This window comes from Diadema antillarum, unplaced genomic scaffold (assembly GCF_040938485.1).
Source record: "Diadema antillarum isolate AM-2024a unplaced genomic scaffold, OU_Dant_1.0 seq00001921_RagTag, whole genome shotgun sequence".
Classification (NCBI taxonomy): Eukaryota; Metazoa; Echinodermata; class Echinoidea; order Diadematoida; family Diadematidae; genus Diadema; species Diadema antillarum.
Genome location: NW_027272584.1, coordinates 526,849 through 671,027, shown reverse-complemented (window position 1 = coordinate 671,027; position 144,179 = coordinate 526,849). Strand labels below are relative to the sequence as shown.

Here is a 144,179-nt window from a genome sequence, read left to right as displayed (position 1 = left end):
TAAAGATTAACTCTTAATGTGCTAGGCCCAAAACCCCTAACGTGCCAGAGGTTTTTACTTAACGCCAGAATGTTTCGAAACAGGACTGACAATGTAATTTAAAACTGTCATATCTTTGAAACTATCGACTGTTTTGAATTAAGTTCTACACAACAATTGTCAAGAAATGATTGTTCTTTCGTGCCCTGTAGTCAGTTTGCGGTAATATCTATCTGAACTTGAAATATTGCAGAAATTATTAATATCATCAAAAAATTAATAGAATTTTTTGTGTAGTATGAAAAGAAAGAGTCAGTCGTGGTTTTTCTTCAATAGAACGCTCCCTTGACTCTGTGTGAAAGTTTTAGAGCTACATCTCCCCTTTCAAATGATAGCAACGTTGTCTTCTAGAATTGTATGATTCCAAAGATACAAGCAGTTTATTTTGTCTTAGCAATTTCTCTTTCTGCCTCAGTAATTCATTCCCAAATCTGAGTCCTTTAGTCCCAGATCCTGTATTTGAAACTAAAGTAATTGTCCCGGGGCCTGGAAAGTGTCTTTTGTCCACTTGAGAAGGAAGCACCTACTAATCCTTCTTTTGTCTATGCGAACTGCGGGCGGACGTACTCTATTGAAATCGGCAGGCCTTTGTCAGCGAAGGATTTGTGCGCGCGCAATTCCTTGGTAACGGCGGAGATAATCCGAGTACTGATTGAGTACAATACATACTAGCGGTTGCTAGGGGCAGCTTGGAGGATGAACATAACTCCTGATTGAAAGCGAAGATGCTGCCGTGATCTGACTGATAAAAGTGTACACGCCTTCCGGATTTTATTGTTCTAACGCCGTACCCAATCAAGAATGTTGATCCGATCAACCTATCGCCAGCCACTGTCCTTCCGATCACAACATTACTAAAATATTATAACAAAGTTAATTCACGATAGTATACCACTTACGTGTTTATTATATTGCCAATACAGGGAAATCAAACTGAAGTGGGTTTTGCTAGATCTGACCTGTTCAATCTCAGCACCACGAGGTCAGTCGCTCGGAGTAGCACACCACGTGCTTGCAAGCCCAGCGCTGGTGTTTGAAGCCACGTGCGTGCAACTGGAAAAGCTCACCATTCATTTCATGTTTCGGTAAAATAGCGCTACGTTGGGCGGAGCCCTCTCATTCTCGAAACGATCATCCCACGTTAAAATAGTGAAGTTCAATAGCGCTGTAGGCCTACTTGTGAACTATACAGCCAGAGTTGTGAAGTAATTGCATCTTGCAAATGAATAAATTCAGTCAGATTCGAAATTTTCAAAAGCCAGATCAGAACAGCGAAAATAACAAATTGTGACAAGACACTGAAACATGACACAGATAAACAGTGAAAAGAGAAGCAGCTTGCACATATCATGATGAAGGGGCAAACAATGCAATTACAATTAACAAAATGATTACGGTAAAGAATAACACTTTGAAAGAATCAAAAGCCCCCTGACAGTAGGCCTGATCTGCATAGCAAAATTGGTGACAAGAAGACAAAACTGTACGTGGTGATATATTGAGCCTACACGTGCGTAAACGACAAACATGAAATCAAGTTTTACATTACTGGTATGCTTTTTCAATATTTGCTGTCTTTGATTGTCTTTAGTCTCATTCGCTAATCACATTTGATTATCTGAATATGAAATTATTCAGCGGCACATTCCGTACTTTCACATGGCGTCGGAAATCTCTAGCTCCTGCCAATATAGGTTTCATACCGAGCGATTTGTTACCATCAGAATCATTTTGATTGTTCATGGAAATTATAACATCACTCTACTACTGAAGTTCCTTCATCCGTTTATAATAGCCGATGGATGTTAGTTCCGTAATTGAATTCAAACCTATCATTTACCTTCATTGCGCTGTGACACAGTTGTCATGAAGCAGCATCATCCGACATTTCTTTCTTTTCTTTTCTTTTTTTTTGTGTGATCTCCAACACTGATTTGCTCCAAGGACTGAACAGCGGGATCTGAGTTTGAAGTTTTCAAGATCTGCATGCTAACAAATAGTTTGACGTTATTTTGCGTTGGTCATGCTCTCTCTATCTCTCTCTCATCTAAAGTTCTACGTAATAATAATTTTGAACGATTTGCTTGAGTTTGAACATTTTCCTCTTCACCTGCGACTCGGGGAAAATAATATGTCTCTATGATAAATGGTATGAATAAAACGATAAGCAAAGCTCAACAAATAATATAAATACGTAAATATACTTTAATTCGGTGTCTCACTGAGCGATGAATGTTTGGAAACCTATCAAATTTTAGGTTTCGAGCTTTCTAAACAGTTGAAATCAAAATCAAACAAGAAAACCCGTTTGCGAATTTGATATAGGCTGTCTACGAATTACTGATCGAATTATGTTCTACTTTATCGAGCCTGTGCTGTAGGGATTGTGTCTGCATCATCGCTTGGCGATAAACGATAAACAATACTGCTTCGATTTTTTCATCATGAAATGATAAATAATTATTGATCCTTTTGCGTGGTTGAGTAAGCAATTTCTATGATACACCAATCCACTGTCGATGGTACTTTTTTGCTTGTTTTGTTTTTGTTTTGTTTTTTGGCCAAATGAAATAAAATATATATTCTTGACGTTCGCAACGATTGTGGTCGCTAATTCGAGAGTACGTAGTTAGAGACATTTGCTGTTCCCATAGCCAAGGTTATTTACACGCTATTTATAGCCGGAAAGCTACAAGAACCAAAACATCCTCCAAAATACGGCAGCACAATGACAAATGTGACCGGCGACAACGGTTTCAGGCAAAAGTCGGGAATTTTGAAAATTGATTTTTTCACTGAATCACATTGCCTATTTCCTAAGCTTTGCATTGATATAAAACACTTGTATTCTTCGGCACCATAAGTGGGCATAGAAAGAGAAATAAAATGCACTTTTTAAGTTGTTAGCCTGACAAAATTGCGAGAAAACAGGCTTTGAAGATTCACCTCTTTCTCAAAGACAATGTCCGAGCGGCGATGCGAGGGGAGAATCACCCATCCGTACGATGGTGCCAATCGATGTTAAGCCCCGCCTCTAGCAACCACATCGCCTTCTGATTGGCTCACTGAGAGAGTCAAATTTCCCGGGCACCTTCCTTGGAGGTTAGCGTATGGAGCCGAAAAACAATGCGTTTCGCTCGGGTTTGTTTACCAGTATGTCTTTCAAGATGGCGAATACGATAATTGCACTTATGGTGTACATGTACATGTGTATGGTGCACGTATTACGCAATGGCATCTACACGCCATGATTGTGTGCATATGTAACAGGAGCGGTGGCGAATCCACACATACTTACAAATCGCGTTTTCATAGTGGTTGATTAGTCTTTATCATTGGCGACCCCTTTGAAAGCAGAATTGCTAGTGCTGGCAAGGGTCATGCTTAAATAAAAAAAATAAAAAAAAACACGACTCGTTAGTTTGGTGCGATTTTGACGTGTAGTATTTGAATATAACTGGTCACATGTGACTGCTCCTTTCCTCTTATCTGCCTTCCATTGAGTCAGTCTGCTGTCATAATCTTTACTACATGTACAAGTAGACACATTTGAGAATATTTAGTTTTCTTTTCACACGATTATGTCATGCTACACGGTTTTTGTTTCACTTCCATTGTCGAACATTGCGGTAGAATAGTTTGGACAGAAAGCCACACGAAGAGCACGCACTACAGAGCGAGCGTGCAAGAACAACGGAGCATGTAATCGTGCACGCGTGGACAAAGCATTCCCCACACGCTGCAACTGGTGTCTCCGAAAGCCGAATTATGTAAATGTATGCGACGCACCAGCCAATCGCATGCGAGACCGTGCGCCGTAGCAACACTGGGGATATTGGCGCGGCGTTCGAAAGAAGCTCGAAACTGACGAGTGCGATCCAACATAGGGTGCTTAAAATTCCATTTTTGATAGGAAAAACTTAGTCTTATGCTATGAAATTTAGTGTAGATGTAGAAAACATATCAAAGATTCGATTTCTGCAAAAAACCTAAATCGACAAAAATAATGGTCAAAGTCTTTGTACCCCGCCTAGGAGGGAATTTGCTCTTGCGACTTTTGCCTGAAACCGTTGTCGCGGGTCACAAATTATACGGATACGGAGACATGCACAATGAGTGAAAAATGGTTTTCTTCAAAATGTATAGGGAATGAAAGAAGCAACATAATAAGAGAGAAGGCACGCCGAAAAACGTACAGTATGAAGACCAATTGAAAAAAAAATGCAACGGTGGACACAAGCACAAACACAAATACTAGTACATAAAAACAACATAGTTTGACTGCTTTTCACGTGCACAACGTCACATACAGAGAATCAGGCGCTATAATGTACTATCATATCCGTGGAATAAAACCAATACAGTCAGTTGGCGCCACAATCACAGAGAATACCAGGTAGGTTTATTTCCAGTCACTTTCGTAAGTTTGAGAAGAAAAAAAAATCGGTTTTGGGTCAAAAGCAGTGTTGATTTGTATTTGTACTATTTGCATTTAGTCGCTCAAAACAACAGCTCTCTTCGCGATTTGCGAACGCTGCCTACAATTTTGAAACTGAACTAAGTAAAATAATGTTCATCTTTTACGCTCTATATTTTGTACTTTGAATTTCAATTCGCTTCGAACTAGGAGAAGATGATCACGCCAAAAACAAACTAGGAACTACGTGTGGTACCAAGCGGCATAGTTTACAGGTCTACTTTCCGTTCATTCCACACGTGCATAGACAAGAACAAAAGCGTTTTCTTCTTTTGTACGCTAGCGTGGGGCGATTAGTGAAGTTCACCAAAACAAAAGGATGAAAGACTTGACCGACGAACGAAAGCTGACCCTCTTTGAGGGACAAAATCAAAGCAGCTTCCCACCGGACAGCATCCAAGCGGAACAATACAAGTGGAACCGCATAGACAATACACGCAGATTCAATAGCATACACACGCGTGGTTTACCAATGAGACTTTTCATCTATACACATCTCGCAGAGGGTGCGCTCGCTGCGGATTTTCCCGACGCGAAAAAAATACATCTAGCCGAAAAATCACATATTTACTCAAAATTTTCTAATGTAAGCATTCTCATATTTTTAGTGGAAACGATGGCTATACTAGTCAGCTACCAGTACATATCATTGTCAGTTTCTTGGTGTAACAAATAATGGTACCACAAGAACTTAAATGATCAATGTTTTTCGCGCTCTTCTTTGTCGCCGATCGGCGACCATGGCACGTCAGGACTAAGGTCGCCGTTCGGCGACCATGGCACGTTAAGAGTTAAGCGCCTGAATAGACACCGTACTTTAGAGCCTCTTTTCTCAGTTCCCACTTTTCCTGAGTTTATGCTTTCTTTCCAATATTAAGATAGGTTAGGAGAGTCCATTTGATTTGGGTTATACATCATTTTAAAGCTTAAAGTCTGCTCTATCAGAATATGGTCTTAACTAAAAATTCATGTCTGGCGACTTTTTGTTTGTTTTGAGGTGCAGGGTCACATTTGTAAGTTGTCAACAATTCTCTCTGAAAGAAAAATCAGGTATGAAATGAAAGAAGTTTTGGATTCCAAGCAAAGAAAGTTTGATACTTTGCTGACGGTTCTGCAGTAATCTAAGGTAGGGTGCAGGATTGAGACTAGAGCAAAGAAAGGGTGAGAGAGAGAGAAAGGGGGGGGGGGAGAGCTTAATATTCCACGTGCATTCATGGCATACGTGCCAAAAAGATCGCATCATCACGGTCGGATGTTAGTGACTATCCCTCGAAGGGTAGTTGGGTTAGAAACTCGAGACCCGGTCATATTATGGGGAAAAACAGGGACGCTCTGAGCCTCTCTGGGCGGGCGGACCCGTTCGTCTCTGTTGCCTTTTTCTGGAAACATGAACAATTGGCCAAGTGGGACGATTTACTGAATTATTGCCTAATGGTTGAAGTGGCGCTAGCCCGCCATTGATAGTAGGGCCTGTCACGTTTTCCCACGTAATTCTTCTTTCATGACTCTCCTTCATAGAAGTTTATTAAAGTTGGTCCTGACCAAAGTACCTGATGAGCCCTCTGTATTTTCTTAAGTTAGGCCCCTCGATGAAAACCCAGATTCTCGATTTGTACCTTTACGCGAGAAATTTATGGCAGTCGCTGCTTCTTCGGCTTGGGATTTATTAGCGAGAGTTTCTGATTCCAACAGATGGTTGATTGTTGTGTTAAGGGAGGATATTACCCAGTCGCATTTAAGACTGAGTTTTTGTGGTGTCATCACAGTTGTTGAAAACATGTCTGGATATCGTCCCATTCTGAGAAACAGAAATATTTTTTTCTTCTTCTTCTTCTTTTCTTTCTTTACTTCTGCAGATGTCATACTCAATACTCTGCATTTTTCCATATATACACAATCAAACATAGTGTAGATAGTTTCATACGCACAGATACATACACCTACATGTTGTACACATACATACACTTAATACATTACACATTTGTATATCTGGTTACAGTGACATACAATCATAAGCCCAGCACATAACATTTCTGTGAAAGTGAACTGAATCCTCTTGGGATCTTAAAAATTATAATCTACCACTGAAATAGAAGCATCATATGGGAGTGAAAATCTTGGCAGAGATTTGACAGACCTGCAGAATTGTGGTGGAAATCTCCATGGCAACAAATTGTTGCTTATGCCATATGGTATCACACAACCACCCCAACATGGTAGTCTTTTAGCCAGATGTTTTTACTGTAATACATAATATGCATCATTTTGCAGCATATGTCACACTTTATTTTTGAGCCTATATTTCCCCATCCTGGAAGTGTCGAAAGTAATTAAAAAAATGTAAATTAAAGACCATATGACAGAGTTAAAGACACTTAAACAAATATATCAACTGATGATTAATTGCTTTTTAAAAGGAATCAATAAAAGTGATCTAATAAACAGAGAAATAAAGGAAGTAATCTATGTATTGATAGGGGGATTGATGAAGGCCTATATCTTACTTAGAGGAATTGTACACCTAAGTGAATGGAATTTTTTTATCTTGATTTGGATGAAAAACATGTACAAGGAGGGTCTCAGACAACTGCATCTTTTTTCTTGTCCTCATGATTTGTGTTGTTGTTGTTGTTGATAATATTCAAACTTTAATCATGCCGTCCTTTGGAGAACAACAAGTAATGTCCGTGATGTGCAATAATCTCCTCCCATTTCCCCCCTCTGCATCATCGTCACAGCAACGGTAGGGTTCTGCACCTCATCAGCCGGTGGGTTTTTAGAGGTGGCGGTTGCCATGACGTTTATGGGATACCCAGGGATGGACAGGGGTGTGCATACACCACCTCATATTATCCTCTCCCAGCGCGCATCATTGCAACGAAAAATCTCAGGGAATGATTTATGGAGCAGGGTCTAATAAAGATCACTTGCGCTGGTAGACGAAAATATTTGGGGGTGGGATGAGAGGTATAGAGGAAAGAAGAGGAAGAGGGGTGTTGGATATGTTTTGGAGGTATAGCTGTCATCCGAGGAGCAAAGATTTGATGGGGATGGGGAGGATTAGAGGAGGAGGAGGAGGAAGAATGGGAAGAGAAAGAGGAGGAGGAAAAATATAGTTACATATAAATGAGGAGGTGAAACTGTCTTCTGAGGAATAAATGATATGACTGGGGTTGGGAGGACTGGGAGAAGGAGGGAGATGATGAGGCAGAAGAGATGGAGGAGGAGGAGGAGGAAGATGGGAAGGGATATGTTAGGAAGATGATGTACTCATCTGAGGAGTAAATGATTTTATTCATGAGATGCAAAACTCTGGCACATTCAGCTAGCCATCTGTGGACTTGCATACTCATGCTTTTTCTCTGCTGGTCTGTCATTTGTCTGTTTGGTTTCATTTTCCTAGTGTTTCATCCAATATGTTTTATGCTTGCTTGAAAGCAGAGCATCTTCTCAAATTCATTAGAGTTTCATCAAGTCAGTAGATATGTCTGTCACATGATAAAGTATCAGCATGGATGAATATTTTTTCTTCCAGCTTTTAGTGCCTTCACTTTTTATTTCTCTTTTTATCTTCACTTCTACAGAGAGCCAAAACTGTTCGATTAAAGTATCATGAAGATGTGGTATTAATCATGAAATCATTTGATTTTACCCTGAATGAGATGATTCCTGAACCCGTTGAGGACAAACTGATTTTGCTGCAACATGCATTTCCCATTAACACCTGGGCGAGTATGCTGGGAGATGAGTCCTCAACAGGTTAATGGGGGGGGGGGGGGGGGCGAGAAGGGTGGTAAAGAGGTGGGGTCCAGGGGATGAAGAGGGGATCAATTCCACCAGGATGGGAGTCAAGCTGGGGGGTTAGGGTGGGGTGAGAGGCAATTATATTTCCCCACAGACCCATCAATGTCAGTGATAGGACTCAATGATTGATGGGGATTGATCTCGGTTAAAGGGAGGGGGATGGGTATGTATGTATGCATGCAGAAGAAACTTTGAAGTGTTACCTTGAAATGAAATGAAATGAAATGAAATGAAATGAAATGAAATGAAATGAAATGAAATGAAATGAAATGAAATGAAATGAAATGAAATGAAATGAAATGAAATGAAATGAAATGAAATGAAATGAAATGAAATGAAATGAAATGAAATGAAATGAAATGAAATGAAATGAAATGAAATGAAATGAAATGAAATGAAATATTCCACATAGTTGACATTATATCCCATATAGGCCTATACAGAGTACAAAATTAATAAAATGTCATGATATTTTTTATATAATCACAAATGTGGAGGGGACTACTATGAAGCACTGCTTGTAAAATGTAGTCCCCTACGGAATACAGACAAATATAACATCAAAGCTGTTAAGTATTGTGGAACATGGAATCAAAATATTCATTGTATTTTTTGGAGGATTATAATATTATAATATGTTGATGGTAATAATAATGATAATTATCACATATTTTTAAGAAGAATAACAAGAGAAAAATGAGGAGGATTACAAGAAGAAGGCGACAAATTACCTAAGTCATCCCCACCCCCCCCCCCATCACCCCACATCAACATAGCCACACCCCTACACATATCAACCTTACCCCAACAATCTCCCCCCCCCCCACCCCACCCCTAATTTGTCCTCCATAATGGCATAGAGATGCCAATACAATAGTTTTGCCCCGACTGAAGTACTGATCAGTGCAATCGGGAATCCAGTCGGGGGCGCTTTGTAATGTATAAAGTATGAATGTGGGAACCCGCGAATCTGACCCAAATAAATATTTCATTGGTCGGCATCCAGTCATGACGGCCGACTCCCGTTTTTAATCGGCCGCTGCGTGCCATTAGTTTCATTCGGCCTCTGGGAAGCATCCCGATGGAGCGATAGACCTGGTGCTCCTGGATGCTGCAGTACCATCTCTTCCCTTCCTCCCCCTCTCTACCCCCTCCCCCTCCCTCCCTTCCTCTGCAGTTTTGGGAATGCCATCCCCCTTACTAATTCATGCGTGTGCGAGCCTAGACAAGCCCCCACTTGCTGCGCACTGTAGGTGACTGACTGCTTGTGATGTTAATTAGCTTGATGCGAAGCGTGAATCATTCATCTGTAGTGGTTTGTGATCACATTGATGTAATGTGCATGCTGTAAGTAATGACAGTGATTGCGCAGATGAGATTGAATGACGTACATGCAAATACTGATTGATTTGTGGACAAGGAAATACTCTCAGAGGTTCAAATATATCTTATAATGTACTTACCATGGCATAGAATTGATTAGCAAACAGATTATGAATCTTTCCTGATTTTTGCATTGCTAATAATCTAGGATATGGCTGGAAAAGAGAAAAGCTTGCAGATGGAGAATAGCATTTGCATAGAAACATGATGAAGCTTCCACATTGATGAGGACTACTTGTATAGGTGTTTGAAGGAAGAGGATATTTTCTTGTCAGCCACCCACACATTTATGAATATATGGGACACTGTCCTGTGAATGTTGTAATGTGAAATTTCTGTTCTGTCATTTAATTGATCATATTTAGGACACAAAACAATTTTTGTTGAAAGTATCACTTCATACACAGGTTTCTTTCACCTTCTTTTCTTTGTAAAGATCATAGTAAGATACAAACACAAATCCACCCCCCAACTCTTGATTATGCTCTCAAATTTGAAAAGTAAGTCACACATTCTGATAAATGACAAAGAAAATTACCTGAAATGGGCTCAAGGAGCAGTGAGCATATATCAGAGTGATCTCTGTGGAAAGTTCAATTTACTGCAATGCAAAGAAAAAGGTGACCCTACATCCACTTAATTGCTTGTAATCTCTTGATTTCATTTGTAACATGAGGTCAGAAAAATAAGTTTGCCCTAAAGAGAAAGAGAGAATTGGGATCAAGGGAAAGAGCTAGGGGTCTCAACCCACTTGGCTATTTGAGGTTCAGGAATATAACTCTAAAAGGGAGGGAATGACAGAGAGAGAGATGAGACGGAAAAGAATAAGGGTCTGCGCCTACCTGTGCACTAGACTAATCTTGTGTATATGGGACAGGGCACTCTACAGGTGTTAACATTAATATCGATTCTCTGTGAGTCGTTGATCTTTTTCCAGCCCGCGAAAACGTAACCCGATCGACCATTCCATTTCCACTCATGCAATTCAAGGTACCTGGATGACCCTCCCTATATCTTTTTCTTCTTCCTTTCATTCTTTCAAGCTTTTTTTCCCCTTTCTTTTGCCTCTTTCTTCACAAAAATTAGCCTCCTTTTATTCTCTGCCCGTTGAAAATGAAGATGCAGGGGCATTAAATTTTCATGACTGCAGAACTCTTCAGATACCGTCCCCTCCCCTCCTCAAGTTTGAATGAATAACCGGTATGTCACCTAGTCTCCGCTACCAGACCCCTGTATGCAAGACGTGCCATCCAGCAGGTATTACAGCGTCTAGCCACATCATCAAAGACTACATCTATATGCAGGTTCTATGTGAAGGAATAACTCAAATGCAATGCTTGTGTTTCTGTTACACTACCTTTTGGGTTGACTTCCACCAAGTGTAGATAATCATCACTGTACTGTTCCATAGAATGAATCAAACATGAACAATCAAGTTTTCTGAACTGTGATCTAATGCAGATGGGAACCTGTTACACTAGATCATTGGCATTTTTGTTAGTCTCCCCAGCAGGAGTTTAAAGGTTTGTTAGGAAGAGAAGAATAGCCACTGTAGATTAACCCTCACAGGGCCGTGACTTTTGACTGCTACTGAAATCCTGTCCATTGAGGCTACTGATGGGAATATCAGAGCTTGTGTTTCAATCTGGTTGCTAACATTGATATGGAAATATTAGACTACGGTGCCCAGGATTTTCTTTCTTTTTTTGCATAAGCTGGATAAGATCTGCTGTGGTGTGTGTCATTGATCCCTGTGAAAATCAGGCATTTTGATGACAAGATTTTTTTTTTCCCTTTCTCGTCGCTGACAAGGGTCGGCACTGGCGCGATTATGCGCAGTATGAGTCACGGTGGGATAGATAAGACTAAGATATCCCTTGAGTGCGAGAATGGCGATCCGTCGAGCTAGAGAAATTTTGCCCACCGGGCGTATTTTCTGCTTCAGAAGTTACTTTTTCTTCTTCTTCTTTTTTGACTGACTTCACATAGTGACCAAATTGGTGTCTCTGCCTTGTGCACCATTGCTGAATCAGCCATGGCTTTAGACTATTGATTGCTTGAAATTGATACATAAATTTGCATTAATTTGCATACAAATAGTGTCTCCTCTTTTCACTGCATCTCTCGGAATGGTCCTCATTTGCAATCAGATAGACTTATTAGGAACGCTGCGTTGCACAGGGGTGAACATAAATGTTAGGGTTATTTGAGTTGTTTCTCTCCCCTCCCCCCCCCCCTTTATTGCTGAATATTTGGATACCTTATCTATGCTTGAATGAGATATGTGGTTTTCCTGCTGTTATGGTTAGCATGATATAGGTGCATTGTGTGTTTGTGTGTATATATGTTGGGTCAGAATATTATGAAGAGACTGCTTATCTATCGCTGATTTTATAGCAGAGCCGATGTTAATCTCACATTCAAGTTTTTAAACAAATACTTTGTAAGCGTATGTGTTAGGAATTCCTAGGTACTTCTTGTGCATGGAAGGTTCTTTGAAATTTCCCCTTGCAGTGCTATAAGGATAAAATAATAAACAAAAGACAATAATCAGAAGGTCCACAAGATATACAGAAACAATACACTGCTCGGAAGAGTTTATTTGGAAAAACCGATAAGTCCATATTTGTCAAATGGAGATATTTGCGATTAAAGGTCAAGAAAAATAAAGAGAATGATAAGAAAATTTTTGCTTCATTTGACCATAACTTCAAAAATATACCTTTATATGTAGTGACCAATATATCATTTAAAAGGTATTATTTTGTACTTTATGACAGAGACCGTACTTCAAAATCTTCAAAAATGGACTTATTGGTTTTTGCAAACAAACACTTCATGTATAGAACATTTGAGACAGATACTAATTTCTTACCAAAACTAAACTATACCTTGAATAGAACTTGCATTATTATTCTTGAAACTTCCTCTCTAACGTAACAAGTAAGCACATCTTCATCAATTCAATGGCAGGAGTAGTTTTAAAAAAAAAGGAAGAAGAAATATTGAAGAGAAAAGTAAGTCACCTAATTTGTATCTGTGAGCACTTCTTGTCCCAAGTGGCCTTGAGTACTTTGGGGGAAGTTTCTCTCATCGCGCGCTTTCAATTTTTTCGTTTGGCATTTCGATCGTGCAAAAAGTGATCCACTTTGCGGGCGGACTGAGAGCTTCCATTCCCCCCTACACCACTCCACACCAATGCCCCCCTCCTCGCCTCCTCCCCCCCCCCCCCCCCCCCCCCCCCTCCAAAAGATGAGAGAAGAGAGATTGAGAGACAAGAGAGAGATGATTTTAACATGGATCCCTCCAGGTATACATGAATGTCACGGTTGTGGGTTGATGCTCCGAGATGCTCTCTGTCTTTTAATGAGTCACTTGACCTCATCCAATGAATCACTCAACCACATCCCCAGGAAACTTTTTGCCAAGAGGTTTGGAATCTTCCTCTCTTATGTATGAAGATGTTAAGTGAGACACAAGTGAAAGAGATAGATAGAGAGAGAGGGAGAGAGAGAGAGGTATACATGTGTAAAGGAATAATGAGGAATACATGGAGAGAGCCTATAGAGTATAACTCAAGGAAACAAAAACAAAAAGCATGCTCTGTAGCATGTCTTGTAGTATTTTTTTCTGTCCAATCTGGGAGTGATGTCTATGACTTAGTGCTTAATGACTTAAGATCCATCCCCCCCCCCCCCCACAAAAAAAAAAAAAATATATATATATATATTTCTGTCTGACTGCATGCTATGTGTGATGAAGGGATGCTTTAGGATATATTCTATATATTTCACCTTTGTAAAGTTTTTGTGCATCTCCCACAGGGGTACTTGAGATTCTATCTACCAAAGGAGTTATCATCTACTACTACCTGTCATTGCTTTATTCGCTCCTTCTCTCTCCCTCTATCTATCTGTTTCCTTTCCTCATGTGCTCTAAGTACTCCAGATTTTGTGCCCCAGGCTCAAATCAATTAGCCCAGGTGAGCATGTAGCTCATGCATATTCATGAGTGACTCAGCCCTCCTCTCTCATGAATTAATCATGAGCCCACCTTTCTTCAGTCAGAACAAGAGTTCATATACTTCACTATATACCTCCACTCTCTATATACCTCTCTCTCCTTATCTCTCTCTCTCCATTCACACAGACTCTATATGACTGGAAAAAAGAGAGATCATATAGAGAAAGAGAGATACAAGATAGTTTAAGTGTGAGATAGGTGTGGCTTTAGCATAGAATTTAGAATCACTCTTCTGTTCTTCCTGTTGAAAATGATCAGAAAAGTGCCTTGTGCTCTCCTGTGAGATCAGGAAACACATGAAATAGAGTTAGGGAGGTGTTGAAAAGCACTTCACTGCAGGGTAGGGATTTTAAAGGGAAATTCATGCTTTCGTAAAGGCTTTTCTTGATTTATGTCTGTCTCGTCAGTGTTATACATGGGGGTGAGAAAGGTGCTTGAAGTGAAAGAAAGTGAACAGAACATATAATTCATCCATCTATTATTTCTCTATTGTCTGTTGATCTTTGCAATTTGTATGTTTGTTTAACAACTTGTCTTCAGTGATTATCACATACCCAAATCAGAAACAGAAGTTCTCAGCATTTTTTAAAATGAAAAATCCATTTCTATTCTGATATGTCTGATACAGAGTATCTGTATACGTAAAGATTTGTCATGAAATATTTGTATTATTCACATGATCATAATTATGTTTGTAATGAGAACTCTTGTTTATACTTTCATGACCTTTGAATATGTTTGATATTGTCATACTTATTTTTCTCTTATACGAGTGGAGAAATAAAACTTGCTGAAACTTAAACTGAAATGCCCGAATCCCATGCTCAAGATCAAAGCTATCGCAGGATTTCATAATAGATTGATCTAATCTTGAAATTGCAAAAGATATATTTGACTTATATACACATATGTTTGATAGTTGTAGGCATGTTGGTAGGATTAAAAGATTGTGGTCAGGGATGAATTTGAAAACTACCAAAGTAAATTTTGTGTAGCTTTGTTCCAGGTAGTTTGTAATTTTCCTCATTGTTTCTTGTTTCTTGTTTCTCCATTTTCTTCATCTTATTGTTGTAATTGGATGAAAATGACATTGCAGCATGTCAGCCCATTTTTAAGAGATTAGACCTCAATGGAATGTCATATTTTGCAAATATCTTCGATATGAATATCTCCACAGGCAATTTTCACAACAAATGTGGACTTGAACCTCATAGTCTCATGAACTTTGCCAGTACTTGCGCCAGGCTTTTTCAATTTCTGGGCAGTGTGCAGGTTTTGATCGGAGAGGGACAATTAAAGCGGCGCTTGCGCAAGAACGTGATTGGAAAGTGCACGTGGCCCTCCCCGGAATTGTGCAAATTCAAATTCATCAAATTGTTTTTTTATTGCCTTCAAAATTGAAAATTGTACAGTAGCTAGTAGGCAGCAAATTACAATTGCTCATTCTTTTTTTTCCTTTTCTTTTTTGCCAAATTGATTTCCAAGGGCTATTTAAGTGCTAAGAAAGCATATGATCCAATTTTTGTGTGAACGACGAGAACTTTGATGTGGACCAAGTAAATTGGTCAAAGGTTTGCCAACGAGCTGTTTTATTTTTTATAGCATAACGTCTGAATTACATGATGCAGCTTTTTTGGTTCATAACTGATCACAAGAACTTGTTCATATCATCATGTGGAGGAATAGCAGCAGTGCCAGAAATGAAAGAAAGATGCCCGACAGTTAAATTGGTTTGTTAAATCGATGTCCTTGATGTTTGCTATCAAAATCTGCAATTATGCTGGAAATTTTCCATTTAATGAATAGAATTTAATATGTACTGAAATGAAGTTCAAAAGGGGGTTTTGCAACTGCAACTAAGTGTAAGCCATGATGTCAGATGGTGGGACTTGAACCGTTAACCTTACATTTTGTGCTCCAGCTAAAGCCTCTTACATCTAGTCATGCTCAACACTGATGTCAGAATAATTATGAACATTTGCCTGAACAGTCTTAAGTTTTATGTGTTCTTTTTGACTCCCAGGCACTCTTTAACCCATTGAGGATGAGTCTCGAGTATACTCAGGCAAGTGCCTATGGGAAATGCATGTTGTAGCGAAATCAAACCATCCTCAACGGGTTCAGAGAAAAAGGCATCCTTTAGGGGGAAAAAAGGCATGCTTTTATGTCTGAAGGCAGTGTTTGTGCACATTTACTCATAGTTTTCATCATGCTGGTTTACATATGATACAAAATACACAACCAGCTGAATCAAGACCATGACATTCATATGTTTACAAAATTGCTAGGTTTATATGAAACTTTGAATATGCCCATTGTAAGTGACTTCCAGAAATTTTTAAATTCAAAAACGTCTTTTTCTAAATTTTTACCATGCAGACAGAATCATGGTTTAAGCTTTACTCTGTTTTTTTTTAACGTCAAAATCTTCTTTCAGAGTGTAACAAATGACATAAATTGTTAAAGATTTCTTTCCGTTAACTTACTGTGCAGCTTTCATAACCATGTCTAAAATGAGAGTCAAGGGCAAATGTCGTGTCATCTTGTGTACATCTTTCTGTCCTAGAGTACTGTCTTTTGTTCTTTTCACCCTTGTTTTGAGGTTTTCTCCTTTTTTTGTGGGGGAAGGATTCTTTACCCTTCTGAATGGAGAAAAGAAATCTGGATCAAGTGCCCAGAGTCCCTTCATGAATTGATGAAGATCTTTATCGATATTTGAAATGTCACATTTCGAGCTCCGGGGGAGAGAGAAAACTTCTAAAAACATGAGGGTCCATTGTTCATATCTATCTTCAGTCAGGAAGTATGCCTGTACAGTCCACTTTTGGAAGTTTTGTCACATTTGACCTTCCCTCTCAATCTATCTCTTTCTCTTTCTCTATGTCTCTTCTATTTTTTTTTTTCTCTCTATCTATATATATATCTCATGTATATGCACAGTATGTCTCACTATCTCTCTCCCTCTCTCCCCCTTTCTCTCTGTTCTAGTAGCATTTCACATGAGTCTTGCTTTTGTTTGCTCTTTGTCTCATATTTTCCCCTCCTCCTTTTCTTTCTCCTATTGAATGAAAAGCTTGTGAAGTCAATCAATACAATACTGTCATAGATCACGGCCCCCAAATGACTTAACATGTATGCATTATATCACTCAGTGTGATCATCTCCTACAATTTGTTGTTGTTGTTGTGGTGGTGGTAGTTGTTGTTGTTGTTGTTGTTGTTGTTGTTGTTGTTGTTGTTGTGGCATAAAGTTGAACAGCTATTGGATAGAGTTGGGGAATGTCACCTCTGTTTGACTCTTAATTTCTGCTGGAATATTGTGTACTTCAACCATGTGTAAGTACGTCGTGATGCTTGTGTAAACCATTACAGAAAGTCCACAGGGCTAGGAGAACTTTCTTTCACAGCACTCTCTCGTGTGTGTGTCTTCCAAAGGGGGCTGTGTGTACAATTTGTATGTGTGTATGTGTGTTTATGTAGGCGGGGACTGGATGGTAGCATGTGATATTCATTATGGATATTTGATCTAGGTTAATGCCATTCACCTGTTAGAGCCCCTTTGCTGGGGTAGGAGGGTGGGGTTTACATCCCCCCCCCCCCCCCATTCTTCATTCCTCTCCTGGCCTCTTCTACAATTCTTCAAGAAGTTCATTGTACTAGTAGGTGTAGAAACCATCTCACTGGTAGCAGTTTAGATAGTGCTGAATCTGTTTAAAGGCTTTTCCCATAATTCTTTTAAGAATAATAGTTATTTTGTGTCAAAAGCTTTCCACTCCACATTTGCAGTTAAGGAATGTTCAGCGCAGTTAGAAGAACTTGTCTCTAAAGATGGAATCTTGGTTAAACAGTCATAGGTTTAGAGTACAAAGCAAACTGCTTAAAATGTGCAAAGAATGCACTGTTTTGATGGTATTTTTTCTCTTTCAACCTAAAAAAAAAATACAATTGATTTGATCTATAGATATCTTGACATTAGGCTTGCTTTCTCCTAACTTTTCTTTGCGCATAAAAATGTTTGCAAAATATTGATGCAATTTTTGTTACATGACCCTATTTAAAGGGGAAGGCTAGTAACTGATCAGTGGGAATTAGTGGAAATGCTGGGAGATGATTGTTCCAATCCTTATGGGATTCATTCAAGAGTTCATTGTATATCTATTGTTGTGTGAAAATGATTTGCTTCAGAACGGTCTCATATTCAAGTAATGTGCAGATTAATGCTTAGTCACTGACCAGGGACGCTAACCTGGAAGCATTAAACTGCACATTACTTGAATATGAGACCATTCTGAAGCAAATCATTTTCACACAACAATAGATATACAATGAACTCTTGAATGAATCCCATAAGGATTGGAACAATCATCTCCCAGCATTTCCACTGATCAGTTACTAGCCTTCCCCTTTAAAGTGAGAGTTTTTTTTTTTTTTCCTCCAATTTTTCTGTGGTATTAGGAACTTGCACAAGTGATGCAATTGCTTCAAATGCCACCTAATTTCATTTGCCTGTGTGTATCAAATAATTTGTCCCCATCCTTCATTTCTCACCCCTTCCACAACCAATATCCCCACTACTTACTGAGAAGATATATAGGCATGCAGTCCACCCCCATCCCCCTCCCCCACCTTAAAAGTTCTGGTGACACCCTTCATCTTGTTACTAGACCATGGCCATGAAGGTAAAGAAATACACCAAGGTTCTAGCTGATGACATATCCACCTACATCTGTAGGGATGTAGTCTACCTTCAAGGCTTTTTTAAATAAACTCTCTATGTAAACCCTCTGTACCAAAATGCATATTGATCAATGGTAAACCATGGCACAATATTGAATACCAGCATAGAGATTTCATATCAAGTTGACAATGAGAGATTTTATCACATTGATTATAAGATGATTCTGAATTTCTGGTATAAAGAATGAAGCATTAGAGCCTTTATGTGTGATGTACATGTATATGTGACAGTGCACCTCAAAACAAACAAAAAGTCGCCAGACATGAATTTTTAGTTAAGTCCATATTCTGAAAGAGCAGACTTTAAGCTTTAAAATGATGTATAACTCAAATCAAATGGACTCTCCTAACCTATCTAAATATTGGAAAGAAAGCACGAACTCAGGAAATGTGTGAACTGAGAAAAGAGGCTCTGAAGTACAGTGTCTATTCAAGCGCTTAATCTTTACTAAACCGTGCTGGCTGTGCGATGAATGGGACAAAAAACAGGAAGTAAACCACCAGAGTAACAACAATGAAGGGATTATCAGATTGAACTGAAATTGAGCACGCCTCATTAACACATTCTGTCCATAATCAATGCCAACTTTCAAAGCAGTAGCACTATCCTTTCAAAAGTTACTAGAGTTGAAAGTGAAGAGTGTGGACAAGGTTTTTCAGAAATGAAAAAGGGATTCTTAAGACACACATAACCACACTATTCTTCCAAAAATGTTCGAGATAAACTGCTAAAAAAACACACTTTCCTGCTCGTTTTATGATACCAAATTTTAGCACAATGTAAAAGAAGACCCGCTCTTTCAGAAAATATGAAAAAGTCAAGTTCGGCTAGGTTGACCCATTTCACTTATTTTCAGTCCTCACGCAAAATCAGTGTGTGCGACTTTATGTTCGTTTTGAGGTGCACGGTCACATATGTCCCAGCAACTTGATTCTTGTTAGAGACTGGAGTGAAGACTACCTACAGAAGGCTTTCTTTGTACACTCCTGTGTAGTTTTTCAAGCCAAGTCTTGTTCTGGTTGTGTCGCTGGCAATTTGAAAACTGTGTATTTCACCCTCACTGAACAGCCTTAGTGGTTTACTGACCTTTAACTCGATTAGATTCATTGCTCCATCCAATTTTCTCTCTCATTTGTCATAATTTCTTCTTTTTCTTTCATTCTACTCCATTTTTTCCTCTCTTCTGTTTTTTACTGCAAGTTTTACTTTAATCCCTTTTCTCATCTTGCAACATGTATTCATTCATATATGGGGGGAGGGGGAGAGGGACAGATGCATTAATTTTTCTGCCTGGATGAAACATTTTCCTCCATCCAGAAAATTCTCGTGCAAGGGCAAGCCATTTTCAAAAGACCCCCCCCCCCCCCTTCTTCTCCCTTCCATTACAAATATGATGTGATGGAATCTGTGCTAGATTGTGAATATGCTATTATCGTAACAGGACTATATTTTAGTAATATATGAATGTATCATAACAAATATTATTTTCTTTTATTGCTGTGTGGAGATGTGACAATGAAGATGTTCAGTCAAAGACAATCTTGCACCGATGTGTTTCACAGCTTATAGGACAATATGTTTTCATGACTCGGTGCATGCTGTTGGTTGGAATGACTAACTCTTTTTGTGAAGTTTTCTATAATGCAAAGAAAACCTTTCAGCAAGGGTAACAGGGATAGAGTGTGAGGAGGTAGTATGAAGCAAATTTTTGGCCTCGTGCACACATTCACTTTTGACAGTCACAGCCGAGTTGCGTCAGTTTTTTGAAATTCCCCCAACCATGTGGGTTTCTTGAGGTCATGGCAAGAAGGGGGCGTTCACACTTGTACTTACCCCTTTCTGTGCCAGGGACTCTGGTCAATGTGTACAACAACCCTATGTATTTCTTTGCCATCCAGCACTCAAAAGCACACAATGTGGGCAGAAATTGAGATGCTTGTCTGTGTGTAAACAAGTCAGCATTTCAAAACTTACCTAGAATTGCACATGACTTTGGAACAAGTGTGAAAGCTCCCACGGGTTTGCCGCCGCCATATCATTTCATTTGAGACATACCTGAGACCGGCAGAGGCACATTAGCAAAGATAATGAGCATAACTGCCTGAGTCATCGGAATATTTTTGAAAAGCCCCCCCCCCCCCCCCCCCCCTTGACTATAGTAAGGAGGTGTGAGTGAAGGCAATTTGGGGCAAGGTGTAGCGACTGCAGTGGAGATGTGCATTTGGCTTTTGAAGAGAAAATGTGTCGCCACTGTGCTAAAACTCTCGCTTTGGTAAAATCTGCTCTTCACAATTTGTTCTCAGCTCTTTCTCTAGGGAGAGATATCGGTTTCTTTCTCTCTCCCCTACTCTCTTACCTCCCTCTCTCTCTCTCTCTCTCTTTTCATTTGATGCTAATTCTCTTCTACTACCTCATTCATGAGATAAACTTTTGGCTAATTTTGCAGTGGGCTGCTCCCCGACACGGCTGGTGCCTATGTGTATTGTTTGTTGGGGAAGTGGAAGGGGATTGGGTGTGAAAGAAAGCTGAATGTAGCTGAATTGGGAGCTATGGTGGTGGTAATGGGCAAACAATAGCTCATTGGTCCCTCCTTTTGATATGAAAGGGTGCTCTTGTTCTTGCAAAGGGGTTTACCCCAAGTGTCAGACTAAAGTGAGTCCCAAGCGATGTCGAGTTTTGGCCAAATTGTGTCTTAAAAGGAAGAGGAAATATTCCCAACAAATTTTTGCTGATCATGTTACAAATAAAAAAAGCAAAAGCTTGAAGAGAAAACAAAAATGATAATACACAAAGATAAAAAATGTAACTGACATGAGGAAGAAGAAAGGGTCAAAAGTTAGAGGAAGCTTATAGCAGGACAAAGAGTAAATATAGACAAGAATGCAGCTAGGAGGGGGAGGGGGGCAAACAGTGGACAAATCTGTTACAGAACTAACTGCCTTCCTTTGTTAAAGTGTCAACACACTCTTTCTTGAATAAACAAACATTCCAGCCTACTCATAGTGCAGCCACTATAAAGCCTGTGGTGTCCTGCCTGCTAGCAAACAAATCCTGTATTTTGTTTGATCATTTTGTGGAGGGTGATTAGCTGTGCATTACAAAGTGTGCAGCTAATTAGTCATCCCAGTACCGCTCTCAGTGCCTGCTCCCATGGAGTAATAGAGGTTAACGGTTATATTGAGTTACTTTGGGTGAATCATGCAATTTTGACATCATTTGCATATTGCTTTGGAGCAGATGGAGGGGGAGGGGGGAAGGGTGTTGAAGAATGTAGAATTTGCATTTTTGTGTGACACCCTGCTCTTCTTTGATTAAGCCAGTGTTTTGGGTGTTTGTTTGTTTGTTTGTTTGATTGGTAGGTGGTTTTTTTTTGGGGGGGGGGGTTGTTGGTGCTGAACCTTCTAAACTGGTATGCTGAACAATGGTGTAGAAAGATCACATTCTTTCTTCTGCAAGCAATTGGACCTACTCATCTTTTGTTTTTCTTCTTCTTCTTCATGTGGAGAAATGCCTCTTTGAATTGATGCCATTTCTTTTCACCAGTGTCCACTGTTTGTTTCCAGGACTGATCTGTCATCGGAGTGCCCGACTAACACCACTAAAGATGACTTGAGGGACTTTAAGACCGTCATAACTTTTGCCGTATTTGTCTGGTTTTCCGAACAATCTTTGCCACATCTTTCATCAAATTCAGCGAGTTTTTGTCTTTCTAGTTTTCTTCTCTTGGGGCATTGGTGCAAGATGAATGCCTCCTTTGGGTACAATGCTTACTTTAAACACTAGTCTCCATGATTAAAGACCACTCAGTTATGGCTAGGGGGAGCATCATAGCCCAGAAAGCTACGTTTCCGACCGTAGGGAAATCATTTAGTAATCTGTCCATATGATGATCCTGGGATGATAATGGATGTTAATCCTTTGACTACCATTAACTCGATGCCCCTGCTGTCAATTACAAGGCACTTACAGCCCTTCATACATAGTTGAGGGGTTAATGTTATAGTTATTATTTCAACAACAAGACTTCTCATCTATTACAGCTAGCCACACACGTGATGAGACTTGTTTGGCATGTTGCACATGTCCCCTTTGCCCACCAGTGTGACTGTATACGTTCTGACACTAGGTGGCAGCATACAACCATAGATTTAGCACGGACTTTGATGAAGCAGAGACACAATGCTTGTCCCTCTTTACTGGGGCGAAACAAACTCCAGTCCAAGAACCCCAAACTTTCCAAATAGGAGCAAATTCAGGCCACATGAAGAAATATTGGAGGCATTAAATGTCTTTCTCATTGTTCTAGTTTCATCATCCATCCTGTTTCTTACATGAGATCGTGGAATCACAAATTGCCATCTACAAAATGGCAGACGTAGAATGCGACACATTTCTTCTGTTCATTGAAATTCCCCAGCAACAGTGAGTTGACTCACGTTGCTCTCCCCTCCCCACCCCCAGCCTGTTGCTTGCCCCTCCCCCTCCCCAATCCCCCTCCTTGAATGTTTACATTAGAGGTTTACCCTTTCACATCTTCTGTCATTGATACAAGCTAGTTGGGGAAGAAGTATTGTTCAATTTTGTTCTACAACCTTGGAGCAAATTTCTGCCTTTTTTTTCTTCTTCTTTTGGCCAGTACTTTTCTTCGCACCGAGAATAGAACACACAGTAACCTTAGAAAATAAAGAAAAAAAGAATAGGGGAGAAGAAAGGCTCTAATCTGTCGATGCTCAATAAAAGACAAATTATATTACCACCAATATCCCTCTAGCTAGTCTATTTTCTCTCTCTTTTCTATTTTTTTCCCCTCCTCATCAGGCTGAAAAGTAGAATGGAAAGGAAGAGAAAGGGGCCAAAATTTTCTCTCAGCTGGGTCGGGGTAAGGGATATTTTCTTTTAATCACGTCCCGATCGGCGCGTGAATGCTAATGAATATAATTTGGGGCTTTTTTTGTGGCCGCCCCCTTCCCCCTATTGTTACAGGGATTTGTATGTGTGTGTGTGTGTGTGTGAGTGTGAATGTGTGCAAACTGCCTTCGCTTATGACTCCTAGACCGCCTTAACCATTCACGTTGTATGTTGTGTTCCTATTCTTTATTTTGTCATGCTGTTAGGTAGGGTGGTGGGGGGTGGGGAGTGGCATAGGGCTAAGGTCACCTGTTTGCCTTGTACTCTTCCCTGTTGAAAACCAGAAGGGAGTTTTTATTTTCAATTCGCGAAGTGAAGGCTTTACACTCTGAAGACTTTTATCTTTGAAATACCATTATCAGTTTATATGGACATGTTATTATACTGTCTTTTGAACAGATCTTTTCTCTTTTATCCTTATCATCAAAATACTTGGATAGCAGAATAAAAAAGGAAGCTTATTCTTTAAGTGGTTGACCTGCCTTTGAGAAAATGACGGAAGAACAATATTCAAAGTTGGCATGTCAACAGCATTCATAATTTCTTTCATTTTCCTCTTCTACCTTTAAACAAAAAGAAAAAAGTTACTGTGTCCGGATGTGGAATTATTAGTAATCAAGTTCAGGCTGTTTAACCTGTTTCTTGGTCTTTAAGTCTTTTGACAGAGCTGGTTTTTAAAACAGTGGAGGCCTTTATGCTTCGGTAATATCATGCACTTGTTACTTTTCATTTTTGTGTGCCAGGCACAGTGTTGTTTCTCAAACTCGTACAAGGTTCGGATTATTTTGCCTGTTTTATCATCCATAATCACATTCTATACTGCACACAGCAGTTCTCTTTTTCCCTGCTTTCTTACTTTGCCTTCACAAAAGAAAGGAGAAATTGAGGGGAAAAAAGAAAAAAAAACATATTTTATAAAGGTCAAGGAGTGTGGAAGTGAGTTTTCTGGCCTCCGGCTTGGTAGCCGGTCGTGTCCCAAGCCCCTATCCCACGTCTTACTCCAAGGCTTGGGATAATTTTGCGTTTTAAGCGCTCGCTCTTGTTTGCTCATAGGTGCCAAATGAATTTAAAGTCTTTTCGAAAATAGCCCTCATAACTGTGAGGGTTTAATATTCCCCTTCCACTCCTTTTCCTTTCCATTCTCCTGCCCGTTTCGTAAATTGGATGTCGCATTTTCTGACATGTTTTGATACACATTTCGACAGCTGTATGCGACAATATTTGCCGACGTGTCATGAAGTACCAAGTGGATTATGCGTCTTGGATTGTAGTATAAGAATCGTTAGATATTACAACTGGTGGCAGACTCTGAATGCTTGATATTTTCCACCATAGTTGCAGAACTCGAGGACTATTAACAGAAAATAAACCTGAAATGCATAGTATAGACTTCATGTTTGTTGGAAAAGTGAAGATATGTTCATGTGTGTGTGTGTGTGTGCGGGGGGGGGGGGGGGGGGACTAGAAGACCTAATACTGTTGTCGCATTATCTATTAACCCGTATACTCGGGCTAGTGTCTATGGGAAATGTGTGTTGTAGCAAAATCAGCCCATCTTTAATGGGTTAAAACATTTTTGAAGGATTTAATTTCACAAGTCAATTTCTGCATAATTATTTGATTCCTCCATTGCTATTCGAGGATGCACTTGAAATTTTGTAATATGAAAGAAACCAAGTTTTTTTCTATTTGAGTGATAGCTATGTCCAACTATTCTATCTTCTTCTCTCTTTCTGTGCAGTTTCACAGCCAATGGGCTCAACATCACCGTAGAAATCAACGACCTCATCGACATCGAGTGCCCGAAAACGGAAAATACGACGGCAGGGCGGTTAAAAGCTCAGTACCACAAGTTCACCCAGGTCTCCAGCCAGGGCTACCGGCAGTGCTCGCTGGACGCCGGCCGCCAGCGGCACCTCCTGTCCTGCAATCGCCCCTACGTGGAGAACAAACTCACGCTGCTGTTCCAGGAGCACACGCCGTATCCGGGCGGGGCCACTTTCTCCCACGGCGAGAACTACTACTTCATCAGTGAGTGTTATTTTGTGCTCCCATCTTCATCACCTCCTGGCATCCCTAACTTTCCTCTTGTTACAAGTTAATAGTGATAGTGCTCCATGATTAGTTTGCTTGAAGGTGAAACAGCTGTACAATGGATCATAGTTGTGCAGAATCAAATTACTTGATTCACAGTGATCTTACTTTTGTTTTCTTTCATATATCCATGCTCTTCATATTCATTATCATTATTACAAATATTATTCTTAGGACTATTATTATCATCATGTCATTATAACTGTTATTGTCATCATTTTAGGCTGTTATTGCCGTTTATTTTTTTTCCTTTACTTTTTTGTTTTCTTTTTTAGTCTTTGCATCCAGTTCTACAAAGCATGACAGAAGATCAGTTATTTCATTTATCAATCATTCTTGTAACTGTCACATTTTTTCTCTCAGCTGTCTTTGACTCTGACCCCTCTACTACTTCACATTGGTTCTATTCCATTTTCAGTTTCTCTTCTGTTCTTTTTCCTATTCCAAATGACACCTTCTCCCCTACTTGCTCTTAGTAGAAGAAATGAATCTGATTATGCCATTTGTTGGTGCTATAAAATGTTCTCCATAGATATGTTTAAAATCTATTTGTTTTGTATGTGATACCGAACCCATTAATAACAATTTTCCTTCTCTTTTTCTCCTCAACCTCCCCCCCCCCCCCCCCCCGAATCTCTTCTATACTTTTTGTCCAATATCACAGCAACATCAAATGGTTCAGCAAACGGAATCGACAACAGGTCAGGAGGTTTATGTCGATCGAATAACATGAGGCTGCGGGTATACGTCAAACCCAAACCCACAGGTGAGAGATCTACACCACGTCCAAGTAATGTTTTTTTTTTCCAGGAATAGGTTTCTTGAATTAAAGACACTTTGATTGATCCACTATGAATATAGGGACAGAAGACCTCAGTCATGTTAACAGCCAGAAATGTGCTTTGCAGCTGATACTTGAAAAAGTGGCAGTTACTGAGAACATAATTAGTAGTTTGGTTTGTTTTTTTCAAAAGTAGATAATCATAAAGGTTTTGACTAGACACTGTTTTCAGGAAGGTTTACAACAATGTAAGCTGCTCTACGTCACCCACAAAAAGGAGAAACAGGTTTTTCGTGGCTCGAACATAGTGGAAGTTTGTTAGTGTTGTTACAATTGTTTTCACACATATCATCACATCCTTAGAACGTTGTTCCCATCTCGAGGAATCAAAACATTTCAGTAGTGACAACTGCCACTGTTGCTTGCAACTATTACTTCAAAGGGTTGCTTGACTTACGCTAAATGTTTATTGCTGTTGTTTTTGCCACATTACTTTTCAACATTTTGTACCCCATGTCCTGCCCAAACAGTTGCACCCACCACGAGGAATCCGAACATGTCGACGACGACAACACCGCCTACGACGGTGCCGACGAGTCAGTCCACGACGCCGCGGGCTACGACGAGGAGAAGGCAGACGACGATCAGTACGACGACGCAGCTGCCATCGACAGCAAAGAAAACCACAAGAAAACAGACGGGTAATTTTTGCCATTTTGCATTAAACTTTTTCGAATTTTGCGAGGAGCTATGATTCACAAAAGTGAAATGCATGCGAAAGTTTTGGCCCACACAATCCTGTACTTCATTATAGTATACTCATATAACTTTTTTCATGATCGGCAATTCTTGAAAGTTTCATGCCGCAAATATTTCACCATAATATGTCACCATGGCAGACGAGTTGATTTCTGGTTTGTCTGAAAAATGGTATAATCATACCCTTTGGTCAAGAAGTTAGCAGCTGTTAAACTCCATCTCTCATAGTACTTGAAAGATTTTCTGTACGGGGGTTTATAGGCGAGAGGATATCGCCAGAAATTGTGTGTTTTTTTTTTTTGGGGGGGGGGGGAATTTTGCAAACACATACCCCTTTTTTACCCTTGAGAGTCCTCTTATTGTTATAGCTCGTAACATGACTGAAATGATTTGTTTTGAAAGAAAGAACTGGCATGACTTTTGATTTTGTGTCCATGTGGGGGGTATAAGAAACATCTTACCGCGAAATTGTACTTTTTGCCGTACTTGCAACTTTTTACATCTTTACCATAATCTTGACAATAAAACTCTTTCCATATATCATGATCAAATTATGTAGAATGATATGTTAGAAATTCGTGTAAATGGTATACTGTTCTTTGAGCTGAGAGATTTTTTTTTATCACACCTCCATATTTGGTCTTCTGCCATTCCTTGCAGAGAAACCGTCGACGTCAACAGAAGACAACAAAATTGCAAATCCTCAAGGCACGAACCACGCGAGAAGACACCATGCATCTGTAACACTGCTGCTCGTCGCATGGGTTGCGGCTGTTGTCCGATGGATGTCACCGTGACCTTTGACCTGCACCAGACGTTGTGGATTTTGACTGTTGTTTTTGTCTCCACCCCTTTTCTATAAAGCAAAAACAAAAAATGAAACTTTTAAGATCTTCTGAACAATGTAGTTTGTAATTTGTGCCTGTAGAAAATTTTTCTAAGAAGAGAGTTGTGAAAGAGATAACATTTCTATCTAAGCAAACTGCATTATGATGAATCATGCAAACATCACAATTTGCAATGTGTGGGACTATCAGCCGTGACCACCAGTGAGCAAAGTTGCCAGCCGATGTGGAAAAAAAAAAGAGGAAATGATGTGAGTCAATATTTGAAAGTTGCTCATCGTACTTTCTGAAGTTCACATTTTATACATTTCTCCCTACAGTTAGTTCTGCATGGCAGTGTTAACAGGAAAACGAGAGAATTTAATTTGGGAGAAAAAATGATGGCAAACTTTGCTTTGGTAGAACCATTGAGTGGTCAAAGCATCCACCTGGATTTAAATTTCTCAAGGTTATGTAGAAGTCCTGTCTCATATGTTACAGAGAATGCTAGCTTTCTGTGTCCATTTCACTACCAATGTATATTACACATGGTTGAAATTGCCAGGGACACAAGCAAATACACCTCACACCACTCTTGGAACCAAGTAAGATGAATCGATGTTTGTATTCTTAAAGTACGCAGATTAATGGAATATATATCCATCTCATATACGAGAATTAAATGGTACTACTAACAACATGTAGCTTTGTTTGGCAAGGTGATATGATGTAGAGGATATTGAAATGTTAACACATAAATGCCTTTCTTTAGAAGGAGAAGTTAACCTCAAAACAGCACACGTTTCTCCATCCATGAAACTACAATGTATATGTAGCCGTGTAACCGAACGCATTAATGTGAGGGGGAAAGGTATGTATGTTTTTATTCTACAGGAGAAATGTAGTCCGTAAGATATATTTTGGGTGTAGTCACATAATTATGACTAAAACAAATAGCCATGTAGTTCCAGTGTACTGGGCCGATATGAACAGACTACATAAGCTCATAGTGCATCGTGATTAATGCTCACTATTAAAACATCTGTAAAACAAAATCACTTCACCTTTTGAAATTCAAGCGTGTCTAGTCTTGAAAAAGCTGCCACAAATTCTGCTTCCATCGCCAGAAACATTTCCTCCCTCCCCCCCCCCCCCCTTCTCAGCAGAACACTTGTAATTTTACTTTTCCACACCACAGCCAGTCAAAACTTGGGTATGGAATGAAGTATAGTTAATCTTGCCTTTAAACAAACAAAGGGGGCGAGTCCTACATACCAGCCGAATGTACAAGACAAGATAGAAGAAACACCTTTTTGCCAGAAAAAAATCCCAAAATGGCCATGTAGAGAAAAAAAATAACAACCAGAGAAGGGCTAATGGAAGGGTTTCAGTTTTTATACCAGTCTTGCGTTACTATTCTATCTATAATAAGAACATAATAACCGTATAGGAAAACTGCGCATTTCGGCCCCCATTAGCTGCACAGGTCAATGACCTTATCAGGACCGCAGCATTAATGTCATCAACTTGATAACATTTGTATTCTACCGAGAACATATTTTGAATGACTATTTGTACATTTTTGTACATAAGAATATATTATTGCACTTTTGTTATGTACAAACTTAATATAAAAGTATGATTTTTTTTTTCATATCACCTATCAACATACATCTCTTGAAATTAAACTTTTTTTGTGTGTTTTCGCTGTAATTGCTTTGTTGTCATTGTTTTTTTTTCTATCTTTCTCACGTCTGAATGCCAAAACTCTGTTTATGTGAGAAGAATTTTCTGTCAATTTTCATCTCGTTTTATTATTCTTTATCTGTTCATGAGATATGTAGGTTTCTAGCCATTTAAGAAGGGATAGATGTACACTAACCTGCTGTAAAGGAAATCTTACAAGCCTATTGTAAGAGAGAGAATATGTTGTGATAAAAGTGCTTCCAGCTTGTACTTACCTATTTTGTGGAATGGTCCAGTCCACATGTGCACTGTTTGTATTGGACGAGTTGGAAGGGTCCAAGAGGTAGAAGGGGTGAGGACCTAGCGAGTTGCCTCCATGCAGACAAATATGTCTTGCCAATAATCCTAGTGTATTTTAAGTTTGAAAGAATTACACTTTTCTCTGCTAAATGTGTTTGTGACTGTGGATAGATTTAAGTTTTCATTGTACAAGAAAAGAGCTGACAACCCCACAGAAGTGTGTTTCTACTGTAGCTTTCAGATCGTAACATAATCATGTATTCATTACATCGTTTGTAATATTCACCTATTTGGGGTCATCTGGTAGCAAAAAATATCACCTTTGGCATTCATTTCGACACAAATCACGTATGATATGTTGCAATTTGTTTGATTTGATTTTTTTTTTAATTTGGTGAAGGGAAATATGAAATGTATACTGTAAGTCTGTCTTTTTTTGTTGTTTCTAAAAAAATGATCATGCGACATACAAGTTGCAATATTCAGAACACAATAGATAAAACAAGATATGACACCTTGCAAATGTGTAATGGAAAAATGATGATTTTGTGGTTTTACTGGTACTTTTGACACACAACAAGAGGAAAGCACCAACCCATCAGGCACGGCAGAAATATGGGGATAAATTGAGGACACATAAACTATATGAAGACTTTGATTACAAAATTGGTTGAATGTCTTTTGGTTATTGGGTTTTGTTTTTGTTTTGTTTTTAAAGGAAGTCCATCATCAGATAGAGTAAAATAGAACCTTTCGTGTGATACCTCACTTGTTTCATAACAAGGACTTTTCCCGAAGTTATGATTAACCGTATCACATACTTTCTTAATATTTTCTTATCTTTTTAGCAGCTTCAATCACAAATAATCTCAAATTAGCGAGAATGGAGTTACCTCCTTTTGCGATCAAACTCTTCTTATAATTAGCATCAACAGCATGTAGATGGTGAGTCAGGGGCAACATTCTGATTGGCCACGCCCATTAGCAGGTGGTATCCTGCAAAGACCAATTGCCAACAGTTTACTTATCTCTGTTAAAGAAACCCCTTGCATCAGTTATTGAGTGGGTTAATGTTCTGTGAATGTCTCCGACGACAAATGATACGTGGGTGCCAATTCTATCGTAGTCCCTGAACATTACACCCAACTTTTCAAAGAATTTCATATTTACATCGACAAAAGACTGTCATACAAGGGCTACACTTTGTGTTTTTTTCGTACAGGATTTTTTTTTTCATTTTATTTTTGTGTCTTTTTTTTTGTTTCCATTAGCGATGTACGAGACACATGTGAAAATGGAAGCCCAATCAATTCTTCCAAGACACTCCAATATGGAGGGACTAGAAAAACTAGAGCCTATGCTTGTTGTCTGTAGATATGGACAGAAAAAATCAAGCAATTATAGGCAAAAGGAATTATATCATATCACCAAGGATGATTCTGTGTTCTTCCCCAATGCTGAGAAATGTTGTTTTTTCCTATTTAAAAGACGATTGTGAGGAAGTAGGAAAGAAAATATGTTCGTCTGATGTGATGTTAAACTAAAGAATGATCTGTACATAATAGATTCAGTACTATGCACTGTGTGGGTGAAATGATAAAACAAGAGAAGAATTATGATGAGCTCATAATCATTCAAATATCATATTTTTCTATGTAAGCTTTCTTTCTTTCTGTCTATTCCTCTGTCTATATTGTGAAACAATATACTGCACTGTACTGTATATTTATTGTGTAAAGTTTAACCATGGCTCCTACAGGGGCATATGATTGTCATGAAGCTGTAAAGGCTTATTGCTGTACAAAGAAAAAACACACAAACACACACATACTATGATAATATTTTCATTTTATACCACTTGGAATTGAGATATGGGTTTTAAATGAGCTGTAAAAAGACGAAAAAAAAAAGGCAAGCACGTTTTTCATGAATATTTTGCAATGCAGTTATGAAAATTGTTTGTATGTTTGTTTGTTTTTTAAATATTCCCGTCATATTTTAAATATTTTCCTTTTTACCTTTTTTGATGTTTGGTTGCAAAGAATATGGCCAACCTCTGTTTTTCATATTGTGAATGAAATACCTTAAACACATCTCAGATATTCCCTGTTGGGTGATTGTTGGTTTTTTTTTTCTTTTGTCAAACTTGGTTTGTTGACTTTGTATCTCGTAGGACTTTCTTTCTCAACAGCAGTTCTGTTTCATTTTATTCTCTCTTTTTTTTGTATGTTTATTATTTTTTGTGAAAATCTTACATCTTGATGAGCTGATACTTGCATATTAGTGTAAGAATGGAAGGGGTGAAAATCCACTAATCTCTGTTGCAAGGGCAATTTTTGAAGAACACTAATCGTGCTCATTACCAATCTGTGTGCAGATCAAAGGGATGGCACTGTTCTTAGTTTTAGTTTGGTCACATTGGTTATCAGGTAGTCACATATAATTTGTGTTCATACTGTCTTTTTATGGATATGTTTTTTTCAGATGTCACAATTTTACAGTGAATGTAAAATTTGCTGAATGTTTACTTCCATTTTGAATTTACATTATTTTCAATGTATTCAGAGAGTGTTTGCGCAATCCATCTTGTCTCCTCATATTTTTTTTTTTGTGGACATTTAGTAATATTTGAGACCTATTTCTATTCACAAATTACAATGCACAATTTTATGTAGCACTGCATTGTGATGGAGTATGGAGCAATGTTTACCAGCATTGTTTTGCAAAAATTTATCTATATAATATGATTGGTGAATGACGTAGATATTCAAATATATTTTGAACTCTGACCAAAAGAACTTCCAGGAGAATTTTGCTATTACATATTTCATTTTTTTTTCTCTCTCTCTCTGTCCTGAATGACTTGCGTATTTACTGCAAATTGCAATGTATCATTAAGAAAAAGTAGCTATTCTCCATTGTTGTGATTATGGACAAGCAAAAAATGACATACTTCCACTTGTTCATTTGTTCCATCAAAAGGGATTGCTCAAGAAACCATTATGTAGCCCCGACAGCTTGGATGTGTGTGGCCTTTGGCAGCATTTTTCGAGTGGGAACCCCCCTGGAGCAATTATTCATAGATGTTGATGTATTTTGTATGAGATGAAATTCCGTTACATTGTGATACAAATTTATGATCCTTATATTCTGATGCTTTGGGAACATTAAATCAATTTGTATGCTTCGTGATTTGGTAGAGTATAAATCCCTGAAAAAGGAACCAAGCGATAATTTTGGGAAGTTGTAAGAGTAAGAGCAATTCACCAACCTTTTTCTTGTCCCACTGTTTTGAAGCAGATAAAATTATTTTGTGAGCCAATGAACATTAAGGCTATCACTTTAAAAAAAATAAAAGAAAAACGTCAAAAAAATTCCAATGAATGTACCTTAATGAAGAAGGGATTGCCATTGATATGAGGAGTGTTGGGTAAGAAAGATTTCAATTCAAATCACCACCAACAAAGCCTTTAAAGTTCACCTTTTTTGTGGGGGGGGGGGGGGGGAATGGCCCCAGCTTTGCAATTTATGTGTCGACGTCCATGTGTCCGCCTTTGTTTGATATGATTTGTACATGACGCATTTTATTCCCAGTTTAACCTGAAAGAGTTGTACCAGCTGTCCCTGTTGTTGTTGTTGTTTTTTTTTCTTTCATTCTTTCTTTTCCTTCAGAAAGGAAATCGAAGATCTGTTTCCTGGGTTGTTGTTGTTTTTTTTTCTTTGAACTCGATGAAAGAATTTAGAGCTTGCTATATCACATGTTTTCCACAGCGTTGAGTACGTGAGAGATAAGTAGTGAAATAATGGAGGAGTTATAGAATTGGGGTGTATATCGGAGTTTCAATTTGATATCATGGTTACTGTGAACGTCTTGACTTGATTTATTGCATTATTTTATTATATTTTTTAAATTCCAGAATGGTTGTATCTTTCTGATTATTTTTTTTCCTTTTCTCTGAATAAAAAAAGAGAGAAATCTTTCTGTCTAATTGAAAAAAAAAGATATGTCACTCATTCTGTTTTGTTTTGACTTCATCCTATGATTTTTGTGTTTAAGATGTGTGTTTGTATAGATATGATGATATACATATGAATAGTTTGTTCGCAAAAACCGATAGTCCATTTTTGAAGATTTTGAATTACGGTCTGTGTCATATAGTACAAAATAACACCTTTTAAATGATATATTGGTCACTACATATAAAGGTACATTTTTGAAGTTATGGTCATAAGAAGCCAAAATTTCCACTTCTTATTATTCTCTGTATTTTTCTGGACCTTTAATCGCAAATTTCTCCATTTGGCAAATATGGACTTATCGGTTTTTGCGAACAAAACTCTTCATATATATAATTTTATACATACATGTAACTGTGTTTATGTATATTTATTATACAACGTATATACAGATAGTTAAAGATATAATGCATACATACATAGTCATGTATATAATATGCATTAAATCTTTAGTGGCCCAAGAAAGATATGTAGTAACCTGGAATAAAAGCAAAAATAACAATTCATTCGGAATCTTCCCCAAGTTACGCAGTAAGGTGACCAATAAATTTGTTTCCTACATATTATATTGATTATATATTATAGAGATAGATATGGTAGATGTAAGCATAATCCAAAAGAAGCATATAAACAAGGATATCTGCAATATTAGAGTATGTTGAGATACAAGGCTACAGGTCATGTACAAAAAAAAATAAGAATGATATGAAATTTTATAAAATAAGTGTTCTAGAAATTTTCATAAAACTTTAATGTTGTAACAATCACATAATCAAAAGTAAGACAAAGCATTTGCACTAACACTTCAAAAACTCCCTGCTCTAGCTTGCAAGCAAACCACTCATTGCGTTTCTTAATGTCAATTTGAAGAAGAAAAAGTCATATTTTTGATTGAGGTGTTCATAAAAACTTGGATCTGCCTATAGATAACTGGAAGGTTCAATGATTTTTAAAAATAACATGTTCAATCATAAACCCACAAAAAAAATGTAGACAGCTATAGAAGAATCACACACACACACACATTACATATAAATAAATAAATAAATATATACATATATATATATATAATATGCTAGTATATATATGTTGATATATATATATATATATATATATATATATATATATATATATATATATATATATATATATATATATATATATATATAATTGCTTAGCACTTTCATCCCTGACGAAGGGGGAAACCCCCGAAAATTCGGATTTTGAATTAAAATCAAGGCAATTGGCATTTGATGCATTCCTCTATTGTGACATTATTGTTGATATACATATATATATATATATATATGCAAACCAGTGAGAAAAGTGCAGGTTGTGAGTGTATTTTATCATCATTATTCATTAAGAGTTTAAATGCAATGACAGACAGACAAATACAATTTTCAATTTCTTGAAGTAAGGTCATCACATAGAAAAAACAAAACCTTTTCAGTGATACTGGACCCATTACATAACGAGACACCCTCTTGAAGATATCAGAATTATCACATATATTATTTTCAATAATATCATCTTTTTTTCTGCATTTCATCAGCTATGATCTCAAAAATTGACATATCTGTTTTTGCATTCAAATTCTTTAATTATATGATTTTGTTTGTAGGGAAAACTTGAGTGTATGTTTACAGGCCTTTCCATTTTTTATCTTCTCTGTACCCTGTTTAACTCATTAATATTCAGGAAGCAACTTTGTTAGACCTCTTTAACATCTTTCAGTTTCATTAAGTTTTATTTCCCCACTTGCATTAAAAGAAAATCATTATGACAAAATCAAAAATATTCACAAGTCATGAAAATACAAACAGTATACAGTATGTAGTTATGTGAATAATGTGTACATAATATATTTCAAAGCATAATTGTGATTATCTTCTAGTGTACAGGTGGAGGAGACTGTTGTCTATAAGCAAATTGCTTGACTTGCGCAAGTCCCCAACTCTAGAAATTATGGCTTGTCAGAATTTGGTCCCTTTTTATTAACTGAAGGAACAGAATACAATAATATACATAAAATAAATAACGTAAATCTTTCAAGTATTTTCATTGTCATTTGACCAAAGAAGACAACACAATGTGGAAGTAACAGGAGAGAAACGAGAATAAGGGACAAGAATAAGGGGGTGGGGCGGGGTACCTGAATAGGAAAAGTAAATAGAAGAGAAAAGAAAAGAAGGATTGGGAGCTTTATACAGGAAAACAAAACCAACTAAATTATCTAAAAATTCATATTTTAAATGTTGACAACAGGTAATCACAAAATCAAAAGCTTGTGTGATGCAGTTACTCCCACAGATGTTATTGGACAAGGGCGAATTTTCCTCAAACATGAATATGGATTTAACGAATGACTGCAGAGTGAAACACTATGTAGGTGAAAAGGGGGGAAGAAAATTGATTATCTTCTAAATATGGGTCAGTTCTGTCTGCCGCCCTCTCCAGACGGGAATTGTGCTATTTACAATCCATGATTGTGAAGTCAGAACAATCGTCATGACGATAGGACTTTCACAGAAAATCATTTTATAGGACACTGGAAGAACGTGTGGCAGAGTTCCTTTGGACAGCATGGGGTAGTATTTGACTTAAAAGATAATCTCAGGGACAGGTTTAGGGAATGTATACTTTATACATTGATCAAAAGACTACGATACGTGAATTTTCTGTCATGGTTTTAATCATCCTGAACTCAGTTCTATTATTGTAACATACAGTGTTTCCATCTCGCAAGGTCATCACATTGACCACAGTCTTTAAAAGTCATAACTCTTGAACAGATCGCCTGCCTTTCCTGAATTTCATTAACTGCTTTGATAGTCTCTCTGCATTCGACATGATATTACAACTTTTAATTTATCTTCTCAGACTGGAAGATTTCCGATATTGTGTACCTATGATCTTTTTGGTTGGAAAAAATAAAACACGACTCAGAATAGATAATTATGTGTAACAACAGATACATTCATGATCGATTTCGTATCCTCTCTATGCTCTGTCCTTCTTCTTCTTCTTCTTCTTCTTCCTCTTTTCTTCTCCTTCTCCTTCCTTCCTTCTTCTTCTTCTTCCTCTTTCACAGAAAAAAAAATCCCGTCTCGTTGTAAAGGTGCCTACACACTGTCGAAAAGTCCTTAAAATTCTTATGTTGCCCATAGAGAGCGAAAGAGGGCGCTATGCAAATCAGAGTGCGGGGATTTGAACAGAAATCAAATTACAATTGTATTATCATTTTAGGGTCAAATACCTCAAGCGCCGAAGGAAGCTTTTTATGTCAGTTTATCTTATCTTCTACTTTTTGGCGTATTGTGCTTGTTTTTTTTTTATGCTCTTCTCTTTCAAGGAGTAGGACTAGGATCCGTAAAATGTAGGCCTACTTGTCACCACAAGTTGACTCATGTCAACCAGATCGGGGACATTTGCTCCTGCGACAATTGATCCCATGAAATATCTGCACGCTAAGACCTAATACAATTTATAAAACATAATTATATCCACAAACATAACCCTATTAACACCATAAAGTACCCTAGTCCTAATTCTCACAACGTAAACCCTAAAACCCTATCATAACCCTAACACGAACCCTAACCCCAAGTCATTGGACAAAATAAGACGGGAGCAATAATGTCGCAGGAGAAAATGTGTCACCCGTTAAAACAATGTACACATTATCTCGCCCTAAACGTCAAGGTTTCTTGGTATTTTGTTGTTTTCGGAACCTAATATAATGACATTGAAAAGCAAACTTATTTCACAGGTTCAAAGAACTCTGTTTGTTATGACGAGAGTTCTTGACAGTAAACTATCCGACATTTACCAGTGAAATACGACATGGAGAATACGCATCACTCGTAACGATGAAAATACTATGAAACGATTACATCAATGACAAAGACTTTATCATACAATATGACAATGAATAACATACTGTGATTGTGCATTATTCCGTCTGCTAACGCCTTTGAACACGGAAATAACATTCATATGTATAATCAATCCATCTTACACGTGTTTGTGTGTGTATGTATGTATGTTTGTGCTTTCTTTTGTTTATGACGGACAGTGTTGTCGTCGTTAGGCTGTTAATATAATGCAGATTTCACTCCATTTCCAACTGAAGGTTAGCTGCGCTGCAAAAACATCGGTGTTAGATTCAACACCATGGGTGTTAAATCTAACACCGATCAAGTGTCAATAGAGGACCACACCCACAGGTGTAGAAAGTATGTTGTGATGGTGTTGAAAAGTGTTCATCTGGCACTTCCCGTGGTGTTAGCTTAACACTGTAACTGGTGATATTTTTGACACTGCGCGGGTGTTAGTTCAACAATGACACCGCATGGTGTTGATTTGATATTGCTGGTGTTAATGTTAATGTAACACCCGCCCAGCTTCAATACGAGACCACACCAACTGGTGTTACTGTGGTGTAAATGTTTTTAAACATTTTTTTTTCTCTCAAAAATCAAGTAGGCCTTCTTTATCGGAAAATTCTTGATCGTCTTGTTGAAGTTCAAAATCAACAAGAAGAACAGTACCGGTAACTAAGAAACTATTCAAAAAACAATCATATATTTTGAAGTGACATCCGGAGGTGTTAATCTAACACCACAAATGAGCACAGGAAATTTAACACCGGCTCGGTGTTTCATACACCGGATTTTTTGCAGTTTGTAGAGAGCGAAATCAGTTTAACAAAACAAAAACGTTTCATGAAACAGGCCCGATGAAATCCGGAACTGGCACGAGAAAAGAAAAGAAAAAATTGCACGGGGGAGCCCTCTTTTTTTTTTCTTCTTCCGAAAGTGGTCCATTATTTAAAATTCTATACCCTCTCATAAAAAACCTAGTTACAGGCCTGTGAAAATCGGAGCAAAGATGAGAGCCTTTCTATTACTAAAACTTTTTTCAAGTTTTCCTCAAAATTCAAGATCTTGAAGACAATCATGATATCTTTTTTTTTTTTTTTTTTTTTAGTGACGGCAAAATGAAGAAAATGATTACATCTTACTGTTGGATCCTCACGAATTGTATAGTGATTGGAAATTGGAGTTTTAATAGTGTATATTATAGTGGAAGGCACCGTCCCGATAACCCAATATTAATTTTACTATGAAAACAGATAAGAAATTTACGGAGAGATGTCATTGTCGCAGGTCTAATTTCATGAGGTCATTTGGGTACAAACATGAGAAACTTTAAATCTAATGACTTCAATATTTTCTGTCCTGATTCTGTTCTGATTTCTGACATCTCATTATGATAAAACTTTTAATTTCCCACTCATTTGATTTCTCTCCCTCAGTCTATCAAAATCAATTAGCGTGAGCAGGAACTGGAGGTCTCCCGTGCATAAGTTCGTTTATCTAAATTGACAACAACAACATCAAGGAAGTAGGCCTATTCGGTTTTAGCATCCAATGAAAGTGGGACTTGGTGTATTCTTTAATATGCACCCCCAGTCTTGGTGAGAGAAAACTATCTATGGAAAAAAAAGATGATCTGACATTCAAATGGCTATAAATAATCAACATTGTTTTTATTGTTTCCCCAAAATATATCATTCGCATGACCAACAGTCACATAGGCTTCAGTAGCACTTTGTTTGAACAGTCAATACCATCATGAGAGCATTATGATATATGGACCGACAATTCTCGTTCCGTTTGTCTATAGAGGAGGTAATTGGTTCAATTTATTCTTCTAAACTGAAAATGATAGATTTGGAAAGGAATCGGAAGAGGCGGAGAAAGATCAGGAGGAGGGGGGAAAAGATGATGAAAGAAGAAGAAGAAGAAGAAGAAGAAGAAGAAGAAAAAGAAAAAGAAGAGGAAGAAGAAGAAGAAGGAGGAGAATAAGAAGAAGAAAAAATAAGTCGTCACATGCCGTTTTCCGTTCAAAAGTACACGACAAAAACTTCGAAGTATTTTGATACTGTTTATGAAAGCCTTAATTTATTGAATGAAGACTACTGTTTCACCTGTCATAATACCAAATAAAGAATGGATAGATATCATTGTCTATCTACATACTGTAGGTCTATTGGATAACCTAATGATTAAAGAGACAAACTGATTTGCAAAAATTGTTTCTGGTGGATCTGGTGAGATACTGCACAAACTCCACATCAGGGATATAAACGTGCAGGCGTGGTCGAGTGAGCGGAGTGTTTATATTTTGTAATGTGCTTTTTGGATAATTTTCCCCAAGTCAAATGAATGTAACTTCCGTTTGAATGAGTTTAGACTGGGTGCTTCTCTGATATCCGGTGGAAGGAGATTCCATTCAGCACAGGTTCTTGGAAATAAAGAATACTTATGACAATCTTTTGATGTTTTTAACTTTCTGAAGAAAATAGACTGTTGTTGCCTTGTCGTCCTGCTGTTTTCCAGTGGACTTGATTGCAGATGAGACGTATCCAGAGCATTAAGATTGTAGACCGATTTATAGAGTAATGTCAGTCTAAGGGCAGCCCTACGATGTTCAAGTGGTTTCCACTCAAGGCGTTCAAGCATGTCAGTGACACTGGAGGTTCTTTGGTGGATATTGAGGACAAATCTGGCAGATCGTCGTTGAATGGCTTCCAGTTGAGTTATACATTCTTTCTGGTATGGGTCCCAAACTGATGCGCAGTACTCTAGTCTGGGTCGTACGAGGGTTTTGTAGGCGATGGATTTGACTTTTGACGAGCAACTGAAGAGATTTCTTCGCAGGAGGCCAAGGATTTGGTTTCCTTTTGAAGATACACCTCGAATGTGATTTGCCCAGTTCAATTTATTATTTACTTGGATCCCTAAGTAAGTGTGATCTGTAACAGCCTCCAAGATGGTTTCTCCAATATGATAAGTTGCCTTAATTAGGTTCTTTTTATGTGAAATGTGCATAACGAAGCATTTTGTTTTGTTGAATCTCATCTGCCATTGTTGTTCCCACGTTCTCAGACGATCAAGATCTGTTTGAAGGGCCTGACTATCTTGTGTAGTGTGGATCTCCTTGTACATAATACAGTCGTCTGCTAATAAACGAATTGTTGAAGAAGAGTCATTAGAGATGTCATTTATATAGAGAAGAAAAAAGAGCGGTCCGAGAACAGTACCCTGTGAAACTCCGGACAAAACTGGTACTGACGTAGATGCGACACCTTCGATTATTACTTGTTGGGTTCGTTTTGTGAGGAAATTTCTGATCCATGTCAAGAGGGCACCCCGAATTCCAGTGTTGTGGAGCTTATAGAGGAGTCGTTCATGGGGAACTAAGTCAAATGCTTTGCTGAAATCCATAATTATTAAGTCGACTTGCCCTTTGTTGTCTAAAATTTTGGTGAGGTCATCAATAAGAAGAGCCAACTGTGTCTCGCAGGAATGCTTCTTCCGAAAACCGTGTTGGTTTTCGTTCAAGATGCCATGGTATTCGATGAAGAACATAATGTTCGTGTGTATAATGTGTTCAAGAACCTTGCACGTTATTGAGGTTAACGAAATGGGACGATAATTACTGACGTCTGAACGATTTCCCTTTTTATACAAGGGCGTAATGTTGGCTTGGTGCCAGTCTTCTGGGACATTTCCGGTAGAAAGGGATTTCTGGAAAATTGTTGTTAGGACAGGTGCTACACTGGATGCACATTCTTTCAAAACCCTAGCTGAGATTCCGTCTGGGCCTGGAGATTTCTGGGGGTCCAAGTTTTTCAAGAGCTTTTCAACTCCTTCTACAGTGACTGTGATAGGTGCCATAGCTGGAGAGTCTCCACTATTTGTGGATATTGGAGGAGCATTCATGGTGTCTTCCTTTGTGAAGATAGACTGGAAGTGCTTGTTGAGTAACGAAGCTTTCTCTAAGGCTGTTGTTGCAAATCCATTTACCGTTTTTAAAGGGACAGTACAGTATTGGTGGAGATGAAAATTGGGCTTTTTACTTTTTGCGAGATACCAAGAAAACACTTATGATAAAGTAGGCCTACAGAGCATACCATTTCAAAAGGAATTCAAAGTTTATTTGATGAAAATCGGGTTTGGAATGACTGAAACATCCAAAAACAAAGTAAAACAAAGCGATCGTAATAAAGTGTGGGTCCCACACTTTATAAGAATCACTCTTTTTTTTGGATATCTCAGCCATTTTAAAACCAATTTTTATCAAATAAACGTTGAATTCCTCGTAGAATTACATGCTCTTTCATATTTCATAAGAGGTTTCTCATTATCTCACCAAAAAGTTAGAAACTTGAAATTAGGTCTCAACCAAAACTGTACGATCCCTTTAAGGGTGCGATGCCTGAAAAGTTTTGTCGAGAGTTCTTGATGTAACGCCAGAAAGGTTTTACATTTCCAAGTTCTAAACTATGCCCGATGTCTGACAGAAACTGAGACCTGGATTTGCGAATACTCCTATCTAGTTCACGGCGATATTTCCTAAATTCTGTGTTAGTAACAGTAGTCTGGAACTTTTTAGCTTTGTTGTACAAACGTTGTTTGCGTCTAATCCCTCTGATGTGGGAACGATGAATCCATGGTGCCTGAGAGCATTTCCTAGATAGACCAGTGGGTATATGTTTCTCTATTGAAGAAGAAATTGTGTCTTTGAAACAACACCATAATTCATTCACACTGGATTGTTTGATGACATCTTCTGTGAGAGATTCACCAAATAACCTAATATCTTCGTTAATTTCATCAAAGTTACCCTTTTTGTACAGGTATACCTTTCGACGTGGGCATTTCACTTTTTGTCTAGACAGTTTCTTTGTCACGGTGGTTACCGGTGGTACCGCACGATAGGGAATAATGAATTAGCAAAACATTTCAGTTGTTGTTTACTGTGAGAGACAGTGATAATAACAATATTGTTAGTTTGTGGGAAGGCAGGTTACGGTATTTACAACATACAGCTGACGGTATTTACAACATATGGCGAAATTTCGACTTTGGTGATTTCGACCATGCGATGCCACAACATTACTCAACCCTGTCCATGACTCACCAGGAAGCTCGAGGTGGACTCACTGATCACATACAGTACGTGTGTTCCGTGTATTGTGGATTGCTCCCCCATTGCACCCCCTTCAGAGTGATCGAACACGCGAAAATTGACCTGTGGGACTGACTGAGACGGTAAGGACGTAGAAATCTCGTCTTTTTATGTCAAATTTAGTTGTAAGGACGATAATTCGTTCTATGACATAAGCTACGACAGGCACATGTCATTACCATACTCAGTAAAGGCACTGTTTGTAATGTAGACCTATTCTAGAGGCAGCTCTGAAGCTTCTTCATGCCTCGATAGTAATATGTAGTCCCATATGTTACAAATGGTGTAGTTGGTGACATCCTCCAACACTAAACTATGCGTAGGTCCCATGCGGTACGGTATGATCTAGAAATTTACACAGGGCAGCCCTGTCGCTGTACAGCACAGGTGCTACAGAGAAAACTAGACGCGCACGGCGTCTGGTCGGGCTACCAACACTACAGACCATAGACTAGTTCTAGTTGGCAAAAATTTGTGCTGTCATTTTGATTCTGTTGTCAGAAGTGAATTTACCACAAAACTGTTCTCGTCATCAGTTGTAGTTTCAAGCGTGTTTAATTCCACTTTTTACTCATTTGTGTTAGTCTGAAAGAGCAGGGTCCAGGAGTTGTAGTACGTTGAAGTGAAATTGAACTTTTAGTCTGAATTGTCAATTTCTTCATATGTTAAGATGTGTAAATTTTACACACAAGTCTTTGAGATCAAGTATTTTGGCAATAGACACTCACTGGTCAAGGTCTCACTTATTGATTAGTAAAGAATAATTAAGACTCGGTTTCAACGAGTTCACGGTAAACATCATGATTAAAAACAGCTCTGCGATGTGTAGCTATGCAGTATGCAGATCATATGCAGAGTAGTGTGATTAGTTGATAAATGACTATATCACAAATCAATCGCAATTTAAGATAAATAAGTTCACCATACAAGTGTGCACAGATTTTCAAATTGTTCATTTGTAAGCAAGTGTCAAATTTGTAAATTATTTGCCAAATTTTCTACAGTATGTATTGTCAGCTTAAATATCTGTGACTTGTAAGAATAATGTGGTGACTGGTCGTAATAATGTACCTACATGTATGTGAAATAACTACCTTATACCATGGTAAATATTATCTGTTCTTGTCCAAAAGGAACCAGTACAGTTACATCAGCAGGCAATTGCGAGTAGCGGTAAGATGGTGTGACTCCAGGGATCTTTTGCCGTCAAAAATATTTTTCTTGAGTCAAGTATGGCTGTGAGAGAGTTTGTCGCAAAGCACCTCGAACTTCTGAATTTGGAGCGTCAGGCAGAAGTGGAGCAGACAAGGTGAGAAGTTCTTATCTGACTTCATATTAAAGGCATAATTTTACCATTTGCTGATGAAACAGAAACTTAGCAGTAGTGCTTTAAAATAGTTCTAGAATGTGAGTTAGGGATAGAAACAACCAATGTAAATATTTTGATCAGTATAGTCGATGTTAAGTATTGTTGAATACATGTATATATACAAAATGTCAACAATAGTTGTAATTAAAATGTTTCCAGACTAAACAGTCTGCAGTTATGGTTTAATGAGAAAACTCCTTCTATTTTAGGCTTTATTGCAAAAAAAATTTATATGGTAGGATGTTTTGTGATACAACTGACCTACACATATGCATCAAAAGTGATATCTTGAACATTTTTTAAATCACTGCTCCCAAAGTTAAACAGGACCTTTAATATGTGGTGCATATAGTTTTAGCTGAGAATGGGGATTCAGATTGTAACTTTTTGTGAGATATTTAGAAACCACTTACGAAATATGAAACAGCATGAGATTCTAAGAGTAATAAAAGCTTGTTTGATGAAAGTAGGTTTTGAAATGGCTGAGATACCTGGTACTCAAAAAAAAAAAAAGAAAGAGTAAAATGAAGTGGTCATAATAAAAGATTGGTCCCACCTTTTGTATATTTTCACTTTTCTCACATAATAAAAGAACTGTTATTAACTTCCTTCTTTCAGAAGGCAAGGGGGAATAATACTACCCCAACATACATCAGTGACAAGTCAAGGAAATGTGTTTTTTTTTTCCTCCAAAAGTGAATTTTGTAAAATTCTCTGTATATTTTCCTTATATTGTCCTATGCATTACTCACGTGACATTATACACTGTAGTAGTCTTCTTATCCAGCAGTGACTGAGCAGAAACTTCAAAAATTCATATCTTTTGAACAGACTGTCTGATTTTCATCAAACTCTCACTGATGTGTTCTACTAATATTGCTGCATTCACTCAATCCACAAGTCTATGAAGGTATAAACTTGTCATTTAACTATTACCTTTTTATTGCTTGTATACCATTTCCTGCCAGCTGATTGTCCTAATTCAATTGGTATTTTCTCATTGGTTTAGAATGCAATTCAAAATGATTTTATTTTTGTGTGTGTGTGTCTGTGTATTTCTAGTGAACTTCTTGGAAAACTCTCCACTCGTGAACTCGAGCGTCGGGGGATATGTCTCCTGAAACTCCACGTGGCCAGCCAGGCGACAGGCCTGTACGGGAGAGCCGTTCTGACCTTTGAACCTTTGAGGGTGCAAGGTCAAGAGGGCAAATTGCCGGCGCACAACTTTGGATCAGGTATCGGTGAACAGTAAAGCAAAAAAAGGAGATTATACCACATTTTATGATATTAAAGATGTATGCAGGGTTAAAGGAGTTTGATTTGCAAACTACCCAAAGAGGCACTGCGCTCAGAGTTGCCATGTCTTCCTGATTATGCAGTAGGCTTCCTGAACACTTCCCTACCTCTCCATGTCTAGATAAGAGAATATAGAAATCTGGGATTCTTTGCTGGAAGTGTGTTTTGCCCATTGAATTCTCAGTATCGCCAGTGCGAGGATAATTTCTGCGCACGCTGAAGAGCTCTGTCACAGATGCACTGTGGGATTTCTCGGTGCCTTTGTTTGCTTCCAGTTGTCTCACACGAGTCGCAGTTCCCATACGATTCAGTGGAGTTATTTATCTGCTTTTCCGTTGTTACCCCCTTTTTCTTGGCTATACAAAATTTGTAATTCAGCTTACAAGAGTTGAAAGTTTCTAAGTTTTACTGATTTGCTGTCACTAGAGTCCTGGTTCACTACTGCAAGGCTTCAATGGAAAGCAAAGAAATCTTCAACAAAGTACACCTCTGGATAAAGACAGAGCGTGATCTGAGTGCATATGCAGCCAAAACCGGGGCAAGTTTGTCCTGTGAGCTATCCCATAATGCATCTAAAACGCTGCTCTGAGCACGGCACCTAGGTATTGGCGTTACCAAGAATTGTGTGATATATTTAGCGAGTATCTCCCAGATTGCTCTATGTGGTCTTCCAGACTTCAATACATGAATGTTTGTTGAGCCCTGTGTACATGTCATGTCATGCTAAACCAATACTACATGATGATATTAAATGACTTTGATCCTATCAGTTACAGACATTCTAAAGAAGAGAGAAGGTTTGTTTTGTAGCATGTAGGAGAGGAGAAAATGTCAATCAAAATTTGGTCATCCTTCCCTGTTATTACGTCAATCATTTGCTGCAATTTCCCTCGTGGCGTTTGATGTTGTTTTCGCCTTAAAGGTGATATTGCGGGCGTGAGCGTCTCAAACAGTGACACGACGTCGTCCTCCCTGCTGGCATCCGGCATCGTGTCAAAGGTCACCGCCACCAGCATCGCGGTTGCATTCGAGGAGAACGTGGAGGGGCTGTCCAGGGGTCACGACGTCACTTACAAACTGACCAAATTGGCCAATGATGTCACATACAGAAGACTCAAAAGGTGAGTAGAATCTGCCTTTAATATAATTTCGTAGTCATTCTTAGTTTTGTTTCAGAGTGATTTTCCCTTTAATTGGTTGATTTCTGTTGTTGCAATTTATTTCTCAGCTAGGAGAAATGCTCTACTTATCACAGAGTGTCATTTAAAAGCAAATTTTCATAGTTCACCACAATCAAAGTTTGATTTTACCTTCATGAGCTTTTGCCTCCTGTTTGCTGCAGGCCTTGTCTGACTAATGTTGAGCTGCTTTAACCCGTTGAGGACTGGCTGATTCTGCTATAACACGCATTTTCCATAGACACCTGCCCGAGTATACTGGGGACTCGTCCTCAACGTGTTACTGTATACGCCATATATTTCGCGAGTCTAAATTTTCGCGAATCGGGACTTCCCGACAATTTCGCGAGTGGTTAAATTCGCGATCGTGGAGTCACATACTGAATGGGGAAATGTATACGCGTACGTCACATTCATATCGGTATTAGAGTCAATATTTTTGCGTGTTTTTGATTTCGCGAATAGCAGCTGACTGGCGAAATTCGCGAAAATAAAAACCTCACAAAATATTCAGCGTATACAGTAGATAAGGCATTAGCAGTTTTACTGTCCAGGGGAATGGATATTGCCCCAGGTTGTGATTCATTGTGTTCACACTCCGGCTGGATGCTAATAGCCTCCCTCATCCATCCTATTAAATTTTGCTGTTTCTTAATCAAAAAGCCAGAATGTCAACTTTCTACTCATAATATAAGATTTCATTATATGGCCATAAATTAACTTTATACATGACAGACTTTTGTATCTTTTAATTGTGGTGGTGATTTCCCTGGTGTATGACAGAGCTCTCCATGAACTGGATGAATACAGGGCGGGCCCTGCAGTACGGCTCATAGAGGTTCTGTATGGAGAAGGGGAGATTGGGTCTCCCATGCGCCTCCCAGCTCCTGATGGAAACTCTGTGGGTGAGTTCAAAGGTCACTTGATGGGGGGGGGGGGGGGGGGGGGGGGGAGCACTCGCTTTATATCCGGTTTGTTTCACTTGAAGAAAGGAACTAGCCACTTGGTATGTGAAAAACAAGCCATTGAAAGTCAGGTTGTTGCTTCAGCCATCATAGGCAAAGCATTGCTTGATAGTAGCATTGCATAATGGGAGCATGTGTAGTGGGAATGGTTGATAGTGTTTCAACCAGTAAAGCATTCGTGTATAGTACTACCTCTGCTGTACAATTGAATCTTCCATAGGTACACAGTTAATTTCTTTGCATCATTGTATACTGGTAATTGCACTGAATTTACTGCTGCCTCTTGTAGGAAGTCGTAGGGGTTGACGTGGCAAGAAACCTTTAGATGCAGTAGGGTTAATGACAGTATCACATGCCAAGGTGCAGCATATGTACTTGCCTGATTGCCCTGGGCAAATGACCGTCAAAGTGAGCCACGTGTTTTAGAACAGTTAGAAAAAATACTTGCCTGAATTTGGCAAGCAAAAGGTTTTGAAGCCACCTTTTTTCACTCCCCCCCCCCCCTTCAAACTCATGAAGTCAACCTTACAAAAGCCAAAGATAATGACTGCGTAGTGATGCAATAATGCAACACCAATGCTCGATGAAACCAAGTTTGTTACTACAATGTGTTTTTAATTGTGTGAATCAATGTGTGCTGTTTATTCAAATGATTGTGTTTTATCAAGCCCTTGACTTACAAGTGATTTTTGAAAATCATTTTCTAATATTTTTGGATTCTCTTTTCAGGCAAATAAAACTAATGTATGTTCGGGTAAGTGTTCTGCAACACTGCTTGCCCGACCAGGCAAGTGTTAAAGAAATATTATGTAGCACCCTGCATGATACTACACTGCACTGCAGAATTTCTAACTGTCCTTTACTTCTTAAAATGTTTACCCCTGCCCCCAGAGTCTGAAGGACTGAAGTATTTCAATCAGAAGCTTAACGAGAGTCAGAGAGAGGCCGTGACCTTTGCCCTGGGTCAGCGAGAGGTCGCCGTTATCCACGGCCCACCGGGTACAGGCAAGACGACGACCGTGGTTGAAGTCATTCTGCAGGCTGTCCAACAGGGCATGAAGGTAGTGATGTTGTTAGAGAAACTTGGCTTAGAAAGCCTGGACATCATACAGATGCTTGGCATCTATGGCAGATAACAGGTTGGCCAAGTTTCCAAAGGCTCAGATTGTTTGGTAGAAAGCAGGTTTTCACAACTGAAATAAACTCAAACCCTCTGCCCCCACCACCAGCATCCCCCCCCCCCCCCCCCCCCCCGATTTGTTTAGATCCCATTTAATAGAATGTTCTTATTGTGCGTCCACACTTGGGAAAGGTTCTAATTCCGCAATGCTGCATGTATTTCTGAGACTATAGATACATGTCTGTTGTTGACTCCAGCAAAACTCTACCAACAGGCAAACAACTAATGCTCTGTACTCTGGGAGATGACTGTAAAAGTGGAGATTTTGGGTGTGTGGAAATGTTTGCACATTTTTTGCATCATGAGACTAGCTCAAAAATATGAATGCGGGAGTAGTCTGCCTGTTACTTGCTGTTCTTATATGTTTTGATTCAGGAGAGTCAAAAACATGAAATTCAACATACCTGGCCGAACACAAAAAATTTCTTGCGCATAATTTGCTACCTTTACAGTACCCAAACAATGTTATCAGTCATGTGTACCATACAATCCACTGTGACATATATTATAGGCACAGAGTAAGTGTATTCCAATCATGTTTTTGACTCTACTAAATCAAAATGTAATATAGAACAGCAAGTAACAGGCAGACTACTCCTGCATTCATATTCTCATGTGTAAATGTTACCCGGGTATATTTTTCTTGTGCTTAGAATGTTGCTTAAAGGGGATGGCTAGTAACCGATCAGTGGGAATCCTTGGGAATGCTGAGGGATGATTGTTCCAATCCTTGTGGGATTCATTTAAGAGTACATTATATATCTACTGTTGTGTGAAAATTATTTGCTTCAGAACGGTCTCATATTCAAGTAATGTGCAGATTAATGCCCCGTCACTGACCAGACACGATAACCTGGAAACATTAAACTGCACATTACTTGAACATGAGACCATTCTGAAGCAAATAATTTTCACACAACAATAGATATATAATGTACTCTTAAATGAATCCCACAAGGATTGGAACAATCATCCTCCAGCATTCCTACTGATTCCCACTGATCAGTTACTAGCCATCCCCTTTAAATCCTTTCAAAATAATGGTCTATGCTGTTAAATCCTTTGTTCTTTGCATTTTTTCGTGCATTGTTTTGGCTAAATCTTGACACTAGGTTTTAGCCTGCGCACCGTCCAACGTCGCCGTTGACAACCTAGTGGAGAGACTGGCTGCTGTGCCGTCCTGTCGGCCGGTCCGGCTTGGTCATCCGGCCCGCCTGCTGCCCACCATCCAACGGTTCGCACTTGACGCTGTCCTGGCCACCAGCGACGGAGCGGCCATCGTCAGGGACATCCGACGGGACATTGATGGCGCATTGGTGGGCTTGGAATATTTTAAGGAGATCTTCTACCTTCTTTCTCTTTCCTCTCACACTTTCTCTCTCATTCTCTGTCTCTTCTTTTCTCGCTCTTGAGAGACTTACCTCGAGATGCACGCACACAGATGCACAGCATCAAAGACTGCCATAGGTTCTATTGATTTAAGAGTAGTGTTCATGTGCTTGCCAAAATTAGTTCCTGTTTGTCTGCAACAATTAATATACAGTTGATGCACAGGTGAGCTAAAGGGCATTAGTGGAGATGCAGCCCACTCAAGGGTATTTCCAATGGTGTAACATGCACAGGGTGCAGCTGAGTACATTTTCCATGACATTGTGACTAGTGGAGAGTGCACTGCATCTTCACCAATGTCACAAACTTACAACCTGTGCATTATTTGGTTTATAAAATGGTTCTATGAATGATTTCTCATTCACTGTTATTGGTAAATACCAGTCAGCTGCATGGAAAACTTGCTCAAAAGCCAAAATGTCTGAAGAAATGTTGCCTAACAAACACTGAACATGAACTTAGAAATTGCTAACAGTAAACTTTTGGTATGAGCATCACTTTTTCTCTCCTTGTTTAAAAATTCTTCCCCAGAGCCAGATGCGCAAGACAAAGGACAAGGATGAGAGGTATCGTCTCCGTGACGACGTGAGGTTCCTCCGGAAGGACCTCAAGTCGCGGGAGCAGCGCGCGATCCGCGACATCCTCACCGCGGCCGACGTCGTGCTGGCGACGAACACGAGTGCCTCAGCCTCCGGTCCCCTTGGTGTTCTGGACCAAGGCCACTTTGATCTGGTGGTCATCGATGAATGCGCACAGGTACCTGCTGTATACAATCACAAAGAAAATCCCCTCCTCCCCCTCCCTCCTCCCCAAGAGAGAGAGAAAGAAAAAAAAGACATGTTAGAGACCCTGTGTATGATGCCCATCATTTTCGTTCCCCTTCAGTGGCTGCTAGAAACAGGTTTGACCACATCTGCCATGTTTTTTTTCTTTCTTCTTCCTGTTCAGTGCAGTCCGCCTCTGGTGTGTTGTCATACTTTTTGCAGGCATGGTGTGGACATGCTTATGTACACAGTGCAGGTTAAAGGAATTGTATAGTATTGGTAGAGATGAGAATTGTATGGGCTTTTCACTTTTTATGAGATACCAAGAAACCACTTATGAAATAGTACAGAGCATACCATTTTAAGAGGAATTCAAAGTTTGTAAGATGAAAATCGGTTTTAGAATTGCTGAGACATCCTAAAACAAAGTAAAACAAAGCAATCAAATTGCCAAGTTGCCAATTTGAGAGTGAAACGGGAACTCTTTGTCTTCTAGAATGTGTTGCCAATTTGAGATTCAGTCATAAATTTAGCACTTAAGATGTCATTAGAAATTCTGCAACTGAAACAAACAGCAAATGGCTCGAATAAGAATGTTTTTATCTTTTCTTTTTTTGTTGTTTTACTACTCATTAAGAAGTACAGTGTACTAACAACATTTAGCACCAAACCGCAAAATGTGGTTTGCTGGGGCTTCACAGGTTAAAAGGTTATCTTCTAAAAATTCAGAACCAAAAATCACAAGATATGATGGATCTTGTCCTGATCTCAATAGGAAGTATCTGGATATCACATTGACCCATTCACGCTGTACAAACAAGTGGAGCCGCTGCGCCGCCATCTTACCAAGCACACTCTATGGGGACTTGCACACATTTCCTACAGGAGACTGTCACCAAGATCATGCAATGTCTTGAGCTACGTACACAAATGTATAGGCCATGTGCATGGTAAGATGGCGATGCGATGGCTTCAAAACAATTTGGCAAATGAGATATCCAGATACTTCCTGTAGAGATCAGTGGGATTTAATCTCTGTCGTCACTATGTCCTGTTGCAGTCGTTGGAGGCAGCCTGTTGGATTCCTCTCCTCAGCGCTCCCAGGTGTCTACTGGCCGGGGACCACCGCCAGCTCCCAGCCACCATCATGTCGCAGAAGTTAGTATTGGATGCGATTAACCACGCCCCTTTCATACTCGATTTTTCAAGGTCCTGTTTACCATTGGGAGCAGTGATTTAAAAAAAAATGTTCAAGATATCACTTTTGATGCAATGTGTAGGTCAGTTGTATCACAAACATCTTACTATATAAAAATTTTGCAATAAAGCCTAAAATATAAGGAGATATCACTATTTTTCTCAATAAATCATAACTGTAGACAGTTAAGTCTGGAAACATGTTTATTGTAACTATTGATCACATTTTGTATATTTAACAATACTTAACATCGATTATACTGGTTTAAGTTTTTGCATTGGTTGTTTCTATCCCTAACTCACATTTTAGAAGTATTTTGAAAGCACTAAAAAGCTGGGTTTTTGTTTCATCTGCAAAATGGTAAATAATGCCTTTAACTTCTTTTAAACTCATTCAAAGTATATATAAGCAGATGGTGCTTTAGAGAAAATCAAAATTCATATCATAGTATATTTTTCCATGTGGGAATGTCAGGAATATAGTGAACACACAATAATTGCCTATTAAAGGACAAGTTCACCTTCATAAACATAAGGATTGAGAGAATGTAGCAATATTAGTAGAACACATCATTGAAAGTTTGAAGAAAATCAGACAATGCGTTCAAAAGTTATGAATTTTTGAAGTTTTTGTGCAGTACTCGCTGGATGAGAAGACTACTGCAGTGTATGAATAACTTTGATGTCACATGCGTACAACAATATATGGAAAATATAAAGAGAATTTCACAAAATTCCATCTTTTGAAAAAAGTACACATTCCTCTGACTCGTTACCGACAAATGTTATGGGTAATATTATTCCCCCTGCCTTTAGAAAGAGGCAAGTCAAGTGCTCTTTTATTATGTGAAAAAAGTGAAAATATGTTGAATTTTCTTTTACATTTTCTTTATACTGTTGTACGCATATGACTCACAAGCTGTAGTAGTCTCCTCATCCAGCGATTCCAACACAAAAAATTAAAAAAATCATAACTTTTGCATCGATTGTCCAATTTTCCTCAAACTTTCACTGATGTGTTCTACTAATATTGTTGCATTTTCTCAATCCTTATGTTTATGAAGGTGAACTTGTCCTTTAACAATTTTGATGTGTTTTCAGTGTATAAGATTTGGGAGTAAAAAATCTCCATGTGTTTTGTATACATTTAATAAGCGGCACCTATTTTGGTTTAATCATTTCACAGAAGATTTTTTACATTTTTAAAGTGTGTGATTGCTTTAAATTTGCAAGGCTGTCATTGAAAAGTTCTAAGACAAACATAGTTCTAATATCAGGTAGATGTGAGTGAAGTTCATACACTGGAAAAATGGATACTGTTGTGTGAATACTGCAGTGTGTGAAATGTAGATATTAAATTTAGAATTATTGGAAAAGCTGAAGTTTTAGGTGTATTGTGCTGTGTCTCTGTGATTATTGTTTGAATTCAATAATCATTCTCCTCTCACAAGGGCGGCTGAGGAGGGCTTGGCAACATCACTAATGGAGCGCATCATTGATCTCCATGGTAACCGTGTGGTGCGGATGCTGACCATGCAGTACCGGATGAACGACAGCATCATGCAGTGGTCATCTGACCAGCTCTATGACGGGAAGCTAGAATCACATGAGACTGTGGCTGGCCACCTTTTGAAGTACGATGCTAGGTTCTGGGATCATTTTTGGGGATGATGGTGGGGCTTGTATTAGTTTTCTTGCCAGACATAACATATTAAAACTTGCAGTCCACTAGCATTTACCATTACTTTAATTACTGAGGGATGTAAAGATGCTGCAACTAAACAAAACTTGAGGCTGTGCTGAGTGACCATAAAGTAAGCTAAAGATTTAGAGTTGTTGTTGCTATTTGTTTATATGGCTCTGAAATTTAAATAATGAAGGAAATGTTGTGTAAAATCAACTGGCATGCTTTGAAAATATAATTTTCTTGTGTGTGTGTGTGTGTGTGTGTGTGTGTGTGTGTGTGTGTGTGTGTGTGTGTGTTTGTCTACATTACACAAATTATCATGCTTATTTGTTTTTGAACATCTTCCATGAAATGTTTCATCTAGAATTCATTCGAGGATGCAAATATTTTTCACAGTATCACATAGAATTTATGAAAACTTGAAATTTGGGAAAACAGAACCGGTATCAAAATTGTCAATTCTTAGCACTCAGATGCCCAGAAGATCCATTGTAATCTGGTACTGATTCATGTTGATGGGTGTGGCTTCTCCTCTTCCTGTCTTATCATCTTTGCCCCCGTCTCTCTCTCTCTCTTTCTTTCCAGAGATCTTCCCGGTGTGGAGGAGAACGAGAACACCAACCTGGCGCTTCTCCTCATCGACACGGCGGGATGTGACATCACGGAGCTTGAGCTGGAGGAGGAGGTTTCCAAGGGCAACGAAGGTGAGAGCCAGTGGTGTGGTGATGATGCCTTCATGGGGTTTTAATAGTTGGTGGTGGTGATGATGATGATAATTATATTGATGATGGTTGTGGTGGTAGTGGTGTTGGTAATAGTGATGATGATGATGATGATGATGATGGTGGTGGTGATGGTGACGGTGATGGTGACGGTGATGGTGATGATGGCAATGATGGTGATGATGGTGATAATGGTGGTGGTGATGATGGTGATGATGGTGATGATGGTGATGATGGTGATGATGGTGATGATGATGATGATGATGAATATGCTGATGCTGATGTTGCTGAAAAAAGTGATGTTACTGATGATAGAATGACTCCAACGAGTATTCGTAGCAACGACGATGGTGATGGCGTTGATGCTGATGATGCCGATGAAAAGAAAATATGGCATTACTGATGACGATTACAATGACTCCACTTACTACTCGTAATAATGATGGTGGTTGTGAGGATGAGGGTGGTGATGGAGGAAATGATGGTGGTGACAGTGTTATTGATGATTGTCAAGGTGGTAGTAGCGGCTAGAGTGATGGTGATGATGATGATGATGCTGATGATGATGATGATGGTGATGGTGATGCTGATGATGATGGTGATGATGATGATGATGATGATGGTGATGGTGGTGATGATGATGATGATGGTGATGGTGGTGGTGATGATGATGGTGATGATGGTAATGATGATGATGATGGTGATGATGATGATGCTGATGATGGTGATGGTGGTGATGATGATGATGGTGATGATGATGGTGATGATGATGATGATGATGATGATGATGGTAATGATGATGGTGATGGTGATGATGGTGATGATGATGATGATGATGATGGTAATGATGATGATGATGATGATGGTGATGATGATGGTGATGATGATGATGATGATGGTAATGATGATGATGATGATGATGGTAATGATGATGATGATGATGATGGTGATGATGATGGTGATGATGATGATGATGATGATGATGATGATGGTGATGATAGTGCTGGTGAAAAAAAAGTGACTTCACTGATGATGTTCAGAATGACTCCAATTACTGTTAGTATTTATGATGATAAAAAAGGGACAATACAAATAATGTTTAGAATGACTCTGGTGATCACTCGTAGTGACAATGACGGGGTCTTGAGGAGGATGGCATTGATAGGATAAGATAGTGATGATGGTGGTGATGGTAATAATATATGTGCTTGTGGGAAATGAAAATGACAATGAGGTAAGATGAACATGATGCCTATGATGATGATTCCAGCAGATTATTAGGAATGTGATTATGGTAAAACATAATATTTTCGCGACATGAAATTTTCGTGAATTGGAGCAGATGGCCTTTTTCGTGACTTGAAATTTTAGTGAGTTGCTTCTAACATTCATAACATTCAGTGCCTATAGTGTTGACAGGAACTTTCACATGCATTTTATTTTAGCAAATCTTGGTTCCTGTAAAAATTTGCTAAATTAAAATGCACATAAACATTTCTTTTTTATGGTAGATATGCATATCTCCCTTCTTTGTTTATTCCCTTAGAATAAGGTCCCTCCTCTTCTGAAATCATCACCAACGCTTGATCATTTCAAACAAAACTTGAAGGCTTACTTATTTTGATGTCCCTATATGTGCACTGGACTTGTACTGTCGCTGCCTGGTATTTTGTATATATTTCATCTCCTATGGTGACCAGGGATGACATCTCATAGTGCTTTGTATCCAGTGGAAAAGGCGCTCTATAAATGTCTATTATTATTATTGAATATTTTTTGTTTCAGGTGAAGCTGATCTGGTGGCTCACCACGTCGACAACCTCATCACCAGTGGACTCACGCCTGCACAGGTCTGCGTCATCGCACCTTACAACCTGCAGGTGGACCTCCTGCGGCTGAGGTTGTCGGGCAAGTACCCCGGCCTGGAGATCAAGTCTGTGGATGGCTTCCAGGGCCGGGAGAAGGAGGCCGTCGTCATCTCACTGGTCCGCTCCAACGACAGAGGTGAGTGGGGTATACTGTATACGCCATATATTTAGCGAGCTAAATTTTCACAAATCAGAACTTCCTGACGATTCTGCGAATGGTTAAATTCGTGATTGTGGAGTCCTGTCCCAAATGGAGAAATGTATACAAGTACGTCACATTCATAGCGTGATCAGAGTCAATTTCGCTTGTCTTTAATTTCGCCAATAGCACGTGACTCGCGAAGTTCGCGAAGATAAAAACCTTGTGAAATATTTGGCGTATACAGTATCTCTCCAGCAAAACACCCCTGGCCCTGTTGCTTAAAAAAGATGCAATCAAAATTAAGTCAGGATCTCACACATAACTCTGGTATCAGCCAATTAGTTTTGAGTATTCAGAGACTTACGTTTGATTTTCTGACTTATGTTTGATATTTTGACTTATGATTGATTTTCCCATGTTTGATCTCAACTTTTATGCAACAGGGCCTAGGATGAAGTTGAGAAGGGGGCAAACAGCGACAGAAATGAATCTAGATATTTCACAAGCACGGAACAAGTGCTGGTATCAAAAGTCTTTTTGTTTCTTGTGAAGGTGCGCTGTTGATGTGATGTTTATTTTGCTTTCAGAAGAAACAGAATGTGCTGTTGTTGTTGTTGTTTTTTTCCAAAAGATGTATGGATGGATGAAGGGATAGATAGATAGTTGACTTAAACAAGAGTTGGCTAGACAGGGTTATTTTATTACAAAAGCCAGAGGTAAAGATGGTTGCATGTTGAGTGATGACTGAGAAGCTACTTTTAATGCATGGGATAGGTGAATAGATTGTCAATAGATAGATTGATAGATTCACAGAAAGCTGGATTGATTGATAGATGGGTGAATGGGTAGAGGGATGGATGAATAGGTAAGTAGATTGATAGATAGATAGGAAAAAAAAGATAGAAAGAGAGATAGGAAGACAGAGAGATAGAGGAAGAGATAGTTAGAGAGATAGAGAGATAGGAATAGAGAGAGGTAGAGAGGGAGATAGTAAGAGAGAGATGGAGATAGTGAGGAATATAGTAAGAGAGATAAGAAGGGAGAGATAGAGGGATGTAGGTGAGATACAGTGGACTCCCTTTGTAATGAAGTCCTCAGGACTGGTAGTTTTCTTTCGTTATATCGAAATTTTGTTATAACTTCAAACTAAACAATAAAAAACATAAAATGGATAATGTTGCAGCCTAGATTCTTACTTCGTTGTAACCGGAATTTCATTACTACTGTATTCATTATAACCGGAGTGCACTGTAAATGCAGAAATAGGAAGGGAGAGAGATATAGGGAGAGATGAGCATTTAAAGATGTGCAAAGAGAGAGAAGACAAAATATGACAAAAATATATTTTTGATGCAAGGTGAGAAGAAAGGAAGAGTAGCTCTTAATCTTTCTTCCCTTTCCAGGCGAGGTGGGCTTCCTGACCGAAGACCGGCGCATCAACGTCGCCATCACGCGGGCGCGACGCCACCTGGCCGTCATCTGCGACTCGGAAACCGTGGGCAAGCACGCCTTCCTTCGTAGTCTCCTTGACTACATGACGGAGCACGGGGAGGTGCGGACAGCGTTTGAGTACGAGGAAGGTAAGAACGTGATCATTTTCTCAGCAGCTAGTGTCACTGTAGGCTTTAGGGTGTGTAACTGGGTGATCAATCAGAGTTGAATATCACTGCAGTTTGATATTGCATGTGTACAATGTGAAGCTGTAGCTTTCACTACTACGTTACAAATGCTTTTATTGTTACTGCTACTACTGCTACTACTACTACTCAGGCATGAGATTTCTCCGCGGATCCGCGGATTTCCGCGGATTTTGAAATTCTGGGGAGAAAATACATAGTCGGGAAAATTTCCGTGATTTTCCTCTTTTTTTTTTTTTTTTTTTGCAGCCACCATATCTCGCTGTGTGTGAATGGTGATGAGTGCATTTTGTCAGCGGGCAGCTGTGCGATGTTGCATGTTTCATGCGTGAAATGGATGTGAAACGTGCGTGTCAATCAACTTGTAGCTACTATACTAGTGTAGCTTGCAGTGTGGTGTGATATGATGCACACGTGTGTGAGGCTGTAACTGCGTATTACGTGTATCATTACTATCAAGGAGCTTCGGCATGCATGCTGCCGCAGCATTCAGCGCGATGCGTTGACCGAAAGATCGGTCTGTATCTGTCCGTCGGGCGGGGAATGTTCCGCGGAGACTGCGTCTGGCTTCACGGATCTCCTCCGTATACGGAGGACAGCGTTATGGCAAAATATAAAAGAGTCCTCCGGACAGACGGATCTTTCTGTCTACGCGATGCGTAGACCTCCGTAGGGATCCGTGAAGCCAGACGCAGTCTCTGCGGAACATTCGCCGACGGACAGATACAGACCGATCTTTCGGTCAACGCGATGCGCTGCTTTTGTATCCCGCTGATTACGTTGGCGTGACCTAACGTTACATTTGTCATCGTGATTTTGTGGACCGGTGAGAATATTTCTTTCTTCAACGAGAAAATGTTTATGGACTTAACCGGGTCTACACATTTTTGTACCTCCTGTAAGGTATTATAGGCAGTCTAAGTTAGCTGTTGCATGGACGTAGAGACAGTCAACAGTGCTGAGCTGCATGTATGATTTATTTTCAGCTGTCTTACATACATGATTCTCTACTAGCGTAGACTACATGGACCAAGTACAAGATCAGCAATACTTTGCCTGGTCTGCGTACTGTAAACTGTTAATGGACTAAGGTAAAGACAGCCAACAATGGCAATGCTAAGCTGTGATTTATTATTTTTTTTGTACCCGTATGAACTGAATCCAGCAAGACGTCACCTGGGTGTACATTACTGTGATTTATTATGGCCTCACATTTGAGTAGGTCCTAGGTATTCAACAGTTAAGCATACTATTCCTTCCTTTAGATTTTGCAAGTGTCATTCATGAGTTCAATTATCACAATGTTTCTCTGTAAAATGTACCTCATAACAATAGTAAATTTCAGTTGTAAAATGCATTAAAATGAGTTTTTTCATACCTTGAATTTCAAAAAGTCCTCACCGTGGGAGGGGGGACACCCCCCTCCCACACCCTCCCCCCGCTCGGTCGCTACGCTCCCTCGCAAACTCTTCTCCTCTTTTTTCAACTTTTCTCTGTCTCATGCCTGACTACTACTACTACTACTACTGCTACCACTACTGCTACCACTACTACTACTTACTACTACTACTACTACTACTACCACTACTACTACTACTACTACTTACTACTACTACTACTACCACTACTACTACTTACTACTACTACTACAGTTGAACCTCTCTTATCCGGCCTCCCTTTATCCGGATCTCTCTATTATACAGACGCAATCTCGCCGTGATTTATTTTTTATTTTTTAATAATTACAGGAGGAAAGGGGGATTCCCAACTCCTTGAGAACTCCTACACAAACACACATGAATTACATATTACTTCCAACATCATTAACATACATTACATCAAATTTCCTTCCAAATTGCTTACCTTCAGACATTTTATCATCCCCAAACATCCCCAAATGTAACAATGAAAAGGTTGCAGTATACACATTACTACATGTGGTACTACAATGGGCTACATCAGTACATGTGTATGTATATGTACATGTATAAAGCATTGAGTCTCCAGTATCCGGCCAAATCCCTTATCCAGATGAGCCCCAGTCCCGACTTGTCCGGATACGAGAGGTTCAACTGTACTACTACTACAACTACTACTACTACTACTACCACTACTACCACTACAGCCACTACTACCACTACTACCACTACTACTATCACTACCCCTTCTACTGATACTATTGTAACTGCTACTTCAACTACCACTGCTATTGATAGTCTTATGACTACAACATCCATTTATGCCATCATTGATTTTACCACAATACACCCACAAATATTGTTTATTGTACCAGTAGCACTGTTAGTGAGTTCAGGACTCAAGTGTTTGAACCCCCCCCCCCCCCCCCCCCCACAGCAACAACAACAACAACAACAGAGAAAGTCTGATCTCATAGAGCTACTGTGAGTACATATAGTGCATGAAATATGATCATATGTTGCTATAGCAACCACTATGTTCTCAGCTCTTTGAGAAGAAAAAAGTTGATATGGGGCAAACTTTTCACCTCTCCACACAGTCCTAGAGTCGGGCTCCAGCGCCCCTCGGCCCGATCATCTCGTCTTCAAGTCCAAGAGGCCCGCCTCCTCCCCCTCCTCCTCCAAGTCGGCCGGAGCGAGGCCCAAGGACTACCGGGGAGGTCAGCAGCGGCAGAGGCATGAGAAGGGCAAAGGTCAAAGTTCAGTGGATCCAGCTCAAAGGTCAGGGGACCACACTTTCTTGCATGGTTGGAAATCATTTGAAGCCAGAATTTATTGTTTCAGAGGGAAATACATGTATGAATACTGAAATGTTGTTCAGTTGTAACAGTACCCATCCCAACCCAGCTGTCTTGGGAAGAGAGTAAAAGAACTGAAAGACATCATATTGTTCATGTATTTTATTTGAATGCTGAGAATACTTCCTGAAGGAAATAAGCAAATGATAAGATTGGCGAAGATATCAAATGAGCAAAATTTATATGACAATAAAATAGTTGTATTTTTGAAGAAAAAAAAATGTTTTTCTCCAGGCATTTATGTGTTTGAGCAAACTCATGAGGGATCAGTTTTCTTCAAGGCAGATACTCTCAAGGAAATTCAGAAAGTTGTGAGCAAGATTCAAGGTTTCAAGCAATCCATGGATAGATTTTTATGTATGATTGCCACTAAACAAGATATATTAAATTTACTCCTTCTTTGAGCAGAATAAATGACCAATTGTGACAAGTCACACTCCTGACTATGTGATGATATAGCGTTCATGAAGAAAGAGTTATTCAGAATCATTATTACAGTTTAAAGAAAGAAAAAAAATACAGATAATGATTCAAATCTGAATTCTGGGGGACGTTTACCAGCAGTATGAATAATATCTTTCTATTCTTGTTGCTTGTTTGTTTATTTTGCTTGTATTTGAAAAGTTTTAATGTAAAAACAGATAGATCTGTCTGTATCAATATGAAGTTTTGATATCAAAGCTACTGAAAAAAAAGAAAATACTTGAATGTGATGGTTTTCATAATATTTGCAAAAGCATTCCCTGTTAATGATAGGTAACAAGTGCAGTAGATCACTGAAGAGATTTTATTTTTCTTTCTTTGATAATGACCTCAATTTAAAAAATTTTGAGAGTAGCATTTACTGTATATCGCCATATATTTCTCGGGTGCTGTTTGCAAATTTAACAGCAATAAAGATATTTACTCCAATCCTGACATGAATGCGACATGCACGTGGACATTTCTCATTCATTACTGTACTCTGCAATTGTGAATTTAAAGATAATATAAAGTTTTGGTACCTCAAAAGTTTCCCTGAGTTTCCTTGTCTTAGTTTGTGTTTCAAGTTAAAGTACCTTTCATATAACTAACACTGTGAGACTTACTCGCCCCAAAGTGCTCTCATGTCTTAGTAATCATGCAATAATGGTTTCGTACAATACGTGTATATTGATTGTCGCGGTACCGCGTCGAGTCAAACTAACGGCTCGTTCGAATTTTTCAGAGCCCGCTCTGCTCTGGTACGAAACCATTATTGCATGATTACTAAGACATGAGAGCACTTTGGGGTGAGTAAGTCTCACAGTGTTAGTTATATGAAAGGTACTTTAACCTGAAACACAAACTAAGACAAGGAAACTCAGGGAAACTTTTGAGGTACCAAAACTCTATATTATCTTTAAGCACTGGCAAAATTGTCAGGAAGTTCGGATTCACAGAAAAATTAGACTCTCTACGTATACAGTATATCGTTGCTGGGGTAACAAGGCCTTGTATCTCAAATTTTGGTGAAAATGACTTTTTTGGATTAATGGTCAGATAATCAGCTAAGTAATGTCGTGTCCAAATCCTAGCTGTTTTACCCCAAAAATGAAGTCACCACTGCATGTCAAAGGAAAGGCTATCCCGTTTGATCTGGTGCGTTGGCTGCCATGGTTTTTTGCTCTGCTAAACATTTGACATTTTGTAGATACGAGGTTTGTCGTCCCAGAGACGATGAATTTGTTGTTTGTTTTTTTTTGTTTTTTTTTGCGTTTCGATCTCATCTCCAGGAGTAAGGAAGATGCTACTTTCAGGAATGAGGTGAAGAGAAGACTGGCGGAGTTTAGGAAGGAAACGGCGGAACGGATTGTCTCCTTCCCGACTTCGCTGAATTCCCATCAGAGATTCGTCGTCCATGAAGTAAGTGTCAATGCCAACAAATGAGTTCTGGTATACCTCCTGCAGGACCTGTCTGGATCATGCTACCACATCAATTAAGTGACAGGAATTTGTATAAGTTCATTATATGAAGTGTTTGTTCGCAAAAACCGATAAATCCATATTTGCCAAATGGAGATATTTGCGATTAAAGCTCAAGAAAAGTAAAGAAAATGATAAGTTTTTTTTTGCTTCTTTTGACCATAACTTCAAAAATGTACCTTTATATGTAGTGACCAATATATCATTTAAAAGGTATCATTTTGTACTTTATGACAAAGACCGTACTTCAAAATTTTCAAAAATGGACTTATCGGTTTTTGCAAACAAACTCTTCATATATTAAGATACATTGTATATATAACATTATAACAGCCACTCTTTTTGCCTTCCGTTGGTGGCCACTATAGACAGGTTTGACTGTATATCGTCGGCTGAGAATGATAAGGGCGTTCAGTTGCCACTAAACCCATAGTGTTCACGAACACTTAACGCCCTTCTCATTCTCAACAGACGATATCATCACCTCAACACCAAAATCACCATCTCCATTCAAACTCTCATAATATTGTTTTGTTGATATTGTTCCTGTTGATTTGCCGCTCTTTTATTATCTACCTACAAATAACTTTGTGCTTTATCTGATCTGACTCTTGACATCCAGATTGCAGAGGGCCTTGGACTCTTCCATGTCAGTACAGGGGTGGCTGCAGACCGGCACATTGTTGTCACCAAGGAAAAGGGGGAGCTTCCTGCACAGCCAGAGAGAGTCCCATCCCAAGCAGGTGATGTGCCACCCCCGAGCAGTAATGGATGTGCCGACACAAACCTGACTGTGGACCTGGATGTCGATGTGGAGGAATTTGTTACAGAGGTTCGGACAGAGAATGTGATGGAAAATTTATCGGATGAAGACAAAGAGAACGAGGAATGTGTGGAAGCGGAAGCAGAGGAGCGTTTGAAGGAGGCTAGTGTGGAGAAAGCCGAAATGGAAGGAACGAAGGAAAATGTCAGAGAGGGAGCAAAGGAAGAGTCAGACAAACCAAACTCTGATTTGCGAAAATGCCAGTATTGCCCCAAGAAACTTCCCCCGGGAAATCTGCTTCTGCACGAGATCAGGTGCGAGAAGATCCGCGAGGAGAAGGAGCGGCAGAACTCCGCGACCGCCGGCGGGCGTCGCCGTCGCAACCGGGCGGAGACGAAGGCCAAACAGAAGCACTCCCTCGAAGACGCGAAAGAGGAGGAGGACTTTGACGCACTGGTGGCACTGGCTGTGGAGCGGGACAACCGCTGCAACTTTGTGCGCTGCCGTGAGAAGATCGCCCTCACGGGGCAGGGGTGCCCGCACTGCGCCAAGCGCTACTGTTTTCGTCACCACGTGCCCGAAGTGCACGGCTGCGAAGAGGCGGCGCGCGCCCACGTCAGGCACCAGACGCTGAAGGCAGGCGTAGTGACCAACGGCAGCGGGGGACCACGGGAGAAGCGCGTGGACCCTGCACACCGGGCCAACTTGCAGAAGAAGATGGAGCGTCGCCTGGGACAGCTTGGGGAACAGCGACAGAGAAAGCAGAAGAAAAAGTAGTTCCTTGCTTATATAATCACTTACATTTAAAAGTCATCATCCCTTGTAGTGTGCTGATATGAAATAATTTTTAAAGTATCACATATTCGTACAATCCTCAATAAAGTTGAAGAAACTTCTAGTTCCTGTCTGTCATGTTATTGATATCAATAATACAAGAGCTATATTTTCAACGAAGTCATTATGTTAAATTCTCAACTCAAATCAGATGTGGTTTGTTCTGGGATAAGATGCCATCAGTTTAAGTTATTGAATATGATTGGCTCTTAATGAATCATGTCAAGAGACCTCCCAACCATTCTGAACTTAGAGGAAAGAATCTGGATTTTGACCATTCCCAGCTCTTGTTTCATTAGGATTTTCATATTTTTATGCCTCCGCAACGAAGTGGCCGGAGGCATTATGTTTTCGGGTCGTCCGTCCGTCCGTCCGTCCGTCCGTACGTCCGTCCGTCCCGTTTTGTTTTTGTCGATATCTCAAGAACCGTGTGGTGGTTTTACATCAAACTTGGTATGAGGGTATATCCTTGGGGGATAATACTTTGTGTGGATTTTAGGGTCACAGGGTCAAAGGTCAAAGGTCACAGGTTATTTTGTGAAAAAAAAATTGAAATTTCATGTTTTTCTCCATATCTCGCAAATGGTTCAAGGTATCTTCGTGGAACTTAGTATATATGCTTGTACCGATGGGCAGTGATTATCTAGGGAAGTTGGGGGTCATGGGTCAAAGGTCAGGGGGTCAAAGGTCGAGGTCAACTCCTCAAAAATATCACTACTTTCCTTAAAATGCAATATGCCTGAAGGGTTTTTTTTTTTTAACTTGATGTGTGGCATGTATTACCCAATATATATTGTTGGGGAAGTTTCTTGCCTAAAGGTCAAAGGTCAAAAGGTAAAAGGTCAAGTGAAAGTGCTAAATTGCACTTTTTCCTCCATATCTCGAAAGTAACTCAAGGTATCATCATGAAACTTACATATTTATGCATGTTCAACCTAACAGTGATTCTCTTTGGAACTGTGAGGTCAAAGGTCAAAGACCAGGTTTAGATAATGCTATTTTCCCATTTGATACTGAAATTATACTTTTTCTCAATACCTTGAAAATTACTCAATGCATAAACTTATAAAAGGGTCAAAAGTCAAGTAAAAATCATCAATTCCCCAAATACCTGCACTCTTACATTTTAATCATTCATCCAATTGAACCTAGCAGTTCTAGGAAAGTGAACATTCAGCACATTTGTGTCAAACCTGTCATTTTAATATTTTGCCAATTGTGTGAAACTGTCATCACACATTGTCAAGACATTGTACTATAGACCTATTAGGAGAACCATGCATTATGGCAGAGGCATATCAGTAGCCGTAGCGATATATCTAGTTCTTGATAATTTTACATTGTACTCCCATTATAATGAACATGGTTATAACAAAATTCCGGTTACGACGAAGTAAAAATTTGGGCCGCAACGTTATGCACTCTGTTATTTTTTATTGTTTATTTTGTTCGGTTATAACGAAATTTCAATACAATGAAAGAAAACTGCTAGTCCCGAGGACTTTGTTATAATGGGAGTCCACTGTACTACTTACTCCTATAGGAACTGCTCTTTTTTGCTTAATTTTGAGCCAAATTGTCCCTACTTTTCAGTTAAAGATTTGGAAGTCTGTGTCAATGAGCTAAGTGTTGTTCTGTTAATTAAGTCTCAACTCAAGTCAAGTCATGTTTAGTAAACTGCCTGGTAACCCGGAATGAGTGACCTTGATGTCATTTAACCCTTTCTGTGCTAGAAACTTTGGACACTGTGTACAATGCTATGGAATTTTCTGTGGAAATTGGGGGTCTAGGGCAATTACCTTCTGGGCAATTACCCCGGACCCTTCCCCTGGCCCTAATCCTAATCCTGAACCTAATCCTAACCCTAACCCAAACTCCTAACTCTAAACCTAATCCTAATCTTTACTCTAACCTTACCACTAACCAGTATTTAGCCGGGGGGTAGTTGCCCTCTGGGGGTAATTGCCCGGATACGGGAAATTGGCACTCCAAAGACAGAGAGGGTTGAGGAAACCAGTAGCAGCTACACGAATGCACTATGTGTCCATCTTATTTGGCAGTGAGAGAGTCAGTACAATGTATAACTAATCCCTCATCATGTATAGCCTTAGGGCCATTTACAATGACTTGTGGTAGCTAGGGGTAATTTTGACATAGTAATCACAGCAGTGTATGTCGTTGCTCTAGGATTTCAGCTTAACCCCTCGAGGACAAGCCCTGAGTACATGTATACTCTGGCATGCGTCTATGGGAAATGTGTGTTGTAGCAAAATCAAACCGTCCTCAATGGGTTTCATTGTTGCTGTGTCAATCGAGGGTGAGTGAGGAAGAATCAAGTGCAGACCACCCCTGTAGACAGAACTTACATTACTGTACTGTATAACATGATATATTCGCGCCACGAAGTTTTCGCGAATTGGAGCCGACGGCTCTTTTCGTGGCCTGAAATTTTCGCAAATTGCCACTGGCGTTCAATGCATATAGTGTAGACAAGAAATTTCGTGTGCATTTTAATTTCGCGAATCTTGGCGCTCGCGAAATTCACGAAATTGAAATGCACGCGAATATTCCTCGTTTTACAGTACTCTGTGGTGACTGAAATATAAACAGATGATGGTAAGGTAGGGAGCCTTCAACACAGTTTAATAGTCAACACCTGTGCTTCCATGTGGAGAGTTTCCCCATGGCCAGATCCAAGTATGGCTGGTAATGGAGACAAAATGAAATCTTAGAGGAAATACTTTGTGCAATAGTTTGTCATATCAGATACTGTAAAGTGAGAAATATTTGCACCATGAAACTTTTGTGAATTCCCACTGGCATCCAATACATTAGAGTGTAGACAAGAACTTTTGTGTCCATTTTATTTTCAAGATTCTTGGTGCTTGTGAAATTCGCAAAATCAAAATGCATCAATTTTCGTGTAATTTCTATTTGTAGCATCCTCCTGCCTTTACCATTTTTGTTCAGCTCATATTTCATAAGTATGTATGGTGAAAAAGAAACTACCATCATAATGACATAAATAGACAGAGTGGCTAGTGATATGCAATGAAATATGAGTCAGTTGTCTTCCTATCTGTGAGGCAGATCCAGTTTGGCACATACAATGTACTTCAAACATTTTGGAGTGGCGGCATCGAACATCCAGTAAAGGAGATAAGATGGTTTTGACTCCATTCTCTTGAACCTCCGTGGTTAAAGACTGTCCTACCACGGGTCTCACCCCTGTGAGTAAAGTGGACTTGCCCAAACTTCCATCATTCTTGCATACCAAAGATACTGAAATAAATCTGGGGGGAAAAATATTAAACAGACCATACATGTCTGGTAAAAACTAATGATGTGTGGCTGATGAGGGTGAATCCTTCTGCAAAGTAAACCTCATCACAGAGACTGGACTCGCTTTTTTTTTTTTTTTTAAACTAAGGGGGACTACATTTGTGTCGGTGTCGATTCAGAAAACATAAAATTTTTGAGTGATGAAGCCGTGGAATGTCTCTTGAGGGCTTCAGAGTGGAATTTGAGCGGAAAAACTGTCCTTGCATTTTTCTTAACTAGAGTGAAATCATTTATTTTGGTCTACTTAAATTTGAAATGGGAAAGACACTGAATCTATTGTGTGTTATTTTTATAACACTTGTTGATTTATTTTATTTTTAGCATGTGTGCCTGAGGAGAATTATTTGCAGGTTTGAGACCTGTAGTGATTGTAAGAGAAGCAAGCAGAAGTCAATACGTGAACCCGTCAAGCCACCAGTGAGAGCCACGACCCAGTGAGAGGTCCAGTGGAGACCAGGGCACCTTTTCATTAAAATTGTCAGACCTGACAAGTTATCAGTCTCTTTAGGTCTTGATTGGCTGAGAAGCTCTGGTCACTGACTGTTAACTATGGTGATGGTCAGAGACCGACAACTTTCCTAAAACGATGCCCTGACCTAATTCCTTTGAATTACTCAATTTTACGACCAGCATTTGGTAGCAAAACTCATTCAGCACAGTGCCATCCACGGAAGCTCATGTATACATGTTGTGCACTCACTGTCAATGGGTGAATCGAGCGATTTTGTTAGTGGAAATGACTTTAATACTGGATCATTCAAAGAGAGAATTTGTCAAGAGCAGTGAGTTGGTTTTGCATTCTCCTGGTCATGACTAATTGTCATAATCATTACCAGTAGATCTTGAAAGGCATTCATGTTGACTTGCTCGGCCTCACTCATGACTGTAAGTGCTACCAACAGCACGAGGGTCCTTGAAAGAAGACTACCTCTGATGTTGTTTTGGATACACGGCATTAAAACCATAACAACAGCACCACAAGATTTGGGCTGTGTTGAATTTAGTGCAATCTGTGTTATATACATTGTGTCTGTGTAGGACAAGAGCCCAACTTTACAAACCAGACGTAGGTATGTATGGAATTTCTATGGACAGTGGAACTTTGTTATAAAAAAGGTCAGATGTACCCCCCCCCCCCTATATTGAGGCAATTTGCAGGTCCAAGCTCTTTTGTACTTTGTTTTTGTATCTTGATACATGTATAATGAGAAACATGATAGAAACCTGTGAGAAATGGGGATATTGTCAAGGCTTTTGGGTCCTTATATTGTTATGGCTCCCCTATGTATGCTTTGACCCCTCCAGATGTGGTGCTTTTAAAAATTTGGGATCATGTCTAGTAAGAGCGCCCTTTTCAGGGCTAGTGTGAGAATTCTGTTGTCATTAAAGTGCAATTCTGCCTCTATAACTCGAGTTCACTTTCTTTGAAATGTGCATTTCTATACCAGTGGAGAGATTTCAGCAAAGAAGAGTCATATTTCATGTTTCCATTGTTTCCAGTACAGCTGTGGTATTTAAAACAAAAATACAAAACAAAAAACAAACAAACAAACAAACAAACAAACAAGAAAATCATTTACTAAAGTGCACTCCCATTGTAACGAACACAGTTATGACGAAATTCCGGTTACAACGAAGTAAAAATTCAGGCCGCAACAATATCCGCTCTATGTATTTCTATTGTTTATTTGTTTGGTTATAACGAAATTTCGATATAACGAAAGAAAACTGCCGGTCTCAAGGACTTCGTTACAACGGGAGTCCACTGTATTATGTTGCTTAGATTTAAGACAATATTAAGTCCATTTTTTTTTTTTTTTTGTACTAACAATATTCCAATGAAGCAATACATGTACAGTGTACTCACACTCAATCAACAATACACACACTCCTTAATAAAGCACAGGAGAGAAAACGAAAATTCTGCACATCATATTTTGTGAAAATCTTTCAGTTGAGCTTGTATTTGACATCTGTATAATATCTCCATAATTCCACAATGGCATATATCACATTCATGGATATGATAAAAAAAAACAAAAGAAAAACATCGAAATTACATTAAGCCTCACGTAAGTCCTCATGCACGGAACCCGAGACGTGAATGTTGAAATATAATGCAGAACTCAAGAAAGTAACATTTTTTGTACTAAGAGAAAAGAAAAATTCCCGACATATGATAATTGCAATGGCTTCGAAGATTGTTTGACTTTTTGCAATGTCAATTTACATGAGGATTTCTTAATAACATCGATCAGTCATTTCCTTTAAACTTTTGAATATTTCCATCGAATTCATATTAACAGAAGAATAATCCAACAAAATTCTGTCACATTCAGCTCTGATCCTTTTGGAATGATATTTGATTTCTGAAGAGTTTTGACGACTACAAACAAAGAACTTTCCAGCTGAGACACCAGTACCAACATGATTGATATTCAATGCTTTAGGTGACCTGTTGTACTAGTGTCAAAATCACAGACATTCAAAGAATCCTAGAAAATTGCAACTAAAGTCAATTGGCTAAAAAGGAATTTACTTGTTTCTATAAAAAAAAAAAGGAAGAAAATTTGATACAAATTGAAAAGCCCCATCATGTAACTTAAAAAGTCATGAACCTATTCTGGGATTCACATTTTTTTCTTTTCAGTGTTATGAGCTGTGTTACTGTGATGTTTTGAATTGGCCTTGCTTGTATACTTATATCTCTAACAAGTACAGACACTAGGAAATCCTTTTTCTCAAACTGCATAAACATTGAGACCAGCTCATAAACCGTTTTTCTTTGAGTAACATATGTGTTTTTTTTTATAGAAACAAGTAAATTCCTTTTTAGCCAATTGACTTTAGTTGCAATTTTCTAGGATTCTTTGAATGTCTGTGATTTTGACACTAGTACAACAGGTCACCTAAAGCATTGAATATCAATCATGTTGGTACTGGTGTCTCAGCTGGAAAGTTCTTTGTTTGTAGTCGTCAAAATAGAGCACCAAAGTGTGATAGCATAAACCGTTCATTACCATAGAAACTGGTTCTAAACAACCTCACATAACTTGAATATATTGGTGAACACATCGCTTGCTAACGATGCTCGCACCCGCTTCCAAACCATGCCTCATGTAAGTTTATATTGTGTGGAACCAGCACTAAGCTACATGTCTATAACAAAAGACTGTGACATCATCACCCTGGTATTCTATCAGGGAATCATTTTCCAACTCAAATTTGACTAGCAATTTCAGCTGATGAACAATATTTCAAATGATATCCTGGACACTTCTATAGAAGAAAACTGCTACACAAAAGTTGGTTTGTGTGTAGCAGTGATGTAAACATGCACAGCAAACTGCAATGCGATACCAGGAAAATTATTCTCTGTTCTATTATGAAATAAGTGTGCAACAGAGCATTACAAGAAGATCTTCACAAACTTTCCACAAAAAAAAAGGAAAAAAAAATAACAAGGAACATTTCTCCTACTCACTCTCAACATGATACATAAAAGACAGCTTAATACAACCGTAATATTTACAAGAGATTGAATATTCTATCCTGTACACTACTGTAAGAACAAAGGGGGGGGGGGGGGTCAGTTTCATTTCCTGGGTGGACCGTTCATCAGTGGGCGTGGTTCCATCATTGGTCCCATCCCTGGCCCCATCGGTCTCATTACTGTTGAAAAGAATAAAAAGGAGAAAGAATATGCTTACAAAATAGAAACAATACATCATGAAAAAAAGCAAAAACAAAATGAAGACAAACTACATGGAAACCCCCTAATAATAAAATGCACAGAAAGTTTGTTGAATCCCAGTGAAAACTTTCATGCCGCAAAAATATCTTGCTTTACAATAACAAGCTTCCTTACAACATGGTTTTTAACTAGGTTACTTCAGCAGTCCAGATACAGTGCACTCCAGGTATAATGAACTTTACACAGTTATATACTGCACTTCTCATTACAACAAAGTACAAATTCAGGCCCTAAAATCATCATCTTCTATGCTTTACTGTTTGCCTAGAACAAAATATTGATATATTATGACGAAAAGAAAATTGATGGCCCCAAGGACTTTATTACATGGGGAGTTCCTGTATCATATTACTGTACTTACCCAGGCCTTTTTTTTTTTTTTATAGTATGGTTAGAGCTAGTTAGCAGTTATATCGAGATGAAATGGGCAGACCCAGTGACCTTATTACAACAGGATTTCCCTTTTAGATATTCATGACCTTAGCTCTGATGTGTTACTACAGTGAGTCATTTTACATACTGTACATAGAGACCTTGACTGTTAATACAGTGCACTCCTGTTATACCAAACAATAACATGGTCAAAACAATTCAGGCTGCAACATTATTGGCTTTGTTTTGTTTTGTTGTTTTTTCAGTTACATAAAAATTTCGATATAACGAAGGAAACTGCCGGTCTTGAGGACTTCATTACAACAGGAGTTAAAGGGACTGTACAGTACTGGTTGAGGTGGGGATTCATGTTTTGAACATTCCTAAGTGAGAGAATGAGAAACCTCTTATGAAATATGAAAGGGCATGTAATTTTAAGAAGGATTCAACATTTATTTGATGAAAATTGGTTTTCAAATGGCTGAGATATCCAAAAAAGTGATAATAATAAAAGGCGACAGGCCACACCTTTTATTAGGATTTCTTTGATTCACCTTGCTTTTTGGATATCTCAGCCATTTCAAAACCGATTTTCGTCAAATAAACTTCTTCTCCTTCTTCTTCCAATAAGTACATCACTCTCAAAGAGTATTGTCGTACTGGGTGCTATAGGTGTGACTACAGGAACAAACATAACATCTGGTGCAAGATAAAGTTAATGGTGCAAGTAAAAAAAACCTCCTTAGTATGAGGGTTATCGGAGTGTAAGTGGTTTCAAACTGCTCCGAAAGGTCTCGAGAGACGGAGCTGAAACCACAGCTGTGGGAAGGCCGTTCCAGATGCAAACAACACTTGGGAAGAAACTGTGTTGATAAGAGAGGATTCTGCAGTGATGTTGCCGGAGTTGGGTGTGGTGGCCTCTGGTCAGGTCTGATGAATGATACAGATATGGTGGGGAAGCAGGGATAGCAATAAGGCCGTTGATGATCTTGTATAATATGATGGCCTTGTTGTGCGCACGACGCTCCTGTAGAGACTGCCAGTGAAGATTGTGTAACATTAGAGCCACGCTACTTTGTTGGTTGTAGTCAGCCGTCACAAATCTTGCTGCACGTCGTTGGACCATTTCTATATCAGATATGAGTTCTTTGGTGTGGGGATCCCAAACTGAGGAGGAGTATTCAAGCGTTGGGCGGACATATGTCTTATAAGCTTGTTCCTTGATGTTGGACGGACACCTCCTCAGATTGCGCTGAAGAAAACCAAGTGTACTATTACTCTTCTTACAGATATTTTGTATGTGTGGTTTCCAGCTAAGATTGCGATGAAGTGTGACTCCGAGATATTTCGCTTCATCAACAGTGCGGAGTGCTTTTCCATGGATTGAGTACTGGATATCTCCTACGATGTTCTTCCTTTTGTTTGATATCCTGAACACTTCACACTTCTCCGTGTTGAAGGTCATTTGCCACTTCCTCTCCCATTCCTGTATGTTAGCAAGATCTCTGTGAAGAATGTCAATGTCTGTAGGTGAGTCAATTGTACGGTATAACAGGGCATCGTCAGCATACAGGCGGATATTTGAAGAGACACACTCTGGGAGGTCATTGATGAACACCAGAAAGAGCAAGGGTCCAAGGACAGTGCCTTGAGGAACACCAGATGTTACATGTGTGATGTTGCTTTTAGTCCCTTCTAGTATGACCTGCTGTGTACGCCCTGTGAGGAAGTCCCTGATCCAATGTAGGATCTGTCCCCTGATTCCGTAGAAATGAAGCTTTTGAAGAAGGCGCTCATGTGGTACTCGATCAAAAGCTTTGGAGAAGTCGAGCAGGATGGCATCCATCTGTTTTTTATCTTTAAGTCCAGTGGCAAGATCGTGAACAGTTACCAAGAGCTGTGACTCACACGAACGTTTCTTCCTAAAGCCAAACTGGCAATCAGAAAGAAGCTTGTGGTTATCAAGGTGGCAGATAATCTGGCTGTGTATTATATGTTCAACAACTTTACAGATGATAGATGTCAGAGATATGGGCCTATAATTTTCCGGTCTGTGTTTGTCCCCCTTTTTATAGATTGGTGTGACATATGCTGATTTCCATTCTTGCGGGATCTTTCCTTGGTGGAGTGTGGCATTGAAGAGGAGTGTCATAGCAGGGGATAGTTCATCTGCCACTTCTTTGAGGAGATAGGCTGGTAGACCGTCTGGACCACTGGCAGAGTGGGGCTTGAGTTTGCTTAGAAGCTTCCTTACCCCTTCCTTGTCAACAGAAAAGACAGGAACTGTTGGATGTGGGCTCTCTCCAAGGTCTGGCAGGTCAGATGTGGTCTCCTGGGTGAAAACTGATGTAAATTGTTCATTCAGCAGGTTGGCTTTTGCAGCAGGTTCAGTCTGAAGAAAGCCATCTTTCATTAGAGGAGCAACTCCAGAGTTTTCGCACCTTCTGCTTTTGATGTATGACCAAAATTTCTTTGGCTTGCCTTCCTCTTCGCATAGCATGTCACTGATGTAAGTGTGGTATGCAGATCTGCATTCGCGTTGCATTAGTTTTTTGAGGTTTTTGTAGCGAGTCCAGTCCTTAATCTTCTTTGACCTACGAGCCTTCTTGTAGGCTCGCCCTTTCCTTCTGGAGAGTGACTTAAGATTTTGGTTTATCCATGGTTGACTATAACGTGCTGATGATAGTTTGGAGGGGACCATAGTGTTGATGATCCTGTGCAGTTCAGTCGATATCTGACTCCAAAGATTATCAATGTCTGTTCTGACTGTATTTGCCTCCAAGTAGTTGTCGCAAAAGGTTCTAGTTTCTGACTTGATTTTGTCCATGTCAGCCTTCTTCCACAAGAAGATGTTACGGCGGATTGGTTTCTGCCTTTTGGCACGGACATCAGATAGTGTTAGAACCATGTCATGGTCGCTTACTCCTGGAATGGGCACACATTTGCTTACAAGAGCAGGCCTGTTTGTGAGGAACACATCTAGAGTCTTATCATTCCTTGTTGGAAAATTGACAATCTGAGTCAATCCAATATCACTGAAAGTGGACAAAAATTGATTGTTGATGACGCTTGTGTACTGGTGACCAATTATTGATGATGAGTTCCAGTTGATATCAGGAAGATTCAGGTCTCCGCTGACCCACACTACAGCAGAAGGGTTACTAAGAACCACTTGTCGGATAGACTCGCACATTGTTTGTGCATAGGTTAAGTCATTTTTTGGTGGTCGGTAAACATGGTTCATAATGTTCGTCATGACAATGGGCATAAAGAGGAGCCCAGCTAGTACCTGAGAGTTGAACATGATTCGTCTTAATAACGCGTAAAGGGTATCGAGAAACGTTGTATGGGCTACTAATGAATGCACTATCACCACAAAGCAATGAAAAAATAAGCTTGCGGAATCCACGAAATATCAAACAGCAATTTATCACGTCAGTGAAAATCAAGATCTGAAACTCTTCTAACAAAAAATATTACTCCGACGACGAGTCTTGGTTTTAAGGCCTGCACGCTTAGATTGCGGTTGGTAGGTGTGAGCGATGCTTCCAGAGTTTGTAACCTTTGCATCATCCAAATATCAACGTGATCACTGATCACTATCGCAGTATCACGTACCACATTCAAAAGTCTCAGTCATCACCACATTTTTTATCTTGGAAGTTCGGTCTTGTAGACAGCATGCATCTAGCAAAGTCTGTTTATCAAACAACTAAATAATTCCAGATGGCTTGTCATAAACAAAATCACGTCGATAACAATAATTCATATACTGTATACATCACCGCATTCTGTCTTGGAAGTTTCGTTCTGTCATGCCATGTCTCATGCAAACATAGAAATTGCATATGTGGGACTGAGCCAGGTTGGCTTTTTTAAGATGGCTGCACAAGTCTTGATGAATACCCGCGAATCATAAGAAAAAGATTGTAAAATATGCATCCAGGAATGACAAATTTTCATTCAGAATAAGTCTAGGTGGCCAGTCATTAATATTTTCAATGAGGTTTACTCAAATTAGTGACTTGAAACATGTAAATAGTGAGAAAATATAAAAATTTTTGGGAGCACCAGAGAGACGTGTGTTCCTGCGATCACATCCCATAGCACATTTTGATACCCCTTAGAATTGCATGCTCTTTGACGTTTCATAGAGTGGTTTCTTAATATCTCGCAAAAAGTTAAAAGCTAAATCCTCACCTCGACCAGAACTGTACACACCCTTTACCTCATACACATGTGCTGCAAGAAAACTTCTGTATCACAGAGGCTAATCTCTTGCTGGTGAGTGGTAGATTGTAATATTCCTGAAAGTGACGGTTTTCTTTTTTTCTGCGTGTATGTGTATTTTAAAAATCTGTCACAAAGGTTACCATTTTCTTGACAAGATAATTTATCAGTTGAATTATCAAACCCACTGTAGGTACATGTATCATTCCTGCAATCATAATGGTTTTGCACAATAATCTTCAACATCATCAATAACTAAATCAATGCCATCACATCTCATTTATGCAATAATCCTTCCACATGAATTACACTTATTCATAGCTACAATGTATGTAGGCAATAAATTGGTAAAAAACATGTTACAAAGCACAAACAAGAATATAATTTTTTATGTGTGTTGTACAAGCAAAGAGATGATGACTAAACAAACAGAAAAAAAAAAATCATACATCTTTGGAAAATTTGTATGTAATTAGTTAAGTTACAAGGTGTTCACATACTCTACAACTACAAACAGATGAGTAAAACTTACATGGCTGCATGCCCGGTCTTGGTTGGCCCATAACAAAGCCAGGTGGGCCCCTGGGGCTTGGATGGGGCGGTCTCATCAGGCCCGGCCTGGGAGGCATAGGCCCACCAGGAGGAAAGCCAGGGCCCGGGTTGTATGAACTCGGTGGTGGTACCCTGGTTCCAGATCCAGGGGGCCCGGGGGGTCCTGACCCGGGTGCCCCTGGCGGACCGTTGGCCCCCGAGAATGGGTTGTGTGTGATCTTTCCGGCTTGGAATGCAGCAGCTGTGCACACAATACGTGAAGGAAGGTTTGTAATCAATATCAACATAAAGAAATGACACTTTGGGTTTGTCTTTATAAGTCCCTCTGGTCATTACAATTAACTAGAATGTGGAATGATTATGCACTTTGATATCAACTCAAAAACTGCAAAGTTATGAAGGTAAGGACTTGCACGTCTTTGATTAGACATTAGGTTTTAAAAGTAGAAGCACATAATCAGTTCAAGGACCAAGAAATCAAAAACAAGACAAACACAAAAAAAGAGAATTTGAGGTGATCGGGGCAATTTGCCATCTTCTTTCCCTGCTATGTTTTGTCTTCTTTACTTTTGTCTTTCTTTCTTGCTTTCTTATTTGTGTCTTTATCACAGGTTTACATAAATTTTCTTGATATCACATTGAACTGAATCGAAGTTTCAGCTGTAACCCAATGTGTGTATTCATACTATAAAGCAATTAGCCTTTAATTACAAAAACAAAACAATCATTTCAAATTATTTGTGTATTTGTAGCCATGGCCTGTACGTGTTCTATGAATGTTTGAAGTGCAGAATTACATTGGAAACTGGATATAAAAAGATCTGATATATAACAAAAAACTGATTAAAACACAACAACTAATTTCTTCAGTCCCAATGAGTTTATTTCCTTTATTCTGTATTGTTCATTAACTACTGATGTACATGTAACATAATATCTGATTTAAAGAACAAAATGTCTTGGTCCCAAGGATCTTGTTATACTAATAATTTCCACTGTACTGCATCGTTTTGTGTCTTCATGCTGTAATTGTGTATGACATGCAATTTGGCCTTTGGGCTGGTTGGGGGGGGGGGGGGGGGGGGAGGAGGGGGGTAAAGGGTATTCCCCCTGCAAGGAGATTGAGGTTCAGCTTACTGGTTTTGTCTATGAGTGACTGTGCCTGTTCCTCCATCCACTTCTGGTAGTATATCCTCACATTCTCCTTGTGTTTCCGTCCATTGCAATGTGTTTTCCTCACAGAGGGCTGCATAGAAATGAACACCATTGAGAACACTTTACAAATGTGGTGCTACAATCTCAAATGTACCTACATAGTACTTGCCTTCGACAGCTACATTTCGCAACTGTTTGGCAAGTGTGAAAATGATAAAATACACTCCCGTAATAACGAACATGGTTATAACAAAATTCTTGTTGCACCAAAGTAGAGTCAACTTTGCATTAGTCAACCTCGCATACAGTGTACAGTGTATGTTGAATAATCACTGAAGTCACAAGTCTTTTCAAATCCTCTTCTCTTTATATTCTTCTGATTTTAATCCCTCAGAAGTCAAATTTTCTCCAAGTCAAAGCTATTTTTTCTTCAGTCTAAATAGATTCGAATTTTAATGGCTAGGTTGACTGTATAAATTCAGGTTCCAAAATCATGATCCATGTCTACAGTATCTTTATATACATTGTACTTTACTCTTGAGCGTTAACAAAATTATAAAGAAAGAAAACCCTCGGTTCAAAGGAATTCATTATACCAGGCGTGCAGTGTATACCTTTTCCTTTTTTTGTAATCCTCTACTTTTATCAAGTTAAGTACAAGCCAGATGCTAGCATAAAGCATCATTGAATAGGCAAGAGAGAGAGAGAAAAAAAAAAAAGAGAGAAAAAAAAATAAAAACAGAAGTATATCTCAAGTGCTGTCAACAATACATTGAACATTTAGGTAGCTACAGAATGTACACAGACACACATTTTTTTTTTTGAAAGTGAAATACACATCTTCATTCGTCTATCTTAATGTACACAGATTTTCCTACTACAGTGTAAACTAACTGTTGATCATGGTGATATTTATCAATTTCTACTTTCTTTCAAGTTTGAAGGACTTTCATGAGCATGTTAATTCAAAGAAACATAACTTGCATGGGGAAAAACACAAAATGAGGTTCTAAAGGGACTACAACAGTACTGGTTGAGGTGGGGATTCAGGTTTATAACATTCCTAAGTGAGATAATGAGAAACCTCTTATGAAAGAGCATAAACTTTAAGAAGGATTCAACGTTTATTTGATGAAAATTGGTTTTCAAATGGCTGAGATATCCCAAAAAGTGATAATAATAAAAGGTGACAGGCCATGCCTCTTATTAGGATCTCTTTGTTTCACCTTGTTTGTGGATATCTCGGCCATTTCAATACCGATTTTCATCAAATAAACGTGTGATACCTCTTAGAACTGCATGCTCTTTGACATCTCATAGAGTGGTTTCTGAATATCTCACACAATGTTAAAAGCTAGATCCTCACCTCAACCAGAACTGTACAGTCCCTTTAAATTTATACATATCATGCTACTGTCAACCTTGCTTGTCACTCTGAAGGCTCAAAACCACACTCCTGGAATCATACTCACCGAATCATGAGTTAGGTAGGTATCACAGTAGTCACAATAGTACCTGTAGCGGATAAAAATAGCTTCAGTCAATTCCAATGTCTTCACAACTTTAATAAATCATAGAGTAAATGTCCCAACAGTTTGTGGCCAGTCGCCTGCACATTTGGTAATAGGAACGTTGAACACAGCAACACAGTATGTATACCAAACATTCACTAACACTCTGCGACATGTAATCTACAAAATCAACTGATGACGAAACAGGGATTGCAGGTGTGGCGGTGTTACTGAAGCTGTCTTTTTCATGTTTTTGTATTTTTTCGATCATAACATCCACTTCTGGGAAAAAATGGTGGCCCACATCGGCTTGCGAAAGTTCTGTTCTATTGTAATGTGAGGACATTATTGATGTATTCAAAATCCATAAACATCGGGAAAATGACACACAAAAAAAATCCAGTTTCTTATAATCTTAAACCGCTTATTCCTTAACTGTGATGTTAAAAAGTATTGAAAATGAAAATTTGGATGTGAGATGTCATCATTTATTAGGTGAGAATATTTCACTTTGGTTGGAAATTAGCGTTTAAATTAGACATTCTACCAAATCAAATGGCATGGGCATGTATGCTCCCCTGTCAGAGCTACCAAGTCTCACGCATTCTGAGTGAGACTCAAGCATTTAGGGGTCGTCTCACGATCTCATGCATGGCACCCATTTTTCTCACGCATCGGGCAAAGTCTGCAATTTGGGCCCATAAATAGCTAAAAGGGATTAAAGTGATAGTTACAATTGAAGGTATATTTTCCTTTTGTCTTTCAAAATAAGTAAAAAATAGTCAATTGTAAGTATGCACCTGATCGCACCATTAAGAGCTAAAAATGGAAAAAGCTCCCTACCGTGGGAGGCCACGGGGAGAGGGGGAACCCCTCCTACACCCTCGCTTGCGCGCACATTCGCTCGCCGAGATGCCGAGTCATGAAAATCTCACTCATAAAAATTTTTTGAACTTGGCATCCCTGCCCTGCGTAGACCGTAGTGGCCGCGAACTGGGCTGGGGCATTTACTCAAGAGTGTTGTTGTTTTTGAAGCATTAAACATCACAATTGATTGTCACACCACACTCAAACAAACAAAAACATCAACAACAACAACAACAACAAAATTAAACATATAAAACGACAGGTGCGGTGAGTCTTCCATCTTTCACCTTTGCATGGTACTGGCATAGATAGCACACATATTCCATGGCATCCGGCCCGGCATGACACACAAGCGTACATATTTTGTATTATAATTTATAGTCCTGACCCTGTAACTAGCCCGACCAGACGCTGTAGTAGAACGCTGTCTCGCGCTTAGTACAAAAATACTAGGTACAGTAGTTACCTAGCCTGACCAGACACTGTGAACAGGGTCTGACATGAGTTAGTGTTTCAACGTTGTCAACGACCGTCACTGTTGACAGCAAAATCACATAAAATACCTTTTATTTGGTATGATTTTAAGAGTAAAATAATTGTCAACACTTACCTACAGCGTATTTTCCTGATGGTTGAGTTAAATTCGGCGTTTTGTTGGTATCCAGACCTTATTGTTGAATTTTTCGGAGTAGATCGTGCCGTGGCATCTTTTCCTTCGAGAGCTTCACAAAAGCAACAAACTACCACGCATGCGCATTCAGAAGTGGTTGCTTTTTACGTACGCCCGTGCGTTTCATGTGTTACGTAAAGCTTGTAGTAGATCCGCGCGTGCTGCACCGGCAATGATTTGAACTTTTTTAGTCGGGGTCATCCGACTATCTGCGACTACCTACGTTGTAGTATACGAGAGTGAATGCTATTCATACAACACGCAGATGAGGAGTGAAGCAGTAAGGACGTTTACAGACCTGATTTCAGCCATAGATTTCGGTAAGTCTTAGACGTAATTAAACAAAAAATCGCATACCGGTTATTGAATGATGATCATAGATTACGATAGTTCCTTATATTTTAGTTTTCCACGATTAATAAAGATATTCATGAAGGAAACAGTGAACGATATAAGCGCGATAACAACGTCCGCGAAGGAAAAGGGGTGCAGCGCTGTCGCGATTTGCGACAGCGCTGCGTGTAGTTAGGTAGTTACCTAGGTCTAGACCTACCTATAGGCTATACGATAGTCTACAGCGACTGGGCTGTGAAGTTATGGCCCTACATGAATACAAATTTGTGGGACAACGTTTCAGTTCGCTCCAACGAGATCCTCAATTGGGCGAGTATTAATCCAACTTTCCTTCTTGGTTCTTCGGAAATAAATATGGTAGGTATGCAGTTAAGACTTCTTATACGTATAAATGTACTTACTTCGGCATTTTGAGTGAAATGAGTGAGAAAGGTAAAGGCCCGTCGACAACAACTCGTTTAACCCACGTCCACGATCGTATCCGTCTCGTACGCACGGCGTTTTGCACGGCACCGCACGCGCACCGTCACCGCAAGCATGCATGTACGCAATACGTACTAAAGCAGAGCAGCGTTTTCTGATTAGGCGCATTTTTAGTCGCTATAAGAAATTATGCAGTACGTAGCACACGATCAGACCATTCCTTTGAGAAAAAAACAACAACAAAACAATAACAACAACATCAACAGCAACAAAACAATTATTTTTTGATATCACAAAAACAGGAAATATTCAAGTTTTATGCTTATGAAATGCACAGACTTTGGCAGAGTGCACATACACACGCACTCTGTGCCATACAGAACGTTTACTGTTAGCTAAAACAACATTTACAATTCTCGATCACTATACAATTACTAATTCAATTACTACAGTACTAGTAGTGTGTAGTGATAATTGTTAATGTTGTTTTGTCTCCTTTGTTTGGTAGTTTTGAAAAACGTGGCTCTTTTGTATGCTTGTTAAAATGTTTTGTTTATCATACTTCCTTTGCATTTAATTCTAAAGCTAATCTATAATTACATGGCTTGATTGTGCTTGTGTTTTAATCAGACATTTTAAAGTTTATTTTCATACGACCCTATTATTTCATTTTTATGGTTGCTGTTATACTTTATTAGAACAATGCCCTACCTGCCTGTTTGAATGCTTTATATGGTGTTCATTGTTTTAGGTAGGCCTATTGTTTTTACTGCTGAAACTAAATGTTGCAATATATCTTAACATGGAGCTCTGTATGTTTTAAAACAGGAACTCTATACGCTCCTGACTCTGAACCAAATTATATGTTACCTTGTGTATTTCTTTTTCCCAAGACCAAACAAATAGTAACAAGTAAAATAGATAATGAATAGGCCTAATTGAATACTAAGTACATACATACATACATCAGGCCCGTAGCCAGGGGGGGGGGGGGGGGGGGTGCGTCGGGTGCGTACGCACCCCCCCCCCCCCAAATTCTGAAAGGTCCACTTTTTCATAATAACGGTTTTTAGCAATTCTCAAGATAACAATCCAAATAAATATAAAGACACATTATATGCTACGTAAATGTGGAAGAGTACGTTTAACAATGTTAAAAGTAATTGTACGAAACCCTTTTGTTGTATGAACCATCGGATCGTCCCCATGCACACAAACACAAATGTTATGTATCAATTTGTGCGAGCTATTATTATATTGGCACTGCATGCCATGGCCCTTGGCGCGTGTGACCGGTGTTTTTTTTTCCACTGGCCGCCCGAGTACGTGCGATTCGTGGATGACATTGAGGTTGACACTTGCATTTTTTCACAGGAACAGAGGTAAGTGGATGAAAATCTAATAGCCTTAAGTTTACATGTATGATAAATATTAAAGAAATTTCCTCGAAATTACTATAATCGAAAACCTGAGACATTTTATATCTACGTCTCACAAAGATATAGTACATGTATATATAAGTACATGTTGGCATGATAATGCCTGGGGATAGATTATTATGTCAACTATTTTCCATTATGAATGCATGCTCCAATCAAATTGTGAAAAGGTGGTCATGAATTAGCATTTCTTACGAACGATCAGGAGAGACAAAACAAAATGAAAGGCCTGTCTTACTCCAGTTCTCTATTAGTTATACATTTTCTCATGTTGTGACAGTTCGATTGGTTCTCATTTTGAAGTGAGCCAAAACCTAAGAACATTCTCACTTATAATTTCCAAAGAGTATTATGCAGGCACACAAACTCAATTTAGTTGTATTTCATTTAAATATAATGGGTAAGAGGGTATGAGAGAGAATGCTGAGCTATGAAGTAAAATGGTAAAGTAAAAAGTTTGTCAGATAGTATTACAAAAGCCTGAATATTGCAAGAGCTCCGGAGTAAAAACAGTCAGGGAAAAACCTTATGTATGATAACATTGTGAGAGCGTTAGACTGCATTGTGACGCGTCGTTATCTAATTTACATTCTTTATTCATATTTTTCATAAAAAACACAGGTAATGAGCCGGATTGGGTTAAAATTCTCACTTACAGCTTTGTAGAAGTCTGAGTCAACAGTATCACACAGTACTTCAAGACGTATTAGTACAAACGATTTCTTGAGCCTGCACCGTTTCAGGCTCTGTTCTGGATACGGCGGTAGAAACTCATTCTTTTTTGTTGTTTATTTTATCATTATTTACTAATCTCTTTTCTAACTTACAGGTAGCGGATTTCTTTGCAGGCCAAATTCGGAAATGTACTGTTGATTATTACTTATACATTTTCTCATGTTGTGACAGTTCTATTGGTTCTCATTTTAAAGTGAGCCAAAACCTAAGAACATTCTCACTTATAATTTCCAAAGAGTATAATGCAGGCACGCAAACTCATTTTAGTTGTATTTCATTTAAATGTAATGGGTAAGAGGGTATGAGAGAGAATGGAAAGTGCTGAGCTATGAAGTAAAATGGTTAAGTAAAAAGTTTGTCAGATAGTATTACAAAAGAAACTCATTCTTTTTTGTTTGTTTATTTTATCATTATTTACTTATCTCTCTTCTAACTTAAAGGTAGTGGATCTCTTTGCAGCCCAAATTCGAAAATGCCTAGAGACAGCTAGTAACCAAATATGCTACTACTTTATTATTTAATTAATAAGAAATAACCATTCCAGTATGTATCTTAGTGTGCACAGTAAGACAGATCAAATCAAATAGGAAAACATCTGAGCACTAAGCCTGAGGTCTGAATTTGCACTCAACTTCTTCCAATGGCTAACGGATGTTTAATTTTTGAATTTCACTGACCTCCAAATTTCACAAAGAAAACCTTCTTAGCATGATGGTTAATATGACATTTGACTGATATTGGAGATGTTTGCGAATCGGATCTACTACCTTTAATATTATTAAATCTAAAATGATTATTTGAAAGTTCGGAAATGCTGGAAATATCCTACCACAAGGAGGCAAAATATAAATGGTTCACATTTACAATTCATTTTGTTTTAAAAATTTTCTTATTTATTTTCGTTTTTGACAAACTCGCATACCAACGGCTGATATACTGTATAGTAAAGTGAATGTTTCATCTTCCAAACAGCATCCAATGGGATGGAAAACTCCAACTGAAAGGTGGACACCGTGACCATACTCGCTAAAGAAAACGCGTAATAGGGGTCGTTTTTTCTCACGGATTAGATGGAAAGTGTGATGTACGAGCGTATATAATCAAAGGGTATCAAAAAGGCCGAAATTTGGGAAAATGGTAGATTGTTCAATCATGATGAAGTACTTCTTTAGGGTGCAGGAAACATTTAAGGAATATACTTGTTTTTAAGGCCCGAAAAAATCATATGATCATTACTCGTTTAGGGGCCATTTTGAAAGTCCATGTATGAGCATGGTGTCCACCTTTTAGTTGTCGCTACCCCTCCCGGGACAGAATCAAAGGACCGTTTTATTAATTAACGCAATCCCCCCTTCCTTTAAAAATCCTGGCTTCAGGCCTGCTAACGCGGGTATACAATAGAAAAAATAAAAGTTAAAACAACACCAGGAAAATCACTATTCTCAATTTTGCGGCGCGCTACGCGCGCAGAGTCTCGAACACAATTAAACTTTGCAACTTCCTGGCAAAATGAGTTTTTACTATTTCCTAGATGAAATACCGTAACGCGATTGCATGCAACAGACAAAAATACAAATTTCCTCGAGACTTTAAAACGTCATTAAAACAGTCAAAATTCACAATTTGCGGCGCGCTTCGCGCGCAAATTCTTATACAACTTTTGTAGTTCGGTCGTCCAAAGAATATATATATATATATATAATTGTGTGTGTGTGTGTGTGTGTGTGTGTGTGTGTGTGTGTGTGTGTGTCATCATTGGTATTGGTACCGAAGGTCCGTTTTTTTAGTGACCGCACCCCCCCTTGAAAAATCCTGGCTACGGGCCTGCATACATACATACATACATTAATAAATAATAAAACCTAAAGGAATTATTAAGTAAATTACTAATAGCAGAGGCGGATCCAGGAATTCTGGAAAGGGGAGACACTTTTACAAAATTAAAGGGGGGGGGGGTGCATGCGCCCCTTGTTTTGTTCTTTTTATTTCTTTTGTTTTAACAAAAATAAGAGGGGCGCACGATAGACAAGTGAAATAAATGAAATGATATAGATAATAAGATTAATGTATGTATAATTGAATAAATGAATAATAAATCCTAAGCAAATGAATAAGTAGGGGCCTAGATATTTAGTTAATAAGTAAAATTAATAAGTAGATAAACATACAAATAAATAAATAAGTGAAAAAGAAGCCTGAAAAATATTTTTTTTTTTTAAAAGACAAGTTTTGTTGACTCATTTTGAAAGCCTCTTCAACCCAGCTGAGAGAGAGTGGGGAGGGGGTGCAGGAATTTTCACCAGGTTAATGAAAATGAGAGACGCAAAGATTTTACAGACGTACATTTGTAGGCCTACAATGCCCTACACATACATGTACATTTTTGTTGCTCTAGTTGACACTTACCTTAGGTTGGTAAGTGATATAGTAAAAAGAACTTTTAGTGAGGTTTGTTTGTTTGTTTGTTTGTTTGTTTTGTTTTGTTTGTTTGTTTTTAAAGTGAGTTAGGTAGTTAGGCGAAAAATCTCTTTGATAATACAGCGTAGTACATGTATTGTAACTGGAAGCGACACCCATTGCATGCAAAGAGATGCTGGTTTATGAGTCTAGCATGCAGACGGCGCCAAGTCAAACATGGCGCTTTCCTCATCGCTTCGAGAAATTCTCATTCTGAGGGGAGAATCACACCGATGGAAAGATTTAACGATCAATGCTGGTAATTTCAGCTCTTAGATATGCCGATAATGCCATGAAGGGTTTCACTACTATTACTGAATCGAGAGAATATCTTGAAAACCATAATTTCTTTGGGTCATTCTCTTCATATCACATGTGCGTTGCTGGGTCCAATCAATGTTTTGTAGTCCCACGTACTAAGAAAAGTTGACCGTGCACCGTGTCGAATGATTTTAGACAGACTGTGCTCTGATCTGAAGGCATTGAAGCTGCAGTCAGTGCACAGCCCACAGTGCAGTGTAGATTCTAAATATAGAATTCTAACGTTAGAGGTCTTTGGTCTGACGTTAGATATCTAAATTCAAATTTAAAGGGACTGTACAGTACTGGTTGACATGAGGATTCAGCCAGTGCAGTAGTAACGTTTTGCGAGATATTTGAAATCCCTCTAATAAGCTCTATGAAATACTAACTTAGAATCTAACGTTAGATCTTGTTTCTACATGTAATTTTAATGCAGTTAATAAAGAGTATACAATTCTGACAAATCAATTCGAACTCGAAGGGGAATCAAGGGTTTATTTAAATTTGATGGGAATTGGTTTTGAAATGACTGACTAAAATGCTGACGATATCTAAAAAACGAGGAAAAATAAAGCGATCCTAATGAAAGTTGTGGCCCGTCAATTTTATTAACCTTGTTAGTAACGGTTAGGTCTATCGCTTTTTGGGATATCTCGGCCAATTCAAGGCCAATTCTCATCAAATAAATTGTTGAATCCTTCTTGAATTTGAAATTACATGCTCTTTCATAAGAGGTTTCTCATTGAGTTATTATCTCACCAAAAAATGTTATAAAGCTGTTAAGTTGGCTGTATACCATGTATACAGATGTGGTACAGTATAACCGGACGCCATTGTGATTCTGGGCGCATTGTATGTGTAATAATGACATTCTAATTTCTACACGCATGGGACTTTGCAGACATGATACAATTGTAACCTAGGCCCTACTACTGTACTAATCAAGGGGCAGATGCAGGCACTTCTGTATGAGACAGGAGAAAGGCTACAGGCTGTTGATTCAAAACACAAATGTTGCCTAACTCTTCATTCAACGAGAATTAAAAAAATGAAGAGAAAATTCGAAACTTTTTCATTGTTGTTGATAGTGCTGACCTGTGTGAAGTAGAATAGAACTTGGACTAGATGTGTTATGTTGATGTAAGGAGGTTTATTTTTATTTTATTATTCATTACCACAATTGCACAACATGCACAAGAAGGTCATGCTTTGATCACAGTATTGATACTGGAGTTTACAGTAGCCAGTCATAGTAGATAGTTTCCTCTTGAAGAAAAGATTGTTGGAGATCAAAGAGAGAGCAGAGAGAGAGAGAGAGAGAGTGTGAGAGTGAGTGTAGTTTCATTAATGTATGAATTTGTTAGATGATGACCCTCTGTTCCATGTTTGGGCCAACTTGGGGTTAACCTGCTCGAAACTTTCCTCAAACTAGTTGGTGAATTTCAAACATTGTCAAATATGCAAAAACAGAAGTAAAAAGAATTGTGTTAAGCAAACTCTTGGAATCCTTCAAAAAACAAAAAAAAAGTAAAGTAAAACAAGTATTCTTGCGAATATTCGTTTTAAATAATTTGCTTATTGCTTATATTTTGTTTTTTTTTATTTTTCAAAATCAATTCAATAGGAGGCTCTCAAGGTGTCCTACAGGATGTCAATGTTGCTGATAGCGCTGGCGGCTTCGCCTTCAAGGACAGCAACAAGGTCAACAGTGTCACCGCCAACAGGTTCATCTACTGGTGAGTTCCAGTGGGTCCTGATCGCGCACTGCCAACCTTCGGACAAAACGCGCCCCTATCTTACAACACGCAAGCCCCATAGAACACAATGGAGTCGCGCGCCTACGCTGTTTTGACCCCGCGTTTTGTGCTAAAAAATCGCATTTATTGCAAAATCCCCGGTCCATGCCGCTATCGAATCCTAACAAATTTGGTATCATATGAAAGAGGAAGTTTTGCTCCATAATCTATCAAAGCGCTGGTACATGACTCCGACGATAAATTGGTGTAAATGTCGTTAGAATCACACCTATCTCGATATCTCGGCGTCTGCTTCGCTACATGTACCAGCGTGTGGCATGCGAGTAGTTTAGGATGTGCTGAATCCGATGGCGAGGTCGGTTTTTCGCTAGCTCCACGTCTTGGACCGGGGATATTGCCTAGAAGATACCCCTTGCAATAACTTTTTGATCTCAGCGAACGTTTTAGGCGTGGCTTCGTATGCAACAACCATAGTAACGTCCGAGCAAATACGCTCATACATATGTAAATCTACACGCATTCGCCGCCACATGGCGCGCATGCAGCTAGCTCGCGCGCTGTGTGTGTGTGTGTGTGTATCTCACAGACCTGCACGTGTAGGTCAGCAGTGTGTCTACCGCCGCAAGGTAGCCACGTAGCTACATACAATGTACTGTAGTTCGCTAGATCGCTGTGTGTGTGTCTACTTACGAGTACGTGCGCGCTCGCACACCTGTGCCACTGAAAACAGTGACTGAGCTAGCTAGCGAGCTGTCACGTTGCTTCGCTTGCGATAGTTCTACAGCACTGAGTTCTATGGGGTTACGATTGCCCAGCATTACATTCACAATGTGCATGTATGTATACACGCTCGTAAGCCACCTGGCGCATAAGTTTCATCGTAGTCAAAGTACATGTTCTATTACTGGATTGATAATGATCATAACAGGTCCTACAATGTATGAGTTAGCAATCCAAACGAATGACCATGTAGAGTCATATTTATTTTTTTAATACTTCAATAGAAAAGTGCACTAACGATGCACGAGTTACAGTCTTTCTCGCGATCTTATGCAGCACAACAGATAGGCCTAGGCTACACAACGCACCATATCAGGCAAGTCAATTGTGAAGCGGTACCGCGGTGGAAGGTAGGTACAAATACCGATTTTTTCGACTGAACTTCCAATCGACAAAAAAGGGCAAGCAACGATTTTGGAAGCTATACTCTTCAGCCACGAATGGTGGTAAAGTGGCATTCATGGCTAAATAGCCATATAACATTTTCACATGAACTGCCATATAGATCTCGACAGCATCGACGTGTTATGTAGTCGTCGCATTCAGTAGCCAGCTGTGTACGTGTGTACACACGTACGTAGTGTAGCGCATATAGTGCGTGTGTACAGTGTGTAGGTAGTAACAATAATACACTCAAATGCACGCTCGCTAGCTCGTCCGCCGATGTTGGCTGGGCCGGAATGCATGCGCTTCGTATTCATTCACAACGCTGAGCGCTGTATACGTACGCACAACATGTATTATGACGACACGAGGGGGAGTGGCTTCTGCGCTGGTTACGCGTTTTAGCAATCCGCTGTACGCTCATTAACCGGTTGCTGGCGATCTGCACGCGAATGCTACTTATCGGCCTTGTTTGCAAACATGATTTGGACACATTTTCGTGCGTGCTCGTCAAAAAAAAGTTGTAATATTGCAGTGATTTGAAAGTTGAATTTCTCGAGATAGAATAATTATTTTGCCATGAAATTTGAAATATATGCTAATGACATATTTTTCTTTCATATGAAATAGTTTATAATCCACCTTTTATAGAATTTCAAAAGTTGCAAAAATGCTACAGACACCCAGTCAGTTACTGAGTACTATATGTACACCAAAAAGGAAATCGAAGCAAAAGTGATTGCAACAGACCCGTTGCCAAGCTGTATACACAGGTGTTTCGGTTGGTATGATTCTATACATAGGTGCATTGAGACGCCATTTTTAAAGCGTGCTTGAGTGAGCCTGATCGTGCCTTGAAATGAGACTAAAGTTTACATCTCTGCTATACTGAACCAAGTCGGGAAGCATGCTATGGTGGACCACCTTTAGTTTCCCCTGTGGTAGGATGACAACTAAATACTTAAAGGAATACAATCTGGTATAACAATACTGGTGCCGGTCCCATGATCCCAGACCAGTGAAAGTCACCGTTGGGCTGACATTTTTCAGGAAATGCTAAATTTACTGGTCCGACATGACTGCTAAAAGATATATAGCATTGTAGGGGCTAGTTAAAAAAGAAAATAGAACCAGTAGATTTTTTATTTAGACCAGTCAAACAAGGAAAAAGCCGTGTATCTAATGGTCTGACAGGGACAGGGTGGACCAGTAGAAAAAAAAAATTGTTAGTGTGCAGCCTTGTAAATAGTATGCTAATTTGCCCTGAAATATTGAGGCCATTATTGAGGTGTCCAGTATGAGCCATGCTTTTTACGAGGGACGCTGAACACTTGCTGATCAGAGCCAGACGATGCCACCTTGGCACTGGACAGTCTGGCTTGCTCCAGCATGGTACACTTTGTTGTGGGGTACGATTTGCGACTTGAGATGGGCCATAATACACTAAGCCCCTTGTCACCAAAAATATAAGATGACTACTGTTGGAAAATGTTGATATTTTTTGATGAGTTATGAGACACTTTTTCCTGTTCTTTATTAAATAACTGCTCTAATTAGATGATTTTTGTACCATTTACTTTTTATGTAGATTGTTGTTTATTTTGTTCAGTCATAACATGTCTTTGAATCCTTGATAAGAGGGTGATTTGCCAAAATGGTTGAAAAGCAAAACACCATAAGATTACATACATGTATGTGACTTGCTCTTTTCTTCGCATCCAAACAGGTGCACGTCTCAAAACCGTGTGGAGCTGGTGGAGTGCTCCCTCAACCACAATCTCCATGGCAACGCCCTGCGGCTGAACTTCCAGGGATCCCCCATTATCCCCCGGGTGTCCATCCATGAGACCCACGCTCACATCGTCGTACTCGTGGCCACGTTTACCACCGTCCACCGCCTTGCCTTTCCGCACCCAAACAAGCTCACCAAGTTGGTATGTTTCACTTTTCACCAAAATCTTGAACGTCTCAGTGCTGAAGCAATATCGATTATATGCTGATATAATACAGTTTTGTAAAGCATGTCTTCATCATGACAAAATGATGCAAATCATTGTCTCTTTAACACAAAGCAATTGCTTTTTTTCCCCCCGCCCCAAACAATTTAATACCATGTTGGTGGGGGATGGACAAACTGGTTTTATACCATGCCATTCAGTGCATACATAATTATATATTTGCCTTCTCAAGACTCATTCCTGGGCCATTCAGAAGACATATCTGTGGCTATTATTTCATGGAAAGATTAGTGGGTGTTACTGTGTAATCTGAGACCTACAGTGTATCTTGCTCCTTTGAGCTTAATACAGAGGGCGAGATAAACTTTGTTTGCATAACATTGCAAGGCTTATTTTAGGCTGACTTTACTGAAACTGACTTCAGAAAAGGCAAAAATGATGAAGCAAATGAGTTCAGGAAAAGAAAAATGTATTTCTTGTAGACTTGTATTGAAAATATTTGATAATATTTCCGTCAAGTAATTCCTAAAATTGTAGTGTAAAATCCTACATGTGAAGTCTCATCAGCAGATGTTGTAAAATTGAATATTAGGGACTTATCAAATCTCAGTATATCATATTAAAGAAAACATTAGACTATTGTTTTTATATCTCCCGATATCTGTTCCCATATATCCCTACTCCCTGTCCCTTCCAATGAATTTACAATTCTCGCTCCTTCATATATTTCATGGCACAAACAAAAATGTAAACAGATGAATACCAACGAGACAAAAAGGTCAAATTGCCTGTTACTCTGGGGTAGCACAGCAAAAACTGTTGTGTAGTTGAACTCCTGGTTCCAAAAAGAATTACTGTTCTCACTACCCTGCAGGAGTCAAGGCAGCATGGGACTCCTGATCTCCCATCCATCTTCGCTGAGGCGTCTGTGACCGACTTCCGCGACCCTTCCAACATCCATGAAATCGCACAGTCCGGGTCGCAGCCGTACGAGTTCCAGGCGTGCGGGTCGTGGCTGACCGCGGAGGGGGAGGCTTGGTTTGCCCTGGCCGCCCGCAGCGGCAGTCTGGTCCTGGTGAAGATGGCTCCACTCGGTTTGAGAGGTTGGAAGTCTAGCCAAGATATTTGCCTTGCTGCTTTTTTTTTCCCCTTCCATTGCTTAGTTTTGCTCCGTTAGAAATCAAAATATGATAAAGTATCACCAAAGACACAGATATTGTTTCGATGGAATTGAATTGAACTAAATGATGTATTGATACAAAAGAAGCAGTGGATGTTTGTAAGCATACAACCACAGGACTGATGATTGTAAGTTCTTCCTGAAGGACTGCCTAATGGTTTACTCTAGTTGCGATTCTTTGGCTGTAAGTATACATAAACAATCGGTTTGCATGGTGAAGTCTGTCCAGAACTCTTGTGCTACAAGTCATACTTGGTATTTGATGGATTCAAATCTAAGAATTGCTGGCGTGATCGAGCCCATGAGCAGAAAAGGGCAATGGTAAAAATACAAGTTCAGAACTTTTACTCTCGACACCCACAGGAATCACCGCCCAGCATGAGGTGAGGGAATCTTCCATTATGGAAAGACTTTGGACCGGACTGGTGCCCAGTGCCATCAGGTAAGCCAAGCTGTGACCAAAAAAAAAAAAAAAAAAAAATGGAAACAACTACAGCAACAGCAGCAGCAGCAACAACAACAACAACAACAACAACAACAACAACAACAACAACAACAACAACAACAACAACAACAACAACAACAACAACAACAACAACAACAACAACAACAACAACAACAACAACAGCAACAACAGCAACAACAACCCTCCACCAAAAGAAACAAATTCACAAAACCAAACACACAAACACACACACACACACACACACACAAATAAAAACCCGCAAAATGATAAAATATCTTTAGAATTATTTGGAACAGGTTGTCATGTTGTACATGTATTTAATGGTAAATTCAGAGTAAAGTAGATTCACGTCTTGAAGAATGCAACGTCTGTAGTGCTGACTTTATCTTTAATATTTATTTCTTGTTTCTTTTTCTTTTAACAAAGTATTTTGGCATAAAATCTTATTCCTTTGTCCAGGAGGGGCCAGGACGCTGTGTATCTGGCCCAAAGTGTGGCCGTCCGTCCCCTTGGCCAGGACCTCATGGCCTTCTGTGTGTGTCGGGACCACAAGCTGAGGATATGGTCCTGCAAGGTACGTGTCTTAACCCACCAGATACGTCATATTCTTTTATTTCTGTATTCCTACCTTCCTGGAAGGGTTCCATGGCATTTGCCAGCGACAATTGCTCCCATGAAATTTTTGCACGCTAAACCAAACATAAATTCTACCCACAAACATAACCCTAATCCTAATCCTCACATCAAACTAAATGTAAAACCCTATCATAACCCTAAGCCTAACCCTAAGTCCTTGGAAATAATAAGACAGGAGCAATAGTCACAGGAGCAAATGTCGTGTCACCTCATGGAAGACATTTATATTGACCCTTTATTGTATTTTGTTTGCAAGAGCAATGCTAATGGTTGCATCATCCTTTTTTTATGCCTCCGCAACGAAGTGGCCGGAGGCATTATGTTTTCGGGTCGTCCGTCCGTCCGTCCGTCCGTCCGTCCGTACGTCCGTCCGTCCCGTTTTGTTTTTGTCGATATCTCAAGAACCGTGTGGTGGTTTTACATCAAACTTGGTATGAGGGTATATCCTTGGGGGATGATACTTTGTGTGGATTTTAAGGTCACAGGGTCAAAGGTCAAAGGTCACAGGTTATTTTGTGAAAAAAAATTTGAAATTTCATGTTTTTCTCCATATCTCGCAAATGGTTCAAGGTATCTTCATGGAACTTAGTATATATGCTTGTACCGATGGGCAGTGATTATCTAGGGAAGTTGGGGTCATGGGTCAAAGGTCAGGGGTCAAAGGTCAAGGTCAACTCCTCAAAATATCACTACTTTCCTTAAAATGCAATATGCCTGAAGGGTTTTTTTTTTTTTCAAACTTGATGTATGGCATGTATTACCCAATATATATTTTTGGGGAAGTTTCTTGCCAAAAGGTCAAAGGTCAAGTGAAAGTGCTAAATTGCACTTTTTCCTCCATATCTCGAAAGTAACTCAAGGTATCGTCATGAAACTTACATATTTATGCATGTTCAACCTAACAGTGATTCTCTTTGGAACTGTGAGATCAAAGGTCAAAGGCCAGGTTTAGATAATGCTATTTTCCCATTTGATACTGAAATTATGCTTTTTCTCAATACCTTGAAAATTACTCAATGCATAGACTTATAAAAGGGTCAAAAGTCAAGTAAAAATCATCAGTTCCCCAAATACCTGCACTCTGACATTTTAATCATTCATCCAATTGAACCTAGTTCTAGAAAAAGTGAACATTCAGCACATTTGTGTCAAACCTGTCATTTTAATATTTTGCCAATTGTGTGAAACTGTCATCACACATTGTCAAGACATTGTACTATAGACCTATTAGGAGAACCATGCATTATGGCGGAGGCATATCAGTAGCCGTAGCGATATATCTAGTTTTGTAAGATCGATTCAATCAAATTTAGTGGTCGGTCTTATTTGTCACTTGTGTGCATCACAAATGCACAGTTGAATCATGCTTTGTTTACATTCATAAAAATATTACTTCTGTGACATCACAATGGATTACAACATTTGATTACATAATCAGCAAATATATGGAATATTCTATCATATTGGTAACCGTAAACATATCACCCACTGTTGTAGCATTCTGGGAATTGTTGCCCAGTTTTGCCCTTTCATATTTTTTCTTCAATTCTCAATGTAGAATTCCTGTCTTCCAATAAATTTTCTTCCTATCATCCTTCAACGTCCGTGTGTCTCTCCTGTGAATTTGGTAGGGTGAAGGTTGCTCTATGCTAGTGGACATCTTTTGAGTTCCTCACCCATAAGCCTTCATCCCATCCTAATAATAATGGTTCTTCTTGTCATCGCTTCTTTGTTTTGGTATGTTGCCTTCAGCTTTGATTTGCCTGTTATGGTGTTTAGTCTCTCTTTCTCTTCATCACGGCAGAGCTGTGGTGGCTCAGTGGATTAGACTGCAAGCACTCAATCACAAGGTCCCGGGTTCAAGTGCCCCGTGGCTGCAACAGTTGTGCCCGCAACAAAGCCAAAGTGCTTCTTCATTGCCTACACATATAAGTCCTTCAGTGTGAATTTTATAGACCTGGTAGTGTTGGAAGGGAAGGTTGGCCTGATGGAATTGATCATAATTTGCTGCCAACCGGGGTACATTCGAAAACCGCGAATAGCGCCAGCCTGCAAGAGTAGAATTGGCCGTCAGCAAATATGTGCTTCAAACTGTGCGCCCATTGGTTACGTCCGACTCCTGTCAAGATTCCTTGGCTGTATGTGTGGCTACATAGAGATTAGTGATAAAAATGTTTATATTTCATTACAGGGATTTATGAATATAATATCCCAGTCAGCCAGACTTCCCATTACATGGTATTCTCAGGCTACCAGGTCTATGAGCCATCTGTCAGTGGAGTGGTCACAAAAAAACCCCAAACAAATGAATTTGAAAATTAAACCTATACCATCTTCTTCGTTTCCATTTTTACATGTGACCCTACAGACTCTGACCTGCCTCTTGACCTCCGACCTGACCAGCTTCCTCCCCGAGGGTCTGGGCGGCGGCGAGGACCAACCGATCCTGAGGCATGAGGTACGGCTGGTTCAGCGTTCAAGCTCCCACAGCCTCACCCTGGGCGTCTTCCTGGCGGTGGCTGACCTCTCCCTGGTGAGTGAAACCAAGATAAAAATGTTGGATTGACACCAGGGCTCAACATTAGCAGTATTCTGAGGCCAACCTGTGGCCACTAAAAATTAATGCCAGGCTACCAAATTTGTCGAAAGGCTATTTGTTGGTGGCCTGATCTGGCAGCTATACATTCAAAATGAATTTTTATGTTTCTTTTTATTTTTAGGCACTACATTTCTTTTTCCGGCCAAAAGAATTTCAATTTCATAGATTTTTGTAGCCCTGAAAGGATCATTAGAGAGAAAAAAAAAAGTGTTGAGCTCTGGACACACAGTCAGTACATAAAAATTCCAACTATTACTTCTTCTTTTTTGCAGTATTTTGTACTGTATTTACCCCAAAAACTGCAAGTTCCATAGAAAATACTGTTTCTTTTCCCAAAATTGTATACTACACACATATGTATTTCAGGAAAGGTAGAAATACCATTTTAAAAAAATAGAAATATGTAAAATATCCCTTGGCTAAGATTCAATCCACATATACTGTAAAAGTGGACATTTGTGCGTGAGTAAGTCTGTACCTGGCTGAATGAGATGAATTTTTAGACTTATCAGTTGTTCATTTTCCTGCCCAGTTTCTTATTTTGGAGCAGCAGTGGCAAGATGGCCAGTACCCGCCTGCACCATGTGACCACCCTCCACGATGTCAAAGGTCAAACCCTGGTGGACTTCACTCTGACCGCGTCGCACCTCCTCGCCATGTGGGTGCTGCCGGATGGAGGCACGGTTGTCAAGGCAACGTGCTACTCAGAGTGAGTGCCAGTGGGTGGTAGGGCCTTTGTGTGCCCAGTAGAGTCCTGTATTATACTTTGAGGTATTATTGGTGCAGCAAAATGACTATCGACTTGGCGACAAAATCCATGAAAATATATCTACCAGAAATTTAATGGCGTATACAGTAAATACTATGTGTGCATGTAAGATTCCATATATTATAATTATTATTATATCACGTAATACGACCTCAAAGTGTGTACATCTATTAAAGAATGGGTAGCGAGAATCTTGCGATCTCATTGGTCGGGAGCTATGTGTTAATTTTGTGCTGGCCGCACGCTGAGTCACAGTGGTAAGCATGTTATTGCGCACTTGTAGCAATAGTACGCGCACTTGTAACAAAGGTTCGCGCACTAAGCAAGCGTTCGCGCACTCAGTATGAGACGCCTATTGGCTAAAACAATCATGCATCAGTTTTTACGGGATGCATGGTTCTGAAGAAAAACCATGCGTCCAGTAAAAACTGATGCATGGTTTTCGGGCTCTCATGTATGGCAAGCCAAAAGGAAATGCGTCCAGTAAATTTGTCATTGGGTAACACGATAGAAAAATGGGTTTTTGGCAAGAAAATTACCCATTCTATAAAACAGATGACACACATGTCTTTTCGTGCATCAGTCAGAATATAGTGTGCATGCGGTAACTATGGAATTTAGCCTAAACCCACGAGGGGAAGCCTCGTGGGTTAAGCATTCCATAGTTACCTTGTGCACACAATTCCGCCTGACGCTCTCAGACCTGTGCGTCATTTGTTCACTATCGCACATTGATGTTTTACGAAGTTCTTTGTCTGTGTATACATATGTGTGTGTGCCACTGTGTAAGGAATTAATTCAGATTAATTGCTAGCCTCTTTGAAAGACCCACTTACTGCTGTGTGAGCAGAGGGTCTTCACACGAGACTAGTCAGTGCACCAGGGAGAGGCAAGCCCTCGTAGAAACACCTTTAGAAACCTGTCAGCATTTCGTGTCCTGGTTTTTTGAATAATTAAAAATTGCTCCCAGCGTTACCAACCAGCATTTAACAACATTATGATGGATATATGGAGTATAGTGGTCACCGCTTTAAAATGATCGGGAGGGGTCAGGGACAACTTTTTCTCCCATTCAAATGGATGAGCATTGTATTTGTATCAGTCAGAGAGACCGTCTGAACTCTTCAGTTAAGACAATGCACCTGTTAGACTTCTCTCCAGGCTCATGAAAATGCTCTCATTTGCAGATCACAAGTGATTGCTCATGCTCACACATCTGTTTCTGCCTCATTAAATAGTGTATGGGCCTTGGAAAAAGGCTAATTAGCTGCTAAACTGCACCAATGAGTCCACCTTTTTTTCTCTCTATGGTCATTTCAGACCTGGTCAAGAAGGATGGCAGCCCACGTACCTTGAGAATGACCAGCTGACCGACATCCAGGTCTCCTCGTCCCTTGACCCCAGGGTAAGTCCACTCTGTAACATTCTGTGTGACTCGAAAGTGTTCTTTTTATAGTAAGTAGAGAAGGAATTATATCATCTGTCACAATTATGCCTGTAACAACTTGAAGATAGATACATTTTATTTAGAGTTGACATTGTGAAATATTTTTTGAAAATGTATTTCCCATATGTAATGTGTGTCATGTTACAATTTTTGTCGCAAATATGTTCTTTTTTTTCCCAATCTGAATTTTCATTTGGTCTCTTTGATTTTAGTGTTTTGTTTGGTGTGTGTATGGTTTTATTGCTGTACAGTCAAACCTGTCTATAGCGGTCACCCAAGGGAAACGGAATAAGTGGCCCTTATAGACAGGTGGCCGCTATAGATAGGTTATCCAACTTTGCGTATATTGCCTACAAATGTACATGTATCATCGTTGTATATGTGACCGTGCACCTCAAAACGAACATAAAGTCGCACACACTGATTTTGCGTGAGGACTGAAAATAAGTGAAATGGGTCAACCTAGCCGAACTTGACTTTTTCATATTTTCTGAAAGAGCGGGTCTTCTTTTACATTATCCTAAAATTTGGTATCATAAAACAGAATGGAAAGTGTGTTTTCTTAGCAGTTTATCTAAAACATTTTTGGTAGAATAGTGTGATTAGGTGTGTCTTTAGAATTCCTTTTTCATTTCTGAAAAACCTTGTCCACACTCTTCCCTTCCCACTCTAATAACTTTTGAAAGGATAGTGCTACTGCTTTGAAAGTTGGCATTAATTATGGAAAGAATGTGTTAATGAGGCATGCTTAATTTCAGTTTAAGCTGGTAATCCCTTCATTGTTACTACTCTGGTGGTTTACTTCCTGTTTTTTGTCCCATTCATGGCACAGCCAGCACGGTTTGGTAAAGATTAAGCGCTTGAATAGACACTGTACTTCAGAGCCTCTTTTCTCAGTTCACACTTTTCCTCAGTTTGTGCTTTCTTTCCAATATTTAGATAGGTTAGGAGAGTCCATTTGATTTGAGTTATACATCATTTTAAAGCTTAAAGTCTGCTCTTTCAGAATATGGTCTTAACTAAAAATTCATGTCTGGCGACTTTTTGTTTGTTTTGAGGTGCAGGGTCACATATATCTATAAATACCGGGTACGTACATGTGCATATTATGTGTGTACGTATACACATGTGTTTCATGCATTGAACAATGCCGGTGTTCTTGGAATAATTATTGTTGCACAGTAGCATGTGTACAGTTGTGAAGGAAGCTTGATATACTAAATGCGCGATGAATGCAGCGATGGCGATCACTGAACGTTGCCCATGAATGACTGGCACGGCTACTAAAAGCAGAAAAACGCGCTGAATTATCAGCTCTTTGGCCGCTATAAAGAGGTTAAAAACTACCGCGGGAAACAAAATTTGTGGCCGCTGGCCGCGTTAGACAGATGGCCGCTATTCACAGGATCTTTAACAGGACTTTTCTCTTGGGGGGGATTTTTCAGTGGCCGCTATAGACAGGTGGCCGCTATATAGAGGTGGTTGCTAAGGCAGGTTTGACTGTATGTCAGTTTTTGTTTTTTTTTTTTATTGTACAGTATACAGAGGTTAGCCCAGCATTGATACAATTTCGTAGAGAGGGGTGTCATGGGTGAATTGTCTTGCTTTATAAAAACAAGTGCTATGGCAAGGCTTGAACATTCAACCTTCCTAGAATGAGAGAGTTTTTAAACAATCCACTAGGCCACACCGTACACATGCTGGCTCAAGGTCTGGTATAGAGGATTATGTGCATCACCCCTTCATTTTCCGTCTTCTTGCAGGAGGCGTACCTCGACCACATCTTCAAGCCTGGCAGGTTCTCAGTTCAAACCATCCTCAAGGCTCTACATGTAAGTATGAGCACACACACACACACACACACACACACACACACACACACACACACACAAATATGAATGTGTACCGAAACATAAAGTTTCTTGACAACATTTCTAGTGCAGATTTTTCACCACTCTTTTTTTTTTCTGTTTGTGACTTTCAAGAGGTGATTCTCTTTGATGATTGTCCTGTAAGTTTTAAGATGTTAACTTGTCCCATTTTCCTCAAAAATATTAATTTATCTTGTCTCCTTTGTTGCTATATTTGCTTTGGAGGTAACATGCTCTTCAATGCATAATAGATTACTATAAGCAGCATACAAGTATATGTAGCGAGTTGAAATTTTTTCATGAATTGGGACTTCCCATAAATTTCACTAGTGGTTGAAATCCCGATCAGGGAGTAGTGAGTGGCAGAATGTCCCCTTGTATGTCACATTCGTGCCGGGATCAGAGTTCTATTAGCACCTAGCTTGCGACATTTGCAAGAAAAAAAAATTAATGTTGTGAAAAATATGGCATAAAATGTGGGCCATGTTTTATGAAGAGTTAAGATTGATTATAAAGTTGATTTCTATGATAGGTCTGTGGCAGCCTGTGTGTTAAGGAAATTTAAAATCGATTTGATCTTTCATAAAACAGGACCCTGTTCTCTTAATGAGTCGTCCTGTAGCTCTTAATGATAGCATTCTTTGTTGCAGACATACAGCCGCTCCACGGGGACAGACGTTGGTAGCTTGATGGACGTGGACCTCCCGGACCCTGCCGTACTCCGGCAGGATGCCTCCATCGTCGTGGAAACGGAGATCCAGCAGCGAGTTGGTGGAGGAGAGGTCTCCCAGGGGGAGTACAGACAGCTGGTGGAACAGAGCATGACTAGATTCCTGGACTGCTGTGTGGAGTACCATCAGGTATAGTTGAAGAGTTTGATAGCTTAATGTGTTAACTCTTTCCCTGGAGGAGTATAGGCAGATTGTGGAACAGGGCATGACCAGATTAGATTCCTGGACTGCTGTGTAGAGTACCACTAGGTACAGTTGAAGACTTTTATAGCAAAACGAGTTAACTCCACTCATGTCAATTTGAGATATTTAGGATCAAACCTGGTGAGAAACTAAGAATATAGGAAATATTGGATATTTTTCAATCACGACTTCAAGAATTACTATTCCATGTTATTCAACGAGTGAGGTATCTAGGAAAGGTTTTATTTTGCTTTGTTTGCTGATGGACTTACTTTGAAATGTTAAAAAATGGCACATAAACTATTATGCAGTCAAACCAATGACATATAGGTATGCTGGTGATATTATTGTGAGATTTTATTTTAAATTTCTCAAAAATGAAGGCTTTAGACAGAGATGTCAACCCTCCCTGATTCTTCAGGAGACTTCCTGAAAACTTCAATATTTCTTCATGGCAGGAGAAGCAAATACAACAATCTTCCTGATTTTGGAATTATCTTTTTACGATTGAGATGCTTGTAACACACAAGTGTTATCTCCCTGATTGCGCTTTGGAATCTCCCCTATTTCTAAGGATGAGTGTTTGCAGCCATAGTATGTTACTTGCAAAAACTTAGTGAAAAGTTTATATCTGTTTCACAGGCGCGTCACAGACGTATTATGGAATTTCAAGGGATAGTAGGGACGATCCAGTATGTCTTTTATGCTTTGCATACTTGAGTGAAGTGCAATATCTATGCCTGTGTCTTCATTTCTTTATACCCATATATCCATAATGCAGGGCTCGACACTAACTTCATTTTTCGGTGGCCCGATGGGGCCACCAAAATCATCAATTTCAAATTTTTGGTGGCCCGAGAGAAAAAATTGGTGGCCCGGAAAAAAAAAAAAACATTGATAAAAGTCCATTTTTTAAAATAAGTCGCACACTCACTGCATGCATTTATGCATTTCCGGGGCAAAAAGTTACAAATTTATTGACACACTTTTCAAAAAATTTTGGTGGCCCGAGGTGGGCCACCAAATTTGCCCTTTTCTGAAATTTGGTGGCCCGACCTTCATTTTTGGTGGCCCGATTGGTGGCCCCGGGCCACCGGGCCACCGTTAGTGTCGAGCCCTGTATAATGTGCATTTCTCCATTTCCTCATATGTTATCTTTCTGTATTGTTCCACACAACAGGTTGCGAATAAACCGTTGGGGCTCTTCCTGGACACAAACACGAGCATGCCTTGCCTCATCAAAAAGGTAAGTCTACTGACTGTCTGTGTAGCTAAGGTTGTGATGATATATTAGGATGTTTGGACACAGGAAATGAATACAAATGAAACAAATGGGAGGAAAGATATATTTATGTTGAGGATAGTAAATGATGAAAATAGTGAATTTAAGCTTCACATCAACATTTCAAAATACATTTTCACTTTATACAGTTATCTTCAGTGGCATCATATTTGTATCTGTACAAGTATCTTTAGGATGGGTAATTAATAATAATGGCTACTTCTACATTTTTTTTTTTTTTTTTGCGCAGTGTGATAGAGGAGAAGTATAAGAATACTTACATGGAAAGGAAGGTATAAAGTGAACTGAACATTCTCTGTGCAATTAACTGAAAGGATTGGTGAGCAAAATGCAAAGGTTAATTTTGACCAGTATGGTATCTCAAAATAACGATGACATTTTCATATGCCTCCTTCCTCCTCCTCCTCCTCCTCTTCCTCTTCCTTCTCCTTCTTCTCCTTGTCTTCATTTCAACAAAATCATTCATCAGACATGTTTGTTTCTCTTCCCACAGAATCTGGTGTCTTTGCTCCAGCCTGCTGGAATTATTGAAGATCTGTACCTTGGGGGCAGGAGCAACTTTAGTTTTGAGGAGCTTGACATCGTTATGGAGGATCAGGGTGAGAAATCAAACGTCCTTCCCCCCCACCAGTTTTTCACAATGGTGTGGTCAGACTGGCAAAAGATCGAGAAGTTCAGCATCGGGAAGTCTTTGCGATGTTTTATCGTGCGGTCACACTGGCAGCCAAACTTGGATCAAGAAGTTTGGGTCGTTGGTACGCGCGCGCAAGAAAGGAGAAAGAGTGCGCCGTCCGATGGCTAGTGATAGTGATGTAACAACGCACATCTGTACATGACAATGGCCTCGCACTTTGGAAACGCCACCCGCAAACATATTGAGAAGTTTGGCGGGGGTGAAGGAAATATCCCTAGTTGGAGTGGAAGTTTCGCAAGAAGTTTTGCGAAAAGTTTTGCGGGAAGTTTGCGGTCACGCTGGCAAAACCTTAAAGGTTGCGAATTTAATCTTCTTGATCTTTTGCCAGTCTGACCTCACCTACTGAGAGTTTTTTATGAAGTGTCCACCACTGAAAACACTTTGAAGCAGAGTTGGGGCTTAAAGTTTACATCGTGCTTGAGTACAGCTCATAGTTGTGCAAGACAGTCTTCAGTAGTCTTGTAAAGATTGAGAGTCGAGATATGACTCAAGATGCTTGTCAAGAGTCAAGTAAAAGCTCTATAGTCCAGTCATGATGCCGGGGTCAAGAGTCAGAGTCAAGAGTCAAGTCAGAACTCCAGAGTCAGGTCATGGTTCAAGAATGCTAGTCACAATTGAGAATCAAGTCAGAATTCCTGAGTGAAGTCATGATTGAAAGTCAAGTCAAGTCAGAATTCAAGAATTAAGCCGTGATTCAGGGTGAGGGGGCGATTCCAGGGTCATGGTAGCATTCAAGAATTTAGTCAAGATTCAAAATTTTACCTACATATGAAAGGGAAAACAGGTTTCAGGAGTCACTGAATATTTCTTAGTAAAGTATTCAGTCTAGTCAAGAGTCAATATTTATGCATTGAGTGGAAATTTAGGAGTCTAGCCGTGGGTCAAGTCAAAAACAAAATCAAGATTGAATCGATATTTGAGAGTCAAGGAAAGACACAAGAGTTTCATTGAATTTAAGGAATTATTTTTTAGTCAAGATTCAAGAAGCAGTAAGGCAATTCTGTGAAATCAGAACCACTTGCAGATATTAGCTCTCATATCCCATGTGGTGCAAACACACACACACACAAAAGATTTCTATTATCATCAAATTTTTGTTCGTGTATTCCTGGATTTGTCCCATCCCCAGACCCTACCCTGTTGCAGGACATCCAGGCTTTACAGACGTGCCTCAGACTTCTGGTCTCGGCGGTCCCTACTGCCGAGATGGTACGGATCCAGGACCAGCTCCTGCAGTTGGAGAGACCCATAGACCTGGCCCAGGAACTTGTAGGGAAGATCCTGACCCAACAAGGGTGAATGCTACACTCACTATCTGATTCGCTTTCCTTTCTTTCATACATTCCTTCTTTCTTTCTTTCTTTCCCTCTCCTTCTATCTTCCATTCTTTATTTCTTTCATTCTTTCTTCTCCACTCCTCTTGTCTTTCTTCATTCCTTTCTTACTGATTTGTGCTTCTTTCCCTTCCTGTTTTCATTCTTGGTCATCTCTACTTAATCGTTGAGTTAATTCTATTTCATTGCACTCATTCGAAACTCAAAAGAAAACCTACAAACTGTCATGGACTATTACTCTTGCACAGATTCATGTAGTTTAAGATGAATCATTGCTGATGTGTAGTTGTAATGGTTATATACAACCAGTTATTTGCTATTACTGTTATCATTATCTTTATTATCAGTATTATGATCATCATCATAACTATATTATCATTATATGATCATCCATTGTTGCTGTCATTCATTGTCATCTCAGCCATTATCGTTGTTATTGCTATTAAATCGAGATGATGACTGCAATTGATGCATACTGCAGGATGGCGAGTCAGGATTTCAGGGAGAAGCTCACCCAGACCCTGGCCCAGATCTCTGATCCAGTCCAGGTCTTGAGAGCGATCCTTACCTTTCTGGATGTAGCCGAGGGAAGCCCAGAGGATCTTCTCTTTGACATTGGTAAGAAAAAACAAAACTTTGAGGGGTAACTCAACCCGCTTTTCCTAAATTTCTTGTGGAGAAAGTAACAATGACAACTTAAACTTTGTTTCTTATTCGCAAGATGCTACATAATTGCTGGGCTGATTGCCAGGGGGCAAGTGAAAACCAAAGTCGGGCAAGTGTTTGTATAGCAAGAAAAAATGTTTGCCCGAATTAGGCAAGCAAATACTTGTGAAGCCACCTGTTTTCACTCCCCCCCCCCCATAACCAACAAAGTCATCCACGCAGAAGCCCAAAGATAATGACGGTTTAGTGAGGCAAACTATACTTTGATTTTAGCAACTTTCCAACACTTGAAACAATGCAATGAAACACTGATACTTGATCGAACCAAGTTTGTTACTTCATTGTGTGTTAGTATGAGAATCAACATGTGCTGTTCATGCAAATGATATTGTTTTATCACGCCCTTGACGTACAAGTGTTTTTTTTTTTTTATATAATTTTCGTTTAGACTTTAAAGTTCATGCTTGGGCAAGTGTTATGCAACCATTAAAAAAAAAAATGGTTATGCAGCACCCTGTTTTCAGCTCAAATGAAAAAAAAAGAAAAAGAAGAAAGAATTTGTATGTATTTTGCGGGATATGACAAAAACGTCAGCAAACTTGACCAACATTTCATGTTTGTGTTTGGAGTTTGGCCATATTTAAGACCTTCAGAACACTCAAATTTCTTCAAAATAATGATTCTTGCTTGAGTTGTGTTATGGTGACTTTTGACATGCATTTGAATGTAAAAGTTTGCATTGAATGCCAGTGGCAATTTGCAAAAAATTCATGCTGCGAAAATTGGCTGTCAAATTCAGTTGGTAAAAATTTCATGCTGTGAAAATATCTTGCTTTACAGAACTCTTTTTCTCATCAAGTCAGTGTAAACTGCAATAAAGCTTTATGCCCACTTTTGCAGACGATCTCAGAGAGGGGATGGGCCCCGCCCACCACACCCTTGGGAGTGGCCTGTCTGCGGTGTGCCTGGCAGCAAGCGTGGCCAAGCTCTCCCAGCTGCGGCTGGAGCTCCTGCAGTTGCTGCTCGTTCTGGAATGCCTGGTGCCTAGACTGGGCTCACAGGTCAGTGCAGGTTTTGTGCACAGTGTGCTGGGTACTTTCTGCCCCAGTATGTGGAGATGGGATTGTGCACCACTCTGATTGTTGATTTACTGTATGAAAATTTAGGGGGCGGGTAATTTATGCAAGCATTTAGTTTACTTATCGGCTTGCTGGCATAGTTTTTGGGCACTTTCTGAAACCTACCATATTTTCTTAATTCATGCAATGACAAATTGTTACCTAGATTTAGTAAACATGATCCAAGAAGAGTCCTTTAAGCAATTTCATGTTTCAAGTTGAGTGTAAATCTTGGGCAATCATTTCACAGGTTGCCTAAATTTTTACTTTGTTTTACATACCTGTAATGTGATTGGTTGAATAAAATACAAATTCCCTTCATATTTTTTAAATGGTCATGGTACTGGATCAAGGGATACTGTTGATATTGGCTCATTCACAAAATCCAAGGACTGGTGCAGATGGATCCTATTGTGGAAAAAGAAATCTCATCCATGTAGCATTTACCACTCTGCATCTCATCACCAGCTACCATCATTAGCTATGGTGGGAGAAGAAATCTCTTGCCTGTAACGCCTACCACTCTCTATCCCATCTCTAGCTGCCGTGGGCCACGGAGCGTACAGAGACTCTAGTGTGTGAAGTGATACCTGAGACCTGCAACATTCTGCAGGCCTACCACTCTCTGGTGTGGGCGTCCACCTGTTCATCGTGCCCAGCTCAGAGCAAGATAGTGTGAGTCCCTTCTGCTGTATGTGCCAAATATTTCGCACATTGTAGTTAGGGGCCAGAGCATATCATCAAAGAGAGCTATCCTCGAGATTAAAGGTCCAGTTTACCCTTGGGAGCAGCAATTTAAAAAATGTTCAAGATATCACATTTGATGCCTATGTGTAGGTCTGTTGTATAACAAAACATCCTATCATATAAAATTTCTGCAATAAAGCCTAAAGTATAAGGAGATATCAGTATTTTTCTTGATAAACCATAAATGTAGACGGTTTAGTCTGGAAACATTTTTATTCTAACTATTGTTCTTATTTTGTGTATGTAACAATACTTAAAGGGATCATACAGTTTTGGTTGAGACCTAATTTCAGGTTTCTAACATTTTTTGGTGAGATAATGAGAAACCTCTTATGAAATATGAAAGAGCATGTAATTCTATGAGGAATTTAATGTTTATTTGATGAAGATTGGTTTTGAAATGGCTGAGATATCCAGAAAAGAGCTATTCTAATAAAGTGTTGGACCCACACTTTATTACGATCGCTTTGTTTTACTTTGTTTTTGGATGTTTCATTCATTCCAAACCTGAATTTCATCAAATAAACTTTGAATTCCTCTTAAAATGGTATGCTCTGTACTATATCAAAAGTGTTTTCTTGGTATCTCGCAAAAAGTTGAAAGCCCAATTCTCATCTCCACCAATACTGTACTATCCCTTTAACATCGATGATACGGATTCAAATCTTAACAGTGGTTGTTTCTATCCCTAACTCACTTTCTAGAATGTATTATAAAACACTAATGCTGTTTTTTTTTTTTTGTTTCATCTGCAAATGGTAAATTATGCCTTTTAGGATCACCGTCAGAATGTAATTATTAGTAATTAGCCTGTTAGCCATTACTCCTGTTATTTCTTTTGTTCTCCAGTGAATTCCATTTGAGGCAGATGGCAGTGCTGGAACTCTCATCTCATGGTCCCTCTGGGCTGATTGGCCAGTCGCACCCCTCAGCTGTCCAGTCGACCGGTCCAGCTTCCCCTACCCTGGTTGAGCTCTTCCTGCAGGGCATTGGTGGAATGAGCGTCCGTTCCATTCTGGCCAAGAGGGGTAGCCGTAGGCAAGAGGGACTGCAGAACTGGGGGAAATTGTACCCAGCTGCCTTGAGGGCTGTCACCCAACTGATGTATCCTTTTTGTGTACAACTTAAACCTCTCTGTGACAGGGACTGTGGACAGTGTGTACAGTACTATGGGGGTTTGTATGCCTATCAGCACTCATAGCACACAAATGAAGACCTGAATATAAGAACGACCCAAGTCCAATTTTTGGCCAAATTCAGTTTGACATGGGAAATTGTAGCTTATGCATGGACTCATCTTGTGTATAAATGATAAATCCTAATTACCTCCGGAAGTGTCTGAAATAAATGAGTTAAATCTTATATGAATGTAAGAATGAAGGTCTTGGGTCAGTCTTACATTCATATTATAGCGCCCTCTCTCGTCCTTCTCTCATCTCTATAGCAGAATATCATGTGTATGGATCAAAGAACGACCCAAGTCCATATGATTCAAAGAACGACCTAAGTCCATCACACAAAATGGCCTCTCCACAATTAATGCAAACGTTAATTGTCATAATAATATATGTTCTAATTTGTATATACAATGTTGCCTTCCCATCACAGTTACAGTTTCTGTAAATGGAATATTATTGGACAAGTAAAAAAGATATGAAGTTTTTTAAAGTTTACTCGAAATGGTCTTCCATGGACTTGGGTCGTTCTTATATTCAGATACTCAAATAGCAAAGAGGTTTTCAATGTTTTTTTCCAAGTGGTAAATGAATCAATGCATTTTTTTCTTAACCAAAAGTCATGAGAGGTTGATTAACAATGCTGTTCTAGAAGGTGCAATGTACATATATGTAATTCTGGGTATACCTCCCTTTTTTTTTCCCTCTGATTTTTGGCATATTTGATCGAAATGCGAATGAAGTAATCTGTAGGCAAGAAATTGTAAACTCCCATGTCTAGATAAGGAGAAAAATTAGGCGTAATCCAAACTAGATTTGTGCTGGCCCTAGTCAAGGACAGACAAGGTCAAAGGCGAGGTACCTCATTTCTGAGTTATCTTTAAGCTACCCAGCTGATCATTTCTCCCATAACATGAACAGTTGTCCAAGCATTTGAGGTGTCCATTGCATGCATGGCTTCTCAGCAATTCCATTCTGAATGTTAACAACTATAGTCTTGATATCTTTGTCTCTTGTGGGCAAGTACTTCTTCATTGGTCCTCTGTAACACAAGCTTTCCGTAACTTTAAAGGGATGGTATACACAGATCTCACAACCATACTGAATTTGGAGGAAAGAATCTGAATTTTGACCATTCCCAGCTCTTATTTCAACAGGAGTTTCCTATTTTTCTTTGTAATTGTACTACACACTCCTATGGGAAGTGATCTTTCCTTTCTTACTTTTGAGCCAAGTCATCCCTATTTTCAGTCAGAAAGGTTGGGAGGTCTGTTCATTTTTTTTTTTTTTTTTTTTTACCACCACAACGTTACGATGCATTGTGCATTATGTCAAGGAAAAAAATGAAACCTCGTGTGCAGTGCTGTTTACATTTTCTTGACCTCTGACCTCTCAAACAGCTGGCCAATCAGTGCTAATTTCCTGTTCCCAGAATTCCTGATGACCAAGTGTCAGTACACCCAGCTCCAGGTAGGATTTGTGGGTGCTTGTCCTCATTCCTCAAATTCAGTGGCTTTGCTTACATTTTTTCACTATGGTGAAAGATTGCGAGGTCTTCTCAAAGTTTGCTTGTCCATTCACTCTGGCAGCAGAGGGGAAATTGTACCCAGCTACAGAGAGAGCTGTTACCCTGAACTCATGTATCATTTTTGTGTAACTAAACCCGTTCCATACTGAATTCTGAAATCCCCATAGACTTAATACATAAACCATAGGTTCCCTTGCGGAACGGGTTAACCCCTCATCCGACAAGAATTAAGGGATTATCAGATTAAGCTGAAGTTGAGCATGCTTCATCAACACATTCTGGTCAAAATTACAGCCAACTTTCAAAGTAGTGGCCTTATCTTTTCAGAAGTTATGAGAGTGGAAAGTGAAGAATGTGCACTCAAAATGTGAATTGTCACAAGTGCTATGGTACAAGATTTCTTACAAGATGGAGGGCGAGGGTGAAAACCAAGACATTTGTTTTTATACAAGACGCGTGACGTTGTGGGGTGTGATCCACGCCAGTTCTTTAATTTAGTGTGGAAATGGCAACCATATTTCTCTGACAGGTGAATACTTTTACATTCTAGTGTGGCACAGTATCATTGGTCGTATGAGAAAGTGATCGATTGAAGCTGTTGACAGCAGTAACTTGAGTGACTGAATGCATGCTTGTGATTGGTTGAGTGTATGGTAAAGGCATGTGTATTGTGACATCAAAGGCCCACAATGGTGCAAACAGTATGAGGTTATTATGAGCCTAACATGGTAGTTGGTGTAATTGGTGTCCAAAATTGTTCGACAGAAATTGCAAAGCTCAACAACGGCAGCAGCCAGTGGTACTCTGATAACTGTGTGTCATGTGACGAGCAATTGACCAATCGAATGGCTAGAATGTTTTTAGGTGTTGTGTGAGTCAAATTTAGCAAAGTGATAAGAATGTGTTGGCATCGTATGATTATGTTTTGCTCCCTCCTGTCTCCCAGGGATACGTGCGGTTGCTGTCGCCGTGGTGCGAGTGGAATGCTGCCTCGCGCCAGTTCCTGCTGGGCCACTCCTACCTGAACACCGGCGAGTCGGTCAAGGCGGTCAGCTGCTTCCAGCAGGCTGCCCAGCGGGTCGGGGCAGAAGACTTCCTGATCCGCCTCCTCCGCACCACCGACCTCCAGGGGGAGAAACTTGAGACACTCTACCACTTGAAGGTAAGGTCAAAGGTCAGAGGTCACAGGTGAGGGTCAGACGATGCAAGTTTCTCCTGATTCGTCAACGATGTGTCCACAATTTTACCCTGAATGAGAGCAACATAAAACATCAGCTGAGAATTAAAAGGCCCATAAATTTTGAAGTTTGCAGTTGTTTTCAGAGGGCCTGTCAATTTTTAAATGCGATAGGGTTTTTGAAATGTTTACAGAGCGCTACACTCAACTCAGTTCACATGTTCTTATGGTGCTAGAATAGAGCTCAACTGATTGTTTTATGTGTCCAGCCTGTGGCTAGCAAAATACTAGTAAGATATTGGCTGAGAGTGAAAATGTGATCGGGCATTCATTTTGCCAAAAGAGCAGAAAATCCAACATTCTTATTGTTCCTCCGTACTGGGCATACTAACAGTCAGCCGCAGATTTTTACAGATAGAGTGTACACCATGGAGGGCAGAATGTTTGATGCTGTAGTTAAGTACAGTTGTTCATCTTCATCACTCATCAACCAATTAGAAGCAATGGTACGCCACATTTTTAAAAAAATACATGTAAAACAGATAACACATCATGCCGAAAAGCAGCAGTTGGCATTACACACGATCAATAAATGTGGGGGGCACAAAACACACTCGTAACTTGCAAAATATTGGAAGATCATCCTACTTGTATGTGCAGAACCTCTGCTGCAGTGCTCTTGGTGATTTGCTAAACTTAGTTGATTTCAAATCTGCTGTGGTTCAAAGGTCATCGGACTACTGGAGCAGTTTGAACTGAGGGAGCTCGTCATCTCGCTGGCCAAGACGGCGCTGAGTGCTGCGGAGCAGGGAGATCCAAATGTGGTGAGTGGAGGAGCTGTGTTTGGATCGCTGTCTTATTTACTGTGTATGATTGTGTGTGAAGGGACATGTAAACTATCATCCTGTTGCTGGGTGAGCAGATGTTGCAATAACGTACATTTCCTGTAGACACCTCCCCTAGCACACTCAGGACCAGTCTTGGATGGGTTACAGTCTGTATGTTCTGAGCCCTTGCCTCCACTGTCTTTCGTACCAAGTCAATTGCATTTGCTGTCACATGCCTAACCATGATGACGATGATGACGATGATGATGATGAAGATGATGATGATGATTATGATAATGATGCTGATGATGCTGATGATGCTGATGATGGTGTAGTACTAGAAGTAGTGTACTTTTATGAATACTACTGCTTTTGGAAAGACAGGTAATGTTATTACTTGTGTATTGATGTTAAGACCCAAAATTGTTTCTTTTTTCTCCCTATCTATGTGAATCCAGCCCACTCTTTGGTCCAAGATCTTTAAGTATCACCTTGAGCTGGGCCACAATGATGAGGCCTACTCTGCCATGACCTCCAACCCTGACCCTGAAAGGTGAGAGGTCAAAAATCAAGATTCTACTGCTCTTACTTTAACACAGTCAACCTTGCCTACGTTGAATCTACAGTGTATTTGGGCTTATGTGGGATCAAAATTGATAGAATATAAAGAGAATTGGACTTGAAAAGACCTTCAACTTCGGTTATTATTTGACTTTAATATGCCAGGTCAACTTAAACAAGGTTGAATTTACATTCTTTTGAGATGCCACATTAGTGGTATTTAGCCACCATAATGCCATAGTCTTGCATGGTGTTACGATGTAGAACTTATCGTTGCAAAGTATTTGACTACGCAAATATGATGTAGCATTTTCAATAAATAGACAAAATATGTTTGAGGTATGGGACTAGGTGCATTTTGTTCATGCAGTACTGTGGATTTACGTATTTGTGTGGATGCTACTTTTCTCTTGCTAGGAATAATTTTTTTTAGACAGAAATCAAAACTCTTGTTGCGATCTTGACTGGATTATGGCAGCTAAGTTTTTGAAGAAGAGAGATATAGATTTATTCTAAAAGGTAGCAGTGCCTCGTTTGAAGAACAAGTGGTATTTACACTGGTAAAGGGTTTGTGTGTTTGTCTCCTGTTGTACAAATCTGCGTATTTGCTTGTTATACGGCAGGCGTCGTGACTGTCTGCGGCAGTTTGTCGTCGTGCTCTGCGATCGGAAACAGATGAAGCAGCTCTGCCAGTATCCTTACATCGACCTACATGACGAGGTGAAGTGATCCTTCTTTGCTCTCCCCTCACCCCCCATCTATCATACCCGACTCTGGAGTAATCACCCCCTGGGCAATTACCCCAGACCCTTCCCCTGACTCTTCCCCTAATCCTAATCCCGTCCCCTGACCCTTCCTCTAATGCTAATCCCGAACCGAATCTTAACCCTAACCCTAACCCAAACTCTATGCGCTAACCTTACCACTAGCCAGTATTTAGTGGGTGGGGTGGGGGGTAATTGCCTCGATACGATCATACCCATTCCCAGTAGGAAAGTTGTGAACTGTGAACAGAGAGGGCGCTATTACACGCCAGAGAGGGTACAGAATTCTGGTAACGCCTCGCTGCTCGTCAAGTGACGAGTCTCATGATTTCCTCGCAGTTCCTGACACAGTCTTGTCAGCATTGCCGTCAAACAAAATCTCAAGAGAGTCATGGAAAGTCATGGCATCTACGATATACCAGTAATTGTGAAGTATGTAGAGAGATGTTGACTACATATACGTAAATCAAAGATAGTAGAGATAACAAGATACGAAGGCGCGCGATAAAAATGGACACAAAATGGCTACCCTACATGACGATACAAAAGAGAGCTAAGTACAAACTCAGTACACCTAGGAACATCATTCATTTCCAAAGGTAATGGTATTTTTATTATCTTAAAAAGATTTAGAAATTATAGTCGTAGCTTTTTATCAATTAAGGGGATTATTTTGAAGAACGAGATTTTAAAGTTATAAGGATTATTTCGTGGAGGTAAAAATTTGGCAACAACATGATCTAAAAATAGAGTTCAGGCTACACTCCCCTAAAGACGCTTGATAAATAACAACAACTTCAAAGACAGCGCGTCTCAGGTAAAGACGCACATCACCTGAGATGCGCTATCTTTGAAGTTAGGTACTGTGGTCTCAGGTGATGTGCGTAATACGCTTGAGGACCGCGCCCTGTCCATTTGTTTTGTACAGGATTAGTGCGCACTTTCGTGTCTTATTAGTTAAGCGTCTTTGACGTAAATGCTTCCTTCTAATGCCATGCAAAAACGTGTATTACTTGCTTTACTTGCATACATTCTTACATTCAGATAGAACTGTACACTATTTTATTGCACCCAAAAGACATCCACTGCACTAAAAACAAGAGTAATGGATGAGAAGATGTGGTAATTATTCCCCAACTTACCCCCCTCCCCGACTGATAAATGGAAGAGAAATTCAAAGAAGACAAAATGTAGAAAGTCAGTTGGGGCAGTGACATCATCGCCTTCCTGTTGAATCGTACCAGCAATGATAATGATACAACAATAAAATCTATTAATAAAGTGCAGAACTCGTTTACAGTGAACTTCAAGTGATGGCTTCTATTTAGATGTTATCATAGACTTTCTGTAAATTATTGCTATTTGTTTTTGTGTTGGATTGATTTTCCAGATCGTCAGCATCATCGAGTCGAGAGCCCGATCCGTGGATCTGCTCGCCATCGACTATTACGGCTTGCTATTTGCCTTTCACACCATCAGGGGAAACTACAGACAAGGTGGGAAGACGTGTGATTTTCAAGAGAGTTGTGCACCCATCTCATTGTGTAGTTTTGTTTTTGGGAAGGGAGACCTTCTGCCGTCTTCCGTTCCTCCTCTTCCTCCTCATCCTCTCTCCATCCTCCATCTCCTCACCTTATTCTCTTCCTTCCTCTCTTACTCCTCTTCTTCCTCCACCTCCTCCACTTCATCCTCCACTTCCTCTTCCTCCTCCTCCTCCTCCTCCTCCTCCTCCTCCTCCTCCTCCTCCTCCTCCTCTTCTCCTCTTCCTCCTCTTCCTCCTCTTCCTCCTCCTCCTCTTCCTCCTCCTCTTCCTCCTCCTCCTCCTCCTCCTCCTCCTCCTCCTCCTCCTCTTCCTCCTCCTCCTCCTCCTCCCCCGTACATTCGTTGTATTCTTAGTTTTGCAGGAGGTTCCCTGAAAAGTTATCAGTTTATGATAAACTTGGACCCTGGTGCATAACATTTTAGATCAAACGTAAGTCAGAAATTCAAACATAAGTCTTTGAATACTCAATTCTGATGGGCTGATACCTGACCTGTGTTTGATGGCACCTTTTTATGCAACAGGACCCAGTTATTTCATGTTGGATCTAGGGAGTTGGGCAACTTTCATTAGTCCCATCCCCTTCATTCTGTGTAGTCATCTCCTCTCCTATCCCCATCCATGTTCTTGCTACAGCTGGGAGTGTGATGTATGAGCAGGCCACCCGTCTGGCTCAGGAAGTGCTAGGCGTGGAGAGTCTGAAGAGGCAGGCGAACTGCTACCTGGCCGCCATGAACTCGCTCCGTCTCCTGCACCCCGAAAACGCCTGGATCATTCGCCTTGCAAGTAATGAAGCTCAGGGAATTGTAAGTAGCATGGCTATATTCAGATGGAAGCTTTAACAGTTCTCCCCCACCCAAATCCCTAACAACAATAAAATGAAAAAATGAATTTACACAATTTCTATTTGTTCATATCGGGATGACTAATGAGTGTCAATTTGTGTTATGATGGGAAGATAGAAATAAGAAGAAAATTTTGTGTATGTGGTATGAAAGTGATAAATGGTCAAAGGTCGAATAAAAAGTCACTCTATGTTTACCCACAGTGTACTGTAAAAGTGGATGTTTTCGCGCGGCTAATTTTTCGCATTTTTTCATTCCGTGAAATCAAGACACCAACTACTGGAACATATGGCAAGCAAAAATATATACGTGCTTTTATTTTTGCGCTAGTTTTGAGTTGCGCTAAATGCGCAAAAATTTCAACACCACGAAAATTTCCACTTTTACAGTATCCAAATTAGCACTTTACCAGTTCCCTCCACCCCACTTCCCTACAACAGCTATATAAACAAATAAGTTAAACCGATTCTGTTTATTCGTCTAGGGAGGACGGACGGTATGAATTTGTGATATGATTTGAAGAGAGGGTGAAAATAAAAAGACAATCATCTATGTTGAATGAAAGTGATGAAAGGTCAAAGGTCGAAGAAAACATCACTCTACATGTACGTTTACCCACAGTGTATGTCTTTTCCAGCCACTACTTTTCCTTCAGAAAATTGTGCAAACTCCATGTATCTTTCAAGCTAGAAACAGTGTCCTTCTTTGTTTGTTTTTTCCTTAACTGTTTGCATGGTCATACTCTGTGCATACTGGCAACTATGTATGTGCTTTACTGTAAAACACGATAATTTCGCGGCATGAAATTTTCGCGAATTGGAGCCGACGGCCATTTTCGCGACATGAAATTTTTGCGAATTGCTGACAGGGCGCTAGGATACTACTAGTACTGTTTGTTTTACAACTTTATCGATAGGTCTACTATTGATTTAGGTTACTCAGTACACTCGTAGTAGTAGCTGTACAATACAAGTCAGCGAACCGTACAGTGTACGGTGTACTGCATCGTATCGGCTTTCCGCATCATGTAATGTGTATGCAGACAAAAAATTTCGCGTGCATTTTAATTTCGCGAATTTTGGCTCGCGCGAAATTCGCGAAATTAAAATGCACGCGAACATTCCTCGTTTTACAGTATGAGTATAATCCTGGAAGACTGGTGTTTGTTCCCATCTCTGCTGCAGAAAACTGAAGACATGATGGGAGCTTCTCCCAAGAGAGACTATGAGGGCACCGCTCTGGATGAACCAGGTAGAGTTTTAAAGTCCATCTCTTGTTGCTGTGATACTTTAAGATTTCCTTATCTGAACTTGAAAAGCACTCGGGAGAGTGCAGATCTCTTCCATGCAGCTCGTTTCCACCAATATACACATGCTAAAAATTTCCCAATTTCCCAATGATAAATTCCTGCTGTGTGGCTCCTCCAGCAGTGCGTAGGCTTTGAATAGTGCATGCATCCGGTATGGAAACCTCAAATATGCGCAGCTTGAACTCCCAAGTTCCTTGACCCTATTTGCCAGAAGATTAAAAAATCCTTCAAAAATTCATGGAAATTCCCGGATCACTACCAAAATTTAATCTTCTGTTCCTTGTCACATTACAAGCTGTAAATTTCATCCAAATTTGTGGGGAACTTTTTGAGTTAATTTCCAAACAGGCAGACAAATACAGCAACGGTGAAAAAAAAAAAATATAACTTCCGTGGTGGAAGTGATGAATGTAGCCGCAAAGCATGGCAGATGTAATACATGTGTGATAGATGACTGCACATTTCAGTATAGCAGAAATACCAACTAATGCTGTCTTTGCAGTGTTTTGTACCTTTTCTCCAAAAGTAATGCTGGTATCATAGAAAATGCTGCTTTTTCCCCAAAAAGTGTATTGCTACACCTGTCAATTGGAAAAATAAAGTTAAAATGCTGTTTTTCTACCAAAAGTACAACTTTTCAGCCCTTGGAACACTGCCCTGCTGTTTACAAGCTTAACCTTTCTAATGTTGTTAAAAGTTAATGGTATTTTAATATATGAGTGAGACATGTGTGATGTAACAGGTATCTTTACACCTCTGAAGAGGTCCATTCTAATGTAAGTGTTTTAGTTGATTGTTTTTTTTTTTTTAAAGGACAACATTGTTGCTCAGTTGGTAGTGTGTCTGCCTCCAAATCAGTTGACTCAGGTTTGTTGTGTGTAATCACGCCATCCCAAAGGCAAAAACACTCACTCCATCAGATAGGACATTAAATGAAGCCCCTGGGTATTGAGGGAATCGCAATTCATGAATGTAAAAGATTCCATTTCATTAATTCACCACAATCATCGATCAGAATGTGCCATGCAAAGAAAGAGATATCTATTTGATTTTAGTGTGCATCTTTTATTATTGCTATTATGATACATATTTTTCCTAGCATTGTCACACAAATTGAATTCATAAGTGTGCAATACTTTACGCAGATATACGTATGTATTTGGTTCATCACGCATTTGTGTGTGGTCGTCCTCTTTGTTTCTTCGTTTCAGCCCCGAGGCGGAAAGTCGACGTGCTGGAGCTGAGCGACCTGGAGAGAGAGTACCAGTTGACGGCAGCGAGGCTCAAGCTGGCCAATCACCAGCCGGACATGGCACATGTGACCGGTACGACGACATCTGATTCGACGAATCCATTTCCATTTGCCACAAGTCTTGATGACTGGAGAGAGAATTCGAAATCTGATGAGAAGTCTACGTAGAACGTTGCTAGTGTGGTTTTGGGGAAGGAAATCAACGAAAAGACAGTGCTGATAGATATCTATAAAATTTATCATGAGGACCATTCTCACAAAAAAAAAAAAAAAAAAAAAAAAAAATATGACTTTTACAGCAATAGATGAACTGCAGGATGCTGTTGGTTATACAGAGCTTGTCTGAAATGGGCCACTTGGAAGTGACTGTTTAGTGAGCACTTCTCATCTCCGATATATTTATTCTGAGTCGCGCCAAACTCAGAGATTCCAGCTATTACGTTATGTATGGTGTTTGTACTGTTTTGTTTTTGGGTTGCATTTTTTTTGCCAAAAATGCTGCGTTTTCAAGAAAAAAATGATTCACTGTTCTTACCAAATTGTATTACTATGCTCATCTGATGCAGGATAGGTAAAACATACTGTTTTTTTCCACCAAAGATACGCCTTTTTAATCCTCAGAATTCTGCAGGGCTGTCTAAAAGGTTGGCATTTGTGTAATCTTTACCGTATATCATCTCCTCATGATACAGTCCCATTAATATTAATTTGCGTCTGTGTGTTGTTGTTTGACTTTGCTGTTTCTGCCGTATCTGACCAGGTGCCATGATGTCACCGGAGGAGACCGTAAGTTTTCTCGTCCAGAGTGGACTCTACGACACGGCAGTGGACGTGTGTAAGACATTCCGACTCTCGCTGACCCCGGTCTTCGAGGGGCTGTCCCACCGGTGCGTGAAGCTGTCGCGCAACGGCGCTACCAGTGAGACGTGGAGGTGGCTCGCCGCAAACGACGTCGGATCGCTGAATCTGGGACGGGAGCCCACGTAAGTGACGACGGTCAGTGTGGTGAAAGTAAAGACGCTGGGGCTTGGACCCATAGTGTGCCAGGGTGAAACCAGAGTGTGTCAAAATGGTTATCGGATGATAACCACTCTAATCAAGTCTTTTATGTTTTCTGGATTAGAAACACCTTAAAGGGATAGTGTAGTTTTGGTTGAGATGGGGCTTCAGGTTTCAAACTCTTTTTTTTTTGTGAGATAATGAGAAACATCTCATGGACTGTAAAGGAGCGGGTGATTCTAAGAGGAATTCAAAGGTTATTTGATGAAAGTTGGTTTTCAAATGGCTGAGATATCTTTTATTTACCTTTTATTACCTTTTATTAGCATCCCTTTGTTTAACTTTGTTTTTGGATATCTCGGCCATTTCAAGACTGATTTTTCGTAAAGTAGACTTTGAATTCCTCTTAGAATTGTATGTTTTCTAACATTTCACAAGTGGTTTCTTAGAATCTCGCAAAAAGTTAAAAACTCAATCCTCATCTCAACCAATACTTTACCATCCCTTTAATTGGAATACTCCATAGAAATACCGATAATCCTTTTCATAATACACTTACAGTGTCATACTGGTTATTGGGTGATTATGACTTTTCCCATTTCTCTTTCTGTAGAGCCGCAGAACTTGTGTGGCACCTGCTGCAGCTGTACCTGGAACGTCACGACACCGTGGGCAACCATGTCCACTACCAGACGGTCATCAAAAAGGTCCTGTCCCTTGGATTCCAGCTGCCCCAGTGGCTGGTCAACTCCTACAAGGTCTGTTTTCTGAGACATAAGTATTTTTTGCAGTTTTTTCTTCCCCCCCCCCCCCCAATGAGCCATCCTAATTTGATTGTTGAAAATGTCTTTGTGCTGTCAATTTCTCAACAATTCTCACGCTCAGGCGTACGTCACTTCCATTATAGCGCGAGTGTGAATGCTGCACATGCACAAGCATACAGTGTACGAATGTACGTGATGATACAGATGACACGGCGTCGGAAGTCAAAATCCTCAATCAGCCGTTGATTTACGTAATTTACCAAAAATATGCGGATTGTTTTCACTCCAGCCGCTGCTAAATACCTGAATGTCTGACTGTAAGATTAGAACAGTTTGATTGATGTAAATGAACACCGATTAGACCAATGAGAACACTTTATTCAGCGTTTAAAGAAATAGCCATGATAAAAATTTATTGGCGTACATACTCCGTTTGGAAAATGTCTTGATGCAAGAATTTTTTTTTGAATGGCAGAGCTGCTAACTCGTATGTTTTTGTCATATGTAGTCTGTCTTTACTTTGTCCAAAAGACAAAAGGATTTTTTTTTTTTAAATTTAGAATGCTACTTTCTGAAGTATTAGCTATTATAAAGCTTTGTGTTGAAAAAGGAATGAAAAGTCTAAATGTATTGCTTACATTGTTGAAAGCTTCATTAAACATACTTGGGGATGTTGTGTTCAATACATTTTTATTCTTGTTTAGTTCCATTTTCTTGTGTGTGTCATACATTTTGTCTTGTCGTTATATCCTCTTCTGTTTTCAATTTTTCTTCCAATCAGAAACTTGACCCCGGCAACCTCCTCCTGCTCTACATCTCCTTCGACCTACTGGAAGAGGCGGGGAACCTGGCCATAGAGTTCATCGACGCTCTCCTCGGGAAAGGAGTGGAGTACTTTGGTCTTACGGTACGACCTGGTTGGGGGTGACACCTGAAAACATCGCAATGAAAAAAAAATAAGGCAGAGAGAGAGAGAATGTGATACTGTATACGCCGAATATTTCGCGAGGTTTTTATTTTCGCGAATTTCGCGAGTTGGGTGCCATTCGTGAAATTAAAGACACACGAAAATATTGACTCTGATCCCAATGTGGATGTGACGTATGCATGTACATTTTCTCCGTTCAATATAAGACTTCATGATCGCAAATTTAACCACTTGTGAAATCGTCTGAAATGCCTGATTCGCGAAAATTTAGACTAGCGAAATATATGGCGTATACAGTATTAGTTGACATCCAGCCTTGTGGAAGGTGAAATATCAGACCACATAGAGTCATGGGCTTCTTTTCAGAGAATGGCAGCTACAGAGACTGGTAGAGAGCCTTTGTTGCTTGCCCTACAGGCCAGGGCAAAGCGTAAAGTTTTGACCTGACCTGCCTGACCTTGTTAAAAAAAAAATAAAATGCCTTCCTCAAACAGTACAATAAACTGTATAAGCTGATACTCCCGCAAGGGAATAATTTCCGCTGTCACTGATACCCTCATATCACGTGATGTATTATTGTGACAGCTTTCACCTACCTGTGAAGCATGTGGAACTTTGAAATTCCAGAACTTTCATGTTTTGCGTCAGATTATGATGTATCTTCAGCCATTCTCCTCTGCCAATTCTACCCAGTGCAATTAAGTCAAGCTGATGTTGAAATGTGCATGGCGTTGCAAGTTAAGCAGCTCCCTGGCTATGATTGGGCTGCTTTTTTCTTTTGTCTGCCCGTACTTTGTGGTTTCAGGACCCCCTCAGGTCTACTGCGCCCAGTGTGTGGATGCCGTACCAACAGATGGACCACTTGTTGACAGCACTCAAAGAAACCAAAAACAAACCAGAACTCATCAAAGTAAGTCTCTTTCTTTACTCTCTCATTCATTCTCTCTCACTGTATTCCACATTCCTCTCTTGATGAAACTGTGTCTCCGTGCCTCTACCTTTCTACAGGGTTCCCAGTCCATGGGGGAAATCAGGGAAAATTATTTTACTCTTTTTTTTTTTCAGTCAGGGAAAAATCAGGGAATTTCATAACAAGGCAAGTGCCAAAATGTGTCTCGCCCATTCGCGTAGAAGAAATTAATGTTTTCTAAATCCTGGAAGTTCATTGACCCCGCTTATGACCTTTGACCTTGTGGTGACCTTCAACTCCCCAAGGGACATCTACCATCCAAGTTTGGTCATAAGTGGACGTATACATCAAAAGTTATGAGCCATAATGGAAATGCACCGTAAAAACTTAACATTGGGCCCTAAAGTTCATTGACCCCTGCCTGTGACCTTTGACCTTAAGGTGACCTCCCATGTTAGGTAAAATGTGTAACTTTGTATAACCACTCTTCCCTCCAAGTTTGATTGAAATTAAAGTCCTCAGTAGAGAGTTATTCAAGTTTTTGTAGCGCTACGGACAGACAGACGGACAGACGCCGCAGGCGATCCCGTAGTCTTTCCGCACCTCTGGTGGGCTCAACAAAAATGCCTCAAATCAGGGAAAAGTCAGGGAATTTTGAATGGCCCCAAAATCGAAAGTAGCCAGTAAGACTCTGTTATAATTTGTTGTATATCAAGACAACATCCATTGGATGAAACTGGATGAAAAATTGGATGTGAAACTAGAAATGAGTTGAAATAGTTATCGAAAGTTGATACCTCATCAGGGAAAAATCAGGGAATTTTGTTTTCTTGAAATGCAGGGAATCCTATTCTAGTACTGTGCAGTGCACTCCTGTTAAAACAAACATGGTTATAATAAAATTCCAGTTACGACGAAGTAAAAATTCAGGCTGTTTCATTATCCCCTCTATGTATTTTTATTGTTTACTTGTTCGGTTATAACAAAATTTTGATATAACGAAAGAAAACTGCCGGTCCTGAGGACTTCGTTATAACAGGAGTTTCCACTGTATACACCTTGTATTTAGCAAGTCTAATTGTGGAGAGTTAGGACTTTCTGACAATTGTGCGAGTGGTTAAAATTCACGTTAGTGGAGTCTAGCATTGAACAGAGATATAAATGTGTGCATGTCACATTCGTGTTTGGATCTGAGTTAATATGTGCGCGTGTTTTTAAGTTCGTAAGTAGCACCCGTCTTGCAAATTTGCGAAAATAAAAACCAGTACCCTTGTTGCTGTCCTGCGTCTATTCTGTCTTTCATATCATTGTAGACTGTGCTTGTTGTGTTTTTGTGTGTGAAAGAAATTGGTGTTTGTTGCGCATTTGTGTGTGAAAGAAATTGATTCAAAGTGATAAAAGGCAAGATGTGTGTATAGAAAGCACATGGCTGAGGGAAATTGTCAGCATTAGCAAGAAGAAAAAAAAGTCTTCTTTTGAGTAGGTGGAATATAAGACAAGACAGAATTCAATCAAAGTCTAAACTTGTGGTTTTTAAAGGGATAGTTTAGTATTGGTGGAGATGAGGATTGGGCATTTTTAACTTTTTGCTAGATACCGAGAAACCACTTATGAAATAGCACGGAGCATACCATTCTAAGAGGAATTCGAAGTTTATTTGATTAAAATCGGTTTTCGGAATGGCCGAGATATCCAAAAACAAAGTAAAACAAAGCGCTTGTAATGAAAGGTGGGCACCACCTTTTGTTAGGATTGCTCTGTTTTAGATATCTCAGCCATTTCAAAACCAAAGATCATCAAATAAACTCTTGGAATGATATGTTCTTTCACATTATACAAGAGGTTTCTTATCGTCTCACCAAAAATGTTAGAAACCTAGAGGTAGGTCTCAACAGAAACTATACAATTCCAAAAGTGCAATCAGGAATTTAATCCAAAAGACTTAGGATGTCAAACTAAAGAGGTTTGTCGACTGTGGGATTTGGTAATTACGTCATGAGGGATTGAGAAGAGAACTGGAGGAGAGCATCGGATGAGATTCTCTGGCCCAGGTTGCCATGGATACGTACTTGGTGGACCTCTGAAGTTGCATAACAGTTGATTGTTCGTATTTAAATGCACCGAGATGTGGAATGTACTTGGCTACAGCAGGGGCTCAGCACTGACTTCTTTTTCTCTGGTCGTATACTCAAGCCTTTAAAGTCTTTAAATCTCACATTTTGGTGACCCAAATAAACAGAGATGTAATGATCTATTTTGAGTCATCAATGTCAAATTGGGCCACGAAATGATAGCCTTTTGGAAATTTGGTAGCCTGACATCCGTTTCTAAAGGCCCAAGACCACTGGGCTATTCAGTATTGCTCTTGTTGAGCTCTGTACACATGACTTTCTTCAACTGCATATTAGAATGGACTTTTTTATAATTCCTTATGATCTGCATATGCTGCATGAGTCTTTTTTCCCGTTTTCTCTTTTTTTTGTTTTGCCACCACCATAGCTCCACACCATTCTGCACTCGCGGCTGAGCGAATACCTGCGACAAGTGGACTCGGTCTCCAAGGAGATGACGGACATAGCTGTGAGGAAATATCGCAGCACAGTCTCGTAAAAGGGCGCCATACTTCCAGTGCAAAAGACCTCGTAGTCGAAGTCTGCTTTTTTTTCTATCCTGCAAGTTGTAGCCATTACAGTAAAGGAAGCAAGACAATGTTTTTTCTGTGGATATTTACTGCGAGAGGTACCTATCCGAGGCAGTTTTGTGCAAAGAGTGAGTAGGCTCTTGGACACATGTGAATAATCAACGAGTTCATTTTTCATCCTACAAAGAAACGTGTACGGAGCAGACACAGGAGCAGAAAGACGAGTTAACGGGCTCAGTAGAGCTCTGCTCTACCAGCTTGAAAAATGAGAACTGTATGCAAGTACTTTTTGAGACATACATATATACTGTTTCTCTCTCTTCTTCAAAGTTACAAGCATTTGAATTTCGCTGAAATTGGTCTAGCTCATAAAATAGGGAATGATTGTCTTGACATTTTCCACCATGATAGTATGCCCAGTACACATAATTCATAGTTTTGTAACTTGTCAAAACCCAATACAGTCACATAATTATACACACACACACGCATCACGTATACACAGATGCACCTGTACACTGTATGTGTGATTGATTACACTACGTCCCATCATTCAAGTATTAATCTACAAATAATGGCTGCTGCTGATCGAATGTGTGTTCTACATAGTGTGTAGTAACAAAAAAAATAGGATTATAATTTATTGATGCTTTAAAGTTTCTGTTCAAACAGTCTACACTCTTTGTTAGAATTTCAGAGGGATAATTTCTGGACAGCTGTCACGTTTTATGGCATTTCAGAAGACTTTTAAAAAGTTTTCATAAAGCATACCAGGTATGGTTTGGTTTAAGTTAAAACAAATGATATAGAATACAGCGCGTTGACTGTCTTGTACTTGTATCACAGGCTTAAAAAAAACACGAAAGCAAAACATGTCGTGTTGTGTACTTGAAGACACAGGAACATGCCACTCCAAATGTGCGTATCTGGTACATACACAGTATTTTAAACCTTGCATCAGGATGCATATTTCTCCCTTTTGTCATGTGTGCCAGATCTGTGGGAATAATGACCTCCATTGTATAATATTTTGAAAAGCCGGAGATAATTTGATCATCCGTTTGTCCAAGACATTGAGAATGTTTTCTATGAGACCAGTGATGACATAGCACAGATGCATTGCTGAGTAGTGCCTTTATTATCTACAGTCGTGATAGCCAATGGTTTATTACACTAATTAATTATTACACTAAAGTCTTTGTGGCTTAACTCATTCATTGCAGTTTGCTCTTTTTCTGTACGCAATGTTTTTGGCATCTTGAGGTAAATGTCGTCAGAGGGCTACTGTAAAACGAGGAATGTTCGTGTGCATTTTAATTTCGCAAGTTCCGAGATTTGCGAAATTAAAATGCACGCAAAAGTTCTTGTCTACACTATATGCATTGAATGCCAGTGGCAGTTTCACGAAAATGTCATGCCGCAAAAAAGGCAGTCGGCTCCAATTCGTGAAAAATTCATGCCGCGAATATATCATGTTTTACAGTAATTGTCAAATCCCTTTCGCGAGGCCTGGTGCCTGCCAGTCGGAATCACCAAAAAATAATGGGTACAGTTTGTTACTCTGAAATTCCGTAATTCTGAAAAATGATATAAGGTTATTATTCCAAAGGTTTGTTCCCCCCCAAAAAAAAAACAAAAACAAAAACACACACACAACAAAACCAAAGGAGGCTTGTTATTCGTAAGATTCTTTAATCTGAAAACAGTTAAGGTTTATAATTCTTAATGTTTTTTTCATTTTCAGCTCAGAGATTTGTATGTCCATTTTCGGATTAATGACATCCCTTGCCTTATGAACAATGAACTTTTATTTTCATGATTGGATTAACATACCATCAGAATAACAAACGATATTCAATTTGTGTAATTAATTTCCCTTTATAATAACAAATCTTATTTCATTTTCAGATTAACGAACCTTCGGAATAATGAATCATGGGAATAATGCTAAAAATATCCATTTTAATGAACCCTGTTATCATTTTTCGATGAGTGATTATCTGGGTAAACCAGAATAATTGTCTTCAGATTGGCAAACTTTTATTTCAGGTTAACAAATCTTCAGAATAACAAAAAAATCACATGAAATAATGTCTTGTTATAAGTGTTAGAAAAGAGCAGTAACCTTAAAGCAGGCCAAGAAAAAGAAATAGAATGACAAATTCAAGCACAAAGATGTAAAGCAAGAGACATTTTAATCATGTTCTTAGTATACCCATAGTTGAACTGGCAATTTTCATTTCGATATTTGGGTACTTGATTTCAAGTGTTAAAATATGTTAACTTACAGATATGTCGGCTTACGCAGAAGTCAAAAAGTCAAGTTAAAGGAAACGTTGGGACTTTTTCATTGGCATATACACAACTTATTAACTTTTATGTGACGCCGACTTTCCAAAAAAAATTTACTGTATCTTCAGATGAAATTTAGAGGGGACATTCATTTTATTTCTTTAGCACCGCCAAACTATTTGACAATTTGAATGGATATACAGTGGACTCCTGTTATAATGAAGTCCTTGGAAACGATACTTTCCTTTCATTATGTTGATATGTTACTGTATAACCCAACAAATAAACAATATAAGACATACTGTAAAAGTGGAAATTTTCGCGGTGTTGAAATTGTCGCGCATTTCGCGCAACCAGAAACTAGCGCGAAGATAAAAACACGTGAATATTTTTGCTTGCCATACGTTCCTGTGCGTAATGTCTTTATTCCACGGAATTAAAAACACGCAAAACTCTTCTGACCCGGCCTAGCGCGAAAAATTAGTCGCACGAAAATATCCACTTTTACAGTAATGCGGATAACGTTGCCGCCTGAATTTTTACTTCGTTGTAAGCGGAATTTCCTTATAACCATGCTTGTTATAATGGGAGTGCACTGTGCTATGTATTTAGGTATTTAGGTATTTGTTTGCCTAAGGGTTAGTTAAACCCAATGCCCACTGTGTGACCTGAGCCTGCGAGCTGGTGCAAGCTGTATAGGGCGCCAAGTGTCGCATGAGTATTTTTTAAGGAAATGACAACATTTCGTAACGAATGAACGTTTTGTCGATGAAATGATAATTTCGTAACGAAAGGACCGATTTAGACCATGCAACACTTGGCACCCCATACAGCTTGCACCAGCTCGCAGACTCAGATCGCACAATGGGCATTCGGCTTTAGAGAGGGAGTTTACCAATGAAGATTTGCTACAAGTGCCGACAGACTACTAGTAGTCCAGTCAGTTCCTTCAACTAGGGTAAAGAATAATAAAAAACCATTGAATGTATTAAAATGCCATGTTTGTGGAATGGGGTCCAAATGCAGACATGTAGACATACATGTATATTATATTGTACATTTTGAGGATACTTGTTCTTTTTTTTTTACCAGAAATAAATGCACCAAAATGAATGGTGCCTTCAGAAAAATGAGATAAGCATTGAAACCTGCCGCATGGTTCAAAGTGAAGAGTTTGTTCGCAAAAACCAAGAAGTCCATTTTTGAAGATTTTGAAGTATGGTCTCTGTCATAGAGTACAAAATAATACCTTTTAAATAATATATTGGTCTTTACATATAAAGGTACATTTTTGAAGTTATGGTCAAAAGAAGCAAAAATTTTCTTATTATTCTCTTGATTTTTCTTGACCTTTAATCGCAAATATCTCCATTTGGCAAATATGGACATCGGTTTTTGCGAACAAACTCTTCAAGTGTTTAGGAGGGTATTGTAATAGATTCAGTCAAAACTCCCTCAAATGCACATTGCAATAAATACATAAGTACATTGTAGTCATATCGACACTTAAATGCATTTGGATGAATATGTATGCAGATAAGATGCATGTTGATAAAGTGAATACATACATATTCATAAATTGAAGACATATAAATTGAAGACATACATATTCATAAATTGAAGACACATAAATTGAAGACATACATTTTCATAAATTGAAGATACATGTATATATTATTCATAAATTGAAGATACATGTATATATTATTCATAAATTGAAGACATACATATTCATGAATTAAAGACAAACATATTCCTGAAATAAAGACATACATATTCATAAACGGAATTCAAATCAGACTGTCTTACAATGTATATGAAATTTATTTTATTATACCCCCGCCAAACGAAGTTTGAAGGGGGTATATAGGAATCAGCGGACGGTCGGGCGGTCGGGCGGTCGGGCGGTCGGTCGGGCGGTCGGTCCGTTGCAAATCTTGCGTCGCGAACTACTTCCTCAGTTTTCAACCGATTCCCATAAAACTTGGCACAGATGTGTGCCTTGGGTTGTAGATGTGCAAGACGTATTTTTTGACAGTACTCAAAAGTACGTTGCCATGGTAACGGCATATTATGGGCAAAAATGGGTACAAATCTTGCGTCGCGAACTCCTCCCACAGTTTTTGATCAATTTTTATGAAATTAGGTACAGATGTTCATCTGAATATGTTAATGTGCAAGACACATATTTCCGCAGTGGCAAAAAGTGCGTTGCCATGGTAACGGCATGTTATTGGTAAAATATAGGGCAAAATGCTTCATGGCAAAACTGCTTCATCAGTGTTCTTCCAATTCTCATGGAATTCATATTGAATGTTTGTCTTAGGATATAGGTCAGCATGACACATTTCTTGACGGTGACAAAAAGAATGTTGCCATGGTAACAGCTCACATATTATGAGCCAAAATGATGGAAAATTTTGTGTTGCAAACTACTTCCTCAGTTTTTGCCCAATTTCCATGAAACTTGGTACAGATGTGTGCCTTTGGTTGTAGATGTGCAAGATGCATTTTTCGACAGTACCCGAAAGTACGTTGCCATGGTAACGGCATATTAATGGCAGAAGATCAAGGAAAGATCTTGCGGATTTAACTACTTCCTCAGTTTTTTGACCAAAGCTTATGAAATGTTGTTTGGCGGGGGTATAACCAGTCGCTGTAGCGACATTTCTAGTTTTTTTTTTTCTTCCGTGTGGAAGTACACTTGTTATCGAAAAGCCCTAAAGGGGAGTATGGGGACAGTGGAAATGCCGAAGGCCCGCAGCACACAACACGACCTGAAGTCATACGTCGACCTGCGACCATGTCGGTCCAGGGCCCCATTTCATCAAAAGTTGATATGATAGCAACTCTTGCTAGAATGACAATTGTCATAGTAACGACAAGAATCCAGCTTTCTGATTGGCTGTTGCTATCGGAAGCTGTCATTCCAGCAAGAGTTGCTATCCTATCATCTTTACGGTGCATGCGCAGCTACACGTAGCTAGCTATAAACGCATGACCACCAAAAATATTGCAACACGCTAAAACCTTAGGCCAGCTCTTGCGACATTGTCCTACAACTTGCATGGCACTTCATTTTTTTTGATGACGTCAAACCGCCAGTCGGAAGGTCATACGACCTCAATTCGTGAAGTGTGCGACGGGCTTTACATATACATGCACAAAGTTTATATAAGATGTTGTTTTATGTTACTTTCTCCGGAATCACAAATGAAGTTCCAAAACCCCTTCCGATATTAAAATACATGTGATACAAAAGTACGGTAAATGTAGTCCAATCAAAGACATGAAGGCATACATAATTATCATAAGGCTCTCTCAATATGCAATGTGAATACACAAGAATACATGTACTTATGAACGGAAGATAATCATGTGAAATGCCTTAAATTAAATTGAATTCAGTTAACTTCTTTTATGTTGATGGCGTAGAAGCAAGGAGTAGTTAGCATAAAAGCAACAACCACGGCTCCAACTGTTAAAATACCCAAAAGAATTTTGGTACTCAACCATAAAGTGGGATAGTTGACCGGGATATACAATGCATGTACAGTACACCTAATTTTTCCTACGTGTTCGGATATATAACGAGAGTCCGGATACAACGAGAAAAAGTACCCGGGACCGCGAATCTCGTTATAAGGGGATTCCACTGTATTTGAGAATCTCCGTAACCGAATTAGTGTTTCTTCCGGGTTTATTCACTTGGGGGGGGGGGGGGGGGGGGGGGGAAATGGGGGCGTAATATTTTCTAGTGCTACTTCCGGGGTAAAAAAAGAAAAAGAACAAAAAAGGAGGTGGGGGCTGCTGGCTCCCAAGTTGCGCCGGCCCTGGGCCTGCAGAAAACTGTAATCTTCACGGGTCAGACTGTACCATCCATGAAAAAGTTCTCCCTGTTAGATTTCGAAGTCTCTCGTCGTACGGCCTGTAGAACGAACGCAGTTTCTGCAACACATTCGCGCTCACGTCGGGGTGTGCGCGTCCCTTGTTGGCACCCAGCGTCTTCTGCTTCGAATTGACCAGACCGTAGAACCCTTTCTCCTCGTCGTAGTAAAGCAAGTCCCTCGTGAAGAACGACGGGATGTTAAGAAAGGTCTCGATGTCCTTGAGGTGCGGCAGCGGATCCCGCGAGAATTCGTCGCCATCGACGATGAGAATCTGCTGCCTGGAGAAGACCTTGTACCACTCCTCTAGATGGACCGAGTACATGCCAGTAATGACGAGCGCGTTGGCAGCGTTCACTCGGCCTTCCTTGTCAAGTACCGACCGCTCGAAGGTATCCTCAATGATGTAGGTGTAGTTGTGGTGAGGGTAGTGTGGAAAGTTCCCGCCCGTGGTGCTGTTCCGGTGCAGAGTGTCCGGAAAGTGGTCGACAGTCTCAAGATAGTCCGACACGGCGCGCACTACGGGGTCGCGTAGAATCAGCAGGAGTTTGATGGACGGGGACAAATCTCGCGCCACGGCGGCCGGGATACCGTCTCCGACGAAGTAGGCCGGGGACTTCTCGACAGTAAGCTGGTAGCGCGACGTGACAGGCATCTTATTGTGATACCAGTCGATGCCTTGATCCTGATTGAAATCCCAGTAGTGCAGTTCGTCCGGGGTCGTACGCTTGATTGCCGGGTGGTGGCCCAGAAAGAACATCAGCGCCCCGGTTCCGCCCTTTTTCGCTCCTATGACAATCAGCCGCGGCAGTCGTTTCTTGCATTGAAGCTCCTCTTGAAGTTCTTTACTGGCTGAGTGACATGGGATATACGGGAAAAATCGTGCTTGGCCGTCTTTACCGCGCTCTTCGGCAACAGCATCTGCGATATGATTTTGTCCTACAGCGCGCATGCGTGAAAAGTTTCGATCGACTCCGTTATTAGTGTCAGGAGGTAGAATTTTCCGCGAGTCTTCGTCGTGCCCTTCACTGCGCATGCGCGGTGGGTTCCGTCTGTCCACGTCATTTGTAGCGCGCAAAGTAGCTTCCGAGATCTCTTCGTGCAGTTCGTTTCTGTCGTGCCTTCTCGCTAATTCCTCTGCTGTGATTGAGAAGTGTTCCTGAGATATGCGTCTCTCCTTTTCCGTCAGCTTGTGGACAATTTCCCGCCAAGGCGCCGACGCGTAGTCTGAGCCCAGTAGGAGAAGGACGAAGATGAAGAGGAAAGATATCGTGAGAATTTTCCGACCTGACGTCATCGTGTATTCCAGTGTGACGTAGCACAAATTACGAAGTGATGACGTTACAGTCCCTTGTTCTTGCCTAGGGTGGAACCAGGACCAGGTACGCTCATATTTTTACACTCGGACCAGGTGCAGCTGTTTATGAACCAGTTCCCGTGACGATTAATAGCTGTGACATCTCACTTGGGTATCATCTCTTCCTGAAAAGAAAAAGACAATCATTAATTTCAATATCAATGTCAATATTATATGCTCTACAGATCATCTTTATGAGGGATAAGAATAGGTATATATTGAATTGCATTAAACTAACAATTATTGTCAAAATATATTATTTCATCTGAGGGGGAACGTATCCAACCTGACTGTAGATTCACTCCAAGCGATTTCAAAGCCAGACAAAAGGTACATACAGTGTAGTTATATTATGGGCTAAGGCAGAAATTAACTCGACAGACATTGAATGTGGATTGACAATCAGCCATCTCAATCGCTGTTAATATATCTTTCTTTTCTTTTTTTTTTTGGGGGGGGGGGGGGTGGGGATCGAGGTAGGAGAGTAATTTGCTTTAAAAAAAAAGAAAAGAAAAGAAGAGATACAAACACCCGAACACAAGAGATAGGGCTTCAGCAACCGGCGCCGCAAAGTGACATCAATTGCAGCTAAGGTGGGGCTATAGTATAGACATAAAATGCAGTCTCTGTGTATTACCAGGGACATATCCCGCCGAGATTGCGTCTGCATTGCTATACGAAATGTCTCTCCTGTGAAGGAGAATCTTCAAAGTAAATAAAAACAGAAAGAGACAAAAAATGTTATAAAACTCCTTCGGACAGATCGATATTTATGTCTAGAATTAGCCCCGCCTTTATAACCAGGAGGGGACTTTCCAGACGATTTATGTACTCTCTAAAAAAAAATCGAGTGAAAATATTCACTCTTGAAGGAGTGAATACAAGAAAGAGTGAATTCATAGTGAAATTGGAGTGAATATCGAGTGAAAATGTTCATTTCCACTCGTTTTGGAGTGACCTCAGGGATCACTCGAAGATTTTGTAGTGATCCCTGACGTCACTCTAAAACGAGTGAAAATGAACTTTTTCACTCAAAGTTCACTCCAATTTCACTCTAAATTCACTCTTTTTTGTATTAACTCCTTCAAGAGTGAATATTTTCACTCGATTTTTTTTTTAGAGAGTAACTTTGCACTATGTAGGATTGTAGGTCACCGTTTGATTTATAGTGCCATGTATAAATTTATGGAATTTATTGTTGTCCTTGAGCACACAAACCAACTCCCTGAGAAATCCAAACATATTACACTTAACAAGGATGATGATACGGGAGGCTGACATACTGTAGTAATGTGACAATAATTCCATCACAATATCACTTGCTTGAAAGCTTCACGTGTGTAGATTTATGCACGATTTCTACTTCTATGAGCACCCAATCGTGCATTATTCTGGTGAGGGTACTATGCCAACATCCTCGATCACTGTGATCTGTTATAAATTTTGAAAACTTATTTTATTTCTTATTCCAATCATTATGAATACTGTAGTTTGTACTCGGTATATAACCGATTTATACAGTGCGTATATCAAAAGTAATCCAATACATTATTTTGGATGGATACTATTTAATGATTATCAGCAATGGAGAGCGCAATGTTGGCTGTGCGGAAATTGAAACTCTTCCTCTTTCCATTGATACCTAATTATGTCGACAAATATCATGCCTGACTGAGCACATGAACCTTAAAGGCAACAATGACAAATTGCCCCTTTTTCCAAGTTTGAGTGTGATCATGAAGGAATGAATGTCTCACTGAATGGAGGAGATCTATGAAAGTGGTCAATTATCAGGCCAGTCTGCTCGACTGCGGGATTTGTGTTGTTCTATCCTTTTATAACCCCTAACCTTCACCATGGCCACGTATCGATAACCTGGTCACTCCCGCAAAGACTTACTCATTATCTATTTTTTCTCTCTTCATTTATTCAAGACATGGTTTGTCGCTGCGAGCTAAGAGTTGAATATGAACAGAGAAAAAATGGACTCCGTGGGTTGACCTTGTGGGAGCTCGTGACCAAATTATCGGACAGGTGATCATGTTAAATGCTTTTCGTAAAGGCTGGCCGATTGATTTGGCAACTTTCATTGACAGATCTCATCCATTCAGCGAGACATTTCATTTCTTCATGATAACACTTAAACTTGGAAAAAGTGCAATTTGTCATTGTGCTCGGTCTTTCATGACATTTGTCAATATTTTTTATCAATTGAAAGAAGAAGAAAAGACTGTTCTTCTTTCCTCACAGTGTGCTCTCAATAGTTGACAGTTATCAATGATTTTAAAACAGTAACCCTCCGATGTTGAATTCTTCTTTTTAATATACTCACTGTAGATATTGAAATGCAGAGGTGTGAAAATCGTTCGGAGGTCAAAGTATAAAAGCCTTCCCATACCGGGCTCAGGCCGCTCATGCCCCTCGCCCCTTCAAGAACTCGATCGGGCGAGGAGTGGGGTGGCTGGCCAGGCTTTAAATTCGAGAATCACAGAAACGAACTTGAAGGAGGTTCAAGAGAATGGAGTGACAACCGTCTTATTTCCTTTGCTAGATGTTCGATGTCGCCAGTCGAAAGTATTTGAAGTATGTGTCAAACTGGATCTGCCGCGCAGATTGGAAGACAATTGACTCGTGTCTCACTGCATAATCACCAGCTTCTTTCACCAGAGGTATTATGTCTTTGTGATGGTAATTACTTGTCGCCATCCCTACACTTATAAATGATAGGTGATATAATGGTAAAAGACATGGGGATGCGCAAATAGAAATTGGGGGAAAAATGAAATGAAAATGAAAATTAGACTGGGCATATGCTCGGGCACAAATTTGATATATCTATCAATAAAGAATTATACTTGAGGATTATTCCATATCAGTTTTATTTGGGGGAATCAAATGGAAAAGTGATAAAACCGCCTTTCCAGTATGGCACAGTTTTCATCACTTTCACATGATACAGCTCTGATTTACACTTTTGCACAAATTTCTGGACGGGATTGACTTTTGTTTTATATGCTTTATCATAAAGTGAAATCTAATTTCATTAAAAAAAATAATAAACACGCAAAATACAGTCAACATTATGTTAACAGTAGGCGTTTTCACATCAGCCCGATAAAAATCCAAGCTCGAGAAATTGTTCGCGATTGCGAGTTAGCGCGCTATTTCATTTCTTATTCACATCAGCCCGAAGAGAATCAGCCCGATTTTTTGTCGAGCTAATTCGACAGCTGAGTATGTGCAAACAGCATAAGTAATGCGTGTGCCCTCTGAAAAATTCCTCATGATTTGTGTGCAGTTTGCCTCGATCGATCGGGTCACACACGCTAGGCATAATGGGATGCATCGCGCTAATTTCTCGAGTCGTTTTCACAGCGCGCTACTATCCCGCTATTTCAGAAATTTCCCGAGTTGGACTCGAGACATTTTCTCGATCAGAGCGATACAATTAGCGCGCTATATTGTGTTCACATTATCAAATAGCGCGCTATTTCGCTATCGGGAAAATTTCCCAAGTCAGAAAATAGCGCGCTATTTCGAAACATCGGGCTGATGTGAAAACGCCTACTGATTGCTCATCAAGACGGTGGCATCGAACATCGATCATCAAAGGCACAAAATATGCACTTGTGGAATTCTTTTGTACAAACTGACTACTCTTTGAATAATACAGCCAGTTGGAACCCCAGCTATGAAACCTGATCCTTGCAGTAACGAATTGCGTACAGCTTTTTTATCTCCGAATTTAAGGACACAAACAGGCAAAGAGTGTGGAGTCGACTTTTAGCGATGGGCAAGCGCCGTGATACACTTTTGATTATTCGCTCACCGGTGTTATCCGTTGTGTTCGAATGTACGCTTTGTATACTTTTTAGAGTGGGCAGCCAGTGAGTCGGACAAGCCATGCATCACCATCACGCTCCCTGGTCTTAAAGGCCCGAACTCACGAAGGTGGTACAATCTTGTCCATGGTTTAAACCATGGACAAGACTATATGGCGCCAAATGTCGCACGAAATAATCATTTCGTTAAGAAATCAGCCATTTCGTCGCGACGAAATGTGGTTATTTCGTTACAAAATGATAATTTCGTTGACGAAATGATCATTTCGTCGACGAAATGTTGTCACTTCCTTACGAAATGACTGATTTCGTAACGAAATAGGCCGTGTGACACTTCGCGCCCCATACAGCTCGCACCAGCTCGCAGGCTATGATCGCACAGTGGCCATTTGGCTTTATACGTTAGTATTTTGAACATCAGAAAAATAGATATAAATACTAAACTGGATACAGAGTTTCAGAATTTTTCAATACAGTTTCAATGTTTCAATATTCATTACAAACCATAATGAATGAAACACGGCAGGTATTGCATGATTTGGCGCTCAAGCAAAGCAGGACAACAACAACAACAAAAGGCATGCATAAATAACAGGTAAAATTGTTAAGCAGTGGTATTGTATTGGAATTACATCGCTAAATTGTTGGAAGATTGAAGCCTGCTTTTATGTCCTTATCCTTGTCCAGTGTATTCTGCTTGGGGTTGGTCGAGTTGGCCCTACAACTAGCTTCAGTTCCTTTGCTCAAGGACCGCAGTAAATCCCACATGCATGACATGTTCATGGCACTGTCGATTTTATGCACTTCAGGAGGTGAAATCTGTATAAATCGTCTGGATTGTCTATTTTTTAAATGGGGGCACTGTGGTAGTGTGGATTAGGATTTTGGACAAGATTTGTTTGTTTGATAATTTGTTTTCCCATATTTAGTTCCCATTCCAGCCAGATGTAAATGTGTACCTTTTTAAGAGCTATGATGATAGGACCTAACAATGGCTTGGTCCTCAAAATTAGAGTAGCGGTATCACTACAAACAACAATCCCCATTCTATACTGTTGTTCACGTTAATAATGATGATGATGATGATGATGATGATGATGATGACGATGATGATAATAATAATGATAATATTAACGTCTTATTCATCCAGCGTAGCCTCTTCAGTGTTGTCACGCTCTACCAGAGGGCCATGCCATTACTAGTACCCCAGCCATTATGCCAGCATTGCCATCAGGTACCCATTTACACACCTGGGTCAAGAGGGACATAGTGGGTAAAAACATCTTGTCGACAGGCGTGGTCGAAGGACGTTAAGCATTTGGCGGGAATCGATCTCGGGTACTCCGATAGGGAGTCGAGAGTCATTATATCCAATCTGCCACAGCGCCCCCACAATGTTCTGTGGGAATATGCCTTTTAACGGGTTTAAGCAGATGGAACGGCCACGATGGTGGCTTTGAACGATGGTTACAATTTGCGTTTGTAAACCCAAGTTTAATGGAGTCATAACCGTCGCATTTCCTTGGCTAGATGTTCGATGCCGACACTCAAAAATATTCGAAGCATGTGCCAAACTGGATCTGCCGCGCAGACGGGAAGACAGTTGACTCATGTCTCATTGCATAATGACCAGCCACCTTCTAGGGAAGATAATTATGTCTTTGTGATGCTAATTACTTTTGCCATCCCTAATTAAAGAAAAAATTTATAACTGTATAATGGTTTTTTTTTAAAAACCACGGGGATGCGCAAATAGAAATTGCGCAAAAAAATGAATAAATAAAATGATGAGATAACAATGAAAATTACTCGACTAGGTATACCTGGACAATAATGTGATATATCTATCAACAAAGAATTTTACTTGAAGATGATTCCATATCAGTTTCATATGTGGGAATTAATTGGAAAGAGTGATAAAACCGGCTTTCCAGAATGGTTCAGTTTTAAACAGTCACATGATACCGCTCTGATTTACTCGTTTGCACAAATTTCTGCACGGAATAGACTTTGCTTTATATACGTATAATCAGTAAGAGAGATTTCATTCATTTAATAAATCAACATGCAAAATATGGCCAACATTATGTTAGCGTTCAAAACGAATCTTCAGATTGCTCAGCAAGACGGCGGCAATCGAACATCGATTATCAAAGGCACAAAATAAAATGCACCTGTTGAATTCTTTTGTACATCAATAGAAAACTGACAGTTATGTAAGTAATAATTACAGCCAGTTGGAACTCCAACTCTTAAACCTCCTATTTTGTTTGTGCTGGGAGTTGTAGTCGGGGAAAATGCCCATTCTCGTAAAGATACCAAAATCGCCATGTTGATTTACTTGTAGTTGTACTAAACACAGACAACGAATCGAGATTGCCCCGTCCGAAAATTTGTGTAAGAATAGGAACGTATACTAGGTCTTTCCGTGTTTGAACAAGAGTCTCCTCGAAGGCCCTCGTCTAACACTGATGATAACAATGGAGCTAATCTTTTAGTGTTAGTTTTACAGAAGACTGTGAGGATCTCTAGAATCCCACAGCTAGCGAGAGTCAACAAATTGGGAGCTGGAGTTCCAGTTTGTTATATTTTTTCTTCAGACGGCTGTCAGGTTTGTCTGGCTGCCCAAAGGAATTCATCAGGTCATGCTCGTGTGCCTGTGATGTTCGATGTTTGAAGCCGCCATCTTAATACGGAGCAAAATAGACTGCGTTCATAATGTATTCAAATTTATGGATGCTTAATTCCAGGGAACATAAAGACGAGTTATTCCATTAACCTGCTCTTCTTAAATAAAATTCATATTGCTGGAATCAGTTTGCATAATATTACTGGCTGCTATCATAATAGGCGTTTTCACATCAGCCCGATGTTTCGAAATAGCGCGCTATTTTCTGACTTGGGAAATTAACCCGATTACGAAATAGCGCGCTATTTGATAATGTGAACACATATCAGCGCGCTAATTGTATCGCTCTGATCGAGAAAATTTCTCGAGTCCAACTCGGGAAATTTCTGAAATAGCGGGATAATTTGCGAACCAGCGCGCTATTTGATAATGTGAAAACGCCTCAAGAAATTAGCGCGATGCATACCATCATGCCTAGCGTGTGTGACCCGAAAGCGCACGCTCTATTGGTATACCCGACACTGTTTGCGCATGCTGAGCTGTCGAATTAGCTCGAAAAATTTTTGGGCTAATTCTCTTCGGGCTGATGTGAATAGGAAATGAAATATCGCGCTAATTTGCGATCGCGAAAAATATCTTGAGCTTGGATTTTTATCGGGCTGATGTGAAAACGTCTAATGTTGGACAAGCCTCGGACAATCTTTCAGGTTTAAAAAACAACCTTTGTTTAAAAGGTATGCATATATAGAATTTGAACATGTTACGAAAACCGCCTATCTGAAGATTCATTTTTGACCTCTAAGAAAGATATCGGGTATTATATCTTACTTGCTTATTAATTTGAAATATGGGAATTTCACTTACTACTAGTATGGAAAAAAAAAAACAATAGTCAATCCCGTCCAAATAGTCTTATGTGCAAACGTGTAAATCAGAGGTGAATATTGCGAAAGTCACTGAAAGTGTTTGAAGCTGTATAAGTTCTGGAAAGCAAATCTTATCACTTTTCCGCCTAATCTCGACAAATAAAACTGATACTGTATAATGTTTGAGCATAGTTCTTTCAAGATTGACTTATCAGGTAATTAGTGCCCGGATATGCCCATTCGATTAATTTTGATTTAATTTCATCAATTTTTGAGCATTCCCGTGTCTATATATCGTTATATGTCGCTCATCTTCTATAAGAAATCGTACACGTGTATGGTTTGAAAGTAGGCCTAATTACCGATTGCCATCATAATGACATAGGGCCTAATCATCTTTTGACAGTGGCTGTTTTACGTGTTTAATTGTTATGCAATGTGACATGAATCAATTATACACAGGTTCCGTAATGTATTTAGATTTTATGTATGCTTTGTTCCCAAAAGCCCTTGAAAATCACAAAGCTTGCCAGAGGCTTAATTGCCCGACCTCGCAACAACTAAGCGAATTCCTGCCATTGGAACTTAATGGGAGGGAGCAGTTGAATGAAAAATACTTCGTTATTAGGCTGTTGGAAAAGAAATATTCATGAATAGTAATATGTAACATAAACGATCTATTGTTTTCGTATCTATCAAGCAGATCCAGTTTGGCACATGCTTCAATATTTTTGAGTGGCGGCATCGAACATGGGTTCAAAGGAAATATAAGACCGGGTATCGCGCCTTCAATCTGTTGCGCCTCCTTGGCTATAATCACTGGTCTACCTATCATGTATAGGCACGACAATCTATATTGAGTGAAATTTATCTTCAGTGGTTAATTACTCGTTGTTCACACTGTGTATCACAGTGAATCACACTGAATTCTGTTGTAAGAAATAATACATGTATGATTTGAAATTGAAGGGGTCGGTGCAATATAGTGCTAACCTACACTTTTGTCAAAATTGAGTTACATGCATTTTCATAATCCTTATCCTTCACTCTAACCTCCGTGAAAATATCATTTGAATTCGACCAATAAGATGGTAAAAATGCATGCATTTATGTTTTATTAATGTACAATGTATGGACTTTCCAAACATTCAACAGCGATTATCTCAAAATGACTATTGTGTGGGCCGGTTAGCACTATAATGCTCCGTCCCCTTCAATTATATAACACCTTTGCAGTGTGTATGCGACAGCGCACTAGCGTAAAGCGCTCGGTGAACACTCTCGAGATCTCAGATTGTTTCTAAGTTTATGAAACATCAAATGACAAGGATCTATTTTAGTTGTTATATAAAACAAATATTGAATGTTTTTTTTCATTCATGCAAAGGACAGTTCAATATTTAATTCGGAGAAAGATAAAATTATTGATCCATATACTCGACTCGGCTGCGCCTTGTTGAATGGATCATGTCATCTTTCTCTTCATGAAATATTCTGTCCATTTGATGAGTCGGTTAAAAGATGATAGCATACCAAAGAATTGGAAAGTACTGACAGGATCTCGAATACGTGCCGACTGAAAAGTAGACGGAATCACAATATGGCGAGATTGGCACCTTAGAAAGAAATCTTCATCTGGACTGGAGAAACCTGTTGATCCTTGACACGGAAAAAAGAAATTATTTCTTGAAAATTAGATGGTGAAACTCTGCGAGGTTATGATAAAGGAATAGGTTACTTACCCGTACCATTATCAATTCGATATCATCTGCTCCATACGACGTCACAAGAGATAGTTACCACGATTTCCTGCTTAATTCATGCAGTTGTCTCAAATATTTCAGTATACAGAAATCCCCGGATGTTTGGATGTTACCCACAGTCAATTAATCATCGACCAGACGTACTTCGAAAGGGTGACCTTGTCGCGCCATCCTCGTGTCTACTTCACTGTCCTACATCGCCTAGCTGGCCCAGAAATTCAGACTTAAATTTCAGTAAAAGTGACTGCACCAGTGCAGTCACCAGCTGCGGATCAAAGATATGTCTTGAATGTTCATGGAAAACAAGTACACAGCTACCAAGTCGTCGACACGCTTGGAATGGCTGGTAGCTAGCTGCTCTTCCGGCGAATATAATAGGACCCGGACCTGGGCATAAGGCTGCGTTCACATAGAAGTATTCGGTATTCGGTATTCGGTATTCGGTATTCGGTATTCGGTATTCGGTATTCGGTATTCGCTATTCGCTATTCGAGCACCGAATACACCATCACCCGCACCGTCAACTCACCATCCCATGTGGTGGGGATTTCTTGCTCCTACATCGCAGCAAATCTTATTAACAATTTCTAAACTGCATCAATATGTCAGTCTACATGCTTATTTTTGCTAACGGGCAAATCCAAACCAAAATTGTCATTATTTCATAAACGAGAGACGGTATACGCTGCAAGAAAATCGAACAAGCTCGATTCCCACTTTGCTATACTTTTCGCAGGTATTCGGTACTTTCGAATAGTGCCCTCTTAGGCTGCGTTCACAGAGAAGTATACTATTCGGGTATTCGGGCTCGTTTTTCGAGGGCACGCGAATAGCTTGAATCGAACGATAGGATTTCCTCACACCGGTTCACATAAGAGGGCACTATTCGAAAGTACCGAATAGCTGCGAAAAGTATAGCAAAGTGGGAATCGAGCTTGTTCGATTTTCTTGCAGCGTATACCGTCTCTCGTTTGTGAAATAATGACACTTTTGGTCTGGATTTGCCCTTTAGCAAAACTAAGCATGTAGACTGACATTCTGATGCAGTTTAGAAATTGTTAATAAGATTTGCTGGGATGTAGGAGGAAGAAATCCTCACTGCATGGGATGGTGAGTTGACGGTGCGGGTGGCGGTGTATTCGGTGCCCGAATACCGAATACCGAATAGCGAATAGCGAATAGCGAATAGCGAATACTTCTATGTGAACGCAGCCTTATGTGAACCGGTGTGAGGAAATCCTATCGTTCGATTCAAGCTATTCGCGTACCCTCGAAAAACGAGCCCGAATACCCGAATAGTATACTTCTATGTGAACGCAGCCTAAGGATGATAGGTATACTAATATTGACTTCCCCCAGAACTCTGAGGGAGCGTAAGCGTGAAGTACAAGTGTGTGAACTTTTGGCCACGGTCTGTCGCATCCGAAGTTCGGGATTGAGTCTCTTCGGTCGAGCTATGCATATATGAGAGAGCAGTTGTCCTGGCTCAGGATTTTTTGTCCTCTTCTTCCTCTCTTTCTGTTCTAGCGAGTGCGCCATCACTCGACTAGACGCGTACAGGTTAAGCAGCTCGAAGTATCCACTGTGTGTGTGTGTGCGTCTGTGTGTGTGTGTGTGTGTGTGTGTATAACTTGTCTATGCAAAATACATTACAATACAAAATGATAGGTACTTAATCACGTTCTTTATACAACGAGTTAACATGTATCACAGCGTTTCACAAAATAAAAGCATCAAATCTATATTAGAGGGATAGGGAAAAGTAATAAATCATAGATCATGATCGATCAACTATTATTGAAAAGGATCATCTTCAAGGTCTTTTTAAACCCTGCTAGAGATTGTGACTCCCGGATACTTTGGGGAACTGATTCCACAGCGTGGTGCAGCAGCGTGTAAGGAGGATTTGTCTGTTATCCGAGTAAGAGTCATGGTGGGCTGGGTTGGGTCTTCTGCGCGAGGATTTCTAGACCTCGGCTCGCTGTCTCACACGGTGTGATGTTTTCCCTCTTTTCGACGCATTAGTGTGTAACTCAACAAACATCATACATTGTCTGTGAATGAAAGTGTGAATAATAGTATTTGTGCTGGGTAAAACAGGCTCCACTAACGGGTTCCAGAACTGCAAATACCATCACCCTCCGGCCGGCATTCTTTTCTCTTTGTTATGCTTTGCAATAGATAGAAGACTTGCAAGATTCGATGCCTTTCCTGTCGGGAATCCAAATAAACGAAATTACTTTCTTTCAGTCCTGCAATTTTCAATGGTTACGTTTTTTTTTTCTTTCTTTCTTCCTTTCTTTCTTCTTTTTTTTTCACGTTCCAGTTCACGTTCCGCTCTCATGTCCTTATCCACGAAGACCCAGTGCCGTTTATATACGGCACTGGAAAGGCCATTTGTTTTAGCCACATACTGTACAAATTAGACGTGTGCCATCACAAAGTTCCTTTCCTCGATTGACAAGGTTTCTGTTTATTTTTTTTTTCATTTGTTTTTCAGCAGTCACTTGTTGTTTATTAACAGAAGCTACACTCACCTAACACTGGCGTAGCCAGGGGGGGGGGGGGGGGGGGCGATGGGGGCGGTCGCCCCCCCCCCCCCAAGATTTGGACCGGGGATTTGGAAGGCGGAAAAAAAAATGCGTGTATACTGTATGCATGCACATGAAGCGGGTCTCCTTTGCAACCTTTCATCAAATAAGTATTTTTTTTTAATATTTCACTCAAAGTGTGCACCAGATCGTTGAATTTCAATTCAAAATATGCAAAATCTCTCGTGCTTGGGAGGGGGTATCCCCCTCACAAACCCTCCCCCTCTGTGCCTCTTTCCCTAGCTAAGTACACTTTTTAGATTTACAAAAAAATCTGAATAATTCTGAGTGCACAAGACCTATCACTTATATTCCGAAAACTGAAGGTTCCCTCATGTATAAGGGGAATTTCCCCTTTTA

General features: G+C 39.6%; 4 protein-coding genes across 4 annotated transcripts; 2 read left to right on the top strand and 2 right to left on the bottom strand.

Annotated features, from left to right (window-relative positions):
* Positions 1-42,935: 42,935 nt before the first annotated feature.
* On the top strand, positions 42,936-64,754 carry LOC139713196 (DNA-binding protein SMUBP-2-like). Its single transcript, XM_071624944.1, has 16 exons — positions 42,936-42,957; positions 44,008-44,183; positions 45,306-45,478; positions 46,462-46,660; positions 47,501-47,618; positions 48,576-48,743; positions 49,975-50,178; positions 50,783-51,007; positions 52,076-52,173; positions 53,664-53,846; positions 54,485-54,603; positions 56,407-56,625; positions 58,035-58,211; positions 60,787-60,967; positions 62,799-62,928; positions 63,611-64,754. Exons 2-16 carry the CDS (start codon positions 44,107-44,109, stop codon positions 64,526-64,528), a joined length of 3,189 nt encoding a protein of 1,062 aa, XP_071481045.1. The 5' UTR covers positions 42,936-42,957; positions 44,008-44,106; the 3' UTR covers positions 64,529-64,754.
* A 6,755-nt stretch (positions 64,755-71,509) lies between these two features.
* LOC139713179 (uncharacterized) lies at positions 71,510-81,885 on the bottom strand. The gene is made up of 5 exons (XM_071624925.1): positions 81,794-81,885; positions 79,463-79,505; positions 77,973-78,081; positions 76,816-77,076; positions 71,510-71,599 (listed from the first exon to the last, which is right to left on the bottom strand). The coding sequence occupies exons 1-5, from the start codon at positions 81,799-81,801 to the stop codon at positions 71,523-71,525; spliced, it is 498 nt and encodes a 165-aa protein (XP_071481026.1). The 5' UTR covers positions 81,802-81,885; the 3' UTR covers positions 71,510-71,522.
* A 4,714-nt stretch (positions 81,886-86,599) lies between these two features.
* On the top strand, positions 86,600-125,064 carry LOC139713175 (nuclear pore complex protein Nup160-like). Its single transcript, XM_071624922.1, is given in 33 exon segments — positions 86,600-86,705; positions 88,374-88,485; positions 91,397-91,604; positions 92,503-92,731; positions 93,172-93,250; positions 93,734-93,848; positions 96,279-96,443; positions 97,042-97,077; positions 97,079-97,218; positions 98,599-98,683; positions 100,489-100,557; positions 101,247-101,456; positions 102,691-102,756; positions 103,307-103,412; positions 104,637-104,802; positions 105,323-105,484; positions 106,418-106,568; positions 107,167-107,300; positions 108,222-108,476; positions 109,948-110,017; positions 111,022-111,237; positions 111,981-112,076; positions 112,538-112,632; positions 113,264-113,360; positions 114,795-114,900; positions 115,581-115,750; positions 116,974-117,040; positions 118,310-118,423; positions 119,111-119,333; positions 119,963-120,107; positions 120,895-121,020; positions 121,847-121,951; positions 124,451-125,064. Coding segments are annotated over 33 exon segments (4,311 nt in total). The 5' UTR covers positions 86,600-86,623; the 3' UTR covers positions 124,562-125,064.
* A 5,678-nt stretch (positions 125,065-130,742) lies between these two features.
* On the bottom strand, positions 130,743-132,068 carry LOC139713193 (heparan sulfate glucosamine 3-O-sulfotransferase 1-like). The gene has a single exon (XM_071624940.1). The coding sequence runs from the start codon at positions 132,066-132,068 to the stop codon at positions 130,743-130,745; it is 1,326 nt and encodes a 441-aa protein (XP_071481041.1).
* Between the last annotated feature and the right edge of the window lie 12,111 nt (positions 132,069-144,179).

What these genes read in the sequence shown, in the direction of transcription:
- LOC139713196 (XM_071624944.1), top strand. Translation starts at nt 44,107, where the DNA reads ATGGCTGTGAGAGAGTTTGTCGCAAAGCACCTCGAACTTCTGAATTTG. An exon ending in GGTTTCCAAGGGCAACGAAG is followed by an intron (nt 54,604 to 56,406) that starts GTGAGAGCCAGT and finishes TTTTTGTTTCAG; the next exon opens with GTGAAGCTGATCTGGTGGCT. An exon ending in AGCGTTTGAGTACGAGGAAG is followed by an intron (nt 58,212 to 60,786) that starts GTAAGAACGTGA and finishes CTCTCCACACAG; the next exon opens with TCCTAGAGTCGGGCTCCAGC.
- LOC139713179 (XM_071624925.1), bottom strand. An exon ending in GTCACTCATAGACAAAACCA is followed by an intron (nt 77,077 to 77,972) that starts GTAAGCTGAACC and finishes TTGTGTGCACAG; the next exon opens with CTGCTGCATTCCAAGCCGGA. An exon ending in AAGACCGGGCATGCAGCCAT is followed by an intron (nt 71,600 to 76,815) that starts GTAAGTTTTACT and finishes TCTTTTCAACAG; the next exon opens with TAATGAGACCGATGGGGCCA.
- LOC139713193 (XM_071624940.1), bottom strand. Translation starts at nt 132,068, where the DNA reads ATGACGTCAGGTCGGAAAATTCTCACGATATCTTTCCTCTTCATCTTC.